The sequence below is a fragment of the Rhamphochromis sp. 'chilingali' genome, assembly GCF_963969265.1.
Source record: "Rhamphochromis sp. 'chilingali' genome assembly, chromosome: 4".
In the NCBI taxonomy this organism is placed as follows: domain Eukaryota; kingdom Metazoa; phylum Chordata; class Actinopteri; order Cichliformes; family Cichlidae; genus Rhamphochromis; species Rhamphochromis sp. 'chilingali'.
Genome location: NC_137948.1, coordinates 19,234,344 through 19,378,522, shown reverse-complemented (window position 1 = coordinate 19,378,522; position 144,179 = coordinate 19,234,344). Strand labels below are relative to the sequence as shown.

Below are 144,179 nucleotides of genomic sequence, written 5' to 3'. Positions count from 1 at the left end.
CATAAGATGTGAACTACAGTGAATAATTTTAGGTGGTTAAGATTACTTTAAAGCTACCTGCTAGAAATGGTAGCCAAGTACTCACTGAGGAAGGAGGGAGGAGATTATTAAGCATAACAGAAAAGTACAGCTGTCTGGGTTAGGGTTAGGGTCGTCAGCATAGCAATGATAGGAATGTGACACAGGGGTAACTTATAAACTGAGCACAGAAGCGATCTAAGGATTGAGCCTTGAGGGACCACATCTATACAGGGTGGTTTATATTAATAACATACAGCTATTTATTTAAATTTGGTAATGTCTATCAAATCAGTATGAATAGCATTTGAGAGCAGTGTCAGAGATGCCAACCCAGTTTTATAATCTGTCAATCAAAATAGCATGACTATTGGTGAAAAACTGTGCACCTGAGTCAAATGGAATATTTGACTTTATCCAAACTCAAAAGAATATTGTCAGTAATTTTTAGTAATATTGTTTCAGTGTTTTCAGTACCCAGATTGGAATTTATTAAATATTGTTTTCCTTAACCGATCCAAGAGAAAGAGCGATAGAAGAGTGATCTCAAGATTTTTTTAAATGATGGGATCTAGGGAGGGTTTTGTTATTAAAAGGGAAAATGCTGGTTGTTACAAACGTGAGGCTTCACCTTCGTAATTCTGACCAGAAAAATGTGAGTGAGTGCTAAGCATCTGATTATGACTGTAAACAACAAATGTCCCCTCACAGGATGAAGATGTGTTTTATGCTACAGTGGAAACCCGTCAAGCAGCACACAAATCAAAGAAGATAACCTATAGTTCTGACATCTGCACCTATTCTGCTATCAACACCTCTGGCATATAGATTTAACAGTATTTCATGTTGTGAATTTGTCAGCATTCTTAGCTTTACCACAAGAATTGACAAGCGCTGGCCTTTTGCCGTTATGGAGAAGTTACCTCACTGAAAGATGAAGCAACTTGATTATTTGCAACATTGCAATAGGCCTGTGCTCAGAAACGGCCCTAACCAATCTGGCGCCCTAGGCAAGATTTTAGGTGGCGCCCCCCTACATCAGCAGTGTAGTGTAATGTTGCAACAAATAATATTTCTATTAAATAAGCTTTACTTTGCATTTTAATTAACGTGGGATTATTTTTTGTATTTAGAAATAATAGTACCAACTTTTTTTTTTTTCAACATTTGTGGCACTGGCGTGGCGCCCCCTGATGGACGGCGCCCTTAGCATTTGCCTATACGGCCTATGCCACGGGCCGGCCCTGCCTGTGCTGCTGGAGTGTTTCTTCTTAACTAAACTTTTTTCACTCTCTGTGTTTTGTACTTTGCATTTAGTCATTTGTTATTATTAATCTTTTTTCCTGTCTTCCTCACCTTGTATCCTACTGGTTGTGCCAGATTGCTCCCCATCCCTGAACCTGGTTCTGCTGGAGCTTTTTCCCTGTTAGGGGAATTTCACCTGCCTACATTAGTGCTTGCTCATTGAAGGTGATCTGATTTTTTTGTGTTTTCTCTGCATTATAGAAGCGTCTTTACCTTACAATGTAAAGTGCCCTGAGGTGACAGTTGTTTTGTTTGGCACCATGTAAATAAATTTGAATTGAATACTAAAATGTGATTTTATTTGTGATGTGACACTGTTTGCAGTGTCTGTTGTTTTGTGGTATAATTAGTAGTATAAGTAATAAACATGAAAAGGAACACGTACATGAAATAAATGCTACACTTAAGAGTTTTTTGTTCTTATTTATAACAAAATTCCTTCCGTCAGTTGGTGCAGGGTCTTTGGCACTCTGTATCAAGCATTTCTTAGCATTAAAATCATGAACTAACTACACAAGATAGTAATCATATATACATTTTGCTATATATATATGTATATATATATATATATATATATATATATATATATATATTTTTTTTTTTTTTTTTTTTTTTTTTTAATTGTTAATATTGTATTATTAATAATATTTGAAATGAAGTTCGACAAAGACCTCAGCCTGTCACGGTCTGGCTAGGGCAGACCGTATGTTGCAGGGAAGGACTCAAGCACAGACCGAAATGAGATATGAATAACAAAACAAGCCGTTTATTAAGGCAAGAAACGAGGGTACAAAATAATAGGGAATTGATGAAAACTAAACAATGACCTAAACTGGGTGAACTAAAACGAAACATACAAAACTCTAAACATAACGAACTGACAGGGATACCTGGAGCGGAGACATAGGAACAACGGAGCAGTACAACGGACGACCTGACAAAGAATGACTGAGAACACACAGACTAAATGGACACAGGAGGATAATGAGGGAAGTGGCAACACATGGGAACCCAGCTGACACATGAACATAATTACGTCACAGGGGGAGAGTAACTGAACATGATGAACACAGACACACCCGACCTCTTCACAATAAAACAGGAAACACAGTGAGATATAGACATGACAACCTGAACTGACAACATAAGCCACAGACATGAAATACATGAAAAGCAGGGGAGACTTAACATAGTGGAAACACGAGGGGAAAATAACTAGAAACACCTAGGCATGATAGACTTAACATAGTGGGAACACGAGGGGTAAAATGAACTGGAAACAACTAGGCATGATAACGATGAACTTAGGAAACCTGAAGGCTACATAAACTAAACACAAAACGCTGGGTCAGCAGACCCAGGATCATGACAGAGCCCCCCCTTCAAGGGCGGATTCCAGACGCCCAAAACCCCGAAAAGACAAAACCAAAAGACAACCCACCGAGGGCGGGCGGCGGGGGCCCAGGACGGAGGGCCAGAAACAAGGCCACAAAACCAAAATGTCCACCAAAAGCACAGGAGCGCAGGGAACAGTTCATGACTCCTCAGGGGGCCGACCCGGAGGGTGACGGCCCAGAAATTCATAGTTCAGTTGATCAGGGGGCCGGCCCGGGGGCCGACGGCACAGGAGTTCATCGCCAAACAGTTCAGGTGGCCTACCTGGACGACAGCAGCACAAGAGTTCACATGGTTCAGGCGGCCGACCAGGAGGCCAACGGTCCAGTAGCCCATAGTCCACAAGCTCAGGGGGCCGACCCGGAGGCCGACAGCATAGCAGGTCATAGTTCCAAGGTTCAGGGGGCCGACCCGGAGGTCGCGAGCACCACAGGTCACAGTTCAACAGCTCAGGCGGCCGACCCCGATGGCAACAATGTCCAGCTAATGGCCCGGAAAGCGGCCGGCGATTCCAAGGGGCAAAACGCGGCTTGGGCGGCGGCAACACAGCTGCAGGACCAGGCGAGGCCGACACAGAAGCAGAGGCTGAAGCTTGACCAGGCGACGGCGAAGCAGGAGCTGAGGCCGAGGCTGGACCGGACAAGGCAGAAGCAAAAGCCGGACCAGGCGAAGAGGAAGACTCTGACGAAGCCGGACCAGACGAAGAGGAAGACACGGAAGCCGGACCAGACGAAGAGGAAGACACGGAAGCCGGACCAGACGAAGATAAGATAAGATAAGATAAGATAAGATAACCTTTATTAGTCCCACACGTGGGAAATTTGTTTTGTCACAGCAGGAAGTGGACAGTGCAAAAGTTATGAGGCAAAAATTAGAATACAATAAGAATAAATACAGTACACAACTGTACAGAATAGAATAAAATAAAATACTATATACAGTAGAATAAAATAAAATAAATATACAATAAGATAAAAATAGAATACAAATACTATATACAACTGAGTAAAAATACAACGATGACAGAAAGGATTATTGCACTTAGTATTATTGCATATGTATGGATGTGTGTGCTTGATCAGTTAAAGTCTTTATTATGGAGTCTGACAGCAGTGGGGAGGAAAGACCTGCGAAATCTCTCCGTCCCACACCGTGGGTGCCGCAGTCTCCCACTGAAGGAGCTGCTCAGTGCTGTCACAGAAGAAGACACGGAAGCCGGACCAGACGAAGATGAAGATGAAGACACTGAAGCCGGACCAGACGAAGATGAAGACACGGAAGCCGGACCAGACGAAGATGAAGACACGGAAGCCGGACCAGACGAGGCTGAAGACACGGAGGCCGGACCAGACGAGGCTGAAGACACGGAGGCCAGACCAGACGAGGCTGAAGACACGGAGGCCGCACCAGACGAGGCTGAAGACACGGAGGCCGGACCAGACGAGGCTGAAGACACGGAGGCCGCAGCAGACGAGGCTGAAGACACGGAGGCCGCAGCAGACGAAGCACAGGCTGGAGCTGCAGCAGGCGAAGCACAGGCTGGAGCTGCAGCAGGCGAAGCACAGGCTGGAGCTGCAGCAGGCGAAGCACAGGCTGGAGCTGCAGCAGACGAAGCATAGGCTGGAGCTGCAGCAGACGTGGACGAGGCTGCCGGTGGAGCAGCTGGTGGCTGAACGGGCCCCTCGGACCCTCCAGCAGAGACAGGAGGCTGTACGGGCCCCTCGGACCCCCCAGCGGAGACAGGAGGCTGAACGGGCCCCTCGGACCCTCCAGCGGAGACAGGAGGCTGAACGGGCCCCTCGGACCCTCCAGCTGACGAGGCATGAGGCTGGGCGGGCCCCTCGGGCCCTCCAGCTGTCGAGGCATGACCAGCAGGTGTAGAGACCACCGGCTGGACAGAAGGCTGAGCAGGTGATGGAGCAAATGACTGAGCTGCACAGTGGGTTAAGGGCTGGGCTAACGGAAGCACAGGAATGTAAGCTACGGACCGGGCTGCTAACAGAGCTAATGACTGAGCTAATGACTGAAAGGCATGCAGTAGCGATGGCGGTGTGGATTGCAGACCGAATTCTCCTGAGCCCTCAGTAGAGACAGGGACGGGTGCAGGAGCATGCCGGACACTAGCCACTCCCACCCGAGGAGTAGGTACGGGTGCGGAGACGGGCTGTATCCTGGCTGCCCTCACCCTGGGGACCGGAACAGGTACCGGCAACGGCTGGGCAACTGCCCTTCCCACCCGAGGAGCAGGTACGGGTGCAGAAAGGGTCAGAGCCTCAGCCGGCCTGGAAACCAGAGCCAACTGGGCCTCAGTCTCCCCCACCCGAGGAACAGACACGGGTGCAGAGGTACGCTGGGCCCGAGTTGCCCCGGGAGGAGAAACACGAGCAGGAACGGGAGTAGGCTCAGAAAAAACAGTCGCAGAAACGGCAGGCTCAGGGTCAACACATACAGGGTCGACAAAAACGGATCTATCAAAAATGAACCCGCCGTCCACTTCATGTTTAGCAGTCTTAGCATTTGCAGTCCTAGTTTTAACAGCTTTCGAAATCCGTGGGTTAGTGGTAGCAAAGCGGGTTGACTCAGGGATAACTGAAACGGACCTGACAGAACCTGAACAGACGGAAGCGGAACCGAGTGTGTTTGTCCTGGTAGCGTGATTAACAGTCTTTCCCTTAACCGTATGTGCAGGCTTAGGCGAGCGGGAATTGTCTTTCATCCCTCCCTGTGTAGAGGGAGTAAAACAAAACGGATCCTCCCAGTCCACGTCGTCATCCATAAGGGAAATTCCCCATGGATCGGAAGTGAGCCGATTGTTGTTAGCATCAGACGGGACGTGAGGGTAATAGTCATTGTTACTCACCACCGTGAGCTCGGCATTGTCCAGTTTATGGCGACGGGCGCGCCGCTTCCTTCGAGTGGAGGAAGCCGGCGGAGCGAGCGACTGAGCCCCCGGTGCACAACACGGCGACAACGAGGCTGGAGCGTGAGCGCCTGTAGCCACGCGAAAAACTCCCACCTGAAGCGGACGAGGTTTGGAAACAGGCGGGGACTTACGGCAGCTCTTGGGACCTCCGAGAGCCAGCCGAGTCCCGTGGAAAATGCACTCATAGTCGGGGGCGCGCCACGGCTTCCAGCGGAGCTCCTCCTCCAGCTGGGCCAAGGCTGCCTCCCGACGCTCGTAAAGCTCGCGGTCTGCTGAGTCCATAGTGGTCAGGTCGTACTGTCACGGTCTGGCTAGGGCAGACCGTATGTTGCAGGGAAGGACTCAAGCGCAGACCGAAATGAGATATGAATAACAAAACAAGCCGTTTATTAAGGCAAGAAACGAGGGTACAAAATAATAGGGAATCGATGAAAACTAAACAATGACCTAAACTGGGTGAACTAAAATGAAACATACAAAACTCTAAACATAACGAACTGACAGGGATACCTGGAGCGGAGACATAGGAACAACGGAGCAGTACAACGGACGACCTGACAAAGAATGACTGAGAACACACAGACTAAATGGACACAGGAGGATAATGAGGGAAGTGGCAACACATGGGAACCCAGCTGACACATGAACATAATTACGTCACAGGGGGAGAGTAACTGAACATGATGAACACAGACACACCCGACCTCTTCACAATAAAACAGGAAACACAGTGAGATATAGACATGACAACCTGAACTGACAACATAAGCCACAGACATGAAATACATGAAAAGCAGGGGAGACTTAACATAGTGGGAACACGAGGGGTAAAATGAACTGGAAACAACTAGGCATGATAACGATGAACTTAGGAAACCTGAAGGCTACATAAACTAAACACAAAACGCTGGGTCAGCAGACCCAGGAACATGACACAGCCATCATGAAATGTAGTCTGTGTGATCATTAAGCTATACAGGAATTCCACACCGACATGAGTATCAGTTACCTGACAAACAGATCCGCTTGTGGCTACAAACAAAAACTAGGCTCATGAAAATCACTTTCTTCAAGAGTTAACTATTATCCAAGCATGAAGCCTTGAATGCTTATACAGAAAAAACAGACATTAGACCTAATGAGGTTGCACTTCCCTCTGAATGAGTCTCATTTACAGTGTTTCTTTCATCACTAATTAGTTGACTAGTGTTCATGAATTGATAACAAAAACATTTTAAATTGGTAATTAGATTTGTAAAAGCTTTCAACACAGAAACAAAAATGTTACTGCAGAACTTAGTCATTTCTGCAGTAACCTTGGGCATTTTAACATGAGACTTTACAACACACAGGCCCCAGAGTTTTTGAGAATTAACACATACATACTAAAATACCTCCTGTTGTATAACATATTTAAACACCAGGTATAGATATATTGCATCTTATGTAATGGTTAGCACTGTTTGCAATATAAGCTCTGTTCTTTTTTTTTTCTTCTTTTTTTTGACAAACTACTGATGTCATAGCTGTCGGAGTCAGAGGCTTACATGGATTGCTGTTTTTGGTTGCCTGCTTGAAATCATCTTGTATAAAAGTTACTGTAGCATTGCACGTTGTGCCATGGGTTCCCCAGTTTCACACATTGTGGCCAACTTGTACATGGAAGATGTGGAAAAGAAGGCTCTGTTATCCTACCCTGAAAAACCACTGGTCATTGGTTCAGGTATGTGGATGACACCTGGGTGAAAATCAAATCGCAGGACATACCGCAATTCACTAATCACATTAACTCGGTGAACCAGCACGTCAAATTCACCAGAGAGGCTATGAAAAGTGGCAGGTTAGCCTTCTGAGACTATGAGATTTCTATAAGTAATGGGGGTCATCTAGTCTATCCTGTCCTAGCCTATCAGTCTATTTACACCTACAAGCCACTCTTTCAGTAATGACAATGTGCACATCCTGCACAACGAGGAATGCTGGTTTGAGCATAGAACAAGGGGACCACTTATCTGCAAAACGAATGAGTCGAGTAGAGGACCTAAGGTTACTTGTTTCACCATTTTACAATGCTTTGACTGCATCCATTCCCCAACTCTCTATGAATGGTATTCATGGCCACTGATCAATTGTCATTAATCAGTAGTCTTTGATCAGTGGTTGTTGATTAGTGGTCATGACAATTTGTATATTACTGATCATGAAACTGACCTCATGGCCCATTGTTCATTCAGTGGTGAAGTTGTTCATTCAGTGGTAGTTTCAGTCATTGTGCAAATGCACTGTTTACAACAAAGGCTGTGGAAACCTGCAGTCAGCTGAGACTGAAGAAGCCACTTGGATGAGTGACAAAACATTTCTTCCATGAAAACACTATTTGCAGATGAAAAGAATGAACTATTTGGGATTTCCTTACCTGGATGATTGAGCATGCATCAAACCATATTTAGAGGAGTGGCTGAGCTTCAGTCAATGTTGGATCATTAAATGTCCAATATTCAGTAAAATCCTGGTTCATGAGTAAAGGTTTGTCTTAGCAACCCTTGGTAGAAACTTACCTTTCATTCTCCTTTCTGTTTAGGAAAACTGTGGAGCAATTTTGGAGAGAGAGCATTGGCCTTTGCACATAATCGCTCTTGGGAGATGAATTACTGGGAGCTGGGATTATCACTGCTCAATGAAATCACATGTCATTGATTGATTTCTGCTTTTCCCTAGTGGAAAAACTGACAATTTGTCATGTTGTATTTGTTCTATTTTTAATTTTGTGTTGCTTTTAAATCTGTAATTGTACTATGAATTGGTAAAAGATTTTGTGAGTCATGTCATTGAGCAGTGCTAAACAAATATATTTTGCTTGCTCTTTCCTAGACTGAATATTGGGTGGATTAATCTTATTGTTGATCAGCATCAGGAATTTAAAAGATGTTTGCATGTTTTCTTTGCCAATTTGTTATCAGACTGTTCATGCTCTAACGGTTAAGACTGAAAAGTACATATCTGACACACTGTCATCTTGAACACAAAAAAAATTGTATACTGTTACAACAGTAACGTCAACAGAAAACAACCACAGAACAAAAGGTTCCACTCAACGAGCCAATCACAGCAAGCATTACCTTTAATGGAAAAGTCTGCGCAGACCATGACATTCAAGAGTCAGGCAAGCTTTAGTGTCTTTTTACTGCAGATCATCATCAAACATGGATAGACTTCACGTTGTTCTTGTCCTGCTTTTAGGTATTAAACAATACATTATTTAATTGATTATATTTACAATCAAAATAAAATTTTGTATTTAACAGTTAAAAGCATTTGGCATGGTTTTGTGTTTGTATTTCAGGAGGTCATTTGATTTCTGGATCAGTGGTGGATTTGACAGTGACAACAGGACAGAACGTCACTCTGAATTGTGACTGTGAAGCATTATCTGAGGAATATATTGTGTGGTACAGAAATTGTACCCATGAAAATCAGCCTCCTCTTGTTCTGAAACTAAAAGAAGATGCATGGAAAAAAATCAGTGACCGAGCAATTTCAGTGAATTCTCTATTACGCTTCCACTTTATAAAGAATCAGTCCTCTGGATCCTATGATCTGCTGATCATGAATATTTCTGATTCTGATGAGGGCCTCTATTACTGTGGAACTGAAAAGGAACAGTGGGCAGATGCCACAGACGTTCAGGTCAGATATGACCACAGATATGCCAGTATCGCAACAAGAATCTTAATCAGTAAGTACTCATCTGATTTTTTTTTCAATGATCTAAAGGAATATATCCATGACTTAGCAATTAACATTATAGGGAAGTGTTCTCAGGTATTCAGTAGAGAATTATTTATTTATTAATGATGAAGTGACAAATGACCATTATAAAGTCAAATTCAGTATATTTAAGTGAGTTCAACCATACACTATTATGTCAGAGTAATATATCTGATTGCTCAGTAGTTTTCTTTTTCAAAGAGAACAACAGGGTGACCAATATAAAGCAAACTATCTGTATCTTAACAGAAAATAACAGTCAGGATCGTTTTCAGAAAGCATTTTTATAAAGGACAAAAGTGAAGTTAATAATACAATACAATACAATACAGTTTTATTTATATTGCACATTTAAAAACCCGAAGGCACACCAAAGTGCTTCACAATAATACAGAAAACCAACATAAATCAAGTCAACTTGCTCTTGATTTTCAATTTTTTACTGTAAGGGAAGAGTAATATACCATGATTGATCAATATGGTTATTTTTTCAAAGAAACCCACAGTGTGACCAAAAAAAAGGAAACCAAATTTGTATCTTAAAAAGTAACACTCAGATGAACAGAATCAACCTTTTGGTAACTATTTGGCAATTTTTATTTTAAAAATCCCTTAATATTAAAATGTTAAACACATGTTGCGTATATATCCAATTGATTACTCTGCAAATAGGACATACTGTGCAGTGTTTACACAATGGCTAAGTTAGATCGTTATTACAGAAAAAAGAATTGTTTACAAGCAGACAAATATTTTTTTATTGACATGGCATAATTCTTTTGAAACTAGACTGACAGGGTACTAATGTTTGAGTTTTTTGTAAAAGAGAAGTATCATAAATATACTCATACCTAACTGAAACATGTTTGTGAACAATTAAGATGCCAGTGATACAACTTCAACCCATGAGAGGACTCCACAGGTTGAAGATTGCACCATGTGTTGGAAACTGCTCTTTGTCCTGTGTCCAACTTTTGCCGTTCTCCCCTCTCTTCTTGTCTCGCTTTTTGTCCATCACTATTGCCAGAAAACAGGTAATTACTATAAATTGTACTTGTATTCAATTAGTCCATCATCAGTTCACTACATCACTGAGGTTTTTGATATACTCAGTTTACAATCTCAAATTATTGATCAAAATCTAAGAGTATTTTTAATCCCATAGTAATGTTGGATGTTGTTGCCTAATGATGTTGTATAATAATTTCTGTGGCTGAAAGTTTATCACCAAAGACCTGAAACCAGCAAGCAAACAAGAAGAAATCAGGTAAATTACATTCATATTCAATTTCTGTAATAGCACAGATAATTTTTTCATAATTATTTCTCTTTTTTTTTTTATTCTACATATGGCATTTGTAATGGCAGCAATCTACTTGGCAATTGTGCTTGATGACACACTAGTATGTAAAATTTATTGTGAATTCTCTTTAACAAGAACTAATCATGAACAGTGTCCTATCCATTTCCTTCAATGGTAACCCAAACCAATGACTTCATTTCCTTTTTGACTGACATATATTTATTATTTAATCAATACTATTAATGATAGTGATTAAAAAAAACTTTATTTGTACTTTTAGTCCTTTAAAACATACACACAGTTAAAAAGTGCTTCGCAGTTTGGATACAATAACATATTAAATATAAGTGATCATGTCCCACTGTACAAATATATATTCAAATACATTGTCTTACATTAATTCTGACATAAATAATTCTATACACATATTAGATGTGAACTATAAAGAAAAATAATGGGTAAAAGATTAAGTAAAAGCTAATCTATAAAAAAAATCGCAATGAAGTTTTCACTGAGATTGGAGAAGCTATCAAGGTTGTTAGGCTTAACAAAAAAGTACAGCTTTGTATCACTAGCATAGCAATGATAGGAGATGGCTTTGCAGCTAATAATTACATATCCCATGGGTAACGTATAAACTGAGAACAAAACTGGTCCACGGATTTAGCTTTGCGTGACCCCTCATACAAGGGGCACAGGAGAGGACAAATTGGGATTTATATTAATTTTATGTCAGATGAATATGATGAGAACCAAATGATAATAGAGCCAGAGATGCCCACTCTGTTCCAAATCTGTCAATCAGACTAGCTCAATTATTGGTGAAAAAGTGTTCAGACAAAAAGGAAATTTACCTTTTACCAAGTTATACAATACAATACAACTTTATTTATAGAGCAAATTTAAAAACAAACGGTGTGCTTCACATAAAAGACAGAAAATAAGACATAAATTTTTTTTTAAATATCACAGAGAAGTGATGTGTTTCTGTCAATAACTAAATTGGGATTTAGCAAGTATCCCATGTCGCTCAACCAGTCAAAGTAACTGATGAGCAATGACTTTCTCAAAAAAAAATTCAAATGAATGGAAGTTTGGAAATGTAATTATCTAACACTGTGGGCGCTAACAAAGTTTCTGTTTTTTTAACAATATGTAATACACTAGCTCTTTTTATTTTGAGGCTTAAAATTCTGGTTGCCAGATTTAAATGTCAATATAAAGACTTAAAGAACATTATCACTGTCAAGCATTGGAGCATTTGGCTACTGTCCTGACTGTAAATAACAAATGTCCGTTCACAGGATGAAGATGTCTTTTATGCTACAGTGGAAACCAGTCAAGCAACACAGAAATCAAAGAAGAAGATAATGCATAGTTCTGATTTCTGTACCTATTCTGCTATCAACACCTCTAGGGTCTAGATTTAACTTTGTTTCATTCAATTATGCATAATGAATTATGTTTGTTAAACCAACTTTAATAATCCGCAAGGATTGACAGTAGGTCCTTTGCTTTTCCCCTCATCTATAAATGAGTGAAAACTGTAGTGACCTGACTGTGTGCACATAGCCTAAACCACAATCTCCTCGCTGTCCTGTTTAGGCATCATATCAGAATCTCTAGGTGCCAGTACTAGATGTTGATGCCAGTAAATTAAAGTTATGCATCTTATCTGTGAATGTTCATGCTTTGGATCATTGGTATATACATGCAAAACAATTTGTATCATTTGTCTCGTTTTTTTTATTGTTGTTCATTTATATATTTTTAAGCAATTATAATAGCAAAATCTAAATAGTTTTAGCTTTATACATTACATTTTTGCTTCTCCCTGAGTAAAATGTGTAATTATATATTTTAATTGAATAACTTAACAGCTGAAAAAAGAAACATTTACTAAACAAAAAACAGAATTTAAACAGAAACAGAAGTAGTTTACCAATGCAGAGATGTAATGTTATCTGTTGATGCAGTTAACATACTAGAGTGTGATTGTATTTGTGGTCTGATGCTCCTTGTAGTTCATTTTTATTTTGTTTATTTTGTCTAATTAGTATTTTAAATAACAAACATACAATTGTAAACAAATTCCACACTTAAATACCCTGTGACAACTAGAGCAGGGTCATAAACACTGTGTTAGAAATTTATAAGTACAGTGGTCCCTTCCTATGACGCAGTTCACCTCTTGCAGCCTCGCTGTTTCGCGGATTTTTTTTGGTGCAATTTTGCATGCTTTTTTTTAACAGCGTATTGTGTTCTGGGTCTTGATTGGCTTCAGACCATTGTCAATTAATCTCCTCTGTGTCGTGTCTCCTGTCAGTACAAAATGCGCTCAGCTTGTCAAATTTACATAAATCTTCGATCGCTAGTAGTGTGACTCTGAAGTGCTGTACTGTATGTTTGTAAGTTTTCTCCCAAACGAACACAACAATATCGACGAAACGTTTTGCACCGTAAAAAGGCACCTGCGGTAGTTCCAAAAAGGCAAAGGAAGATGCTAACCATCGCACAAAAAGTTGGACTTCTGGACATGCTAAAGGAAGGTAGAAGTTACCATATATTTTGGACAATAAGGCACACCGCATTATAAGGCGCATTAAGCAAAACAAAACAGTCAGATAAGTCAAACTTTACTCAACTGATTCTTCTTGCTTCCTCCACTTGATTCATTAATGTTGAATTCTCTCGCAGCTGTTCTATTCCCATGTTCTGGACCTGAAAACAGGGTTTGCTCTTTGGTTTCATTCTATAATACTGGACTTGCTTTTCTATGAAGGTTTGAACTTTGGGAGCGTTTAAGCAAGAGAGAAAAGTGTGAAAATGTTCATTCCTGTCTAAAAGTGTATAAAGTGTGTAGTGACAACTTTTGCGGCCTTAAAACATCTATAAAAATTGTAAAAATAAATAAATAAAGCTGGCTACTTAACGATACGATTTCACCTATCGTGGGTTATTTTTAGAACGTAACTCCCACGATAAACAAGGGAACACTGTAATGAAATTTGAAAAATAAAACAATACTTCGTGCATGGAACTGTGGTTTCATATTTTGTATATATTTTTTTAATTATGAATGTTAGAGAAGAATAGAAAAACCCTTTTTTGTCATTGTACTGTAGATGTACCATGTAATTATGCGTGCTCCACACCAACTGTGTCATGGTACTGGGTCATGTGACCCAGTATGTGGGTTGTTAGTGTGTCATTTTGTATTCATTTGTGTTCTAGTTTCAGTTTAGCTCATTCAGTCAATTTCTAGGTTGCTGTTAGTCCTTTGTTTCTTCCCCTGTGTTAAAGTTCATCTTGTTGTTTATTGGGTGTTATTGCTCATGTTTCTTGCCTGCCTGGTTAATGTTGTCAAGTTCGTGTCATGCCAGCTTCTTGTCATGTTTTCCTGTTTATTTTGAAAGTCCAGTTTTCATATCTTTGTGTTTGGGTTTACATTTCCTGTGCATCATTATGTTCATCCTAGTCAGCTGTTTCCTCGTGTGTCTCCACTCCCCCTGATCACCTCATGTGTATATTTAAGTCCTTTGTCTCTTACCGTTCTTTGTCAGATCGTCTGTTATCCTCGCCACAGATTTCATAGTTTTCCCTCTTTGTTTCACTGTGTTTCATAGCATTCCTAGTTACTCTGCGTTCATAGTTTTTCATAGTTCTTTCACAGAGTGTCATAGTCTTTTAGTTTACACAATCTTCTTAGTCCCCTTAGTTTTCCCAGTTTCAGTGTGTCTCTAGAGTTGTTCTCATGCCATTAGCCACAGTAAAGGCTCGCTTTATTTTTGGAAACTTAGTTCTGTCTCCACCGTGCTTTTGGGTCTACCTCATCTACACATCGGCGCAGCCCGCCGTGACAAACTGTGCAGGAATAAAATATAAATAGTAAGAGGGAGTAAATAACAAACAGGAGAAATATATATACATATATATACATATATATATATACATCTATATATATACATATATACATACATATATATACACATACATATATACATACATTTATATATATATATATATATATATATATATATATATATATATATATACATATATATATATATATATACATACACATATACATATATATATACACACATATACATATATATATATACACACATATATATATATATATATATATATATATATATATATATATATATATATATATATATATATATATATATATACATATATATGTGTGTGTGTGTGTGTGTGTGTGTGTGTGTGTGTGTGTGTGTGTGTGTGTGTGTGTGTGTGTGTATATTTGTATATATATGTGTGTATGTGTATATATTTAAAAACAAGAGAAAGGCCCACAGTGGAGAACAAAGGGCTTGGAAGTGTCAGGGTACCTGGGTCCCTGACACAGTGCTTTTAGTTTGGACTTTTGTCACTGTTTATTTTCCCATGTGTTTCCTGTTTTATTTTGATAACCTTTTGGTCGCGTGCATTATTTTTAGTTTTACTTCCTGTGTTCCATTAGTTAGATTCATTCCAGCTGTGTTCTTACCTGTTTCCAGTCCTTTTTATTCAGTCTATGTGTTTTTCCGTGTTTTTCCTGTTCGCTCAGTCATCCGTCTTTAAACACCAGGCACTTTCTTAGCAGTCCTGCATTTGGGACCTATCTTTTCATTCTCTACACATCCGACCTTGACAGAGCGACGAGACCCGTGCTGCTAACACGGAATGGAACCAGTGGACTTCAAACTATATGAGCGGCAGCAGGCAGCGCTTTCCCTGTTGGAGGGGAAGCTGAGGTGGAAACCATGACTCATATAAGCATATCTTCTACAGGACTCATCTGGCTCTGGGGGGTCCTTGAAGCAGGCGCTCCTCCACCTGCTGCCCCGTCTGCACCCAAGCCTCCACAGCGGAGAGTGGGCATTACTCGATGATATTCGGCTGCTCACTCTTCTGCCTCTCTGCTTCACGCCACTCATCCACCTGCCTCCTCATCAACCAACTCGTCTGCCTCTTTTTCAATTCTCCACACACCTGACCATGACAGGAAGTAGTGCAAAGGACTTGGACTGAGTTTAGAGTCCATATTTGAGTGGCTTGAGTAATGAGGATACTCAGACCATGGCTCAGATTGGTGAGGTGAGTGAGCAGGGGTGGGGTGTGGGGGGATAGTATTTGTTAACAGTCCAAATGGCCCAGGAAAAGAACCTACTTGTGAGTCTGGAGGTGTGGAACCTGGTGGACCTGAGGTGCAAACCAGAGGGCAGCAGGTCAAACAGGTGGTGGCCGAGGTGTAATTGGTCTCCTGTGATGGTCTTGTTTTTCCTGAGACAGGAGGATGGCCTCTGGGGGTGGCAGAGGGGAGCCACTGATTAATCTACAGTAGACTGAAACAATTTCATACAAAAAAAACCATTAAAAACATGTAATATAGATACCAAAAGAACTGATGTAAGAACTATTTTTGAATGCTATTACTCAGATATTATGTTGGTTCTTACATGGTAAATACCACTCTACAGCAGCTGGGATAGGCTCCAGCTCCTCCGCAATCCTGACTTGGACAAAGAATTGGATGGATGGACATTGTAAAAACATGGTGTTAATAATATCCTTATTTACACATTGTTTTCCCAATAGTACCACATCATTACAGACTGTGCTATAAAGTTAATAAAACCTCTTTTGTTGTTGTGCGTCTTCTTTTGTTTTATTTCTGAAGTAAAAAAAAACAAAAAAAAACTAGGATTACATGTGAAGATATAAAAGCCCAAGTCAGGTAATTATTAGGCTTTATGCTAAACATTTGACTGGTTATAACACACATGTTAAATAATAAATTGATCAATCATCAAATGTTAGTAAAAACGTTATAACCCAAATACAGCTGTGTTTTATGATCTCAGGTGTAACAATGCTCCTGACATGTTCTACATTTAGAGCAAAATATAATTAAATTAGCAACACAGTGCTATATGACAAACTATAGCCTTTTTTTTCCACACACAGAAAAGGTGACAAGCACAAAATCTAATCTTCTTACAAAGACAAAAACACAAGTTATGTAAATAAATTTAGCTTGCGTTTTTTTAGACTGATGACTAGGATGGATGGATGGGTGATTATGGCATGTTTTCACGTATCCCAGTCACATTCTTTGTGAAAGCTACTAAGTTTATCTCATTTTGCATCATAAACATCAGACTCTTCGTGTGTCTAATGGTTAAGACTGAAATGTGAATGTCTGACACACTGTCGTCTTAAAAAAAAGAACACAGCATACCATTACATTCACAGAAAACAACCACAGAACAAAAGGTTCCACTCAACGAGCCAATCACATCTAGCATTACCTTTAATGGAAAAGTCTGCACAGGTCATGAAATTTGAGAATTAGGCCGGTTTTACTGTCTCTTTACTGCATGTCATCGTCAAGCATGGAAAGACTTCACATTGTTCTTGTTCTGCTTTTAGGTAATATTTAGAATGGGTAATTAAATATACAATTTATTATAGAATAAACTATTTAATTAATTATATATAACATTCTAAATTAACTTTTTTACTCAACAGTTACAACCATTTGGTGTGGTTTTAAACACTGGCCACATATGTTGTTGTGTTTGTATTACAGGAGGTCATTGGATTTCTGGATCAGTGGTGGATTTGAGAGTGAGATCAGGAGGGAACGTCACTCTGAATTGTGACTGTAAAACATCAACGAACATCAAGGAATATATTGTTTGGTACAGAAATTGTACGCATGAAAACCAGCCTCCTCTTGTTTTAAAGCAAAAAGAAGATCCATGGGAACAAATCAGCGACCAAAAAAGTGTACTGAATTCTCTAGCCTGCTTCCACTTTGTAGAGAATAACTTGTCTGGATCGTATGATCTGCTGATCATGAATATTTCTGATTCTGATGAGGGTCTCTATTACTGTGGAACTGAGAAGGAACACTGGAAGGAGGAGGATAAAAGTGTTCAGGTCAAATATGTTCACAGATACAGCAACATCAGAACAAGAATCCTAATCAGTAAGTACTTGTGTGATAAAAATGTATATTAAGGAATTTAACTATGACTAACTGATGAACTAATGAACGTGTGCTTGTGTTCAGTTTAAAGTAAATTTTAATGATCGAGTCACAAACAACCATTATGAGGTTGTATTATTTTTGTAGTAAATATTTGAGTAGAATTTTGTACACATACAATTGCTTAAATTTAATCTTTTAAATGTTAAGTAAGAGAAATTTCTGGATCCTAAAAACAGTAACACTCGGGATCATTGTCAGAAAGCATTTTTATTTTTATAAAGAAAAAATACTGAAGTTAATTGTATGATTATGGAATTTTTTGGCAGTTTTTAATTTAAAAAGCCATCAAATACTAAAATGTTAGATACATTTTATATGTACATGCATTGTGCACATAATGGCTATCCAAAAGAGACGAAGAATGGTTTTCCAAACAATCCTCTGCAGCTTAGAGGCAGAAAAAATATTTTGATTGGCATCTATTTATCTATTTAAACTACATTTACTGGGTACTGATTTTTGAGATCTGTATAATAGTGAAGTACCAAGAATATACACACAGGCCATAACTGAAACATGTTTATTAACAATTTAGAGGCCAGTGATACAACTCCAACCCATGAGAGGACTCCACAGGTTGAAGCTTGCGGCATGTGTTGGAAACTGCTGCTTGTCCTGTGCCCAACTTTTGCTGTTGTCCCCTCTCTTCTTGTCTCACTTCTTGTTCATCACTACTGCCAGAAAACAGGTAATTGCTAGTAATGGTACTTTTATTTAATTTTGTTTATTGTATCAATTCTGTCATCATTTCACTACATCACTGTTCACTACATCAGTTTGTAATCTCAAATTATTGTCCAAAATCTGGTATTTTAAGTATTAAGTATTTTAATCACCAAGTAAAGCTTCACACACGTTACATACTATATTTAAGTCTGTCTGATGTTTGATATTATTGTTTATTATTTTGTTGTATTCCTTTCTTTCTGTGACCAAAAGTTGATCACCAACGACCTAAAACCAGTCAGCAAACAAGAAAAAATCAGGTAAATCACATTCATATTCAATTTTTGGTATTTTCATAACTAATTCTCCTACTAATAATTAAAATTTACATATAGCATTTTAATGGCAGAATTTGTATTTATACTGATCTATTTGGAAATTGAACTTGATAGCGTATTTATCAAGTACAATTTGACACATGGTATGTGGAACCTGCGCATCTTGTAAATATTCTGTACCAATTACTCATCATGATCAGTGTCCTATCCCTTTCCTGCAATAATAAGGAAAAATGACTTAATGTGTTATAGATTCACATATTTTCATTATTTCATCGATAAAAAGAATATAAATAATAAGAATAACTTCATTTGTTTTGCATCTTAAAACACACACGCAGTTTAAAAAAGTGCTTAACAGTTTGGATAAAACTGCACATTAAATATAAAGTAAACATGTACCAGCATACAGACACAAGCTCAAACAAATAGTCTTATATTTACTCCTACATAAATAGATGTGAACTATAGCTAAAAAAATAATGCCAGAAAGTTTAAGGAAAATCTAACCTCTAAAAATGACCATTCTGTTACATTAAATTAAATTGTATTTATATCAAAGTCACAGTCAAAGTCAAAGTCAACTTTATTTGTCGATTCTGCCACATGTACAGGACATACAGAGAATAGAAATTGCGTTACTCTCAATCCCTAGATAAATAGCAAATGAACATTTAAATATATTTAAATATAAAAGTGATTAAAAATGCAAGTAAAATAATTAAAAAGTAAAAATTTAAATAAATACAATTTTACATATAACAAGAAAGCTATACAATATACAATATAATGGGTAAGTGACATTGAGTGTAAACCAGGCAGAGTAGTGCAAATAGGCAAATAGTGCAAATGGAGATTTAGTAATGTACGGTAAGAGAAAGTGTAACAACAAAGTCTTATGAGGTAATGGCTCCAAATCACAACAACAGTTGCCTCAAAGTGCTTTATATTGTAATGTAAAAGCCCTACAATAATACACAGAAAACAGACAAGGCACAATCACTCAGTGAAGCATTCACTGAGGTAGGAGAAGCTATTGGGGTGGTTAAGAGAAAAGTACAGCTTTGTCTTACCAACATAGTGATAATAGGAGATGCCTTTGGAACAATAGTGCATGAGCCTGAGGTAACATATAAGGTGAGAACATTTAGAACCATTGGATCTGGCATGTTTCTTTAATCAGAGAGAAGATGCTGGCTGTTTTAATTGTGATGCTTAACACTCACAATGGCGACCAGATTTATATGCCCCTAGAAAGATTTATAGACAATCATGTCATGCATTTGACCATCTGATTATTGACTGTAAATGACAGATGTTCATTCACAGGATGAAGATGTGTTTTATGCTACAGTGGAAACCCGTCAAGCCACACAAAGACAAAAGAAGAAGATAACGCATAGTTCTGACTTCTGTACTTATTCTGCTATCAACACCTCTGGGCTCTAGATTGTTCATTGTTTCATTTAAAAATGCATAATGAATTATGCTGGTTAAACCAAAAACTTCTGCAAGGATTGAGATTAGCACAATCCTATGCAAAGCTATTCTAGAGCCTATAGAGCTTTTAATCACTGAGGAGGATGTCTGGTGTAAACTGCAAGGAAGCCAAACACACAGTGCTGTTGATGCAAGATAATTAATATTTTTCATCTTCTCTGTGAATGATCGTGGTTTGGATGATCGGTGTATACATGTAAACAATTAGTATCATTTGTATTCCTGTTTTGTTTTGTTTTAATTCTAAGATTGTTCATTTGTGTATTTTTTTTTGCCATTTTTAATAGCAAAATCAGTAGCTTTAGCTTTTTTGATTAGATGTTTGTTTTTTCTTTGTTAAAATGTTTAATTATATATTTTTGCTTAATCATCTAAAAGATGACAAAAGAAACGTATCATAAACAACAAACAGTGGTGTTTGTCGTTTATGATGTTTGAGTGTTTTGTTTTTTCAAATCAGTTGTAGTAGTTTACAGTATACCAAAGAATAAGATAAGATAAGATAAGATAACCTTTATTAGTCCCACACGTGGGAAATTTGTTTTACAGACCTTTACAGAAGTTTACTGAAGCAGAAATATTATGTTATCTGTTCATGCAGCTAATATATTAAATTGCGATTGTATTTGTGGTGCGATTCTCCTTCTACTGTTTTTTTAAGCCTCTCTAATTAGTAGTATAAATAATAAATGTGATTGTAAAAAATTCTACACTTCTTCCTTGTCCTTGATAACAAAATGCACAGTTTCAACCACAGCAAGGTCTTTTACACTGTACTGAGAAATTATTAAGCACTGAAATTTGAAAAATAATCCAGAACTAACTTGATTAATATTAAAATTCTTCTTTTCTGCTGACATTAGTTTTTAAAGCCTTCCAGGAGTGGACATCACAGGAAATTTACCAAAGGGTGAGACTCTGCAACAAAAATGCAAAAACAAAACCCAAAAGGAATAAAAAAATAAAATAAAATAAAGGCGTTCCAGCTGTTACTCTTCAAAAACAATACTTCTTCTCAACTGTCAAACATAGTGGTAGAGAGGTGATGATTTGGACTTGTTTTCCAGCCGCAGGATTTGGGCACTGAATAGACAACGAACTCCTCTGTATAACAAACTATTCTATTCTTGTGAGCTTTTGAAGTGAAATGAGGCCTTGAGGTGACTTTTGTTATGATTTGGCGCTATATAAATAAAAATTAATTGAAATGTGAGGCCATCTGTCTGATGTTTATAGCTCAGTTCAGGCAAGGGTCAAGGAGCATGCTCGGAGCAGTGCTAGCAGTTAAACCAACTTTATTGTGGAATAGGCAGGTGTAAAGGGGCAGGGTTATGAGGAACACGACAGGGCTCAACTTAAGGGTGGTCTCAGGAGTTCTGTCAAAATTAATTAATTAATCAATTCATTAATTCATTAATCAATTAATTAAATTAAGCTGGATTCTGCCTTAGTGTTTTACCAGGCCGGACAAGCGTGGGGGGAGTTGACAGTTGACAATACTGTTCCAAATTATAGCCAAGTGGTGAGTAAACAGGTAGATTAAGGATGGGCTTAGCAGAAGTATTACCAGAGGTGCCAGAGAGAAGAAGGTGTGCAGATGAAGTCAAATGTGTCATGGTCCTGGGTCGGTGACCCAGCGCTTTTAGTTATCATTTTCTAGTTTATGATGATGATTATTATTGTTTGAGTTCTGTGTGTTATATTTGGTCTGCCTTTGAGTCTGTGTCTCTGTCTATGGTGTCACCCCATCTGTTTGTGAATCTGTCTGTTTAGTTCAATGTCTTGTCTGGTTCCATGTGTCTGAGTTTCCTGTTTTATTGTGAAGGTCCGCGTCGTATGTGAGTGTGATCAGTTTACGTTTCCCCTGTCCCGTCAGCCCAGATTCCTCCCAGCTGTGTTGCCCTCCTGTCTCTCATCCCCTGATTACTGGTGTGTGTATTTAAGCCCTGTGTGTTCTCCTGCCTGTTGCTGGTTCGTCTGTGTTCCTCCGTGTCAGTCTGTGACCCTGTGTTCCACGGTGTCCTGTTCCTCATCTGCGTCTCTCTGCTATTCATCATCCGTTGTCATATGCTCCCAGGTCTGTTATTTTTAGTTCTCCCAGTTTAGGTGTCTTTAGTTGTTTGTTATGCCCCACTGTTTGTTTGCCACTACACCTCTGTAAATAAAACCACCGGTATCTCATCCACTGCCTGCATCTTGGGTCCTCCTTCTAAATCCACACGGCTCGCCTCGGCAGCCGTGACAAAATGTGGTATTCTGGACAGAAAAATCCTGAACAAGGTTTCCAGACATGGATGAGCACAAAAGACGGGTAGCTGGGCAGGCAGGCAGGGGTGAAGTAAGGGAATCTCAAACCAAAAGGGGCTGATTATCACCATGATGGTGGAGAATAACCACGCAGTTCAGCACCAGTGTATAATTCATATTAAAACCAAAATTCATATTAAAGATTATTAAAAGATCTGAAATGAAACCTCATATATTTCTACACTGTGTTATGTTCCTGAATTGACTGATATGTGTCTTTGCTACACGATGAAGGCAAAACAAAAAAATTCAGATCAAAATGTGAGTCTGGAATCTGTAGGAGTGAGGTAAAGATCAAACTTTTCATTCTGTTTACTAACAGCTACAAGACAAAATGCAAGATATGTATTTTTCAAAGAATCCCCCATTTACCATTTGGTTGGCAGAAATCTGCACAATGTTGATTCTTGATATAAAACAAGACTCTTTTTTTTTTTCTTGTAATTTTTTTTAAGCTACGCTTTAAATTTCCACTTCAGCTTTAACGCATGCCCCATATTTTTGGAAACTCTCACAAGTTGAAGGTGCTCACAAACCACCACCATTGTAGACGATATAGTGAGCAGTAGGCTCACAGGAAAACCACAGAAACAAATGTCTACTCGGACGACAGAATGCAACATGTTTTTGTGAACCCCGTACTTTATTCAATCTTTATTTTTTAATTCTAAAACCAAAAGACAGAACAGATTTCTGATAAGAGGGACGCACTCTGTTGTTTCAAGTACAGAAATCACCATCACTATAGACATATGTCATATTTTTATAACTCTATGCTAAGTGAGTTTGACCAACTCACGACAAAAACGTTACTCTTCAGTTGTTGAATGTTCCACTAAATTTACCAGCTCATAGCTTTTTATGCTGTTTTTGGAAAATAGTGTTTTCGATCATTGCTGTAAGACTGAGCCAAAGCAGTAATTCTACAGGCCATTGAGGCGACTTTTGTTGTGATTTGGCGCTATATAAATAAAAATTAATTGAATTGAATTGAACTAAAAAAAGAATAACTGAAACATTTTAGTAGTAATAGAAGTAGTTTCGAGTCAGATAAAGTTTACATCTGTATTCATATGCATCTAGCAACTTGATTTGTTCATTTTTATTGAAGTATGAAGCGGATATGCTAGCACACTGAAAATAGTTTGTAACGTGGAGATTTGTGCAAGTGTCACACTAGATCTTGGTAAACCTCCCCCAACCCTCTCCCTGCGTGGCACACAGAAGGTAACCTACAGCTGATAAAACCAAATGTTTCTGTCATGTGTTCTCTAAATAAATTACATTGTCACATAGTCATCATTTAATGAACTTAGATGGTCACATAGATGAACTAGAATACACGACATATTACACTGTGTCTTTATCTTAATAAATAATAATCAGTTCTGTTTGTTTGTCTGTTTGTTTTTTCAAATTGGGTCAAGAACACACCAGATGTAAAAATCAATAAAAGTTTTTATGGATCGCCTTCAAACTTCACAGTATGCTAGACCTTGGGGTACATGAGTATCTAGGTTGGCTAAGCATTTCACCTTGGCCTTTATATTGTTAGTGCTCAAGGTCAAAGTTGACCTTAAATAAAGTTTCAAGGATGCATATCAAGTAATATGTCATTTTACTGTACAGCAAACTTTTAACCTTTTTAATATGATACCATATGACATCAGAATGATGCCATAAAAGACTGATGTCAGAATGTTGTAATAAAAAAAATCATAGCTCATCAAAATTCATGTGTACCTCTTGTCCTTTGGGAGAAGATGCAATCCCTGAGTGTTCTTGTTCATGTCTATAATGGCTAAGACTGAAAAGCATGTTGAAAAGCAGTCTGTCATGTTAAAAGAACTTTAATTTTTACATCCAGACCATCACATGACATTGCACTGACACAGTGTAACCACAGAATAGAAGGTTCCACTCCACCACCCGATCGCAACTTGCATTTCCTTTAGTGGAAAAGTAATGTGTAGGCGATGACATTCGAGAGTCACACCATTCTTACTGTCTTTTAACTGCAGGTAATCATCAAACATGGACAGCCTTCATGTCATTCTTGTCCTTCTTTTAGGTAATATTTTGTACAACTAATTAAATTATACATTAATATTATAAAACATTAAATGAATGTGTCAACTCTATTTGGAAATCTACATCACATCTTGTACTCAACACTGGCAAAATTTGTTATTGTGTTTGTATTTCAGGAGGTCATTGGATTTCTGGATCAGTGGTGGATTTGACAGTGACATCAGGACAGAACGTCACTCTGAATTGTGACTGTGAAGCATTTTCTGAGGAATATATTGTGTGGTACAGAAATTGTACCCATGAAAATCAGCCTCCTCTTGTTCTGAAACTAAAAGAAGATGCATGGAAAAAAATCAGTGACCGAGCAATTTCAGTGAATTCTCTATTACGCTTCCACTTTAAAAAGAATCAGTCCTCTGGATCCTATGATCTGCTGATCATGAATATTTCTGATTCTGATGAGGGCCTCTATTACTGTGGAACTGAAAAGGAACAGTGGGTAGATGGCACAAGCGTTCAGGTCAGATATGACCACAGATATGCCAGTATCGCAACAAGAATCTTAATCAGTAAGTACTCATGTGTGATTGGGGCTTTTTTGTTGGTTTGTTATATATATGCATACAGTACTGTGAAAAACTTTTAGGCAGGTGAGGAAAAATGCTGTAAACAAAGAACGCTTTCAGAAATGGAAGTGTTAATCATTTATTTTCATCAATCCACAAAATGCAGTAAATGAACAAATGAAAGATAAATCTCAATCAAATCAATATTTGGTGTGACCCACTTTAAAACAGCATCAAATCTTCTAGGTAAACTTGCACACAGTTTTTGAAGGAACTCGGCTGGTAGGTTGTTCCAAACATGTTGGAGAACTAACCACAGATCTCCTGTGGATGTTGGCTTCCTCACATCCTTCTGTCTCTTCATACACTCGATGGTGAGATCATGGCTCTGTGGGGGCCATACCGTCACTTCTAGTACTTCTTGTTCTTCTTTAGGCTGAAGATAGTTCTTAATGACTTTGGCTGTAGGTTTGGGGACATTGTCCTGCTGAAGTCTGTTTAACAAAGACATTGCTTCTGTGCATTACATCTACTGTATTTAATTCTGACATAAGCAAAAATCTTTACCCATCCCTCATTTTTATTTATTTTTTATTTTGTCCCTGATTTTCAGTGCAACTCTTGGGTAATTTGGCCAGTTCTTTGGTAGAAAGAGCTAAAATTGCTCTTATGATGTTGAAAGTTGCCGACCCCTAGCCTAGGTGAACCATACATGTATCAACTGAAGGGCCAGCTGCATTTCCAGCTGCAAGTCTTGGTGGATTGTTTTTTAACATTTTCTTAAGGAAATCACTTTCAAATGCAGTTCATTTGGTGTAGATAGTGTTTTAGGTCTTCCACTTCTTTTGTCCTGCACTTGTCCAGTTTCCACAAACTTTTAAGTACACACTGCACACCAAGTTTTTGGCTATTGTTTTTGCATCACCTTCTTAGTTAAAAAACACTCATGTTTAATATCCAGTAAAATACGTAAAGGAAAATAATAAACTGCAAATGATGTTAATATTATTAAACCTGAATTTTTTTCAAATGGGAATGCAAAGGTAAGTCTTGCTGTAAAAAATGTTTCTTAATGTGTTTATAATTTTATTTGCTGGTTTGAAGTGTTTGAATATGCATTATGGTATTACTTTTGTAAATAATAGTCCGTTTAGAGTAGAAAAGACGATGAAGCAGGATATACTTTAGCGTGGGGCTTTCTTGTGATTGAAAGTCATCTTACATGAAGTAAACAGAGCAGTGTGCTTGCCACTTAAGACGTACAATAACTAAAGTCAGTACTAAACTAGATTGCTACACAGTGTTTCTATATTGTGTAAACTAAACACACTATACAAAGCACTATACATAAGTGGATTGTAGTAAAAATGTAGATCTAATACACAACTTATTTCATGCAGATTCACCTCACACAAGTCCTTGCCCTGATTCCAGTCCTTGCCCTGACTCCACTCTTCACTCTGACTCCAATACTCGACCTGACTCCACTCCTCATGCTGTCTACGACAGAACCTGTGGTTCCAGTCTCGTGCCCTGGCTGATGATGTTTACACCAGGATTTTCTATTCTCATTTCATTTTTTTCCTTTATTTTTATTTATCAGTTGTGTCGGAAAACAGGTACTGTATATTTTAATTATTAGAATTTAATTTTTCGAATTGTTTGACTCACCTTCAAACACACACACACAGTCCTCCACAAAACTATCTACAACCATTAAATGGCAAATTCTTAATGGCACTGTTGCTGCTGAATGCTCCAGTATGATAGTGCATTTTTGTTTATGCAGAAAAAGAACTTCAATTTTTTCAGAACAGACCAGATCACAATAATCAAAGGAGACAGAATGAGGTAAACTTTCTCTTCTTCATTTTCTTATCTACACTTGTTTTTGTTTTTTTATTGCATAAACAGCTGTGTGTGGGTCACTATTCAAAAGAGTAATGTAATACACATTATTATCAATTACTTACTATAAGATCATCAATTACTGTACAAAATTACAAAATGATGGATAATTTTTTTAGCTAGTCATTACAATGTTTTTACATCACATAGCTAGCAGTTAACTATATAAACCTTCTGTTACAGTCCCACACATTAACATAATCTCTATCCTAATGGGAATGAACCCAGGTGATTAACTTTTAACATAAAGAAAAGGAAAGGGGAAAAAAACTTTTAACAAAAAGCTGACAGCGTTAGAAAACAGACCAAATAGAATAGAATAGAATAGATCTTTATTGTCACTGTTACAAGAACAATGAGACACAGTTTTGCACCATGTAGATTTAGATTAGAATTCTTTTAGGATAGGAGAATAAGATAAAATAGACTTAAGTTTCTGCAAAGTTACATAAGTATCTACACAAAAAAAAGGATTGTTGTTGTGGCCTGGGCACAGTTTCAACTCTGTCACCACATGCATGTCTTTTTGTGAAATAAAAATATCCAGTCTCTTTAAAATCTGTAGACTGCTGTACAGTTTATCGTTTCCCACCACATACTCTAAAGTGAGCTCATTATGCCACAAATGCAAGGGGGGATAATTACTGATGTGACTCATGTGATTACTGAATTTATTACAGTTATTCATTACATTACTATACTTGGGAATTGAGTAGAACCAACTCTTCTCAGTAGTTCAGTTCCTTGGAATTCAGTTCACTTCCTTGGAAATTAACTAGTCTGCAGCCTTTATATAGACATTACTTTTAGTTTTAATGCACAAAAGGATGAGAGCAGGAGCAGAAGTGCAAACTGTGACGAGAACAGAAACAATTGTATTATGCAAATAACATAACTTCAGTGCTTTAAAAGCATGCCAACGCTACCTAGTGCTAAGATAGCCAAAATCCCGGAGTAACATTAAAGTTAAATGAGTGCTGACCCCAGCAAAACAGCCAGACCCTGAACTTATATAACAAAAGAAGTGATTAGCAGTCAGGCTGAAGCCTCCATTTCTACCTGTTCATGTTTCAACAGAATCAAGTCTGTTTGTGCTTGTTTTCAACTTTGCTATGTGCTGTCAGCTTTGGGTTCATACCTAAAAACTAAGAGAAAGATCAATTGTGTGTCCTTATTAGCACAAGTACTTGTATTGTGTGTGAGTGGGTGGGGTGGGGGGGCTGTAGCTCGTAGGTTTATATTGTTAAATGACCACTAATATCAGATAATTTCAGGATAAATGCGAATGTAATGTAATAAATTAATTTCATTAATACACTATTTCATTAGAGGAATGACTGCAACACTGATCACAACAAAGAGGGGAAATACCTGCAACATTCGCAGACATTAGTCCACACAGCATGAATAACTTGCACAAATGTAATGTCTTTGATATGTTTCTTACTGATGGTGCTGGCTCTCAAAGTGGAGCCGATAAGGAATAAAATTGATAAGTGATATCAATAATGGAATCAGAATTGCTAAATTCTTATCAATTCCCATCCCTAACTATAATGTGATTATAACAGTTTATTAGTTTGTAATACATTACACACAACACTGATAAACACAAATAATGTGTCAGTACTTTTTTAATGACATATGGCATTCAAACAGAACGTCCTTTTTAAAATTCCATATTGTTCTAATGATTGCAGTATTCATTTAAGTAATTACTTAATATCAGAAGAAGTTATGATTCTAAATGTCAAATTGTTTCTCAGGATGAAGATTTGTGTTTAACACAAGTCTGGTTCCAGGCTCAAAATGGACAAAAAAATCTTTAGACGGATTCAAGATGGAGAAAACGCTGTCTTCCACTGAAAATTATATACGTAGTTTGTTTTATTTATTTGTAACTGAACAGAGTTAGTCATTATTGAATTTTAATTTTTAGTTTTAATTGTTCTTTATGTTTTCCTTAAATTGTAGTTTTGGTGACTGATGCATGTAAATAACTTTAGAAGTAAAACTAACAAAGTATCCAGAAAAAGAGTGATGAATTCTGATGATTTTGTCAGATTTGTGTAAATTACAGCGCTTATTATAGGAAACTAAATTTTTTAAATAAAAAATATCTTTTCGTACCCATGGTCTGTTGAATGTCTTTAAAGAGTATACTTCCTTTGCCTTTTTTTTAATTGTTGATTTAGACTAATCCTTGAAATTATATACTCTCTAAAATTATTATCACTATTTTTTTAGATTTCAATCAGTTTTTGGTTATCTTTTGTGTCTGCGGACACACCACCACAAGCCTCAATATGCAAACATATTTTCACTGTTGTACTTTATAAAGATATTTATGCACAAGCATAACATCTCATACCAAACCAATGCTGTGTTCTAATATTTTCCTTGGCCTTTATTTGGAAATAAATTGCCATGCAAACTATAATTACAAAACATATCATATCAAATCAAAGCAACACAAAGCAGCTCACGGGATTTGGAATATGACGATGTCTGCGATATCAAAAATACATAGATGGTTCATTTCTGAGAGAGACGCAAATGCAAAAGAAGGTAGATGGAACTGAGACAGGGTGAGCACATGGGACAGCAGTCATATCCTGGAAGACCCAGACAAAGTGTGTCAGCAATGCTGATCTTGTTACCCTCTGATAAGCAGTGTTGGGTAAGTTACTTTAAATTAGTAACTTAGTTACATTACTAGTTACTTCTATCAAAAGTAACTCAGTTACTTCAAGTTACTCGTTACTTTCAGAGTAACTAGTTACTAGGGAAAGTAACTTTGGTTTTTCTCAGAATTCTCTTGTTAATGTGTTGCTTCCGTAACTGGATATCCAGCAAGATTGCCAGTCTTCTAGCTTGCTTACTTGCCACAAGTGCACTGTGCCACCTACCAATAGAAAGGAAAAGATAATGTGCACATTTCCACGAGAGAAATCCCACGCCTGATTCTATCCTAGCCTGCTTTTTACATCCAACACAAAAACTGCAGTGGTGGTGCTTTCGATTGTACTCAGAACTCTGAAATTCTGCCTTCTGAATAGGAAGATGTAGGTAACACCAGACTGAAGATGAGCTGCATACAGAGCTGGACTGGGACAAAAAAATCGTCCCGGGCATTTTGACTAGAGACCGGCCCACCATTATAGGAAAACTCATAAAGCCTTTGAATAAAAATAAACACTGTTGTGACAGTGATGTACACTGTTCTGATGATATATATGTATCAATCTGGCCAGAGGGGCCGATGGCGCGATATGGCAGCCTCGCTTCTGTCAGTCTGCCCCAGGGCAGCTGTGGCTACAACTGTAGCTGCCTCCACCAGTGTATGAATGTGAGAGTGAATGAATAGTGGTATTGTAAAGCGCTTTGGGTGCCTAGAAAAGTGCTATATAAAAATCCAATCCATTATAATCTATCAATTGTTTGTTGCAAGACTCAGATAATTATTTTTTTAAAAGTGAGACATTTTAAATGAGAATAAGAAAGTATTTCCTTGTGCCCCCCTTTCCCTTTTAATGCCCTACATGGACCCCTGGCAACACTTTGCTAGACCCGCCCCTGCATAGTTACCAGCTGTCAGCTACTTAGAAAAGGATCCTGGTGTTATTTGTCTCTCAGAAACAGTTCATAACTTCCCTTCAACTCATTCATGTCACCTAAAAGGTAAGGATGATCTGATATCCTCGTGTTGGTGTTGTTCCCAGACCATCATGAAAATGTTGTTCTAGGTTCAACATTGCAAGTGACCAATCACATTGTTGTGACGTTATTCTTTTGCGCGCCAAGCCATTCCTGCATTTATGAAATTCCAATGTTGCAAGGACAATATCAATTCTGCTTACTGTTTATTAAAGGGTTACGGTTAGGGTTAGGGTTAGGGTCCGTTGATCGGCGGACAGAGGCGGTTTCACGCAGCTTTAGTACAGTTTTTTGTTTTACGCCGGTTTTTCCCGAAGTCGCAAAAGTATGACGTCACAACATTCTGATTGGTCACTTGCAATGTTGATCCTGGAACAACATTTAGTATGATGATCTGGGAACAACACCAACACGAGGATATCAGATCAACCTAAAAGGTAAACCTGTTTCTCCATCACAGCTCTGATGATTCAGTAAGGACATCTCCTGGTTTCATCTTCATGTTTCCCTCTCATCACATAACCAAACCGATATCATGACCAGCAGGTTTACAGCTGTGGCTCCAGCCAACATCAGCAGATACTAGAAATTAATATTAAATGAATTCTAACAACAGCTGATCAAGCTTAAAAGTGCTGCTGTTGTTTACCGCGACATCCGCTGGTTTCCTCTTTCTGGCGCAAAGTGGGCGATAAATAAACAAGAGAGAAAAGCCGATCAGCTGATCATTGATCAGTTTCATGATTGAAGTAGAAACAGGAGAGGGAGGGTGAGAGGATGAGAGAAGAAGAGGCAGCTGTGCAGCGTAAACACAGAATAACTCCAGCTTTGTGTCTTTTTCATTGTAGCTGAAGTCCGGGACAAACTGTTCCTTTTCACCTCAATACGAAACGCGTAATATTTTCTCTGAATACGAGACGATTCCATTTTTTACGGGATGGTTGGCAACTCTAATAATTAACCTTATGAACAAAATAAAGTTCAACATCAGTAACATAGCACCCACCAGCCCGTTCTCACTCCCGAGGCGTAACATGTCGACGTTTTGTCACGTCCCGCGGCGTTCCTGAGGAACGCGAAAGGAGACCTTCGGCGTTCTTATGGTACGCAGCGGGCTATGGCTGGAATCCAGTGCAATGACGCTCCCGCTTCGGGTCTCTCCTCCCTTTTCCTTCATCCACCTGCTGGCCTCCACCACTTGCTAATGTTATTGAATCTGTGGAAGCTCCGCGATAGCCACCACACGAAGTAACGAATAACGAGCCTATCTAAATCCCAGTAACGAGTAACGCGTTCCTGATTTTGGCATAATAACTAGTTACCGTGCTCGTTACCACAATAATAACGTAGTTACTGTAACGCGTTACTTAATAACGCGTTAGTCCCAACACTGCTGATAAGGGGACATTCTTCAAGACAGAAGGGGTGAAACAACAGTCTCCACCATATTTTCTTCACGGGGTTGGATGCCCTGCTACCCAACCCTGGATTAGCAGAGAGTTGTGGGACTCTCTTTTCCAACACCCTGGCATAGACTTTCCTGGGGCTGATGAATGTGATCCACTCATAGTTGGGGCACACACTCCAGTCCCCTTTCTTAAAGACAGGAACCACCACCTGGTCTGCTAATTCAGCAGTACTGTCCCTGATTTTCATGAGACACTGAAGAGGCATGTCAACCAATAATAATAATAATGGATTGGATTTATATAGCGCTTTTCAAGGCACCCAAAGCACTTTACAATGCCACTATTCATTCACTCTCACATTCATACACTGGTGGAGGCAGCTACGGTTGTAGCCACAGCTGCCCTGGGGCAGACTGACAGAAGCGAGGCTGCCATATCGCGCCATCGGCCCCTCTGGCCAACACCAGTAGGCAAGTAGGGTAAAGTGTCTTGCCCAGGGACACAACGACCAGGACAGAGAGCCCAGGGATCGAACCGGTGACCTTCCGGTTACAGATGCAATTCCCAACCCCCTGAGCCATGGTCGCCCTGGCCCCAAGACAAGGGATAGCGTGAGAAGTTTGGCCATTGGGGTGGGGCTCAGAGTAGAGCCGCTATTTCTCCACATTGAAAGAAGCCCGTTAATTTGATATGGTTTTTCTTTTTACATTAAACAGCCGAACACACACGGCCCCTTTAGATTCTAATTCAATCCATTTGTTTTGACGCAGAAATCTGTACTTCATAATATTACACTGACTCTTAGTTGTTATAAGATATCGTTTTAAAAATTCTGTACAACTTCACATGTCGTCCCTTGCACTGTGCTGGTAAGCCATAAGTTCAGAAAAATTACTGTGAATCGAACAGAATTACACTGTAAGCCTAACACACAGATGCCCTTTCAGTGGTCTCTGTTAACAGAGCTGCAGAGCGAGAAATATCTTAAACCAGAGAACAGAGTATGAGTCTGAGGATGAATGTGACATGATATAACTCTTTTCTCTTCTAGCTGTCTTTTTGTATTTGCAATGATTATACTTTAAATTTCCACTTCATCTTCAACTTTAATCTATGAATGGTGCATTTCAAGGGTTCGAGATAACAGAGTTGACAAATCATAACCATAATGTAGACCATCTAGTGAGCAGCAGGCTCACAGGAAAACCACGGAATAAGCATGCCCTCGGACAGCTGACTGCAGCATGCAGAACAACACAATCTGCACACTGGTGGCCTGTTGAATGCTTTCATGCATCCTTCAGTTTGTGCATTCTTGACTGATGGCCAGGCTCATAACATACATTACAATAAGAAGTAATGAAAAATGCTTTATTTTTTTCTATATGTTCTTTTCAAATGAGCCAGAAATGAGGAGTCTGAGGTTGAAATACTAATGAATCACAAAATATTTCTTTTGGTAAACACTGAAACGCAACAGTTAAACCTAAATGACAGTTCTGTTATTAGATGCCAGTTTTGCTCCTATTAATAAACTGCCATAACATACTCTGCATGCATATATGGAAAGTGGATTGCTTTGAACCTAAAGCTCAGAAGTGGTTGCTGTGCAAATCACACCCATATATGACCACAGATACACAAAGTATCAGTATAGCATAAGAAAACAGCATAAAAAATAAAAATAGTAAAATTACTCACACTTCTAATCTTCATATAGATTTATAATTTCTCAAACTTTTATCATTTTCATGATGATGCTGTTGGAATTTTGTTCACTTCTTTGGAATGTAAGCAAGAAGACTTCAGTGCAAACACTTTAGGAAGATCTACAGTTACTTTCCAATGTTAAGTGACCTCTAGTGGTTGTGTGAGGAAGTCGATGCTGAATGTTTTCAAGAAGTTTGGCATTTAGATCTTTAGCAGCATTTTTTGGGATTTAAATATTACATTTATTCTGTTTGCACAATGAATATGTGCCATGGTTACTTTACCAGTAACAATAGTAGAGACCCCTGCTATGTAACAGACCACAAGCATTACAACATGATGCATGTGTGCCAGATATTAACTGCACAATACATTGTCAAAGTTTATAAAGTATAAAGGTTTATTTTCTGGGATTGTCTTGAGACTGGTTGATACAGCTGTGTGATAATTTTGGAGAATGTAGTTTGAGGTTCTGTTGAACTGTGTTGCATTTTACAAAGGGCAAAAGACAAAAACCAACAGAACGGGCAGAAAAAAAGAAAAAGAAAAAAAAATGCATATATCAATCACCTGGGTCACCTGCTGAGAAAGAAAAAAGAAAACAAGCAGAAGAGAACAAGAGTAATAGAATAAACAACATCACAATGATATATGGGAATATGACAGTAAATACTAAATATTAAACATTATTGTGCAGCACATAAGATCAACAGAACACAGTGTGCTTTGAGGTAGGAGCCAAAAAAGGTGTAGTTTGTGGGTGTGATCATCCGTGTGTACACCTGTGAGCATGGACGCGCTTGTTTTTTTAAAAGGTTCCTTCATGTAATGATCTGCTAGAGGGTGTGGGGGGGCCACAGCCCCGTCCTCCAGGGTATGAAGCAGGTATGGAGGAGATCAAAACTCCAGACATCCAGAGGCCCCCAGAACACAAGAGACCAAGGAAGACCAACAGAGGGGCAGCCGCGCCACTGTCCCAGAAAGAGCTGAGGAGAGTCCCAGATGAGGGCTCACTCAGCAGCCGCGGAGCAGAAGCCAGGGGGAGTTGCAGTGACGCGCCCGTGAGCTCCGCCGGCAGCCAGCCGTGCCTGAGTGACCGAGCCCCAGGCCGAGAGGCCGGGGGCACCCCACCTCCGAAGTGGCCTGAGCGAGCCCCAGGCTCCAGGCCCCGCTAAGCGGCCGCCAAGGAGTGAGCTGGTGTGTACCTGGACGCCCATCCCCGGACACAAAGAACCACCAACGCACCGATGTCTGAGGGAGTCCGCCACTGGCAGGGGAAGTGGTGGTAGGGGGAGATAGGCCTCCAAACCTTGGAGGGCCTGAGATGTCCCCAGAGAGGTGGCGCCTGACACCCAACCTGACATATAGACACAGACATACAGGCACACACAGATACAAACATCCATTCCCACCCTCATGCTCTCATATGCACTTACTCCACACTCAACCAACGTGGAGACAGACATGAAGAGACGCTGTACACACAATCACACTCCACAAGCGTACTCTACAAACCGGGTCTAGGTACCCTTGCCCCTGGAGGGGGGAACTGCACCTAGACCCAGGTCTTTTTAGGGATTTCTATGAAACACCACAAATAAACCCATCTAAAAACAAAATTGATCAATTTCTTGATAATGTAACTCTTCTTTTCTAAATTATTAGACACTCAAGCAATGGCACTGGATTCGCCACTGACACCAGGTGAACTCCAGGAAGCCCTGATAAGTATGCCCAATAATAAGGCTCCAGGTCCAGACGGCTTTCCTGCAGAATTTTACAAAGAATTCTGGACAACTCTGGCACCAATGTTTCACAGAATGCTGCAGGAAATCAAGGAAAATGGCAGAAGACCACCAAATGTGAATTCTGCAAATATTAATCTCTTACTAAAACCAGGCAAAGACCCTTTATTTCCCTCCAGCTATCATCCAATATCCCTTATAGATTATTTTGAGATCCCTTGTAGATCTCAAAATAATCTGCAAAGCTCTCTCAAAGAGATTGGAGAAAATAACCCCCCTTTTAATTCATCCTGACCAAACTGGTTTCATAAAAGGTAAGCACTCATCAACAAATACGTGTAGATTATTTAATTTAATAGACTACTCGTGCAGTAAAAACATTGAAATCATAATATTGTCTCTTGATGCAGAAAAGGCGTTTGACAGAGTTAACTGGAAATTTCTATTTGCAACTTTACACAAATTTGGTTTCGGAAACTCTTTCATAAACTGGTTAAAAATATTATATAATTCCCCAACAGCATGTGTCAGAACAAATGACCAAACATCCTCCAGCTTCTGTCTCCTAAGGGGCACCAGGCAGGGATGCCCACTCTCCCCTTCATTGTTTGCAATTTTTATTGAGCCACTAGCAGCAGCATTTAGACAGGCTACAACAATTAAGGGCATACAATGTAAGAATGTAGAAAATAAAATCAGCCTTTATGCAGATGATGTGTTGCTTTTTCTCCAAAACTCAAAAAATAATCTCTCTGGGGTAATTGCATTGATAAACTCTTTCTCAAAAGTCTCAGATTATTCAATTAACTGGTCAAAATCTACAGTTCTTCCGATTAATTGCTCCTTCTATAATTCTTCATCTACCCCACTGCAATCTGGAAATATTAAATATTTAGGTATCAATATCTCTCCTAAGCTTGCAGAATTAACTAAATTTAAACCACATCCCACTTTTAAAGACAGTAGAAGGCGATCTGGCTAGATGGAAATCTCTACCCATATCACTCATGGGAAGGGTCGCCGCTATAAAAATGATGGTTTTGCCAAAAATAAACTATTTATTTTCAATGATCCCGAGTAAGCCATCACAAGATTGGCTCAGATCTCTAGACTCGTATATTTCTAAATTCCTTTGGAAAGATAAACCCCCACATATCAGCTTAAAAACATTACAAAGGACCAAGGACAAAGGAGAAAAAAGAAATTTAAACCCAGTGAAGCTGAATTACAAACGCCACAAAGTGTGGTACAATCTTTTAATCTAACCCCCCCCCCCCCCCCCCCCCAAAATTATTGTCTAAAATATACAGAACAATTTCTAAAACAGATGAATCAATATCCCATCCTATTGCAAGATGGGAAGCGGATTTTTTGATCAGCTTAGACCAAATCTTCTGGTCTCAGATATGCTTAAAAACCTTTCAATGGATCAGAAATCCCAGTTTGCAATTAATACAATACAAATACTATATAGAGTGCACTATATTTGTCATAGGATGTTCAAGATGGGCTTTACGTCTTGCAACAACTGCTCACACTATGAAGGCAATGCACCGGATAATCCACGCTCTTTGGTTCTGTCCACCAGTTCAGAAGTTTTGGCGCGAGATATGTGAAGACTTATCAAAGTGTCTGAAATGTAACATTCCAGCCTCCCCTTTAGTGTGCTTGCTGGGCAACTTGGATGAGGTCACTACAGAAATAAACACAGCCCACAATCCTCATTAACTGGAAAAATAAAAATAATCTTAATTTATATAGTGCTTTTCAATTCCACTATTCATTCACTCGCACACACACTGGTGGAGGCAAGCTACAGTTGTAGCCACAGCTGCCCTGGGGCAGACTGACAGAAGCAAGGCTTTCATATTGCACTATCAGCCCCTCACCAGTAGGCAAAGTGTCTTGCCCAAGGACGCAACAACCGCGACTGTCTGAGCCGGGGCTCGAACCGGCAACCTTCCGATTACAAGACGAACTGCTAACTCTTGAGCCACGATCGGCCCTTAATTCTAAACAATTTAAAAGCCATCTAATACATCACATTAGTCTTGATACAGCCTCTGCCACCACATTTGATCAATCCCTCTGGGCTCCTTTGATCGCCTTCATCGCCTAGTGGGGGTGGGGGGGGGGGGGGGTGTCATGGTTTGGTCCTGCCTTCGCTATTGTGGTAGATATGGGGGTAGGGACAGGCTTAGGGCGTCTGGGGATTCCCTAGGGACGTTTTCCCTGGAGGGCCTAACCCGGGGGTTGTTGCCATGACCTGGTTAGGGGCTCTGGTGGCTCTTAGATGGTGTTTTCCTTGTGGCTGCGTACAGCGTAGATGGGGGAGGGTCTGTGCTAGCGGACGTTGGTTACTGGCCTGGTTGCCCCTGGGTGGGTCCGGGACGGGCGTGGGGGCTTGGGGGTCTGGATCCTGGTTATTGTGTCGCCAGGGTTGTGGGTGGGCGGTTGGGTGCATGGGGACTCAGCCCTGGTGCGGGGGACCTCTAGTGCATTGGCCCAACTGGAGGGTTCTTCAACCGGTGAGGAGGCTGTTACATCTATACAGGTGGTCTCCTCTCTCCAGGAGCTCACTCTGCAGGTGGGGGAGAGATATTGGAGAGGTGGAGAATGAACTCAACCTGGGTGTCTATTGTCTTGTGTAGTCTGGGAGATGAGTGGATGATGGGGTGGGTGCAGTTTTCTCTGCGGTGGGGTCGGGTGGGCTGCCCCGGACTCTGTGGGGCTGGGCGGTACTGCTGCTGTGGGTCCCGGTCCAGATGGGCCTGGGGGGCCCCTTGCCCTGGTGGGTTCCAGGGTGTGGGGGTGCCTACTGGGGTCAGTGGGGGAGCTGGCCCCAAGGAGGGGCCACATGCCCCTTCCTTTTTTCCCTCCCCATCCTCAGCTGCCTCCCTCTTCCCGCTCCACCACACCCACCCGCACATGCAGGGCTTGGGTTCCAGGTGTGTCACCAGGGTGCAGGGGAAGCACTCCCCCTCTGTCCCCTTCTGGCCGCCTGTGCCCCAATTTTATTCCACGACCTAGACATCCACATTACTCATACATATAGGGCCTTGGGGGTGGGTACGTTATACAGCATCCAGAGGATGGTCTGTGTATTCAAACCCATCTCTGGCGCTGGTGCCCAACCCTCAATTTTAAATGCATATAGACACTGAGGGTTTTCGGGAGGAGCCGTGCTGCTCTCTGGCAGGAAGCACCGTGCCCTCCTGTGTTTTAAATGCACTTTAGTACAACACACAGCAGCACTACATATGAGCGAGCGGAGGGAGGTTTGGGGTCTTCACTCAGATTGGGCTCTGCGATGCGGGGCCTCCCTGCTACTGCAGATAAGGTGGCTGTCTGCTTGCCTCCACCCCAGGGAAAACGGTTACATCTCCTGGGTCTAGGTATGGTTTGCCCCTCTGGGGGCGAGGGTACCTGAACCTGGGATATAGAGTATGTTTGGGGAGTGTGATTGTGTGTACAGTGTCTATTTCTGTCTGTGTACACGTTGGGTGAGTGCCGAATATTTGCTTATGTGTATATAGGGGAGGGAATACACGTTTGTGTCTGTGTGCGCCTGTTCGTCTGTGTCTATATGTCAGGTCGGGTCTTAGACTCCACCTCTCTGGGAACATCTCAGGCTCTCCAAGGTATGGAGGCCTATCTCCCCTCACCACATTCCCTGGTGGCTGATGCCCTCAGACGTCGGTGCGTTGGTGGTTCTTGGTGTCTGGGGCTGGGAGCTCATGTATGTACCAGCTCACTCCTGGTGGCTGATTGGCTGGGCCTGGCGCCCCTTCTTGGGGGTGGGGCGCCCTCAGGCCTCTGGCCTCTGGGCCTGGGGCTCGGTCCTCTCTGGCACAGCTGGCTGCCGGCAGAGCCCGTGGGCACGTCACTGCAACCCCCTCTGGCCTCTGCTCCGTGGCTGCTGGGTGACCCCTCGTCTGGGGCTCTCCTCAGCTCTTCCCAGGAGGGTGGCATGGTTGCCCCTTTGGTGGTCCTCCTTGGGTTCTCGTACTCTGGGCCCTTTGGATGTCTGGGGCCTGGATCTCCTCCATACCTGCTTCATGCCCTGGGGGATGGGGCTATGGCTCCCCACACTCCCTAGCAGATCATTACATGGAGAAACCTTTTGAATACAAGCGTGCTGATCCACACAGGTGTGCACACAGGTGTACACACATGTGTTCACAGACACAAACTACAACTTTCTTGGCTGCTATCTGAAAGGTAGTCAATCTTGCGTGCTGCACAATAACATTTAATATTTAGTACCTACTGTTAACTACTGTTAGCTAGTTTATTGTGATTTTGTTGTATTTATTATGTTGCTCTTTTTTATTTGTTTTCTCTTCTGTTTTTTTTTTCTTCTCTCGACAGGTGATCCAGTTGGTTTTTTTGTTTGTTTTTTTCTTTTTTGTTTGTTTGTTTGTTTGTCTCTCTCCCCTCTATTTTGTCTTTCTCTCCCTCTCTTTCGTTCATTCTTTCTTTCTCCCTGTCCTATCCCCCAGTCAGTGAAGGTGTTGCCTCATTGCTTTTTTGCACTTAAAATATGTTTGTTGACATGACAAAACCCCTAAAACCACAGACAACAGAATATTTGAATGTTAGATAGAAAGAACTTAGTGAATGATGCATGTTATATAAGCTATTTGAGTGCTCAATTAGAGTAGAAAAGTGCTCCTCTTAACTAATCAGTTAAATATATGTATTTACCATGTGGTATAGCCAATGTAGGCCACTGGCTGTACCACTAACTAAGTTAATGTTAACTGTTAACTATAAAGTCACAGTCTCCACAGTCATTGTGCACAGCAGCCTCAATATAAACCACTTAGTAACTAGCCAATCAACTACATTTCCTGGAAAACTGTACATACATCATATCTGTGTGCTTCAGAGGCTGTCTTTCAACTCCCCATGGTCTTCACTAATGGATGGATTGCATGTTATTCTTCTTGTTCTTTTAGGTAATTTTGGCATTGAAGTCACAATCTTTTAATCAACAGACTTTCAGTGTTTTATGTTATTTGTCACATTTACATATAATTCTATTTTTTTGTAGGAGTTGTTTCCTGCAGTCAAAATGGAATTTCTGTATCAGTACTGGAAGTGACAGCCCAACCTGGAGACAACATCACTCTGTATTGCGACTGCAAAATGACCATTGGAGTACATATAATATGGTACAGGAAGTGTTCTCATGATAACACTGTTGTTTTACGGTACAAATCTGCATCTTGGTTTCCTTTGGAACCTTTGTCTCATTTGCACTTTGTGAAGAATGAGTCCTCTAATTCCCGAGACCTTGTGATTTTAAATATCACTGATTCTGATGAAGGTCTCTACTACTGTGGAACAGAAGAACAGCATGGGGAAAATAAAGACTGCAGATTTGTTTACACATATGGAAATTCCACAACAAGACTCAAATTAGGTAATTGAATTCAATGCAATTCAGTTTTATTTATATAGCACCTAATCACAACAAAAGTTTCCTTATGGTGCTTAGGTAAGTTTTTTCTTTTAATAAATGCAGTGGGTTGCATTTGTATGTATTAAGATTAAATAGGAAAAGATTTGCTGTTGAAAAGAAAGCAAAGTCTGTCATTTATCGAAAATATGCAAGATTTAAACTATTACAAAATTACCATGTTTCAATGTTATTATGCAATATTACTTTTTTGTTTGTTTGTTGGGCCTAAGGTGACAATATGTATGTTTTAGTCACTATAGGAAAACCATTAATCGTGCAAGAACAGCGTGTCATGGATGTTGGTGTAACCCGTCTGTCATGGATGATGATGTTCACTCCAGCCTTTACCATTCTCACCTCATTCTCCTTTATTCTGGTATATCACACTTGTCAGAAAGCAGGTACATACTTACTATCTTTCCTATTTTTGTGCATAATAGCTTTTTTTTTTTTTTTTAAATGTTTTATTCAGTCATTTTGCAGAGTCATACTTGTTATTTTTTTTCCACAAACCCAATAGATAGATGCTTTTAATCTGTTTAATATTACACTGCTGTTGTGTTCATTTGTGCAGAAAAGAAATCGCATCATCATCAGAAAAGATTGAGTATCAAACGACAATCAAGGCAAAATATGGTAACCAAGGTTCCCTTCATAATTTTGATTTGTGCTTTTGTACCTTATGCGTCACATTCACAGGTCGTTAATATTAACACGCTTGTTAAATGGAAAACTAGCATTGCAAAACTAAACTAACTAACTAATTACAAATGTTATATTGTTTTTCAGGATGAAGATCTGTGTTTAACAACAGTTGTGTTCCTGTCTCAGGACGCACAAACACATCATTCAGATGACAAAGAAGAAATAAATAACTAGCTTTGTCTTTAAGTTATATTTGTAAGGTTTACAATCAAAAGTACACGTTGTTTTTTTTCAATCTCTCATTTTTGGTAACTCTGTCACTGTGTTTTTGTCATCATTCCTGCAGTCATATATGTTCTTGGCTACTTCTTAATTAAAAATATATATACACTGCGTTCCAAATTATTATGCAAATTATATTTTTCTCTGTTTTTCCTAAATAGTCAATTCAAATGACAGTTGGCATAATTTTCGAGTCATCGACCAATAGAGTATATTTCAAATGTTACTGAACAAAACTCCCAATGAAAACAGTATGTTTTTCAAAAATAAAAAACTTAAAATCCACTGTTCCAAATAATTACGCACACAGAGTTTCAAAAGATTTAATAGGTTGTAGAGAATTGAAAATGGTCATTTGTTGAATTTGCAGCATTAGTAGATCAATTTCACTGAAATCAAAAGCTATTTAATCAAAAACATCGTAACAGGTCAAGTTACATATTAACATAGGACCCCTTATTTGATAGCAGTTTTACAATTCTTGCATCCATGGAACTTGTACGTTTTGGGAAAATGTCTACTTGAATGTCTTTGCAGGATGTCAGAATAGCCTCCCAGAGCTGCTGTTTGGATGTGAACTGCTTCCCACCCTCATATTTCTTTGCTTGAGGATGTTCCAAAGGTTCCCAATAGGATTGAAGTCAGGGAAGAATGGGGACCACACCATAAGTTCCTCTCCTTTTACCAGCCAATGATGCAGAGGTATTCCTTATAGCATGAGATGGTGCATTGACTTGCACGAAGATGGTTTTGTTGCAGAGGCACAGTTCTTCTGTTTCTACCATGGAAGAAAGTGGTCAGTCAGAAACTCCACATACTTTGCAGAGGTCATTTTCACACCTTCAGGGACCCTAAAGGGGCCGACCAGCTCTCTCCCTGTGATTCCAGTTCAAAACATGTCCATCTGGACCATCCAGGCTTGCACTGCACTCATCAGTGAACAAGACTGTTTGAAAATTAGTCTTCATGGAGTTCTGGGCCCACTGCAGCCATTTCTGCTTGTGAGCATTGGTTAGGGGTGGCCGAATAGAAGGTTTATGCACAACTGCAAGTCTCTGGAGGATTGTACACCTTGATGTTCGCAGGGCTCCAGAGGCACCAGCAGCTTCAAATATGTGTTTGCTGCTTTGTAATGGCCTTTTAGCAGCTGCTCTCTTAATCTGATGTATTTGTCTGGCAGAAACCTTCATCATTGTGCCTTTATCTGCACAAGCCCATCTGTGCTCTGACTCAGCCACAAATCTCTTAACATTATGGTGATCACGCTTAAATTTTCGTGAAATATCTAAGCTTTTCATTACGTGTCCAAGGCATTCAACTATTTCGCGCTTTTCAGCAGCAGAGAGAGATCATGTTTCTTTCCTATATTGCTTGAAAATGGTGGTCTGCTTAATAATGTGGAACATCCTTCTTTAGTAGTTTTTCCTTTAATTGGGCTCACCTGGCAAACTAATGATCATAGGTGTCCGAGATTGATTTCAGTGATGCAAAGAGTCCTGAGACACTATTCCATCCATGGGCTTAATTGAAAAACAACTTATTTAATCTTTATGACACTTCAACACAATTTGTATAATAATTTGGAACGTGGTGTATATATAAATTTTTGCATATTGAATAAGCAATATACTTTACAAAGATTTCTGAAAACAATATTTAAAAAAACAACAACAAAGTTTTACAGGTGGACAGGAAATATGATAATCATATCACAGCACAAGGTTCCTGCTTTGCACCACCTGGAAAGCTTAAGCTTTTTCTGTGAGTAGTGTGTATATTTTATGGTGAGCGAGCAGGTAGGTCCTGACCCTGCAGAACATAACACTAACACTAAAAGTCATGGAAAATTAGCACAATAGCTTCAGGAAAGTCTGTGCTATTTTAATGCAATATATGATAGTCAATTACTAACTAAATAATGCATGTGTGGTCTATATTCTCCTTTGACACTGATCTCATCTATGCCAAAAAATAAAACAGTCATTAAATATTAACAGATGCACTCTCTTACACCTAACAAAGGTAAAAACTAAATGCCATACAGTCTGCTACTATTAATATTTCATTTGTATCTTCTTTTAGTTGCTGTTTTTTATGACTTTGTTTTTGTGAGTTTAGTATCTGACCTGTTTACTCTTTGAGTAAGAGTTTGTGGACAGAAAGAACAATGCAGCATGTCAAATTAATCTTAATCTAATGAAACAAGCTAGAATTAGACAATATTAAGAGCAGTAAGTTTGGAAGGTTTTACTGAGTAAAAGGAAGAGGGGAGTGGGAGAGGGAGGGTTTCTGATCCCTCAACATCATGCAGAAGCATCACATGCTGACCTAGACAATCCTGACATCTATTGGAGATGACAGGTAATGAACTAAAAACTTCTTAACAAACACTTCTCTCAACAGTCAAAGCTAAATTATATTGTTTTCTTGTCCTCAAATGATTGCTGGAAGTTTGCATCATGACTGCGTGATATATATTCTTCATTTTAATGAATCTGTAATGCACTGTAGGGAAATCATTAATGAGTTTCCGTGTAACTGTGTATGTAGGTTCCTCTCAAATGCAAGAGGAGTATGGCTGCTGCAGTGACAATCTTTACACTAACTGTGATTTTAGTGTAGTGTTTTTGAGCCATTGCAGTTACTTCAGTTACAGAATTGACTGTTTTTATGTAGTGCTCTCCATGGAACCAGAGATTACAGCTTTTTAATAATGGTTTTAAGAGGTTTAAACATTTTATAATCATGATGTGTCCTGACCATGATATACTTTGATACCACAAAACGGAACTTGAGGATCTTTACATTATTCTGTTGAATTTTAATTAAATAAAATATTCAGGAGACAGAAGTCTTGTTGGCTATTCCGAAACACTTAGTTTTCAAAAAACTAAACACTAAAAATAAAAATTAGGAGGTCATTGTCTGCTTCCAAAAAGTTCATATCTGTGATTTTCTTCTTGACATCAAGGAAGTGCAGTTCACAGGCAGGTCTGCTTATTATGCAAGTGGGGATAACCAATATTCTGCAATTTGGAAGTCTTTTTTTTTTTTCACAAATGACACATTTAAGATGCTGTAGTTATTTTCAGGATTTTATTTTAACACAATGGACAGCATTTTTAAATTTTACCAATTTTGTAACCTGAGTTATCATCAATTTCATATAAATCAGTAAATAACAGCCCATTTATTCATGACACAGTTAATTAGTTTTTCTTTTCTAACACAGGGGAAAACATTTTACACTCATGGTACTTGACACTGAAACAACTTACAAGCAAAAGTGCAGTTCTCTTTGTTGTAGCATCAATCTGAGTTATTTGTCCCTCGGGTTCTGGTGGTAAATACATTTTTGTTGTTCTTCTATACATGAACAGGTCAGCTGTTGCTCACATGATAATAATAATGCACCCCTCTTGATACATTCTACCTGAATCTTAGTCATCAGGACCTAACACAGTCCCTAGAAATTTCAGAAGAGTTATCTCTTATATCATAAACATATTGTTTCTCATTCAGCCTCCTGTTATTTATTTTCATTTCCACAGTTTTCAGAGAGAAACACATGTGTAAAACCTCAACTTATAGATTATTATTTTTCTTATGACATCACTGACCCCCTTCATCAGGTCTGCTCACTTTGAGCCAGTACTTTGGACTGCTCATGGCATATGTTAATTAGTGTACTGTTTGCATTTTTGTGAATGCATCATCAGGTAGCTTTCTGATGCAAAAAGAGGGTTTTGTACTGTTGCACACCATTGCCAAATCTGGCTCTAAATATTATGATGACAGCTGTGACCACTCATTTTGCTATTAATGGCTTTCTTGCAAGAATTAGACCGAATTTCAACTAATTAATCCAACTGCGAATATTTTATTTCCTCAGTTGGAAAAATAGTGTAGCAGTGTTGTTCCTTTGCACTCAGCAGCACTGCACCTCTGATTACAACTGGTATAAAAAATACTTAATTATTGAAGAAAAATCTTCATATTTGAAGCGCTTAAATAAAAAAACTAAGTTAAAACAAGAAAATGATTTAATGCCTGAAAACAATTAAATGAGCTTTAATCATTCAATAACATAAACAATTTAGAAATTAAATATGTGATTCTTAATACATTAATTTCAGAAACTAAGACAGCTATAATAAAAAAAATTTACATTTGTTGTTTTACAAAAAATAAACTAATCTCTATGCTTGTAAGTTATCAAAGCAAAACTAACAAACAAAAAAAATAGGGAGAATTCTTAAAGAATAAAAACTATGATTATCTACTTTGTGAATCCTGATCCATTTCAAATCTTGCTACTCACTTATCTACTTTCTACTTTCTATCTACGACTACTTTCTGCCTAACACAGAAGTAATCAAAAATCCTCCATATTAGCAGTGCAAACAGTCAGCAGTTTCATTTGCGACAGTGCATCAGAGAATCATTTTGTCTACTTTGTTTAAATCTATCTGAAGGCCGTTGTTTAACCACACATCAAAAGTGCTGATGGCGACTGTAAATGCCATTTAATTGCAAAGGGGCTAAAGAAAATAATACTGAACCATCTATGAAAAAATATAGTATGAAACTATTACAAATATTTGTTGTATAATAAATGATTCTTTATTGTGCTGCATATTTTTAGAGCTATTCAGCCGTCAAACGTGTTTAAGGACTCTAACAATTGCTGTGGTAATTAAAATTAAAAAAAAAAAATTAAATAGGTAAATAAAAACTGTCTCTATTTTAATGTTCATTTAAAAGCATGGAGTTTAACCCTAACCCCCTAAACCCTACACAAAATTCAATTCCAGTTCCTTTAAATTGTCCTTTAATGTTGATATATATGTACATTATGCAGCTGTACTGAAAATTTCCCAAAAATTTCTAACTAGTCAATTTGGATAAGTCTAGGAAGGTAAATTTAATTCGGACATCACAAAGTTTAACTCAGTTTCTTTTGCACAAGAATGTGTTAACTTTAGCACTGTATTAAACAGTTTTGATTGAGTTTCTAATCTTTAAAATGAATTTAAGAATTGCCACTGTCATACTGGAAAGAAGCATCTGTTAAAACTTTTAATCCTTCAACCACACATAACTATAAAAAAAAAAACTAAACTACTATATCAACCATGTGTCTATAAGACTTAGTATAGAAAGTAAAACCAATTACTAGTTAGTTTGCTTTTTGTCATTTTGACTCTGTAGGAGTTTAGATAAAAGAAGATGGGGTTGGCTTTGAATCTTCTTTTAAGATATAACCGCTATTCTATAAACAAGATGGTCAAGATTAACTGGATACATGTCCGATATACAGCTTCAGAAAACATATAAAGAAACCTAAGGTGGTTGCAGTAAATGCTTGGCAGGGCATCTCAAAAGATTAAATGTAAAATTTGGTGAAATCCATGTGTTTTACATTTCATTAACTAAAAAGGACTTTCATCCAAGGATTAAAAACAGCCCTTAACTTAATCTTAACTTTAACCTTAACTATTTTTGATTACCCCTAAAATTGGGATAGCGTGTATAATAATATAATGACTCCAGTTCCTTAACAACTAATGCAACACTATAGTTGAACCCCTTGAGCTAAAAGGTTTGTAAAACCTTGACTACTGAATGTCATCAAAGACAATTCGAAACTCAGTTTCTATAAAATGTTCAAAAGAAAGAAAGAAAAAAATCAGCTGATTGCCAGAGTTTCCGAAGAGCACCTTAAAGCTTCTCTGGACTCGACTCATTTTTCTTTTTAAAGAGATTTTTGAGCTTTAAAGGTTTCTTGCTCTTTTCCTTTTCCTTGTTCTTGTCATCTGCGGCCTCCGAAGGCAATGAGGGAGCAGGAAGGACAACCCTTGGTTTTGGCAGAGGTGGCTCCATCTCTGCTCGCAGCCTGCCAGCAGAGAGGTTTGTTGCTGAAGACACGGAGCTGCATGATTTTTCAAGGATTCCATCATAAACGAGCTGGCTCAGTGGCCCAACAGTAAAAAAGTCTGATGAAGACTTCCATGGCACCTGGGAAGTTAACATGAGATCAGGCTGCACATTGTGAGCTGCCAATGAACTTGATTCTGATAACTCTTCCCTCAAGATGAATTGTTTAGGCATTTCCCTTGGGATATCAACTCTATCCCAAGAGATTTTTCCAGTAGGAGTGTCTATGGTGCTTTCAGCATCCTCTCTCGGCATTCTTGGCATTCTCCTTCTGAGAGAACCAGCAGACATTTCAAGTTCATTTCTCAGTAAACCTTTACTTGTTGATGGCTCTAAACAAAACTCTTGCATCTCTGTAGAGGATGAGGTGTCCACAAGTGCTTCGAGTCTCTCTCTGGGCAGTATCTTCATTGAAGCAACATCTGTATAATACTCCAGCTCATCTCTAGATATTTTTCTTGTTGGTATTCTGGTTGTCTCAACTATTTTGTCTTTTGCTGATCCCCTCACAGAGGAATCAAATTGATTTTCCCCTTTATGGAACGCATGTTTCCTGGAACCTGTGTCTTGGGAAACTCCCATTGAATCTCTAGTAATCCTTCTGGAGTCAAATAGATGCTCAGGATCATCCCTTGTCATCTTTCCTGAGGAAGTGTCAGTTGAAGAGCCCATCATATCTTTTGATATCTTCCTTTTTGCTAGATCCACTGATGCTTCTACTTCATCCCATATCATCTTCCTCACATCTATTCCCAAATCACTTCTTTCTCTGAATGTATTCTTTGAGGGAACTTCTGTCAAATCCCCCACTGTGTCCTTCTCTACTTTCCTGGGTGAAAACTCTGCATCTGTCTCATTTGAAATTCCCTTTTTAAGCGCAACATCAGTGGAAAGTCCAGTCCTGTTGCGTGACATCTTCCTTGATGTTGAATCTGTACATGACTCTTCTGCAGACATTTTTAAAGAAGATGTTTCCAACGAAGTATCCAAGGTTTTGTCTCTAACCATCTTGCTACAGGCAATATCAACAGAAGTTTCAAGGTCTTCCACTGACATTTTGTGAGGTGGCGATTCAACAAGAGCCTCTACTTCTTTAGTTAAAGTTTTTGTAACAGGGCTCTCAGCAAGCAGCTCAGTGTCATCGTGATAGAGCTTTCGAGAGGAGATGTCAACAGCAGAACTAGGGAACAGTTTGCTGAGAGGAGGAGAAGTCATATACTCTGAATCTGAGAACCTTTCTTGGGACTCTCTATTAGTGAGAGAAAGGAAAGGAAGCATAAGCAAAGAAAACAGGAGAGGAAAAAAAATCAAAGGACAGCTAAGGCTGGTATAAAGGTAGGATAAGAAAGTGGTTTAAAAATGCACAGCAAGTGCATTTTTAAAAGTTGGGAAAAGGCAGACATACTGTTTTTTTAGTGTTTTTCGAAAATGTTCCTCTTCCTCGTCATAGGAAGAGTAGGGAGTTCGGATGGGGATAAGAAGGTCAGGGTCTGGGGAGATCATGGTGGCTGATGGTTGAGGAATGATCCCTGAGCGACGTGACCGACGTATGGATACCCGTGCTCGAGGAGACCGTTTAAGTGGTGCAACTGCAACTGGTGAGAAACAATTATTAAAAATGAAGAATTTATGCAGAGCAGATCCTGTAAGAGCAGAAATTAATATGTACCCTAATTTTCATTCCAGAACACTACTAATTAAACTTTGTCTGTGAAGCTGCAGTAAACGTACGGTTAGAGAAGTTTGGTGATGTAGGAACAAGGATGGTATATACATATATGTGTACGTATACTAATAACACCCATTAACAATATAGTTAACAATTTCTTTTACCTCTTTAGTATTTCTGTTATTTGTGAAGCGTTATTAAGGAAGGAATCTGAGCTCTGTTATGAGTGCTTGTTTTTCTTTTTCAGTCAATGAGTTTGTGTATTCTTAGCAAAACACAAACTTATCAGCTACTTAACAAATCCTTCACTTTGGAAATATTTCAGAGTTTTGAGGTTGAACACTGCATACACTATTGTACTTTGATTCTGATCACAAATTCAGTTACTAGAGTTATTTATCTTTCATTCTAAAAAGTTTTAAATGTGCTGTAACTGGGATCCATTTAATATTGGAATATTTTTTGAGACAGAGGATAGTTTTGTCATATATCAGGTTGTTATTAAACTCATATTTGCAGGCAATACAAACCAAATAACTTAATGCGAAATATTAAATTCAACGCCTATTTGCATACTTCTGAATGCATTGATTGGAAGTGTGCAAATCACATATCACGTTCCAGATTCCAATCAAATCTAACGCTGTGTGACACTGACAATAACAAGGACTCAACTAAAGCCTTAAAAGCTCCTACTTCCTGTTTCTTACCTGGTATCTGAGGTAAAATAGGAGAGGTAGGCTCATCTAAAAGATCCTCTATGGAGCCATGAATGGAGCTGTGGCACGAACAAGATGACTGGCACACTCTAGGCAACCCCAGGGCAATTGAGTCGGAGTAGAGTTGAGCAGTGAGTTTTGCTAAACCCGGATTCCTGATGATGGGAAACCCACAGAGGAGCTCAATATGTTGCCAGCGATGAAGACGCTCCCGCAGGCAGGCTGTTACTTCAGACAAGGCATTCCTTTAAGAGATCCAAAAAGCTTTGTGATGTAATTTGTTGAATCTTTATATTGACAGACACAAATACCTGCACAGAGGTAACTTTGTGACTCACTTGGCCTCCAAAATCTTGTGGTCTACTTGGTCTAGAGAGGAGCTGTGGGCCACGTGGAGTGTCCCCAGCACAGAGTTTCTCTTCTTCTTAATCTTCTCTGCCTAGAAAAAAGCATACATATGAGTCTGGGCACTTACATATGAAGAATAGTCACTATAAGCATTATTACTCTTATGTTGCTATGCATTACCTCCTCCTTGGCAGTGGCAAGCTGTAGTTCTGCACTCTGCTTTTTAACATTGTAGTACTGCACCTCTACCTCATGTGTCAGCTGCAGCCACTGCTGAAGCACCTCTGTGACAGTCCAGCTGGCTTGCATGTCCTTCTCGGCCTGCTTCAGCGCTCCACGGACCTGAAGAGGTGGCAAATGTTAAAAATCATCAGTATGCAGAAAATAATTTAGGGTAAAATCTTCAGGCCTGCCAAACTAGGATGATGAGTGTCTTGCATTTGTGAAGCTGCTTGCTCTCGCTGCAGCATTTCTACCTGTTCCAGCTCCTCCTCTGCATATCTGAGGCGGCTCAGCTCACTAACAGCTCCCTGCCTCAGCTCATGCAGACGATGAGCCTCTTCCTGTGCCCCCATGATCTCATCTCTCATCTTCTCCTCTAGGCTCTGTTTTTCTTCTGCCACATTACGCTTTTCTTCCTGGGCTCGCTCCAGTCTGAGTAAATCAAAGCGTGTTTAGTTCAATCACACAAAGCAAAGGCAATCCGGTAACTTACAGTAGCTAAGAGACTGACAGAGAGAAGAAAAAAAAATCACAGTTCTTACTGTTCTTGTAGTTCTATGAGGCTCTGTTCAGCCCTCTGGAGACTTTCTAAATCTTTCATCATTTTAGATATGTGGACTTTGCTGGCTTTGTTCTGAGCCTGGGCAAACCAGCAGCCGCCGACTCCCATCACAACTGACACAATGAGCAGCAGGTCTTTCATGTAGTTATGAGGGGGCCCTATGATTGAATGGACATCAGATCGCTTTAAATAATAATCACATCAAAATGTATTTCTATAGCACATAATAATACAACAAAGTTGAGCAAAGTGCTTCACACTCAGTCAGGGCAATAGCATAAGACAGAATAAAAGAAACAGTTAAAAGGAGGGCAGGATACAATATGAACAATATGGGTAAAAAAAACCCCACATAACTAGCCACAAAATAGCATACTAATTTGAATCAAAAGCTAGACTAAAATAATAAGTGATAATAATAAGACGCAATTTAAAAGATTGGACTCTGAGGAACGAATATAAGGAGGGAGGTTATTCCAGAGTCTGGCAGCTATGACAGCAAAGGCCTGATCACCTCTGGACTTCAGACGAGACCTCGGTTGCGTCAGGACCATATGATTGGAAGATCTAAGTGCCTTATTAGGGATAGACAAATGGAGGAGTTCGCATAGATAGCTGGAAGCCAAATTGTTTAAAATTTAAGGTAAATTAAAAGGTAAGCAAGAGAATTTGGAAATTGATGCGATATTCAACAGGGAGCCAATGTAAGTTGGCTAAAACTGATGTGATGTGGGCATAATTTCTAGTACCAGCTAAGAGACGTGCAGCTGTGTTTTGAAATAACGATATGAACATTAAGTAAGTTGAAACGAAAGGCCTTAAATGTAAACCGATTTAGCAACTTTGCTGCCTAATCCATCATTTAATGCTGATTTTAGATTAAAGGTTAAGAGGAAGAGTAATACAAAAGTAGTTATGCAATGAAAAGAATGGCAACAGGACATGAATGTATCTTTCCTGCTTCAAAGACATCAAAGCTACTGTCTGAGGGAATAAAGTGAGGATTTCTTCTTACGTGTAGGTGGTCCGAACAGAACAACATCCAGAGCTTTGATGGTGAGCTTCTGTTTGTCTCTCTGGTCCTGAACTCTTAGCTGGCCACTCAGGAATGAAGGCTCATTAGCTGCAATCCTACAAATGGATTTTATGGTTTTTATTTTAATGGCTTATTTGGGATTACCAAAATATGCATACATGTGTGTTTTTAGGGTTTCCAGGGTGACGAGCCCTGCCTTGTATAACATATGTATGGTTGCCAGAAGAGAGTTAACAGTAGCAAAAGAAGAAGAACAATGGCGACACATGTTGACTACAGATATCACTGTGAATCAAACAAACGGGAGAGAATGTGGTTCCTTCAAAACTTAATCTGAGAATATAGTTTCTAGAAGACCAACTTGTTTATGTGGCGAATTGCCTGTACACCCTCTTCAGTTATTCTCACCTGGGGAGTGTGTTTCCATTGACCTTAAACTCTTTAAAATTTCTCTCATACTGTGGCAATTCAACAAAATCCTTCAGCCAGCGGAGCACGTCATCCTGAGTCCAATTATGTACTAAAACAAAACAAGATCAAGTTTCAGATAAAACATGATACTGGACACAAACACACACACACACTCTGTTACACCCGGATACCTTCGGATGACTTCCAGCTTCTCCAGAGCTCCTCAACTGTGATGTGCTGGTCTTCTCTGTGCAGGTTGCTGTGTTTGTTAGTCTGTTGCTGCTTCATGTCTTCAATAATGAACTGCGACATTGGAGAAAAACAGTACAACAGAGTGAAAATAGGACTTTTTAAAATTTTATTATGAGGTACAACACTAAAATGCGAAGATAAGTGTCACAAGGACATCATATTGTTTGAACTTTATGTCCAGGATAAATAGAGTGAGTGCTGGTGTGAGTCATGTGCTTAGATTTCAATCTAGGAATAAGGAGCGGTTGTTTTTAGTTTGCATTTATTTAGAATGGTTGCAGAACCATAAGTGTGTGTTGCAAACTTCAGGGATTGCGTGTGTGTGTTGGTGCTGTCTTGGAATGTGTGTTTGGCTCTAGACGAAGGCTTCATATGATGGCTAGAGGAATTTTGGGACTTTGATGAGCCCAGACCCCTCCTCTGACATCTCTATGGTAACTGCAACCTGAGCCCCTGGATACTGTATCCCTGAGCTGCATTCTGGAAGGCAAAGGCATTAGAGAAGTCTAGGTTGATTACCTGACGCACATACAAACAGTATAGCAGCATATTAACGTTGAGGTAGTTTACCATTCAAAGAAATCTCAGGGGGGAAAAAATTGTCATGACACACTGCTTACTGTTACGAATGACTACAAAGGTCACCAGTGTAACGGTTTTCTATTTGTGCAAACCAATTTTTGTCACTGAGCCAAAGGCAAAGTTATACTGCTATCCTTGAAGGAGCATTTGACTCTAGCAGCAGTGATGACACCTGTTGTTGCACTGCTAAACACTATGTGCATCAATCATGCAAAAACATACAAGCACAGGGATTAAGTAAAATAATTCAATAAATAAATAAAATAAGAAAATGGGTTACATATTTCATGAAGAGCAAGGTGTCTACCTCCACACTCTCTTCCACCTCAATCCCCCCATCTTGGTCATCATCCATCATCTGATGGATGCTCCGAAGGGCCTCCAAGCTGAAGCGATCAGCCTCGCTCATGCATGGTGGAGACACTACGGCGCAGGGGTCTGCATGGGTGGGAAAGGCAATAATAATACATCTCATTATTTTTGCTCAGTTTATTCCAAAAGAACTTTAATTTGCCAACTTTACATCGTTATTTAAGCTGATCTATAAGAGCTTTTCATTATTTTGGCTCACATAGCATCATCTATAATGTCCACAAGATCAACATGGAGAGCCTGGGATATCTTACTGTCTCCTTTGTGCATTTGGTAGTTATCACTATATCTCAAAAAAAAAAAAAAATCCCATGTAATAGCAATTCTAAATTGCATGTTCATCCGCTGGGAATTACACTGTTCTGTTTAAAAATGGTTAAGAGTCCCGAAGTAAAGTACAATAAATCTCATTGTCCTCTGTCTGATTCTAGGGAGGTACATTACTTGCATCCTTTTCACTCTTAATGTTTGCTTTGTTTTGTGTATGTATCCCTTTTTTCCTAACAATATACTTAAAATACAATCCTATCAACCTATTAAAATAAAACCAAAGTAAAAGCAACACCATTTCAACCCAGATAAATTAGAATAAAATGGAAGACAAAATGGAAATTAAACCAAGTGCCCAGTCAGTACAATACATTAGCTGAGAGTTAACAGTTTCCCTTTAAAATCTACTTATTAGTTAAACAGACTGCGGAGGTGGTTATTTCACTGGCTGCATTCAATGTCAAGAAGCATTGAATTTAATCGTTATGTGGTGTTTCTAATATAAATAATTTCATAAATACTGTACTCAAATTCTTTTTTGGTACTTTTAGTACTTTTTTATGACATTAGGAAACTACCCAAAGTCTAAAGTTCCAGTTTTCTGAATGAATTTATTAGAGTTAAATGGGCTTAAAACAGCTTTCACAAATTTTAGCAAACAAATAAGGTTTTAGGATCAAGCCTTCACTCCATGAAGCAACACACTATGAGAAAATGTGCAGGAAATACATTTCATTGAATCATAATGACGACTCATTATGATCAAATCGACCGTTGTAATTTGGTTTAAATCGTACAGTGAGTTCCTGGCTTGAGTACAAGTACACTGATGCATTAGAAGATGACGCATAGCTTTCCGTCATCTGTCAGTTTGCTGAGTCACAGCCCATTTTCATCTCAGTGACTCTCAAGTCTGAGTGTTTCAAGGGGCAAGAGGCTGAGAGTCAAAGGTCTGCTAGCTGAGCCCACCTCGAGCCACCTCCAGTGATGCTAACCACTCTGTGCCAAAAATGTAATGAAGAAATAATCCATGAGTAAAGAGAGAGAGAGGGGAGAAAGCAAGAGGGAGAAAGACTTCTATGGAAAAAACAAACAAACAGAGGATTCCCATTTCGCTGCATCCTGCCCTTAATCTTCTTACAAAAATATCGGCATTTATCTCTGAAGGTTCTTGTTGTGTTTTTTAATATGAAGCAAATCCTCTGGGAATTTTTGCATTTTTAGACAGTTACAACCACACGAGCCATATGTTTTCTTCCTGTGCAAGATTATCTTAAAACATACACAGATACATAAACACAGGGTGTGTTTTCAGAAGGTTTCTCAAGTAAGGAAGAACAGCAGAAAGTAGGAGTAAAATGATTTCAGATTATTAACTGTTTGAATGATGTAGGCATCTCCTACTCAACACAAGTGATGTGCTCTTTTCATGATAAGTAGGAGGGAAAACTCATTTAAAATGTTATAGCAGAACATTTGGTAAGCCGATGTTTCACTTGCTGCTGTCATAACAGAAATCTATGACAGTTACAGGCTATATGTTTTTGTTCTTCTTATCATCACCACAGGCAGGAGAATCTACAGTAACGACATATTTTATAAAAGCAAAGATATTATCCCTCGTTTGCTGATGAAACTTGAATTCCAGAATAAGGAGAAGCTGCTTCGATGATGGAGCTTCTTCTGCCTCACAAGGTGGTGTAAACAAAGGGACCTAAAACAGTGTTTGTGCCTTTACTGCTCACTTTGTGTGAGAATTGATGTGTGGTGCTGTTAGGAATCACTTATATTTAGGGACAACAATTAAAATGAATTAATTACTGCCAGGGTTAAGGTTGGGGCAGCAACGAGTAGAAAAGGATTCCAGGAAATAGCTGTAGGTCGACGTAAATGTCCTCTGTAGCGATGGGAAACACAACTGTGAGTTTGTGCGCAGGGGATTGTGTGGGTTTAACGATGTCCCTGTAGGACCTCCACATAAAAACTTTCCACAGGTGAGCGGAAGCTGCTGGAATCCTGAGAGAGTGGAGCACATTGTGGCACGTGTATATTTAGATTAAATTGTCAGAACGCTATTATTAACCCCAGCAACAAGTTTGTGCCCGATTAATGGACACGTGTTTGTTTGTTTGTTTTTAACAGATAAATAAAAACAACAAACAAAAAGTTCCTGTTTCCTAAATATATTTTTGGCAGCACGTGCAGGTTGCACAAACACCCCAAAACGGAATTCTACTAACAGATGCTCTAATAACCTGATGGATTTCTTTTAAAATAAACAAACAACTAAATGATCAAGGTTAAATTTCCAGGTTAAATTTTAAAAAAATGAGTCTTTCCTTAAGTGTAAGTGTCAAACAGCCGACTATTACCGCTATAATCGACGCAACATCAACAGTGATAGTGCAGACTTAAGATCCAGTTTAAATACTTAGGCATGCTTTAATTTCTTTCGTGTTTTCTCTTTTGTTGGCGCCATGCATCATTCAGTACATACGCGCCGGGTCGAAACTTGCGCTCTCACCGGGGATGGTAACACCCTCGAGGTACCCGGCAACTTGTGCGGCCCAGAAGAGCGCAGCGGGGAAAACGAGCAGTAGCGGGGACGGAGGGAACATTTCACACGGATGGCAATGTTGTCGTCCAAAGCTGAGAAAGTTCTCAAAATAAACGAATAAAGAACGTATACATAACCAAACCCCCGTTTCGGAGGCACCAGCGACGGTCTGCGAAAAAGTGTTAAGCGATCTGCGTTGCTATTATGGGTACATCCAGAAGGGAGATGTGATAGGCTGCTGATGTTCACTGGAGAGATCTGGCAGTGGCACTGGTGTGCAGATTGAAACGTAAAGTTTAGGTGGGTAAAAATGATATATAAAAAAGTTGTAATCGAAGCGTAATTCAAACACAAAAAGGATTAATCAAAGTTTTTCAAACTTGCGCATGATATTCCAGGAAAAAGACAAAAACAACATCAAAACATCTGATTCAGATATAATAAATCCATATTCAGTGTGATATAATCATCAGAATAAATGGTCCTGGGTGAGATACAATTTTTTTTTTTTTTTAAAAAACAATCCAGTTACAACTTAAAGGCACAGCAGTTTAAATGGTGGTTGATCTGTTTTCTGATTTTTATAATCCAACTAGTCGTACAAAAGGTTCCCTGGCCTCTCTCTCCCTGTAGCCCTTTCCCAGAGATGTCATGTTCTTCCTCAGAACTCCACCCCCTCACTCCATTTGCAGCATGGGGGCCTCTTAATTAGTTTTCCTAACATATTTCCCAGCCATACAAATGGGGGTCAGAGTTAGTTTCCTTTTCGTTAAGGTAGGGACAACCGCTATAATACACTGTACACTGTCGAGTGTAACCCTTAATGTTTGGATGAGGATCAATTAAATCCCATAGATCTCACTATTGGAAGTATTTCCTGAGATCAGCTAATGATTGGCTGTCCTGATATCATCGCCTGACTGTCTGGGCGAGGGAGTCGTATCTGTGATTGGAATTCTTCAAGCTATTTGAAAGGGTTTTGCCAATGTTTGCACAGCTGTTCATTAATGATGTCTATATGTAGCTATGCCATTTATTACATGCTCAGATGCACACTCTTGTTAAAGTAAAAGCATTGCTAGAAGCATAAAGAGAGATGGACCAAAGCAGACCACACGGATACACAGGCATACACACCAAACACACAAACATTAACAGCAACAAAGTGTCAGGTTTCATTCCAGCAATACGGCTCCCAGTTTAAAAATAAGTCAGACAGATTTGACCTCTATCCCGGGTAGCATGCTTCAGTGGATAGTGTCTAAGCAGGCCCCAGCAGGAAGTGAGTATACAGCATGTTTGGTTACATGATAGACAGAAACAGGAAAAGAGTGCATACATATTCATCAAGATTATGCACAGATACTGATATTATCAATTCACCAAGACATGGACACTGGAGGAAAATTGAGTCAGGATATTGTGACTTGGTGATGCAGTAATTCACAATTAAATATTTCATCAGGTAGGTATATTTCCAAATATCTTAAATACCTCTGCTCCTGCAGACCAAGAGAAGGATCAAAGACATCAGTTTTTTAGGGCAATTAAAGTTGGAGCTTCTAATTTCATCATTAGTGTTTAAAAAAAAGAAAAGGAAAAAGAAAGAAAGGAAGAAATTAAGAGATGATTCACCTATTTTACATACCGGATGAGTCCAGTTGTTGTATGCTTAGAGGATGGTCACAGAAGGGACATTTACACTTTGTTTTTACAGTCTAACCCTTTACTAGAAGCACCTTTTGTCACATCAACAGCTATTTTGAAATAAGTAATAATTCAATTTAAGCTAACATGTCTTTGAAACAGAGCACCAAGTAAAAAAAGAATCATGCATATACAGACAGAACAAGGAAAGCCCACATAGAACAGTCTCAGGAAGGTTTGACTCAAGACTGTTCATGCAGGGCTTGAAACAAATAATTCACACTGGGAATTCTTCTCCTACCCGTACCCTTCTCTTCATCGTCTCACTCTTCTTATCTCTTATTCTTGGTATAACTGGTACTAAACTAGTTATTATTGCCATGAAAACGCATTTACAACTTATACAGCATAACAGCATAATGCAATAATATCTTGTCAGCTTGTACAAAATTAAGCAAGTCAGATCCTGTAGGACTAGGATGTTACCACCTTGGTATGATTGTTCAAACTTTTATCCTGTACCTCTGGGAAGTCGTTTATGGGGTCACACTCTGACCCCCCCCACACACACACAGTATTCTTTGTTCACATGTATACCTATGTAAGATGTTATATGTTAATGACCCTATGCATATTCATGTAATCACAATAAAAGGAGTGCTATGGGGAACCTGGCTGAGAGTCTGACGGAAGTCAAGTGGTGGAACGACACTTGGCTCCAGGCAGGTCTCCCTCATGCATGAGTAACAAGAACTTTGCCTACTTCGTGTCTTGCTTGCTGTGTAATTATATTGTCTTCAACGTTCCAGCGAATAGGTTCAAGCTACAAACCTATCAACCTCATCACTTAATGACCCAAAGGGCAGCCAAAGATGACTATTAGCTCTGCTGAACTTTTGTTCAGGCATTGTTTGAAAAAACTAAATTCAACAAAAGGTCAGCATCAGTATGACACTAATGATAAATTGGTTTACTGGGAAGAGATAGTATTTCTTTCCCCCAGTACATGAGCTCACTTTAAAACCCTTTAAATCTCAGCTCAAACTAAAGATCAGCTCTTCAAGAAAGCAAGACATTTTTGACATTCCTCCTTTGCTTCTTGACTTTCTCTGAAAATATGCAAGCGATAAGACACTTTTTATAAAAGGCTTCACTTATATGTGGGAGAAAAAAATGACTGCTGCTGTATGCATTGCTATGGTAACAGGAGGAACTGCTTGTTTAGATTTGAGACCCAGTACAGAGAGTACAAAAAGAGCAAAATCATTAAAGAGAGAACACTCTGACAGTGTATTACAGGCCTGCCCCTCTCTCTCTCTCTCTCCCTCTCTCCCTCTCTCTCTCTCTCCCTCTCTCTCTCACACACACACACTCACACACTCTACATTCATTAAAAATTTCATCTTTGATATAAAAGAGAAACCAAAACTGTTCAGTGGCCTGGAAAACATAAAACAGCCAAGCCAATAACTGCAAGCAGACAGAGATATCTTCATTTTCTAAAGTGCTTCCAAAGACTGACTGACTCTTTTTCATTGCAACACACTCAACTGTTAACGACAGCAAGTAAGCTTTAAAAAAAAGAAAAGAAAAAGGTGAGAAGCTGTTGTCTGACTATTACACACATGAAAAGCAATTTTCATCTTGACTCAACTGAGAGAAAACAGGAATGGGAGGCAACAATATGAAAAACTATCTTGGTAACAAACTGATCTTACTATGCAGTGTATCATACAAAAATGTACCTCAGAAAAAACTTATAAAATACAATATGAATAAAATAATATAATAATATTCCTTGGTCCATAAAACTATGTTATTCTTACAAATTTTCCCTTGCTCAATGCAATTACAAGTTTGTGTTCATCTGCAAACATAATGCTGGTAGTAAGAAAGCAGTTAAAGTAGCTTCCAAACCTGCCAAGTATATAAAAACAAAACAAAAAGGTTATTTTACAAATGATGTTGTTATGGGAGTTAGATAGTTCACCTTCTTTTAGATGAAGAGCATAGATATCACGTTACTCTGAGTGGAGCTTATGATATGTCCACATCAATCCACAAGAGGGTGATACAGTACAATCAGAAATCACAACTCTTGCTTCTGAAGTTGTCTTTTTTTCCTCCTCATAGTTTCACAGTTCCTCTAACAAAGAACTTCTTAGCTTCTGTGCAATTCTTCACAGGTCCATGAGCCTCTTTGGAGAACATGCTCACATTTTCTCACTCAGTCACTGAGAGCACAATCACAAAACACGTTTTACTATGACAGCACCGACATAGCTGAAGTCCCAGACGACATGCCAGAGTCACTACTGCTGTAGGCTCCGTGGCCATCCCCAAGCACACCCATCAAAGATGAAGGTGAGGATGAAGATGCGGGTGATGATGAAGAGGTGCTGTGTGACCGCAGAATAGCTCCAGCAGCACTGCAGTGAGGTCTTGGCCCTGGTTCGGGGGTATACGTGAAGGTCAAGGCAGTGGCGTAGATGATTCCATCACTGCGAACCAGCGTGACAGGGACCTGAACTGGCTGTCTCACCCAGCGCCAACCCTCCCTAAAGGCAGAGATGTCTGGCACCACGCAAAGGATGCTCTCCCCACATCTAAGGAAGTAAGCGGATGGGACAAGGCTTAAAAAAAAATGAAATGAAAACACACGGGAACAAAGTTAACACTCGCAGACATATTTACCTGTACATGGTGTCTGCCTCCACATCTCCAAACCAAACTCTGAGGTTAGGGGTGAAGTTCTGTCCTGTCAGCTCCAACATAGCAACATCTCCTCCACCATTTAACTGGACAGAGACAAACATAAAATCAATCAAGTCTTAGAAGATTCATAGTAGTTGAATAAAAACAAAAGAGACGTATACTTGGGTATCAAGAGTGTCACTCGTGTTTGCTGGTAACTAGAGCATATCTTCCCCGGAAAAGGCTGTATGTGTACCTGCAGGCTTTCAACCACAGGGACAGGTGTTACTGGTGTGGGCACGGGGCCCATGCCCTCATAAAAGGTGTACTCTGCTTTGTCAGTACTAATGATAGTCCATGAAGCACCATCATTAATCATGTCCTTGTTGGTCTCTTTGGAGCACGGTGTAGCCTGAAAAACAAAACAAAAGAAACACAATTAATTTTAATTCCGTACAGTTATGTCCAACCAGGCACCATCATGGTGGCTGATAGAGGCTCGGACTGTTATGTTTAACTCTAGAAACTGGTGCTCAAATCATACAAATGGCTGCTGTAAGTACTGCTCTAAAACAGCTCTATTAATATTTATCTGTGACAAACAGATTCTTCTAATTATTGGTTTGTTTCAAACACACCAACACTGTTTATATTTATACGACCAAATCTGTCTTTGCAAGAAAAACAAAACCAAAAAAAACTAAAACCAAAATGTTTCTAATAACAAACTCTTAGGTAGCCCCATGCCAAATAAAATCATACATAGTTTTTATTTTTAAATTACAATTTCTCTGGATAAGAAAATAAAAATGTCAAACTCTTATCTGTAAAGAAAAAAAACCTTCAGTAATAATTACCTATATTTTTAACTGAACTATATACTGATTATTTGCAGTAGTATATAGATACATTAAAAAAAAAAAGTAGGAACAGCCACATATAACACACAGCAGGTCATCTATGGTTTGATTTGTCCGCATGTGTCAGACTGGATGGGTTGTTACCAACATCTGGTGAAAATATCATGTCAACAGCACTTTTAGAAATATATTTACTTTGAAAACTGATGACGTGTTCAGTTCTCATTTTACCTGCTGTATACAAAATATATGAAGGAAAACGTGGCAGTTAAATATTATTCACACAGTCATTAAAACATTTGTCAAAATGTTTGACATTTGGTATTCACGGTCCTGGTCAAAAAGGTAATGTAAGTTCAACATTACATTCTAAAATGCGGTCATAGGTTGTGCTTTTCCTGATGCCTTCATACAGTATGATACAACTCTTCTTTATGTAGCGACATTACCAAAAAACCAAAGGGCTTGGAGAGGAGTTGGTAAAACAGTTAGGACTTTCTCTTAAGTACTAAAAAGATGTTACTCAGCTCATAAAACATTTTACTGACTATTCTATTGGCTGCATTTCACAACCCAAATATTTACAGGTAGTGAAATGCTCCAAAAAGTCTGTGAAAAGCAAAACCACAAATGTTTTCTTAACTCATTATACTGTTAGAAATAATAAAAAATAATAATAACAACAAAAACAAGTCGCTTGTTTCTATTATTTAATCAATTTTTAGAGTCAGAATCGCAGCAACATACTCACCAAGCCTTAGCATGAATCCTGCCCCAAACCTAAGACTTATAAATGCTACAGGGGATAAGTATCAGTAGTCTTCCTGTATATGAAGTTGCTACACCTTCAGCTTTCAAAACCTTTACTGCAGCTGCTCTTCCTTGGATTGCAGAAATTGCAAAATAGTTCAGCCTACTTTTTTAAACTTCCTAAGAATGAAGAACTAAAGAAGGGGTTTGTTTTAAGGAGATCCACACTGACAAAGACCTGATGACCAACACCAACATCAACCTTTGCAGTTATCATTTTACACCAGAAAACTATATTTATTGAAATAGGCTAGGACACATGACTAACTTTCTCTGAGGAATGAATCATCCTGACCCATTGACATCAGCACTACTAGTCACAGAATACAGACTGCAGTTGGCAATTCAGCCCATAGTAACTGTTCCTTAAGAACACCAATAAAATTATGTATAAATTGCGATTTTATGTTAATGTAAGTAGCACACCACACTCCAGTGGAGCTGACATGAGAGCTTGCAAGTCAGCACTACAGATATGCCTTAAACATTTCAGAGCACAGAATGCTGATTATTTCTTCTTGATTTCCAATCCTAATTTTAATATCAAGACCTAATTTTGTGCACTTCTCTCTTTTTTTTAATAATTCAGATTTACTAGCTGCATTTACCAGCTGAATAATTCATGTGGTTATTGCATTTTTCTTTAGTGATACAAACTCAAAAAATATGTTTACTTCTGCTTTAGACATACTTCAAACCTGTTTAATTCTGGATCAGTCTGGATTTTGAGTCAGTCCATAGTCACCCTTCAATAAGAAAATACTCCAAACGGCACTACTGGCAGATTTCCTCTCCTTAGCAACAGCAGTAATTTATTACTGTTTTGATACCTGCTCATCACAAAAAAATTCTAATATAACTTGATTTCACAAAAACAAAGTTGAAATAATTGAATATATACATGTCTATGTGTGTCAGACTTTGCACACCTGGAACTGGATGATCCTCTCCTGTGATAGACAGAGATACATCCTGTCTGTATCTTTCAGGTAAAAGGCACACTTGTGAAGCTGGGACACCGGGTCATCAGCATCCATTAAAGCTGCTTGCTTGTCCACTTTTCGAATGATCTGGGGATCATAACACACTTATTGTAAGTACTGGTCACTAGGGGTGGGTTTTGATAATCGATTTATCGATTAAAATCGATTCTGGCTTGGATAACGTGATATCGATTCATTAAAATCTTGAATCGATTTTTTTAATATTAATTTATTTTGCCCGAAATGCCAGAATCTCAGGTTAAACCTCACAAAATTTCAAGAACCACCAAACAGCTAAAACAGTAAATGAGAGCAGGCACACAGATTCTGCACAAAGATGTAAACACAAAGCTCGGACCCGCCGACGGACCAGAATCAGTGAGATGTCGCCTTCTCACCCGACGGCACGGACGGGGCTGAAAGCCGACAGCTCGCTGATACCGATGTTTCGGCGGGTCCGCGCTTTGTATTTACGCCCTTTTTGCGCTGATTCTAAAGCTGTTAGTTTTATCTCTCTCCAAACATTATTGACCGAACCAGCAGCAAAAGAGTTACGCTTCAATAAAAAAAAAAAAAAAAAACGTCATGAATTCCCTCTGACTTTTGCTGTTTTGCTTCAACCACACTTCATGCACAGCTCTCTCTCACTTTCTCTCTGTACTTCAAGAACAGTTTCCCGTCTAAAAATCTGTTTTCTGCATTATTCGCTTGCTTGTTACGCACAAGTCTACCGTTGTTTACAGCGCTGTCGGCCGCTGTTTTTTTCCCTTTTACTTACTACCGAAAATAAATCCTCATTTCTGCTGTTCAATAGGCTTCTGAACAAATGTAAACTTTTTAAAATTATGCAAAATGCAAAACACTTAGCTGTGTCTCTGATAAAACCCCTGTAACTTCAGAGGTAATGTTCATATGTTGATTAATGGTTTTCTTTCGTTTTTGATGTACTGCAGAATATTTTTATAAAATCCCAGGCCAGGAAAACCACCTTCATGTTTTTCCTGTGTTTTATCTTCAGCTACTTTGCTTACACCTTTGATAAAGTTTTGCGAGTGTCAGCTTCCTTTTTATAGATACAAAAATATGTAAATGTACTGATCTGAATTATAATATTTCTGACTGTCTGAGGCAAAATTTCCAAGATTTAAATTGATTCGAATCGAATTGATTCGGGACCTTGTGAATCGGAATCGAATCGATTCTAGAAATCAGTGACGATACCCAGCCCTACTGGGCACACATGAATGTCAGACTATGTTAGGAAACCTTGATTTAGACTGTGTGGGCTTTTACTGCTATTATTAATCTCTTTGTCATTTCTGCTTTCCCACGCTGTCAAACTTGCATCATTCTTCATTTTATCATCACCTCTCTGGTCCTTGCTCTCTTTCCCCCCAAATCCCCACTGTTATTCTGCCAATATAGAAATGCAGTTCCTTGACTGGCCACTTGAGGCTTTGCTCTACAGGTGAGTCAACAGACTCCGATGTGAATTTGGCCAGCTGTCCAGCAAAATTAAATTTGTTTACAGTTTTGGATTCTATATTTAATTTTGTAATTTATGCCAGGCTACAGGGAATACCCTTTTTTGTGTGTTTTCTTTTATAGAAATCACTCATTTGTATGATACAGTGACACCTGGACGCCACTACAAGCAGCTCATTTTCTCACAAACAGACAACAGAAATAAAAAAGTGCCACATACCAGTCTTGGCAGGGCCATGCCAGTCACAGAACAAACCAATTTGACTGTCTGGCCATAGTGAATATAGCCATCTCTTACAGCAAACTCCTCCCCTTCAGACTCATCATCGTCCACTAAATAAAAGAAAATAACAATTTAAAAAAAGATTAAATGTCTCTTATTTAAAATCTTACACGATATAAAAGAAAAAAGTGTAGCTCACAGAGGTGAATGTAGAAGGCACCCCACTGTTGAGAGCTGGCATGAAAGTTTCCCCCCTCCACATGGAGATACCTGGTACTGACCGTCTGGGAACGCAGGCGGTTAAACAAGGCCACCTTTGTCCCAGATGCTATACATACTGGAGGGGAATAAAAAACAGAAAGTGAAACTGGAAAAAGAAAATCATTTTCAAATCCAACTTAAACATCAAGCTGTTGTGAAACCATTCAGCACTCTTCGATTTATGTGTGTCCAGCAACTCACAATCAGCATTTTTCAAGGACTGTTTCTTCTTGGAGGGCTTGGAGATGACCTTGATCCTCTTGCTGAAGAAGACTCCAATGTTGGCACTGTTTCCATACAACATCTTTACAGATAGCATGAAGTGCTTCCTTTTATCTGAGTCACTGATATACAGCGTCTTAGCTGTGCAGAAGTGCTACCCGGGGAGAAGACAAAGGTTAGGGGACTTTTATTTTTGCTTCTCTCATATCTCCTACTGGAGAACAGGCTCATTAGCAGCATCTGTGCAATGCGAAAACATGCCGATGTGCAGTAATATCAGCTACAGCGTGAACATGGTTAATAAGGTTGGTTTCTGGTTTTCATGGTTTCTGCAGCAGCCAACAGGGGAAATTGCACAGCAAAGCATCTGTATATCTGACCCCTGTGGTTACTTCTGTTACTTTGCTTAGCATAGCACTTATGGAGCACTGAGAAAAAGCAAGCGACCTGCTTATTCATCGGCTGAGAAAATAATCAAAAGCTGATCTAAAGAGATAACATCTCTTTCTTCTCTATCTTAAAGATCCAACGTGAAGAGTGTTGTCAGGGAGACAATAAATCTTCACTTAAAAGAACCATTTTAACATCTGTCAACCTCTTATCACAAACTGAACACAAATTTAATCATACAAATTGTAACTGGATCCCACACAGGAAAATTAATAAGACAGCAGACAAACATCAGGCACTGCCATCGATGGAAGTCATCTTATCTCAGAAAAAGCAAACTCCTGATAGCAGTCAACAAGGCAACTATCTGACACAGATGTTTAGCCTCTAAATCACTGAATCTGTAGTGCCATTATAACTACCCACCTTGCCCTCCAGATTGAGCTGCTGCATCTCCTGCTCACTGTTGCCAATTCCAATGAAGGCACAAGGCTGGGCCTCCTGCTCAGTACAGCCCTCCTTCTCCATTTTTTCCAACTTCTTTTGCCATCCGGTGCCCATCAGATATACACACGGTGGAGGACAGAAAAACCTAAGTGGCACAAGAAGAAGTAAAGTGAGACATTTTTTTTTAAACACAATGAAACTTAGCAGTGCCACACAAACCTTTTTTCATTGCCATATGACTTTTGTGCGACTTTTGCGTGTAGAATGAGCACCGTTTGATCATCTTTGTCCTTCAAGTAGTTCCTCATGGCTTCCCTGCAATGTGGAGAAACGCATTAAACCTTTTAGAGCACTTTTTAATGACATGATCATTTTTTCCCCTAGATTATAAAGTCTAAGATTGCACGGGGAACAGCTGGCTGTGTTTCTCACACTCCACCTTGTTAATCGCTGTGGCTGAGGTCGCTCACCAAACTTCCTGCAAAACAAAAACATCAGGGGAAAAGTCTTTTACACGTGGTTTTAGTGCTGGGGTTAGTGCAGCAGAAACGTAAAATAAGCTTGAGGGAGAGTATGTAAGAAAACAGATTTAATAGAGGCGATGTGATTTTCTTTAAACGTTTTTTGGATTAGAAGAAAATTAGGAAAAACGCTGAAGAAAGAAAGCCTTTGAACAAAATGGGAATCGTTTGTTTTAATGAGCTAAGCCAAATTTTATTTCTTTCTTCAGTATCTGACAAAGTTGCAGTTTTCTCTGAGGGTGTTATGCTGATGTAGTCAACTCTTAAAAAATATTAAGCCAAAATAAAAAACTTAAACTGGCAAAAAAAGTTTCTGAAATTGTTTGAAACTTTCTTGATAGGGCAGTTCAATAAACTGTATAGAAAGCAGGCGATACTTCGAAGAATAGTTTTGCACAACTGAGCCCGCACCGTGCCACAAGGTAGTACTATTATGTGTGATATGACTACTAACAACACCGAAAAACATCGCTCCCCCACCAAAAAAGTAGTACCAACTGCCAATATCTTCCCCAAATAAAAACAGTCAGGTTTTGAAAACATACAGCTTTAAATTTCTGCACTTACCCCGTTACAACGGGCGCCATCTTCCGAATAACTCTCCCCCCCCGGAAAAAAAAAAAAAGTCCCAACAATCGCGAGATCCCTCCCCCAGTTCCCTGACCAAAGCCAACGGCACAACAGAAGAAGAAGCAGACTGGAAGGAAAAGAAGGGAACGAAAGAGGGAGGGAGGGGAGAGTGACGGGGCAAAAGGGGGTGAGAAGAGGGCGAGGGAGGGGCGACGGGCAGAGGGCAGACGCCACAACAACAGGCGTGGGAAAGTTGCAGCGTCGCGCGAGAACGGAAAAACTCTCACAATACACACGCATGAAGGAAGGGTAGTTTTATCGCGAGATCTACCGCCTTCACAACTCGCTCTGTTTTTTTCCCACAGGGCGCGCGCGCTGTAACTCGATTCCCACGCTTATTGAGCAACGAAGCAGGCTGCACCTTTCTGTGCTGAGGAGCTAGAAACACGGCCACGGGATAGATATGTGTTATATGAACTACAGCACTGGAAATATATGGGAGAGTGGAAGATTAAAGCACAGACCTTAAATGGGAAGAGTGGAGAATCACAGTGAATGCAGATGCTTCCACAGAGCCTGTTACAAGTAAAAGAGGCCAAGAGGGAATATCTACAATAACGTAGTCTAGAAGGAGGGTCAAAGATTGCTTAACCCGCTTGAGTTGTAATAGCGAGTAAGGCAGCTGGATTTAGATATATGGGATACATCACCACATTTAAATTGTGATTCTCAGGCACACTGTGTAAAGTGTCAGGAAAAACTGAGGAAGACTAGCTCTTCCTCAGTTACATCTTAATGCAGGATCATTAATAGAATAATATAGATTTTAGTAGATTGGCAGCGCATCATTACAAAAGATGAGTTCACATGTGGGGCAGCACGGTGGTTAGCACTGTTGCCGCACAGCAAGAAGGTCCTGAGTTCAATTCTACCATCAGGCCGGGGTCTTTCTGTGTGGAGTTTGCATGTTCTCCCCGTGTTTGCGTGGGTTCACTCCGGGTACTCCGGCTTCCTCCCACCGTCCAAAGACATGCAACTTGTGGGGATAGGTTAATTGGATAATCCAAATTGCCACTAGGTGTGAATGTGCGAGTGAATGTGAGTGCGAATGGTTGTCCGTCCCTGTGTGTTGGCCCTGCGACAGACTGGCGACCTGTCCAGGGTGTACCCCGCCTCTCGCCCTATGACAACTGGGATAGGCTCCAGTGCCCCCCGCGACCCTGAAAAGGATAAGCGGAAGCGAATGGATGGATGGATGGATGGAGTTCACATGTGGGAGATCAGTGGTGGATGTGGAAAAAGGAGAGCAAATGCATTTGAGAATCAGGATACTGTATTAACCCCTAAGGAAATTATGTGGTTAGTGTTGCTCCAAGACAACAAGAACAGTAACAGACTGAACTAAATTAAATAATGCAATATGTTACAAAATATAAGAAATAGCTGTAACATATACAAAGAGCTCAATAATAAATATCCAGAATATTACACAGATAAAATATAGATGACTGACATTTTACTCTAAATTGTAAAACCGTTTTACTTTCAATGTAGAGGATATGTAAAAGGTTGTAACTATTGCAGTGTGTACTGTGCAGGTTGTACAGGGAGGAATGATTTGTCCTGCAGTGGTGCATTGGGGTAATCCCATTCTCTCACTGAACGTGCTCTTGTGACTGCCCAGCACATCATGGCCTGGGTGGGAGGTCCTCATGATGTTGTCCTTATCTTGGACAACATCCGCTTCTCTGACACCAGCTTAAGGGAATACAGCTCCATCATGGAAACATTACTGGCCTTGTGGATCAGTTTATTGAGTCTGTTAGCATCTGCGACCCTCAACCTGCTGCCCCAGTATGCAACAGCATAGAGGATGGCACTGGCCACAACAGACTCACAGAAAATCCCGAGCATTGTCCTGACAGATGTTGAAAGACCTCAGCCGCCTCAGAAAATAGAGAAGACTCTGGCGCTTTCTGTAGAGTGCAGTGGTGTTTTAACCCAGTCCAATTTATTATCTATGTGTTTCATAGATCAAGACAACCACACAGGCCTCAGTGCTGAACCCATTCAATGACAACATCTGTTGGCTCCGTTACACTGTTACTGCCCTTGTTTGGGTCTACTTCTTCTCTTAGAAAGAGGGCACACTTCAAATAAATACATCATTGTACCAATTACTTGACTTTTTGCCACTATTGAAATAAAGAGAATCGGGTATTAAAACAAATACTGGCACCCTCATCCTCCTATTAGATGCACATGTGGTATAAATTTGAAAATCCCATATGATTTTCAAAAAAGATGACCTCTGAATTTGAGGTCAATGTCACTGGGATTCAAACCTATTCAAGATTTAATCTGTTTAAAAGTCCTACGTTCACCTGGTTATTGAGTTGTTGCATTCAGAAACTTGGGTGTCCACGTCACCTGCCTGCTTGCCCAATGACATCAGCCTTTTACAGCTGAGGGGTAAAAATGACCATCTGAGAGAAATTTCATCTCCTCCTCATCACCACTGTAACACCAAATGAGGGAATATTTTTTGGAAGAATGGCTCTCAAGTAGAGTTTTAGGACCTGTAGCATTAAAGCTGCTCTAGTGCCATGTGGTGGATACCCACTGTTGTTTTTTCTTTTGTGACATGTCACTGTGTTGCTACACAAATCCCCCATATGACATTTTTTTGTTTAGAATTCTTTCACATATAGAACAGAAATTACCATATTATAGGAAATCAATCTCGAACTATTTTTTAAAATATAGATTTTATTATATAAATGTATTTTCGAATAGTGTATATAAAAAAATTAGATAAAAGTTTATCGAATTAAATGTCATGAAATAGAAATGGTGACAGTACTACATGAGCAGCCCCCCCCCAAAAAGAAAAATATTATCCACAGCATCTGGATATTCTATAGACTGAACAGATGATTCTGCAAAAACAGGTGGTAAATGTTTTATCAACTGCAGATGGTAACAGCGAGCGCATTTACCCATTACGGTGGGAGTAATGGGAACAGTCTTATGATAAGACTCCATCAAATATATTTATGGTGCTTTTTCAGATTACTGTGTAAGGAAAAAAAGCACATTTGGCAAAACAGCAGCAAAAAATTTAGGGAGTATTAAACTAAAGATGATAAAAAAAAATGCACATGTAACACTAACACACAAAAAATAGCAGCACTGTGACTTCTGTTTTTTGAAGACCATAAACCCCCCCCCAAAAAAAAACCCGTGCTGCTTCCACATGAAACCAAATACATAACATTGCTAACATGCCCTCTTTTAACTCCCCAGAACATTTGCAGCTTATTTAATTTGACAGGTCATCTTAAATGTAATAGAGAAATGGAAATCAGAAGTTTGGAGGTTTTTCTCGTGTCTTTCTTATGTTTGGTTGGTTGGTTGCTCAGTTACCCACATCGATTGTGAGATGTACATAAAATAGGAGCACAGTGAAGCCAGCAGTTATTCATTATATTCGCAAAACAGAATCCAGCGATGAACATGAGCTATAGCTATAGTGCTACGCTCTGAGCAGCACAGACACTACGTGCTGGGTGGGGGTATGGGATATATGAAGCATCTACTTATGATATCCAAAAACCTAACGTCAGCCTTTAGGGTAAGACCACAGCACTTCACATGACAACAGAGAAGTCAATAGGGCCTGTTAAAGAAATACTGCAACACCCTGCTTAAATACTCTGCCATTTAAGATGTACTGGTATACCAAAAATAGTTTATTTAAAGCTACTTTGGGCTGCTTCCTTATTCACAAGAGGTTACCATAGCGGTAGCTCCGCATAATTGATTTGGCACATTTTTACACTGGATGCCCTTCCTTATGCAACCCCATTATACTTGTGTCTCCTGCCGGGATTCAACCAGGGATCTTTTGCTTTGTAGGTGCATGTGTAAACTACTACACATTAAAGATGGTGTATTTACAATCCAAACTATTCTTCAACTCTTTTTTTCCTGAATCACTAAGGATAACTTTGCTGGTGCATAACTGAACAAACTGTTTATGGTAGGGCTGTGCGATATGACCAAAATCTCATATCCCGATATAAGACATCTATCGTCCTGATAACGATATAAATCACAAAAAAAAGAAAGAAAAAAAATCACAAAAATTTAACATGTTCTGTAAATTCTGTGAATCTCGACTTGCGTGAAGTGTTTCCGGCTGGGCGTCGTGTACCTGGAGTCGAGTGTTTTAACCGATGCATGAAACGATACATTTTTAGACATAAGTTGCAACGGCCGCCGTTTTCTTTGTGAGTATTTATTATTCGGCGTGCTGCGGGGAAAAACCTGTTCTAACGTTTGAGTCTAAGGTTTAGTTTTTAGCACTGGACGGCTCTTTTTTTGCTTCTCATCCGTAAACACTCTGCATAGTCTTTCACGTGATTCAGTTTATTTTGAAAAGTCTCAACAGGATCTTGAGCTTTATTGTGAAAGGTTTATGTGGAAAATAAACAAGCGGACATGCGATGGTTTTACTGTCATTGCTGCTAACAACAACACATAAAAACAGGCGCTTGTCCGTCTGTAATGTGGTTATATTAAATATAAGAGAAAGAGAGAACTTTAAGAAATGAATATAGCCACTACAGTGACCATCAAAACGATGAAAAAATATTGCCATAAACAGTTTATTTTGCGACACCACAAAACAAACGATAGCGTAAAATGAAACTATAGGCGTTTTTATATCGTCATCCGATATATATCGTTATATCGAACAGCCCTAGTTTATGGGAAAAAATGTAAAAAGAAAGAAAGGATAAATAACCTAACAGAATAGCTATGTGATGAAAGAAACCCCATACATGATCAGAGACAGAGATTCATATAATTATGATATAACCTTGACATAATTAATCTGCATTCTGTGTCCAACCAAATGCATTCTTGTTGTGTCTCCAGCATCTATGATGTAAACAATGTCCTGTGCTTTTGCTGTCCTGTGTTTAAATTTTCCAGAAAATCTTCTTTTTGTAAAGCAAATAGGAGATGATGACCCAACAGGAAGTGGCCACAAGGTTCTGAATGAGATGCTCAGCATGGGATTGGCTGTTGGACATCTGCCAACGGAAGGGAAAGTAGTCCTCAAACACTTTGTGGCCCACGTACACAAGTATGGAGTTCATACCTTAATGAAACACACAAGAGAAAGTGAAGTAGAGGACGCAATGACTACACAGAAATTCACAAGGAAAATAAATATTTGGCAGATTATATTTCCAATTGCATACTAATTCACACTGTGACAGAGCAGACTTCCACATTCACATCAAACCCCAAAAGTACAACTGTAACTGTGCAATCAAAAGCTGTCTTAGGCAAAAACTGTCTATTAAGCTTTTGTGTGATTCTAATGCTCACCAGGATAGTAGAAAGGTGCCCCTGACCACCACTTATTTACATCCACTATGTAGTAGATCAGCATTAGGAGCACAAAGGCAAAGCAGGCCAGTGTTGTCACGTAAGACAGAGACCTAGAAGTGAAACATTAAGACATTTTTTAAAAAACATTTATATGCTGTGCAGCATCAGGGTGCTTGTGTCAATGTCAATGTCCATCTCTGTCTGCCTCATTTTATGACAAAGACTATTTGTACTCCATCCTTTTATTATGTCTCCCCCCATTTGTTTCCCACCTGCCTGTCCAGCCTTAGTCATTGTCATACTGTATACCACATATAATGTAATAAATGAAATAACACTAGTCCCAGATAAACAGATAAACCCTGAACAAGAGGATCATGTAGATGATTTATAGAGCTGATCTGGGAAAAACAAAATGTTCTTGGCGCGCAACAGTGGATTCAGATCATAATTCTGATTGCAAAATCAGCCAGAAAGGACAGGACTTAAAAAAAGGGCGAAAAAAAGATATTTATCAGCACTGCACCAGCTGAAGGTCTGCCAATTTTTTAAAACTTAAAATCACATCTAAAAACATGCCGTTTTTCATTCAGTTTATGCACTCCTGGATACCTTTAATACCTTTAATGTTTAACTCTCTAATGTAACTATGCATGTCAGAGAGTGTGTAATCTCGATGTTTATAACTATTTATGCATGAGTTTTACTGGTACAGCCCGTTATGTCTAAGGTGATTTTGGGCTATGTAAATAAACTCTATATTGGCGTGATAGACCACTTTAAATATTTGCCAAGGGTATTGCTGTATATTTGATTGGTTTCCATTTTTTATGAGATATTCTACAACTTCTCTTTTGTCTGATTTCACAATCCTGTGGCCACAAAGTTGTGAGAACGTAAGATGCTGGAGTGGAGAGCAAATGTGGAAAACCTAGTCATAACACAAATTATGTGACATTAGGTATTCTATTATATCTGTATAAAATATTTTACGCATTTTAAGTGGGAAAAGACTATAAAATCTAACGTTTGCCAAACTTAAAAATATTACTAGTGCTGCTTATTTTGCAGCAGTTTCCAAAATATTCAATTAGAATTTCCCAAAGTGCCCATTGCTTGAGTAAATGTAGTTCTAACTGTAGATATAAATAAAACATGGCCCTTACCACAGGTTTTTGTTGACAGGAATGAAACCCTGGTCTGTGGAACATTTGGTTAGAAATGCTGATACGACACCCTGAATGACAGAAGACATTTTATTATTCAATCATAGATGCAAAAATGACTTTATATAGATCTCTCTCTCTCTGTTTGCTGTTTGCTTTGTTTGTTTGTCTCTTTTTAATTCTATGTTGTTGTACTTTTTCAACATGTTCAAAATAAAGATTCAATTAATCAATCAAAACAATGTGCTTACCAGTAAAAGACCCCATATGAGGAACCTCGACATAATACTTTTGGGGCGTTCTCTGTAGTGCAAGATTATTTTCCCTGCCTGAGGACAATTAAAATACAAAAAGAATGAAAGCCAACCATTTACTTCCTTTAACCTTTCAAACGGTTTTATATCTTTATTTGAATAAACAAGAAACACAAGGAGGCCAACACCAGACAAATATAAATTACAAACCTGTAATCCCAGAAAGGCCATGAGGATAGAGTTGATGCTGCCAAGAACACCTTCTGGATCATACGGTATACGAGTTGCATAAATCACCTGAAATAAAATGTAAACTGATTGATTTTTATCAACATCAGATGCAGTCTATCAGTGTTTGCATTATTGGGGTTAACAAGTGTGTACGTGCCCATCGGAGAGAAATCTGACACATTAGAATAACCTTAACATTTCAAGTTACAAAAGACTATCATGAAGCTATATTTGGGATGTTTTGGTGGTTACAAACCCTTGATGATGGATTCTGGTACATGTGCTTTTCTCCCAGAAGCAAGCGGTCAATGAAACCAGCAGCTCCACCGGTGCAGTTCACATACAGCCCCATGTCCCCAATCCCACCTGGACCCAGATAACCTCTGTACCAAAGAAATTAGTGCAGTCAGTGTTGTTAATGTAGCACTGCACCAAGAGGAAGGTTAGAAATTCCAGTTTATTAACGCTTAATGCTAAAAGTTCAATTATTGCAAAAACGTACGCAAAATAATGAAGCACTACACTTCACTGTCTTTGACTTACGCTGGGCAGTCTGGCACAGGAAGTTGAAATGTGAGGAAGAGCCAGAGTACTTCTAGAAGAATCACACACAGCCAGGCGGGCCAATACAGCAAGAAATCAATAGCTGGGGACCACCACGCATCCTGGAAAATAAAACCCACTCCATTAAACACATCTCCTTTCCTCAAACACAAATTTAACATAAACCTATTTAGCATAAAACAACACAGACTGTTAAACAATGCAGATGAAAAAAAAAATAATAATAATAAAAAAAAGGCTGACCACTGTGAGGACGTCAAGTTGTCCTCTGGCCACCAGTAAATCCAAGCAAGCTACGACCAGATATGACCAGGCGAGGCGCTGCAACACACCCGGGATCCGCAAGTTTTCCCAAGCCACTGTGGAGAAGATATAAACACGCAATAAAAATGCAAATGAAAATAAATAACCACATAAGTTCAAGTTTGAAACAGTATTATAGTATATGGTTTAATCATCCACCTAAAGAGCTTGGAATACTGCTGTAAAGACGGAGTTCATACTTACACGCTCCCTGGCAGTAGTTTGGGTTGATGACTAGGACACCAATGATGAAGAGCTGCAAGCTCCGCCACACAGCTTTTCTGAGCAATGAGCAACGGGTCGCGCCTGCACGCAGCAAGGCATTGATGGAGAGTGCGATGGATGTGCCCATTATGAACACAAACCTGGTGGAAGAAGGGACAAAATGAGTGTTGGTTCTACACTTAAAAGATCTGCTGAGGGAACAAATGGAACTTTATTATTTCTATTTTTTTTTTTATTCATTCTGTTGGATTTTCCTTTTTTATACAATTTTTAAGCCCCTTTTAGTCCAGTGACCACTTTAAAGAAAACACCCTTTATTTCTTGTGCACATTCAACTATGTAACTGGACCAGAATTTGTTAATGGTCCCTGTAATCCTTCTGAAGAGAATTCTGTCACCATTACAAAATAAAAATACACATTAATACAAATACTGCACATTTATATTAACGTGTGAGTACAAATAAAGACAATCCAACTGCATATAAGACAACTTTTTATAAGAATCTTTAAATTAAGCTTACCAAGGGAAGACTAGGTCAGCAACAGTAAGGCCTGCAAGATGAGAAATGGGGAAGGCCTGGTTTAAAATCAACAACATTGCAAATACCAAGGAGAGCTGCAAAGATCTGTAAATAATGAGGAAACTGCAACATGGCTAAAAAAACTAAACAAAGAAACCACACTGGGCTTACCATTCCAGCTTTCATGTCTGAAGAACCAGTATCGCCCCCCTCCATAGTTCACAAACACCATAATGACCAAGGAGATACTGACAGAAACACAGAAAATGCCACATTTACCGAAAAGCATCAAGCAAGGAGTACATGTTTATTTATATTAATTGATGAATAAAAATAGGCAAAAATATGAAAACATCAAAAGCACTGGATCTAGATTTAATACTGCCGGTGGTGGTTGATTAATAAGGGACAAATTCAGTGTCACCTACCACACTGTAATAAAAAACAAACAAGCATATGATACAGTATAATGATAAATAAGACAATGAGGACACTAAGCTGGAGGCACAAGAGTGAGGGTGGGGTCAGGAAGCTACCCTCTGAATGTATCCAAAGATCGAAGCCTCTTGCTGCTCGTTAGCGGGGGAGGGAGGATGTTATCAGTGACTGGCGGCACTACCCGAGTGGGGCCCAGTTCCTGGATGATGAAGTCAAAGCTGGATATTAACATAATTCTACTGGAAGTATAGATTTATCACCTGATTTATTATTAAGACAAAAACACACAGGATAGAAGCAGATCAGTAACTGTAAATCTGCTATATTAAAACTATCTGGGTTCTTATTTCATTGTCACTAAAGCACTCATAATTAAACAAGGCCAAACGATTGCAGAACACTCACAGAATTGATGAGTCTCTCTGTTTCCATGGAACTCCCAAGTCGGAGGACCAGACCTCTTACTGCATCAAGCCTGGACAAGAAACAATCAAGATCTTGATTGAGGGGTTTTTTGGAGTACAAACAAGCTCAGTTGACTCTCGAGACTGTGTGCTTCAGAGAGAGACAAGACTGGAAAAACGTTCTTCTTCTTCCTCTTTCAGCTGCTCCCTTTAGAGTTCGCCAGAGTGGATCATCTGCCTCCATCTCACCCTTTTCCTAGCATCCTCCTCTGCATCTCCTCTTTCACTATATCCATGAACCTTCTCTTCCTGCCTGGAAGCATCATTCAGCATCACAAATATCCACAATTCCTCCTCTGCACAAACACTCTCAGCCCTGCCTCTCTAACTTTGTTTTTAAAACACTCAGCCTGAGCTTTCCCTCTGATTTAATCATTTCTAATCATCGTGTCCATCACGGTCGCTTCCACTGAAAATCTGATCATCTTCAACTCTGTCTTTTTGTCAGTGTCACTCTCTCCAAACCATACATCATAGCAGGTCTCACTGTCATCTTGTAAATCTTCCCTTTCACTCTTGTTGCTATGTTTCAGTTAGCAATCATTCCTGACACTTGTCTCCGCCCACTACACCCTGTCCGTACTCTCTTCTTCACCTCTCTTATGCAGTTTCTAATTGCTAGATGGTTGATTCCAGATATTTAAACTCATCTACCTTCACTATCTCTGCTCGTAATGGCTCAACAATGGAAAACACACATTTTCTGTCTCGCTTCTACTGACTTCCTCCTCTTTCCAGAGGATACTTCCACAAAGGCACAGAGCATCTCTTTCTGATGCATCTGCAGTGCTTACTCTTAACATTTTCAAACCATTCAAAAAATATCCACTTCTTTATATTGAAATTTACTGAATGAACATCAAAACAAAAATCAGGCTTACCCCCAAACCTTTTTTCCAATGGCAAACACCAAGGCCAGGAGAGCATAGATGAGAAAAGCAACCAAGATCGCTGTGTGGAGAGATATTAATTAAGTGTATATTAATTATTAGTTAAAATAAAATCTTTTTCTCTGTGTGAGACACTCACGTATGTAGCTATTCACAGGGTCCTTATCAGTAACTACAGAGCAGTTGACTCCAAAAGATGCGTTCAGGGTTTTCACCCACAGGGAGTAGTTACCATGCTCGCCAAAGTGGAAAGGAATTCTGTGAATTTAAAAAAACAAAGGAAAAAGATTTATGTCATCAACAAATAAGCCAAACTCTGATCCTTAATTTTATATAACCAGAGTGTCGTTCTTTTTGTAAGTTGGAAACACGACCGTATTCGTAAACGTACTTGCAGAGCTCCAGCTCGATAGGTGTGCTGTTGATCTGCAGTGTTATTTCATGCTGTGTGCTTACAACAAAGTTTACTGAACTGGGCTGACCAGGCTCAAGCCCTGCAGGTACCACCCCTAGCTGCTGGTACAAACACTAACAGGCGAGAGAGCAGAAGCCAAGTTTAGAACATTATTGAACTTAAACCACACAGAAACAGAATCAAATGAGGGGAAATATCTGGCACGTGTGAGCCCACCTGGTAGCAGCGCTGTGACATCCAAGACACCTGCACCTCATATGACAACTCATTGTTGACCGTCAGCTGTGCCTCATCCATCTTCAGGGACAGGTGCTTATGATGATGTATATCAGCTAGAGTGAGTAAGAAAGCGCAGCAGGCATTGTGCAGATCAGCTGAAACCCAGCAACACATCAATTTTCTGCATATGAAGGTACAACGATGCTACAGTCTACGGTTTTCTATTGGTGACCCCACCCAAGCCGCTGTTCATATAATTAAAATCATCAGAAAACCATAACAGTGTGCATGCCATTACGCTGGTTATTATTCGATCAAAATGCGCAAACGTGCAAAATAATCTCATCTTTCCCGACTGCACAAATGTTATCAAACAAGTCAGAGAACTAATAACGGGTGGTCGTGATGCTTTTCGTTTTAATACGCGACACAAGAAGCCATCTTTCTGTAATTTGTCTCAAATCTATCGACCACAGCCGATGCTAAGGACCACAAACCTACTCCATACCAGTGTGCGGTAGCGAAGAAGCCCAGTTTGACAGCAAGCTACAGCCAGAAAGGTAAAGCTAGCGTCTGGAGGGAGAAAGCATGTGATAGAGCCAGTGGTCACATGCTGCATTAATCCCTAATTTACCACCGAGAGGGAAGTTCAAACCGCTGAAGCTCACTTTTCCATTATCAGCTGTTCTCAGTTGATACCGTTTTACAGTTAGCCGCTCGATAGCAGGTTAATAATTAAACATTTAAACCGCTTGTTTGTTGGAGTAAACCTTCAGCTATCGTCAAAAAACCCATAACCACTGCTGCTGTAATATAATTTCAACAAATACGGGAGTTGGTGTAAAACACTGCTAAACATTAGCTTGCTCGCTAGCTTGCTAACCTGGTAGCAGTAGTCTCCTGCTTTTACTTTCTTTCAGTTCAGGATACTTACACGAAGATATTTCAGCTGCTAGTGGTGCCACGCAAACAGCCACGACCAAAGCAACAGCAGCAAGGGCAAAAGTGGCACTTTTCTCCGTTTGTGCCATTTCTTTCTGGCTCTTTGGTTTAACCGATGCTACTGAATACGAGTGACATGTATTGTTTTTCTTAAGCTTCCTTTTTGCCATGGCAAAGGTTACTTTCGATCCGTGTACTTGTTTTGGCACTCTAGTGGGAGCGAGAAGGGCCAAAGTACTATACCTGTTCTACTACCCCAATAATTGACCGCGGTAAAGTGAGCCGTCATTTGTGAGCCGCGGTCAAGCCAGCCGCCTCCTATCCGCCGCATAAATTTCCTTGCGCTTTTACACCAGTCTTTACGGTAGCGCCTTTTCGCTTTATGTGCCGATTGAAAGACTATACCCGCGCGCGCACAAATTACAATGTAGCAGCCCGATACAGTCAATACAATTATGGAAATGTCAGAAATTCATTAAAAATCATCCTGAGTAGTTGAGGTCCAACTTTCAACACATCCCCCCTCTGGGACACCTACTGTACCTGTGTGCCAAGTTTCATCCAGATTTACTGTAGAATTCCTCAGAAATTAATGGAAACATTTATTCAATCTAATACAGCCAATGCACTACAATTGTGTCAATTTTCAAAAATTCATTAAAAATCATCCTGAGTAGTTGATGTCCAACTTTCAACAGATTCCTTCTCTGGGACACCTACTGTACCTGTGTGCCAGGTTTCAGCCAGATTTACTGTAGAATTCCTCAGAAATTAAAGGGTACTTGTATTCAATGCAATGCAGCCAATACACTATAATTATGTCAATTTTCAAAAATTCATTAAAAATCATCCTGAGTAGTTGATGTCCAACTTTCAACACATCCCCCCTCTGGGACACCTACTGTACCTGTGTGCCAAGTTTCAGCCAGATTTACTGTAGAATTCCTCAGAAATTAATGGAAACATTTATTCAATCTAATACAGTCAGTACAATAGAATTATGTCATTTTTCAAAAATTCATGAAAAATCATCCTGAGTAGTTGATGTACAACTTTCAACACATCCCTCCTCTGGGACACCTACTGTACCTGTGTGCCAGGTTTCATCCAGATTTACTGTAGATTTCCTCAGAAATTAATGGAAACATTTATTCAATCTAATACAGCCAATGCACTACAATTGTGTCAATTTTCAAAAATTCATTAAAAATCATCCTGAGTAGTTGATGTCCAACTTTCAACAGATTCCTTCTCTGGGACACCTACTGTACCTGTGTGCCAGGTTTCAGCCAGATTTACTGTAGAATTCCTCAGAAATTAAAGGGTACTTGTATTCAATGCAATACAGCCAATACACTATAATTATGTCAATTTTCAAAAATTCATTAAAAATCATCCTGAGTAGTTGATGTCCAACTTTCAACACATCCCCCCTCTGGGACACCTACTGTACCTGTGTGCCAAGTTTCATCCAGATTTACTGTAGAATTCCTCAGAAATTAATGGAAACATTTATTCAATCTAATACAGTCAGTACAATAGAATTATGTCATTATTCAAAAATTCCTTAAAAATCATACTGAGTAGTTGATGTCCAACTTTCAACACATCCCTCCTCTAGGACACCTACTGTACCTGTGTGCCAAGTTTCATCCAGATTTACTGTAGATTTCCTCAGAAATTAATGGAAACATTTATTCAATCTAATACAGCCAATACACTACAATTGTGTCAATTTTCAAAAATTCATTAAAAATCATCCTGAGTAGTTGATGTCCAACTTTCAACACATCCCTCCTCTAGGACACCTACTGTACCTGTGTGCCAAGTTTCATCCAGATTTACTGTAGAATTCCTCAGAAATTAATGGAGACATTTATTCAATCTAATACAGCCAATACACTACAATTGTGTCATTTTTCAAAAATTCATTAAAAATCATCCTGAGTAGTTGATGTCCAACTTTCAACACATCCCTCCTCTAGGACACCTACTGTACCTGTGTGCCAAGTTTCATCCAGATTTACTGTAGAATTCCTCAGAAATTAATGGAAACATTTATTCAATCTAATACAGCCAATGCACTACAATTGTGTCAATTTTCAAAAATTCATTAAAAATCATCCTGAGTAGTTGATGTCCAACTTTCAACACATCCCTCCTCTAGGACACCTACTGTACCTGTGTGCCAGGTTTCAGCCAGATTTACTGTAGAATTCCTCAGAAATTAAAGGGTACTTGTATTCAATGCAATACAGCCAATACACTATAATTATGTCAATTTTCAAAAATTCATTAAAAATCATCCTGAGTAGTTGATGTCCAACTTTCAACACATCCCCCCTCTGGGACACCTACTGTACCTGTGTGCCAAGTTTCAGCCAGATTTACTGTAGAATTCCTCAGAAATTAATGGAAACATTTATTCAATCTAATACAGTCAGTACAATAGAATTATGTCATTTTTCAAAAATTCATGAAAAATCATCCTGAGTAGTTGATGTCCAACTTTCAACACATCCCTCCTCTAGGACACCTACTGTACCTGTGTGCCAAGTTTCATCCAGATTTACTGTAGAATTCCTCAGAAATTAATGGAAACATTTATTCAATCTAATACAGCCAATGCACTACAATTGTGTCAATTTTCAAAAATTCATTAAAAATCATCCTGAGTAGTTGATGTCCAACTTTCAACAGATTCCTTCTCTGGGACACCTACTGTACCTGTGTGCCAGGTTTCAGCCAGATTTACTGTAGAATTCCTCAGAAATTAAAGGGTACTTGTATTCAATGCAATACAGCCAATACACTATAATTATGTCAATTTTCAAAAATTCATTAAAAATCATCCTGAGTAGTTGATGTCCAACTTTCAACACATCCCCCCTCTGGGACACCTACTGTACCTGTGTGCCAAGTTTCATCCAGATTTACTGTAGAATTCCTCAGAAATTAATGGAAACATTTATTCAATCTAATACAGTCAGTACAATAGAATTATGTCATTATTCAAAAATTCCTTAAAAATCATCCTGAGTAGTTGATGTCCAACTTTCAACACATCCCTCCTCTAGGACACCTACTGTACCTGTGTGCCAAGTTTCATCCAGATTTACTGTAGAATTCCTCAGAAATTAATGGAGACATTTATTCAATCTAATACAGTCAGTACAATAGAATTATGTCATTTTTCAAAAATTCATTAAAAATCATCCTGAGTAGTTGATGTCCAACTTTCAACAGATTCCTTCTCTGGGACACCTACTGTACCTGTCTGCCAAGTTTCAGCCAGATTCACTGTAAAATTACTCAGAAATTAATGGACATTTATATGCAATTCAATACAGCCAATACACTACAATTATGGAAATTTCAGAAATTCATTAAAAATCATCCTGAGTAGTTGAGGTCCAACTTTCAACACATCCCTCCTCCGGGAAACCTGCTGTACGTCTGGGCCAAGTTTCATCCAGATTTACTGTAATATTCTTCAGAAATTGCAGGGAACTTATGTTCAGTGCAAGAAAGGCTGAAAGACGACCACCACTGAACAAGACACACAAGCTGAAACGTCAAGACTGGGCCAAGAAATATCTCAAGACTGATTTTTCTAAGGTTTTATGGACTGATGAAATGAGAGTGAGTCTTGATGGGCCAGATGGATGGGCCCGTGGCTGGATTGGTAAAGGGCAGATAGCTCCAGTCTGACTCAGACGCCAGCAAGGTGGAGGTGGAGTACTGGTTTGGGCTGGTATCATTAAAGATGAGCTTGTGGGGCCTTTTCGGGTTGAGGATGGAGTCAAGCTCAACTCCCAGTCCTACTGCCAGTTTCTGGAAGACACCTTCTTCAAGCAGTGGTACAGGAAGAAGTCTGCATCCTTCAAGAAAAACATGATTTTCATGCAGGACAATGCTCCATCACACGCGTCCAAGTACTCCACAGCGTGGCTGGCAAGAAAGGGTATAAAAGAAGAAAAACTAATGACATGGCCTCCTTGTTCACCTGATCTGAACCCCATTGAGAACCTGTGGTCCATCATCAAATGTGAGATTTACAAGGAGGGAAAACAGTACACCTCTCTAAACAGTGTCTGGGAGGCTGTGGTTGCTGCTGCACGCAATGTTGATGGTGAACAGATCAAAACACTGACAGAATCCATGGATGGCAGGCTTTTGAGTGCCCTTGCAAAGAAAGGTGGCTATATTGGTCGCTGATTTGTTGTTGTTTTGTTTTTGAATGTCGGCGAGGATTCCGCACGGCACGCCCCTCCATTCACCTCGCGAATCTCCGCTCTCTTCCAAACAAAGTCGACGAATTACTGCTCTTAAACCGGACTAACAAGGACTTTGCACGCTCTGCTGCCCTCTGCTTCACTGAAACCTGGCTCAGTGAGCGAGTCCCAGACGCTGTCTTAAATCTGCCGGGCTTCCAACTTCACCGGGCGGACCGCGAAACAGAGCTCTCAGGGAAAACAAAGGGTGGTGGAGTCTGCTTCTACATTAATGAAGGTTGGTGTACTGATGTCACAGTGTTACAGAAACACTGCAGCCCACACTTGGAAAGTTTTCTCATCAACTGTAAACCTTTTTATTCACCGCGGGAGTTTTCTTCCTTCATGCTGGTCGGAGTTTACATCCCTCCACAGCCCAACGCGAACAACGCACTGTGCGAGCTGGCTGACCAGATTACTACCCTGGAGAGGAAATTCCCGGATTCCTTTACAATTATTCTTGGGGATTTTAACAGAGCAAACCTAAACTACGAACTCCCTAAATACAGACAGCATATAGACTGCCCCACCAGGGACAACATCATACTGGATCACTGCTACACCACTCTAAAAGATGCCTATCGCTCTGTGCCCCGGGCAGCTTTGGGACATTCTGATCACTGCATGGTCCATCTTATTCCAGTTTATAGGCAAAAACTCAAACGTGCCAAGCCTGTAGTCAAAACTGTGAAGAAGTGGACTAACGCAGCAAAGCAGGAACTGCAGGACTGTTTTGACTCCACTGATTGGACTGTTTTTGAAGCTGCATCTGAGAACCTAGATGAGCTCACGGACACTGTGACATCATACATCAGTTTCTGTGAAGACGTGTGTGTGCCAACAAAGACCTTTTGCACATACAACAACAATAAACCATGGTTCACTCCTAAACTCCAACATCTTCGCAAGGCCAAGGAGGACGCCTACAGAAGTGGTGACAGGGTCCTGTACAAGCAAGCCAGGAACACACTGACCAAGGAGATCAAAGCAGCTAAAAGGATCTACTCCCAGAAGCTGGAAGAACGGCTCTCAGCCAACGACCCTGCATCAGTGTGGAGGGGCCTGCAGGAAATCACCAGCTACAGACGCCCCCCCACCCACTATTGAAGCAAACAAAGACCTGGCCAACGAGTTAAACACTTTCTATTGCAGGTTTGAGACGGACAGACTCCCACGCCCCACCCTCCCCTCCCCAGGGACATTGCTTCAGACATTGACCCCCAACACACCTTCCACCTCTCCCCCCTTCACCCTGCCCCTCCCCAATCAAGACTCAACGACCACCCCCACCCTCCCCAATCCAGACTCAACGACCACCACCACCCTCTCCATCCCAGACTCAACGACCTCCACCACACCTCTCACCCCCCTTTCCTCCTCCCTGAAACTAAGAATACACACTCAGGATGTGAGCCGACTATTCCAGAAACAGAAGCCCAGGAAAGCCCCCGGACCAGATGGCGTCTCACCCTCCTGCCTCAAAACCTGTGCTGAACAGCTGGCTCCCATCTTTACTCGCATCTTCAACAGATCCCTGGAGCTGTGTGAAGTTCCCTCCTGCTTCAAACGCTCCACCATCATCCCTGTTCCCAAGAAACCCACCATCACAGGACTGGATGACTACAGACCTGTCGCCTTGACGTCTGTGGTCATGAAATCCTTCGAACGACTGGTGTTAGCCCATCTGAAAGACATTACAGGCCACCAGCTGGACCCTCTGCAGTTTGCCTACCGGGCAAACAGGTCAGTGGATGATGCAGTGAACATGGGGCTGCATTACATCCTGCAACACCTTGACCGCCCGGGAACTTATGCCAGGGTCCTGTTTGTGGACTTTAGTTCGGCTTTTAACACCATTGTGCCTGAACTTCTTTCCTCCAAACTCTCCCAGCTCAGCGTGTCACCAGCTACCTGTCAGTGGATCACCAGCTTCCTGACAGACAGAAAGCAACAAGTGAGGCTGGGGGAGATCACCTCTGAAACCCGGTCCCTCAGTATTGGTGCCCCTCAAGGATGTGTCCTCTCACCACTACTGTTCTCCCTCTACACTAACGACTGCACCTCCAATAACTCTGCTGTCAAACTCCTAAAGTTTGCAGATGACACCACTGTCATTGGCCTCATTCAAGATGGTGATGAGTCTGCATACCGGCAGGAAGTTGAGCGGCTGGTACTCTGGTGCAGTCAGCACAATCTGGAGCTGAACACTCATAAGACTGTAGAGATGACAGTGGACTTCAGGAGACATCCCTCAACTCTGCTCCCCCTCACCATATCAGACAGCCCTGTGTCGACTGTGAAGATCTTCAAGTTCCTGGGTACAACCATCTCCCAGGACCTGAAGTGGGAGACCAACATCAACTCCATCCTCAAAAAGACCCAGCAGAGGATGTACTTCCTGAGACAACTGGGGAAGTACAGTCTTCCACAGGAGCTGCTGATCCAGTTCTACACTGCGGTCATTGAGTCTGTCCTGTGCTCCTCCATCACAGTCTGGTATGGAGCAGCCACTAAACAGGACAGGAGCAGACTGCAGCGGACTGTACGGGCAGCAGAAAGGATCATCAGCGCCCCCCTGCCCTCCATCCAGGATCTGTACCTCTCAAGAACCAGGAAATGGGCAGGGAAAATCATCGCAGACCCCTCACACCCTGCACACAGACTTTTTGATCTGCTGCCCTCTGGCAGACGGTACAGAAGCCTGCAGACCAGGACCACCCGACACAGGAACAGTTTCTTTCCCCTCGTCATCTCCCTTCTTAACAGTTGACCTGTCACACTGCTCCCACTGCCAGACTGCAACTGCACCTTATGTACATTTTGTAGTATTCATTCCACCTCATTCATTTCTGTATTTTATGTATATAAGTTTAGATTCGTTATTTGTAGTTGGTTTACATAGCTTTGTGTATGTATGTGTAATGTGTATATATAGACACTTATGTGTGTGTGTGTGTGTGTGTGTGTGTGTGTGTGTGTGTGTGTGTGTGTGTGTGTGTGTGTGTGTGTGTGTGTGAGATTTACATTGCTGTGCTTGAGAGCCACCATCTACCAGAACCAAATTCCCTGTATGTGTCTGCACATATACTTGGCCAATAAACACGATTCTGATTCTGATTCTGATTCTGAGATGTATATTTGTGAATGTGGAGATGTTATATTGGTTTCACTGGTAAAAATAAATAATTGAAATGGGTATATATTTGTTTTTTGTTAAGTTGCCTAATAATTATGCACAGTAATAGTCACCTGCACACACAGATATCCCTCTAAAATAACTAAAACTAAAAACAAACTAAAAACTACTTCCAAAAACATTCAGCTTTGATATTAATGAGTTTTTTGGGTTCATTGAGAACATGGTTGTTGTTCAATAATAAAATGATTCCTCAAAAATACAACTTGCCTAATAATTCTGCACTCCCTGTAGGTCTGTTGACAGAGCTCTGTACAGGTCTGCTCGAGCTGACCTGAAAAGGGGTCCCACCTGTCCAGCAACAACACATGGCATGGAATAATAGACATCATAAACCACAGAGGCAGAACTGTGAAAACAGAAAACCTGAGTGTGCAGCTAGCAGAGGACATAAACAGCTTCTTTGCCCGCTTTGAAACACCACAACAGCAGCATTCATCTGCCTCAGCCCTGCTCCCATCCTCATCCTCACCTGGTTCCTGCACCGCTCCATTCACTGTAACGGAGCACGATGTCAGATGAGTGTTCCTAGCAGTGAACCCCAGGAAGGCGTCCAGACGGAATAAGTGGTAAAGTGCTAAGACCATGTGCCCACCAGCTCACCCTCATCTCCACCAGAATCTTCAACCTCTCACTGGATGAAGCAGCCATCCCATCCTGTCTAAAATCAGCCACAATCATCCCAGTACCAAAGAAGTCTCCCATCACCAGCCTGAACTATTATTGCCCTGTGGCCCTCACACCGGTAATCATGAAATGCTTTGAGAGACTAGTCCTTCAGCACACCAAGGATTACCTCCCCCCAGAATTCGACACCCACCAGTTTGCATACCGTGCAAACAGATTCACAGAAGATGCCATCACCCTCCACTCGGTGCTGAGTCACCTAGAACAGCGGCAGAGCTACGCCAGAATGCTCTTTGTGGACTACAGCTCACCCTTCCACCACTCGCCCATTGAGAGCCTACTAACTTACTGCATCACAGTATGGTACAGCAGCTGCACTAAGGCGGATAGAGCCACCCTCCCAGCATGTTTGCAATGAGTAGGAGATGCTCTGTATCTCACTGTACAACTGTATAGTGACAAAGGTATTGGGTTCTTTTCTAAAAATTGCTATAAACAGAGGAACCCAAACTCATGAAAAGTGGCGAATATTTTTTTTCAAATGACTATTTTTAGTGGATTTTTGATATAGAAGCAGAATGACAGAATGTTAAAAGAAGTTACTTTTAGTCATTCTAAGCTGGGCATTGCGTTCTCTGGCTGTTCAAAGCCATGGAACTTTAGACTTTCCAAGCAAATAATGATGGCCATACTGATGTTCTTTTCAGTACATTTTACTTTATGTTCATTTTCATTTTTATGATGTTTCTATTTTTACATAATTCCTCCCACATAGCAAAATTGGTATGGCCTGGATCTGTCCCACACAATGTGCTTACACATGGCCTGCGTACCGCAAAGAATGATGGCCCTATGGTGGCCCAGATCTGGTTTACCAGAGGTGGCCCACACATGAGCCAGCACAAGGCCAGTTGCAGACACACTGCTGGCCCTGTGCTGGCCCAGAACAGTTTCAGCTCTGGCCCCAGATGTCAGCCTAATGTGTACCTTAGCCATGTAAGCCATGTAATAACAACATGTGCTGGAACATAATAGTGCAAAAGTAACATGACGAAACTCTGTTCAGACAGTGAATGGACTGATTCTTATACAGCACTTTTTTACTCACCCATATTACTCAAAGTGCTCTATACAACATGTCACATTCACCCAATCAGGCCAAATGTGGCATGCCATCACATAAACAGTGCCATCTTACCATGCCAGAAGTCAGCCAGCAGTGCCGGCTTGACACCAGATCCAGGCAAGACCCGTCTGCTATGTGGGATGACTTGTTCTTTTGGCATTTTAGTTGTGGATTATGTTTGGACTGTGTCTCTTGCCCTTTCAGTATTGTTTCCTTGTGCTTCTAAGTGTCCCTTTGTTTCTTTTTAGGTTATGTAGTATGGGTTAGAGATATTTTGTATGTTGTTTTTGTTTAATAAATCCGCCTTTTGGATTATTCCCTGATGTGCCTGAGTTCTGTTATTTAGTGTCACTTTGAAAGGACACACATCCAGCATTGACATATAATTGTTCTTTCAATTTTTGATAAAGATTACAGTGAATTGAGATGTAACTTGGCCCAGAGGTACAGTAGGACGCCCAGAGTAAGAAAGTGTTGAAAGTTGGACCTCAACTATTATGGATGATTTTTAATGAATTTTTGAAATTTCCATAATTGTAGTGTATTGGCTGTATTGAATTGCATATAAATGTCCTTTAATTTCTGAGGAATTTTACAGTGAATCTGGATGAAACTTGGCACACAGGTACAGTAGGTGTCCTAGAGGAGGGATGTGTTGAAAGTTGGACATCAACTACTCAGGATGATTTTTAATGAATTTTTGAAAATTGACACAATTGTAGTGCATTGGCTGTATTAGATTGAATAAATGTCTCCATTAATTTCTGAGGAAATCTACAGTAAATCTGGCTGAAACTTGGCACACAGGTACAGTAGGTGTCCCAGAGGGGGGATGTGTTGAAAGTTGGACATCAACTACTCAGGATGATTTTTAATGAATTTTTGAAAATTGACACATTTGTAGTGCATTGGCTGTATTAGATTGAATAAATGTCTCCATTAATTTCTGAGGAATTCTACAGTAAATCTGGATGAAACTTGGCACACAGGTACAGTAGGTGTCCTAGAGGAGGGATGTGTTGAAAGTTGGACATCAACTACTCAGGATGATTTTTAATGAATTTTTGAAAATTGACATAATTCTATTGTATTGACTGTATTGAATTGAATATATGTTTCCTTTAATTTCTGAGGAATTCTACAGTAAATCTGGATGAAAATTGGCACACAGGTACAGTAGGTGTCCCAGAGAAGGGATGTGTTGAAAGTTGGACATCAACTAATCAGGATGATTTTTCATGAATTTTTGAAAATTGACATAATTAAATTGTATTGGCTGACTGCATTGGATACAAGTACCCTTTAATTTCTGAGGAATTCTACAGTAAATCTGGATGAAACTTGGCACACAGGTACAGTAGGTGTCCTAGAGGAGGGATGTGTTGAAAGTTGTACATCAACTACTCAGGATGATTTTTAATTAATTTCTGAAAATTGACACATTTGTAGTGCATTGGCTGTATTAGATTGAATAAATGTTTCCATTAATTTCTGAGGAATTCTACAGTAAATCTGGATGAAACTTGGCACACAGGTACAGTAGGTGTCCCAGAGGGGGGATGTGTTGAAAGTTGGACATCAACTACTCAGGATGATTTTTAATGAATTTTTGAAAATTGACATAATTAAATTGTATTGGCTGACTGCATTGGATACAAGTACCCTTTTATTTCTGAGGAATTCTACAGTAAATCTGGCTGAAACTTGGCACACAGGTACAGTAGGTGTCCCAGAGGGGGGATGTGTTGAAAGTTGGACCTCAACTACTCAGGATGATTTTTAATGAATTTTTGAAAATTGACATAATTAAATTGTGTTGGCTGACTGCATTGGATACAAGTACCCTTTTATTTCTGAGGAATTCTACAGTAAATCTGGCTGAAACTTGGCACACTGGTACAGTAGGTGTCCCAGAGGGGGGATGTGTTGAAAGTTGGACATCAACTACTCAGGATGATTTTTAATGAATTTTTGAAAATTGACACAATTGTAGTGCATTGGCTGTATTAGATTGAATAAATGTCTCCATTAATTTCTGAGGAAATCTACAGTAAATCTGGATGAAACTTGGCACACAGGTACAGTAGGTGTCCCAGAGGGGGGATGTGTTGAAAGTTGGACATCAACTACTCAGGATGATTTTTCATGAATTTTTGAAAATTGACACATTTGTAGTGCATTGGCTGTATTAGATTGAATAAATGTTTCCATTAATTTCTGAGGAATTCTACAGTAAATCTGGATGAAACTTGGCACACAGGTACAGTAGGTGTCCTAGAGGAGGGATGTGTTGAAAGTTGGACATCAACTACTCAGGATGATTTTTAATGAATTTTTGAAAATTGACACAATTGTAGTGCATTGGCTGTATTAGATTGAATAAATGTTTCCATTAATTTCTGAGGAATTCTACAGTAAATCTGGATGAAACTTGGCACACAGGTACAGTAGGTGTCCCAGAGAAGGGATGTGTTGAAAGTTGGACATCAACTAATCAGGATGATTTTTAATGAATTTTTGAAAATTGACATAATTCTATTGTACTGACTGTATTAGATTGAATAAATGTTTCCATTAATTTCTGAGGAATTCTACAGTAAATCTGGATGAAACTTGGCACACAGGTACAGTAGGTGTCCCAGAGGGGGGATGTGTTGAAAGTTGGACATCAACTACTCAGGATGATTTTTAATGAATTTTTGAAAATTGACATAATTATAGTGTATTGGCTGTATTGTATTGAATACAAGTACCCTTTAATTTCTGAGGAATTCTACAGTAAATCTGGCTGAAACCTGGCACACAGGTACAGTAGGTGTCCCAGAGAAGGAATCTGTTGAAAGTTGGACATCAACTACTCAGGATGATTTTTAATGAATTTTTGAAAATTGACACAATTGTAGTGCATTGGCTGTATTAGATTGAATAAATGTTTCCATTAATTTCTGAGGAAATCTACAGTAAATCTGGATGAAACCTGGCACACAGGTACAGTAGGTGTCCTAGAGGAGGGATGTGTTGAAAGTTGGACATCAACTACTCAGGATGATTTTTAATGAATTTTTGAAAAATGACATAATTCTATTGTACTGACTGTATTAGATTGAATAAATGTTTCCATTAATTTCTGAGGAATTCTACAGTAAATCTGGATGAAACTTGGCACACAGGTACAGTAGGTGTCCCAGAGGGGGGATGTGTTGAAAGTTGGACATCAACTACTCAGGATGATTTTTCATGAATTTTTGAAAATTGACACATTTGTAGTGCATTGGCTGTATTAGATTGAATAAATGTTTCCATTAATTTCTGAGGAATTCTACAGTAAATCTGGCTGAAACTTGGCACACAGGTACAGTAGGTGTCCTAGAGGAGGGATGTGTTGAAAGTTGGACATCAACTACTCAGGATGATTTTTAATGAATTTTTGAAAATTGACATAATTCTATTGTATTGACTGTATTGAATTGAATATAAGTTTCCTTTAATTTCTGAGGAATTCTACAGTAAATCTGGATGAAAATTGGCACACAGGTACAGTAGGTGTCCCAGAGAAGGGATGTGTTGAAAGGTGGACATCAACTAATCAGGATGATTTTTAATGAATTTTTGAAAATTGACATAATTCTATTGTACTGACTGTATTAGATTGAATAAATGTTTCCATTAATTTCTGAGGAATTCTACAGTAAATCTGGATGAAACTTGGCACACAGGTACAGTAGGTGTCCTAGAGGAGGGATGTGTTGAAAGTTGTACATCAACTACTCAGGATGATTTTTCATGAATTTTTGAAAATTGACACAATTCTATTGTATTGACTGTATTGCATTGAATAAATGTTTCCATTAATTTCTGAGGAATTCTACAGTAAATCTGGATGAAAATTGGCACACAGGTACAGTAGGTGTCCCAGAGGAGGGATGTGTTGAAAGTTGGACCTCAACTATTCAGGATGACTTTTAATGAATTTTTGAAATAAACATAATTGTAGTGCATTGACTGTATTGCACTGAATATGAGTTTACTGTGATTTCTGAGTAATATTACAGTAAATCTGGGTAAAAACTGGCCCAGAGGTAAAGTAGGTGTCCGAGAAGAGGATTGTGTTGAAAGCTTGGCATCAACTTTTAAGAATGATTTTTAATGAATTTTTGAATATGCAACCAGACTGTCACGATGGCTGTATTGAGCTGTTCCATTGTAATTTGTGTGCGCGCGTGCGTGTGACTGTTCACGCGCGTGCGTGTGTGCGCGAGTCTAGGCTTTCAATCAGGATATAAAGCGAAAAGGCGCTACCGTAAAGACTGGTGTAAAAGCGCAAGGAAATTTATGCGGCGGATAGGAGGCGGCTGGCTTGACCGCGGCTCACAAATGACGGCTCACTTTACCGCAGTAATAATTGTTAGGTAATGGAATGGTTATTGCACATATTCATGTTTGCGATCGGCACTAAAGTCGCACAGTATTCCCAATAAAACTGTGGTACTGGATGAGGAACTCAGGAGTGCCAGAGAGAAATATGTGAGGGTGGTGCAGGACATGTATGAGGACAGCGAGATAGTGGTGAGGTATGCCGTAGGAATGACAGGTGGCTTCCAGGTGGGGGTGGGACTACATGAAGGATCGGCTCTGAACCCCTTTTTGTTTGCAGTGGTGATGGGCTGATAGATCAGGCCAAGCTGGAGTCTGTGGACAATGGTGTTTGGAGATGATATTGTGATCTATGTGAGCAGGTAGCATGGTGCATGTTTGGAGACGGTGGCACTGACAAAAACACAGGAGGCTGAGATGGAGGTGAATGAGCTAAAGATGCTGAGATTTTTGTTGGGAATAACCAAGATGGACAAGATAAGAAATGAGTATATAATTTCTAATCTTATCACAATGTCTCAGTTTAAACATTTGTTTTCAGTGGGGGTTTTTTTGTAATAAATGTGAATAAAATATGATCAAATCATTTAATTGTGTGAAAAAAGAAAAGTAAAGCTGTAACAAGAAACATTGAAATTGTTCCTACATTTTATGTTTAAATATGAAAATTAGATATTGTCTGTCTAAATATATGGAGATCTGTACACATTTCCACAATCTGAAAACTCCATAAGCCAGGAAACACTTTTAACAGAGAGAAAAAATAAGCTATATAAAAAAATTACACATAAATAAGTTTGGGTGTTGTTGTTCTTTTTTTCTCCCTTTACGCTTGTACGTCCGCTGAAACGTCAAGGACTCTAAATCGATGATCGAGTGGCTCAACGGTGCCTCCCATCGGACTTCATCGTTCACAATGGCAGACAAACAAAATGCTCAGAAGAGGTAATGTGTACATTATTGCGAACATGACTTTTAGCGGCGTAGCTAAGCATAAAATCCATTAGAATAAATAATAGAAGTAAAGAAGAATTAGTTACAGCGAATTGAAGATGCTGATGTGGCCAGTTAAGACAGCTCAATGAAGTAGCTAGCTAGCAGCGTTAGCTAGCATGTACAAAAACATTTCTCGTTTCTGTTGCAGTGTCAAGATAGCAACTGGAGCCGTGGTTTGTGTTGAAAGCGAAATCCGAGGAGACGTTACCATAGGTAAGACTATGCCCAGTAATCGGAGTTCAGAAAACTTGCTTTTCTCTCACAGCAGATCAGTCCCAAGGCAGGAGTTGAATGGCTGTCATCACTGTTCTTGATTACTTGCTGCACCTCTGTTTCTCCAGGCGCCAGGACCGTGGTCCACCCAAAAGCTCGCATCATTGCTGAGGCAGGACCCATTGTCATCGGAGAAGGCAACTTGATTGAAGAGCAAGCTCTGATCATTAACAGGTTATCTAAGGCCTCGGTGTACCATGTTTTCCACTAGGTTAACCATCGTTGACCATCTCTGGTGATCTGTCACTGTTCTTACATGCGAGCTTGTGTGATCTTCCCCACAGTTACCCAGAAAATATTACACCTGATTCTGAGGTGGAACCAAAAACAATGACCATCGGTATCAACAACGTCTTTGAAGTTGGCTGTGGTATCCTTTTATCTAATCTAGCCAGTACTGCTCCATATATGATTTTTAAATTGTAACACAATAAATCTTTGTAAAAGAAATCATGTTTTGCCTCAACTGACAACAAACAGTATCGCAAGCTTTAAAAATTGGAGACAACAATGTGATTGAATCTAAAGGTGGGATATTGCCTTCCGTTTCTTTGGCTTTCAGTGAGTGTTCAAGTCTGTATAATTTCGATTAAGTCACTCACGTTACCAAATATCCTTTTTTGTTGACTAGCGGATGTTGGCAGGAATGTAATCCTCACCAGTGGCTGTATAATTGGAGCCTTCTGTCAGGTCAACACTTGTGAGGTCATACCCGAGAACACGGTCATCTACGGCTCTGGATGTATGAGGAGGGTGCAGACTGAGAGACCCCAGGTATGGAGATCTGTGACTGGAAAACATCGTTGGTGTAGTCAAATAACCTAGATGTAGCATTAGCATTGCAAATTGAATATCAAAGCATTATATTTTGAGCTTCCAAGTGGGCTAATCACATGTATGTTTTCCTGATGAAACAAAAAATCTGATGTTTTATTAGATTCAGATTTTTAAAACTAATTCTCCCTCTAACTTGTATCTGGGATCTATATAGAAAGTTTTTAATATTTTACAACTCTGAGCATTTCGTACAAGTGCAAGACAAATGCTACATTAGCCACACTTGAGTTTCATATGGATTTGGGTCACATTTATGATGCAAATAATTGTTTTTAAGCATTCAGCATTAGAGCTGAGAAACACAGTAACACCATGGGCAAAAACTCAGCATCAACATACTGTCTGAAAATGTGTAAAATATTCAGTTTCTCTCATTTCCGTCACATTCACCAAGAAAACACTGAAGTGATATTTCATATTTAATGTTTTTATGTAAGATTTTCATACATGCCCACTTGTTTAAAAGTTTGTGTGCAGAGAAAACTTTTGTGCATTATGCTCATCATCATGTCTGTTATCTCATTTCAGCCACAGACTCTTCAGCTCGATTTTCTGATGAAGATCTTGCCAAACTACCACCATTTGAAGAAAACTGTTAAAGCAGGCCATGCTGCTAGCTAAAATTACACTTTATACCTTTTGAAATGCAGAGAATATCAATGTTTAACTAGATCCTGCTGGAAGAAAGCATGAATGTATATAGTTATGTACCTACCCTGTTTTTGCTCTTCAATTACTGATATTTTCTACTCTGATCTGCAACAGAAGATTAAGCTTCTCATCTTTCTCCTGCTATGCCGATGTACCTTTTGTTTTTTACGATTAACTTATAAGGTACACAAGCTGTACTAGATTTGCTCATTTCTTATGATGGCAGTTACCAGTATTTTTATCATTAAGTTGTAGAAGGTAATTTCTGCCATTCTGATAAAGAATTTACACTAACAATAAATGAAACATTTTAAATATTTAGATGGATTCAAATGTTGACTTTTTTAAACGCATAATGTTGACACTTAAAATGGCAACTTCAGAATCAGAATCAGAATACTTTATTGATCCCTGGGGGAAATTATTTTTTGTTACAGTGCTCCATTTTAAACCATTTATTGATCTAATCAAAGCAGTTTTGTGTAGCAGTATAATTTATTTGAGTTGGTTCAAAAATGCTAATATTTCTTAAACCACTACATCACGGTGTTGCAAAGTAAAACGCATTTAAATATTTTAAGTTCCACAAAGCTGAAGACATTTCCTGCTGGATGAGTTTTCAGTGTGATGCGATACACTGCACAACACACGGCTGTTTTTTGCAGTTATTACAAAAGCATAACCGTTGCTAACCATTCAAATAAAAACCTTCCACACACTATACTAAATATATACAAACAATATGAAAGAAAGCTACACAATTCAACCTTATTTACTTTAACAGTAAAGTTGTGGTTTCCCCTTTAATTGGTGAGGGCGCCAGCTATCCTAATGATCCAAGTATTCATGTCCTTCACTGACTTATACTCAAAAGGTTTCCACAACACAGCAACTACTGACTCCATGTAACATAAAACCAGAGATTGTTGAGAGGAATGCAAAGAAAGGGGGGAGAAAAACAGCTAATGTTTTGAAATAACATTCATCAGCAGTTTTTATGTTATAGTGAGTCTAGAATAACCATCTCCATGCATTTCTGTGTTACATATGGGACTGAATGAATATATTTCACTTCTTTATAGGCACGCCATCTGAGTAATCCTCCAGTAATCCAGCCAAATGGTTGTTGTGCGTCTTGAAGTTTCTCTTCCTCGGTCCGGCTGGCTTCTTTCTCTTTTGAATTGGTAACTGTGAAGAGCAAAGATAATCAGCTCTCATTCATTTCCTTGAACAGGTGTAACCATAAGAACTGCATATTAAAGACTTTCTTATTTCTTTCTAACAAATCTCTCTCTCTCACACACACACACACACATACATACATATGTGTGTGTGAATTAAAAAAAACAAAAAAAACACTGACCACTTTCTTTGGTCCCGTTTCTTGCATGGAGGAAATGCCTTGTTTCTTCAGGTACTCTTCAATCTTGTCCTCATCTATAGAGTCAACTGGAACACTCCTCCACAGCTTCTGAAATTCTGACATTGAAAGCAGCTACACTTGAAGAGCCGGACACATAATCTTAACTAACCAAACAAGTCACAGACCTGAATGAAATGCATAATATGAGTTTTACAAAACACTTCTGATATAGATCTAATACAACAAACATTTCATTTCACAGTTGAAGTAAAGTTGCCTGAATCTTCGTCAAAGCCAAATTGGTTTTCACTTTGCACATGCTCCACCTCTCCAAATAGCACTGAAATTTGGCAAAAACATTATAGCTTAAGTTGCAGACAAAGGCAATATAAAGCATGCTGTACCCCCAACATGGATCACAAGTAACATCGGAGGACAGAAATTCAGATCATTATGAATGTTCCAGTTCTAACTCGCGAAAATGTATGACGAAGACTTCCTTGATGTTAATTCTAACAACTTACCCAAGTCAAAATTGATAGCATAAACGTAGCTATTGTGAGATTGCCCACCGGTTTGAAGCATGTAGCCTTGAGAATTTCTGGACCTTGGTTGTTGGTCACTCAAGTGGTTAGCCAATGAGTTGTGTACCAAGGATAATCCTCCGTTTGCTGATCTTATTGTAAAGCACTTTGTGATTTTTATCTGTGAAATGTGCTATATAAATAAATTTTACTTACTTACTCCATTTTGAAATACAGTTTGACCAGGATTTACAAAATATACTTTTTTGATTTAATATGATTAAAATTTAGTCATAGTATAACTGAATCCATAAACAACAAGAAAATGTTCACAGAGTTTTAGCTGATTTCAGTTCGACTTCTATAGAACTGATAGTCTTTTTGCAACCACAGCTATCGCCATCTGGTGGCATTCAGTTAGAATGCAGGTTTTCAGACAATTCACTAGCTTATTACTTATAAGCTACATCCATTTTTTTTTTAAATCTCTATGGTGATAATTTCACACTTGGAAAATTCTTACATGAAATGAATGCAGAGTGAGGGCCAACTGGGTATGCATAGCATGCATAATAGTCAGTTTAGGTCAAAGACGGATACACAGAGAAAGAGGAAGACATGTCACCGTACAATTTACGGATAGACCAATACCGATATACCAATACTCACCTTCATCTACCGCAAACTGGCAATGCTTGTCATTGTAGAACAAGATCTTTTTCTTGTCTGGTCTTGTAACAAAGATGATCTGATCCCCCAAAGCCTGTGAACGATCACACAAGAAGTCTTTACCATGCTTTAATTGTTTAGTTGCCACAGTGTTCGCACATCACCGAGTGGCATCTTAGTGGTGTTTCCCTAAAAACTGAATAATGTTTAATACCTTGATGGCCTTGGCTGAATTGGGCAGCCCTTCCTCTACATCTTCTAGTAAGACTCCTCCCAGGCCCAGTTGGTCGTGCTTATCCAGCAGCCTCAGTAAGGCTTTCTTGTCCTTCAGGTTGTATTTAGGCTTGAAGCCATAGGTTCCATCCCGGACTTCAATTTTTGGATTGCTGACCAAGGCCTGAGATTGGTAGGTGAAAGTAAAGCACAAGATTATATATAACCCCCCTCCAATAAAAAACAAAATATAATAAAAACTGACACCTTGAAAAGACTAAACAAATAGTACAGTAGCTTTTTCTTCTTCGGTAAGTGTAGCCTTCCAATGTAAAAAGATGGCTTAATGTCATACGATGTATTATCAGCTTAATTTCTCATCACTTACTTTCAATGGCTTTTTTGTTTTGCAACATACCGAATATGTTTGGATGAGAATAACTTACAAATTAGCTTGAGGGGAAAAAACAAGTATTGTGTAGATTTAAGGTGAGACTCGTAAAAGAAATTGCTCAGAGAAAACGCAATTGACCTTAGTACTACTGACAATAAAAGATAGAGGTATGGCATTAAAAATAGCACAAAAGCACCTCATTCATGAGCCACTGTTTCTGCTTCATGCTTATGTCAAGAAGTTTGGTCTCATCAAGAATCTCATCTAAGGTCAGGAAGTGCGTGTCCCCATTCTGATGCCTCGTCTGAGAGATTAAGGACAGAAAAGCAGACATTAGGTAAACACACACACAAAACAATATTCACAGCTCTCTTATTTTCTGCACCATGGAGAAGATTTTAGGCAAATATCTACAGTAATTTTATAGGATTCAGAACTGTGCATTCAACAGGTGGCACAAATGCACACATTTAACAGGAAAATCTGTCAATCTGAGTGTGAGTTCTTCACCGAGGAATGAGTCAAACAGCTAGTGTGACAAGGCCTGGCTGCCTGTTTGCAGAGCCACAGCATGATAAACAAGCTGTTAACATACCAAAAGAAAGACTGGGGACCAAATGTTAACCCAGCGGGCACAAATGACTCACTCATGTTTTACAACAGACAAATGTCAAGCTTTATTATTAAACAGTTTGGTGAAAAGATAAAATCTTATTATTTGTGTTGGTCCTGCTGAAAAAAAAGGTTTTAATGTCCCCCTCAAAATCCTCATTACCTTCATGTAATTTACTATCTTGGCCAGGCAACCAAACTTGTACCCAGAGCTCGTCTTAATGTTGAAGCTGCCATTAGATTCTGTGGAAAAAAAACAACAACATTTAAGTTTAACCAATTTATTATCGCAAGACTGAATGTACAGTGAGATTTGAGAACTACATGGACTGACATATTTGTGCAAGAACACTTTGCTGAAAATGTATTTCAGATAATTGACTACTGTCATGTCAGCTCCTGTCAAATGAGCAGCGAGTGTTTAATGAGGTCATTAAAATCCTAACTGCATTCATTATTTGACATTTTCTTATTGTCAATATTCAGTGAAAAGACAGAAGCAAACAATGCATTTGTTTGCCACTCTCTATTTTGCCTGTCAGCCTTCATTTGTTCCTATTGAAGACGCTATCATCTGAAACAGGTCAAAGGAACACAATGACATTGAGGCTAATTCAGGTTTTAAGCAAACCTGACTCATACGAGAGTTAATGCTGGGGACTACTTCCAGATACAAAGTAACACTCCAGGAAGCTAGTGAGTATTTACAGCTGCAGGGTATGTATTTTGGGTAACACAGAAACACGTCACGCAGTGCAAAAATGTGGCAGATTTAAATGTTTGCAACATTAAAATACTACACAAGTCATATATCAAGCCAATCTGATTTAGTTTGACTTGAAGTCCGGCCAGCTGGTCTTATTCTCTGCTGGAGTCCAATAATGCTGCTCCCCTCAGAGACTGACTGAGGTCTGGACTCGGCATTCACCAATCAAAGCTGAAAACAGACACTGATTCATGAATGATTCATTGTGTAGGCGGGAGCTTCTGTTGCTTTGAGCTGCACAGTAGGCAGGACGGTGAAACTGTGACAGACCAGCTAACGAATGGTGCAGAGGCAGGGCTAATAGAAAGGAGCCAATGATGTAGACAATCCTGTGCTGTTCAGCTGAGACATGAAGAGCTGCAAGGAGTGGCGGTGGAGGAGAGCGACTGAAAGTGCACGAGAGCACTGAGGAGGAAAGCAGGTTGAAGAGTGAATGTGGAGGAGGGAAAGAGTGTAAACGAAGAAGATAGGTGGAGCACCAAAAAGAGGAGAGACATTTGTCGGCTTACATCTTCTAAAAACTGAGCCAGACACACAGGTGAGTCTGCATGTTTTTCTGAACACCATCCTCTGAATAATGTGCGTGACATCAACAGATCATAATAATCCACAATATAAATTTAAGCTACAGGCTACAGGCTGCACTGGGTTTTCACTATGAAGATATGAATATGAGGATTTTTTTTTAGAGCGTTCTAATATTTGCAGGATGAAGTCATGCATCTTTAAATGCAGTGGATGTATTTACAAAGCCAGGTCCTTTTGCGTAGGAATTACAACATTTAGACTGTATAAGTGAACAGTGGATTAAATATACATGGATCTGTCTGCTTTCTACCCACTTGAATACCAAGCATCAGAACCTGTCTGTGTGTACTTATGGATATCATGTATGTGTTTGTTTAAATGCATGACTCAAGACAAATCAATGAAGGACTGAGTGCTGTGAGGAGCCAGCCAGGGGCATTAGGAGTGTGTGTGTGTGTGTGTGTGTGTGTGTGTGTGTGTGTGTGTGTGTGTGTGTGTGTGTGTGTGTGTGTGTGTGTGAGAGAGAGACAGCCACTGTGTAGAGAGGAACCTCCAGCTCTACACCTTCAGAGCCTGGCTGGGGTGGGGCTGTTTTGGTGAGTGATAACAGATGCAGGAGTCAATCTGTCCCTGTCTGTATAATTGCTCTGACAAAAGAAAGGAGGGTGACCCCCCCCCGGGGGGGGGGGGGGGGGGGGGGGGGGGGGGTATAAATTAGTAACAGAGGTTGTTGTAAAGCCATGACTTGAGGTGAAACTGATATTAGGAGCTGGGTTTGTAACAACAGGATCAAAACAGTTGATTCAACGCAAAAGAAAACAACACAAAACCCATACTGTACACACAACTTCCAGACAAAGTGGGGAGAATCTGGTGAGGGCAATGTTCAAAGCTGTCCTTCCTCACATGTAGAGCATAATAAAGGAGACAGCCTGTCCAGCAGTCACGTGCTACCTGTGATCTCAAATGACAATTACCTTGACTACTCTCAATTGCACACTGATACACACTGCATGGACTTTTTCTATTCTTACATGCACTTCCATCAGGTGTCAAGAGAATTTCAGACTAAGATGAAGCAACCAATGAAAATGTCTCACCAGGACAAGCCACTAAGCTTTTTCACATTTAAGTTCCCAGGTCACCTGAAACTCAAGTTACAAACCCACTAAAATAAACACACAAACAAGTCATATTAAAACAACACAAGTCTATGCACGATGGCATGTGTTTGCACACATTTAGCCTTATTAAATCTCTAAAGGAAGAGATGGTGGAAAGAGATGCACTCACGCCCCACTCCTACAACTGGGTCATCTGCCTTCGCCTCAATATTTCATGCACAAATGTCTGTGATTGTCTGCATACAAGTGTGTGTTAAGAGCATGTATGTGCACTTTTGTGCATGGCTGTGTGGGCAGAGACACTCCACAGTGTGCCCCGAGGATTTTAAAATGGTAGGTGTTGGCTAAAAATGGGAAAGAACAGCTGAAGTGAGGCAAATGTGCACTTGAAGGATCTCTTAAGTTCATTATTTTATTACAGTTCCGTTACTACATTTGTATAAGGCATTGTGGCCAAAGAGCTGCACACCAAGCATAGATGGCACAGTTCTCTACACACCCATCCTTTATTACCAGCCTTTTAAGGCTATTTTTGTTCTGAGCAGATGGCCTCAGTAGGGTTTCTGGTGTTTTGCAATATAACCTGTGCTATAATAATACACCATCTTCTCATTTCACACAAAAAAATATGTCTGTAATGACAGATGTAGACTAGGTTTTGTTTACATACATACAAAGCAGTTTATCTTTTTACAACATGATCCCCTTCGTGACTGATAACGAAGCGTTACATTCATTACAACAAATTACCTATAAGAGTATTTGATAGTTTTATGAGAGTAAATGAGTTTCCATGTCTGCCTGCTGTCTCGAGTGGAACAAATTCCTTTTTCAATATCAGTATCACAAAGATCATTAGTTTTAGTTTTGTTTTTAATTATCACAATAATCAGGAGCAAATGCTTCAAAAAATCCTGGAATAGAGCCAGGCACATCTGGTTAAAAGCACTGCATCACAATGTGTTATGCCCTGAAGACAAATTCTCCCATTACTGTCATTTTTTAATCAGCCTCACACCATGAAAACACGAATTTAACAACCGCTGCTTTCATTTTGAAATTTGATCTGCAGTAAAACCAAGACCCAAACACTGTCATAAGCATTAACAATCTTTTTTTCCTTGTGTCTTATTGTTTCCAACCAGAAATCATGACCAACATCACAGCTACTGTTCATCCAAACAATCTCCCACTGCGAGAAGAGGGAGTCCCTCTGTCCCTCGTCTCCTTTCAGGTCCAGGAAGTCTACCCATTTCATGATGGCTGGAATGTGGCCTGTTTTGTCATCCTTCTTCTTTTTATTCTCACCGTCCTGTCCTTGGCAGCGTTGGCTGTGCTCTATGAGCTGCTGGACTGTGGGTGCTGCGCCAAAGGGAAAACACACCACCAGCTACAGGAGGAAGGGCCGGGAAGCTGCAGCAAGCTTATGAGTAGCATGTGCAAGGAGCCAGAATCCCACACTGAGGTGGTATAGTGGCAACAAGGACGAAGTAAAGAATAATAGGAATTTGGATATTGTTGCTCATTTGGACAGGACCACACTACTGACTAAGATGTTTGCAAAAATGAACTCCCAAAACCCCCCCAAAACACTCAAAGTAATTCAGTTGTTCACAATTAGAGGTGAAAGCTGGTGACTGAACGATATAAATGTATCTTCCCACATCTACCGCAGACCCCGAAAGCCATATTTCACTTCTGAAATACTCCCAGAAGAAAAGAAGATCACCTGAGTATTTATAACATGGCTTAAAAACACAAATTTACACTACTTAAAGTACCCATATTATGCCCTTTGAATTATTCCCTACAACTTTATTCGAAGCCCATTTCTATGGAAGCCCGTTTCCGCCACTAAAAAAAAAAAAAGCTAGTATCCATAACTCGAAATTTCGAGTTATTTTCTCGAAATTTCGAGTTATTTTTCTCAAAATTTCGAGTTAGCTCTGCCAATCAAAAATATACGTGAATGAGGTCGCTTTCTTGTTACCTGGAAGCATATGGCGCAGGACCGCGCACTCAAAAACGGATCCCAACAAATTAAAGTATGTTTGCTGATAGTAACACCATGTGATTCAGCTAATAACACAGGGATTTCATCATTTGTGAAGCCAGGCTGAAAACACTCAGCAATCTGTGCATTCACGACTGGATGTAATACCGGTAGCTTAGCTGTAGCATTTGTAGCTGAGGGCTTCAGCTTCCGGGTAACATGGAAATGACGTCATTCACGTAGATTACTGATTGGCAGCGCTAACTCGAAATTTCGAGTTGCTTTTCTCAAAATTTTGAGTTAATATGTCGAAATTTCGAGAAAATAACTCGAAATTTCGAGAAAATAACTCGAAATTTCGAGAAAATAACTCAAATTTTGAGTTATGGATCCTTTTTTTTTTTTTAGTGGCGGAAACGGGCTTCCATACATTTCAAAACACTTATTAGTGAGAAAACTTTGCCTTTATTTTTATGGGAATGTTGCCAGGACAACAGAAAATCCCCTATGTTTAGTGCTAATACAGCTAGAGCTTCTGTACTCATCTCTTGCTCACAGAAATTGTATTCTAATACTGCAGAATTTCCAATAAAGCACTTCTCATTTACATAATATTCTTTTTCAGGTGTAAGCAAATAATCTCGATAAACTAGTCATAAACAGCCTGTTACCATAAACCATATACTATTTTTAAGCTATTTTCCACCCACTCCTCTGCATAGCTTAGGTCCTCACAAAAGCAACACTGGCTGACAAAAACAAGCTAAAGACTACGGCTCTACTTTACATTATATTGAAAGAGACATGAGCAAAACAAAGGGTAAAAGACGTGCTGCAGCAGTGTACAGTATAACAAAACTAATGCATGCATGTCCGTGTGTTTTACAAGTCTAAGCTGATGACTCAGCTAGTCCTAAGCACCAAGACAATAGTTAGCTGATGCATCTCTTAAGGTTACTCTTCATCATATATAAATGAGGCAAATTGTTATTCAGTTATTTTCTGCTGATATACACATGAAATAAACTCCTCGTGTCTACAAATCTGCCTCTTCTGCCTGCCAGTGTACGATGCTACACAAGCAGCTCAGCTCTTTTATCCATGTCATATAGTGGGTGGCTAGTGCTACATCAATAAAGTGTAATGCTTAATTGTTTTGAACACTCTGCCTTTGGGTCGAACAGTTTTCCTGGACGAAACCCTGTAAATAATCTTATCCTGGTACACCACTAAAATACATTCATGGGCTTGTTAAGGGGCATGACATGGGGACTTTAATATAGGCTGTGGCAGAATGTGTTGCATTAAATGGGCATTTTCTTAGTTTGATTATTTTGGAAACTGATTATTAAGTTGCATGGGAAAAAAAACGTTGGGGAAAAAAGCATTTTCTTACCCTGCTATATGGGTGTTAAAAAAAAAAACCTGTTCAGAAAAAACAACTACTGTGTGAGTGCTTTTTTTGTGACCTACTGGATGCAGTGAGCTTCTTCAAGACATGCTGTTTCTGAAATTGCCGTCCAAATCTTATTACAACAATATCTGTTGATCAAGCCTAGTCAGATGAAATCATTGCTTAGGATAAAGCTGGTGTTCTTCAGTAAATTGTAAGCCAGTGTTGTCAACATGTTTAGCACTGCAACATTATCTCATGACAAGTTCGCATGCTGCACAGTGATGTACGGTAAAATGTTATATTGAGCACTATGTGTAATTTCATGCCTTACCACAAAACGCCTAATAAAAGCTGACTCACTTTTCTGTTAACAGAAGTAGCTTTTTCTTTAAGAGTATATGGCGTGACATTGCAATTTCGAACGGATGCCAAGAGGCCACTGCTCACAATTCTTATGTTGTATATATATTTATGCATGTTGCTTTAATTCATCTGAAAGAACATTTTAAATGCAAAAGTGTCATAAGTATCACTTGTAATCCAATTTTCTTTTATCTAAATTTGACTGAGCAGTAAGAATTCTAGTTTTTTGGGTTAAGCTAAGGATTTAGAATGAGAAAAGATCGTCACCTGATTAATTTAACCTGTGAAGTAAGGTTCTTTCTTATTAGAAATAACAACCAGGAGAGTGTATTATTCCAGTGTCTTGGTTGTCTTGTTGAATCACAGTTAGGGCTGAACGATATATCGCATTTGCGATAATATCGCGACATGATCAAGTGCAATTTTCTAACCGCAAAGGCTGCGATTATACTGCGATTATATTATACAATTCATGGGCTGCATCCTCCTGAGGCCGCATTTGTAGACCGATTACGTCACAGCGACGCGCCGAAGGCTGTCCAAATTACTACCATATCCCAGAATTCATAGCGCGGCCCAGCCAAACTCCAGTTTCCAGCAATGGCGGCCGCTACTAAGTTTTAAAATTACTCATACTAATCTTTCTGGGTCACAAAATAAACTTTTAACATATTTTCAGGCGAGAAAGTAGTTGTGTAAACATCAAATATCTGCTCGGTTTATCAAGATATCCCATATTTGCAAAAGTGCTTCGACGTTTTCAGAGGCGTCTGCTACCCACCAGCTCGACAGCTAGCCGGGAGCTCGAGGGTTACTGATGCGGCCGAGAACGGCACAACTCCCGGCACATCATTTTCAGATCACCGCGGAGTTTCGCTGCTCGGGTTAAACGTAATATATAAGTCACTTAGACAACCTAAAAATGTTATTGTTGGGCTTTTTTCAGTGTTTTGTTTGTTCGTGAGTAAATCGGTTTGGCTGAGATTAAAGTTATTAGATTAGATAAAATAAAACTTTATTAATCCCCCGGGTGGGTTCCTCCTTGGTTTTCACACAGCTGACTAAACGTCAAACAGAAAACTTATTAAACAGAAGTATGAGACAGTCGAGAATTTACACCAGTGTCTGGTTATATTTTAGATAGCAAGAAGCAGACGGCCGAGTTTATTAAACTCCACCGAGACAGCGGTGACGCTAATCAGAACTAGACCGTCCAATTTCACGCCTTTAAACTTTAAAGGCGTGTTTGTGTGTGTGTTTATACAATTGCTATTATGTTTGCACTTTATGTGTAATGTTACTGACTGCAGAGATCAGTAAGATGTGTGTATTTTTTATTTATTAGTTTTATTTATTTAATATTATTTTTTAATTGAATGACTGTCTAGTAGTTCACAGATGTCGAAAAACTGAGTGTGGTAAAGCCACTGATTTTTTTTATGTATATTTCTGCAATCTGCACATTGTACTGACTTTCATTTTAATGTTTACACCAGGGTTCCTTGTCAGCACTTTATGCTCAGATGTTTGTAAGCTAAAAATAAACTATTGTGTATGTTCAAATATACTGTTGTGATTGAAGAAGTTAAATAAAAATGTCAGTCATCAATTCATGCATCACCTCATGTCATCATAACAGAGGTCTGTCTTCCAGGAAAGAACAGTTTAAAATTAATGTAATATAGTATTGGCCATACTATATGATGTATTGCTTGTCTTTGTTTAATAATACAGAAGACAAATACCTTAAAAAATAATCGCATATCGCATCGCAATCGCAATATTGGGGCAAAAAAATCGCAATTAGATTATTTTCCATAATCGTTCAGCCCTAATCACAGTAAACTGACACGCACAACTTTAATTACATGGATCCTCAATTTACTGTCAAGTCTTTAGGGCAGATTAATTTTGAGTATCGACCCAGTTGAAAGTTCCTTCATCCACTCTAAAATGTCTTTTGGTTCACTTGTTAGACTTTCATAATATAAAAAGCTATATACTGATGAGATGAGATTATTTTATTCAAAGCTAAAGCAACTAGCATTGGTGCATATTTAGGCCTTCGATTAGATATTAACCAGCTGGATGTGTGAAAATTGTTTTGGTGTCCAAATATGAGCAATCCGATTGTACAGAATAAGCCTGTTATGTTGCGAATAGATTTTGATTTTCAAAGAACTATAATTAATGGCACAGATAAACAAAAATCTACTTTTCTTCATTTAAAAATATGTTTTCCATTAAAGAAATTATTAATATTTATTTTCCCAAATCGTATTAAGTTACAGGATTTTCTGAATCAACAGAAAATAAGGTGATCTTCAAATAATCAATAGAAAATGTTTTTAGTTGTTGGTTTTTTTTTGTTTTTTTTATTCACTCGTGTCCATAATTTTCCCCTCATAGTTACTTTGAGCCATACTGAGGGTGCTCATTTGTGTCTGGCTCTGAGCTTTGTGAAACTTTAGCGTTAGCCACATTCCCTTTTCATATTTAAATGTCTAATTAGATTTCTTGTTTATCAATGTTTTCTCGCTGGTACCCCTACAGTGTACTTTGGTGAACTTTGTCTCTTCACTCACAGTGAGAAGCTTCCACACTAACACCATGTCAGGCTGTGAGAGTGCATGTGAATATTTTCCTACACTGCTATACAATCAGTTATATGGGAGACTGAATGGCCAGTCACTGGGCGGAGCTAAGCACTGGAAATCTGCAGAATCCAGTCCCTGGCCAGTCAGTCGATGCATCTCCTACTTGCCAACATATATCTACAGATGCTAGCCAGTGGTGATGTGAACCAATAGAGACATTAAAACACTAACAAACAAGAATAAGTGGTTTACAGCAACAAACATCACCCTTTTCAAGAAAATATTTTTCACCTACCACTACTGAGTTTGGAACTAGAGGAGCTCTCCTTGTCAACTTTGGGTTTCTTCTTTTTGTGTGATCCAGAGTCTGAGGCAGCCTGTCTCTTCTCTACAGTTGGGGTGGAAAGTGCCCTTTTCTTAAAAAGCTCCCTTTCTCTCAGTAGAGCAGGATCCATCCTGTTTGAAAGATAAAAAAAAAAAAAGAAGAAGATTCATTTAACAAAAGGCAAAGCAACAAAGCTCATTTTGATGGATTCAAGGAATCACATTCTTAATATATGTAAGTATACGTGTAAGTAGCAAGAACCTTTGGTGGCCTTTAGCTTCAGGGACTTATGAGCTGTCACCTGGTTGATCTTTTTGTAATAAAGCCATCAAGAAACGGTTTTTTTCCCCGATACCAACAAAACAACTGATATATTAAAAAAACTAAAAACTAAGCTGAAAAGTCATACAGCCAAATACTGTTCGGAGACGAACCATAGTTATTAAATTTTTTAGAATTAAATGGCGTTAGAGGGAAAACAGTCATTACCCCAGAGCCACAAACATAAAGCTAGTTAAACTAGCTAACAATAGCTAGTTTATTTTCAATTCCGATTACAAACGGCTTTCAGTTGACTTTGTGATCATGTAAATCCCATAATAACTACAACTAACATTATGTTAATAAGAGAACGTTACTGAGTATTATGGGGAAACCAGGATAAATAAACAAACGTGGTGAAACACTGTACCAGAAGCTTAGTAGTTAACCTAGCGTTAGCATCACGATTAATTCAACATTACCTGACACTTTGTTCCTGTTCTCACTCAGAGAAAGAAGAGGGTTAGTCCAAGAGCACTAACTATATGCTGTAGATGTAAAACAGAATGCGTCCTCCACCGAATCACTGTTTTTTGTCGTTCCTTCGGAGACAACACAAGTAAACTTCATACACAATTTTACTCATGCTGCACTTCCGTTTCTAGTTCGATTTTTCCGGTATCGACAGCGAAGCCTGTATGGCGTCATTACGTACGTACGACAAAACGATGATTTACGATGAATAAAAAACTGCACGTTTAGAAAATATTGATGACAACAATTTTCGAAATATATCTTCTATTTGTTTGGGTCCCTCTCGACAGATTAAATGTTTTGTTTTTTAATCCACCACAAAATCACATCAATTTACACGTTTTTTAACAAACTATAAAAGACAAAATATAAAAGAAAAAAAGATCACGCAGTAATTTTTGTTTGTGCAAAAGTTTGGTCTCTCCTTTATGCTATTTTGCTATAGTATTACTCGGGATTTATACTAATTGTCACATCCATATTCTTATTAACTACTGAAACGCTAAACAGGACAAGCCATAAAAATCAGAATCAGAATCAGAATCAGAATGGGGTTTATTGCCAAATGTTGAGCAGGTTTACAACATTAGGAAATTGCTGCGGTGCTTCAGTGCAAACATGGTGTCATAAATAACACTTAAATAGACATGGAAAAAATAAAAGTAGGGATAAGAATTAAAAGTGCTACGTGGAAAGATATGTGCATGAGATATACATGAGATATATACATGAGAGTAAGAATTAAGAGTGCTACGTTGAAAGATATATACATGAGTGCAGGTGGTGATCAGTGCCAAACATGGAATGATACAGTGAACACAGCGTAGGGTCATGTGTTAGTGGCGGGGACAGTCATATGGTTATTGTTCATGTGTCCAACAGCAGAGGGGAAGAAACTGTTCTTATGGCGAGAGGTTCTGGTGCGAATGGACCGGAGCCTCCTGCCTGAGGGGAGCACGTCAAACAGACTGTGTCCAGGGTGAGAAGGGTCAGCTGAGATCCGAGCTGCACGCCGCAATGTCCTGGAGGTGTACAGGTCCTGCAAAGATGGGAGTCTGCAGCCAATCACCTTCTCAGCAGAGCGCACAACACGCTGCAGTCTCTGTTTGTCCCTGATAGTGGCTCCAGCGTATACCACACGGTGATGGAGGAGGTGAGGATGGACTCAATGATTGCAGTGTAGAATTGCATCATCGTCCGTGTTGGCAGGTTGAATTTCTTCAGCTGCCTCAGGAAGTACATCCTCTGCTGGGCTTTCTTGATGACGGAGGTGATGGTGGGCTCCCACTTCAGGTCCTGGGTGATGGTGGTACCCAGGAAGCGGAATGAGTCCACAGAGGTGATGGGGGTGTCAGTCAGGATGATGGGGGGGGAGTGGGGCTGTGTGCTTCCTGAAGTCCACAATAATCTCCACTGTCTTCTGGGCATTCAGCACCAGGTTGTTGTGGCTGCACCAGGACACCAGACGTTCAACCTCCCTCCTGTAGGCAGACTCGTCCCCGTCCGAGATGAGTCCAATAACGGTGGTGTCATCTGCAAACTTGATTAGCTTGACAGACTGGTGGGTGGAGGTGCAGCAGTTGGTGTACAGGGAGAAGAGCAGAGGAGAAAGAACACAGCCCTGAGGGGAGCCGGTGCTGATGGTCCGGGAGTCCGAGACATTCTTTCCCAGCCTCACATGCTGCTTCCTGTCCGTCAGGAAGTCAGTGATCCACCGGCAGATGGGATCAGGCACATTCATTCAAAATATATATCAACATAAAGTGTCTCTAGCTCACAGATTCCACTGCATGATAGTTGAATAAAAATGGGAGTTAAATAAACTTTCATATAAAGCTGCTAGTCTATTCGTGAATTGGGTTCATATAAGCAATACGCTATCGCCTAATATGCACCAAATCTAAATTTATGTGTCACAAATAATTTTTTTGTTTTACATGGACAAATTAAAGTCTTCTTTCATTTTACTTCTTCTGTTCTTCAGTTCTGAGTAAAAAATAAAAAGCAACAAAACAGGATATTATTACTTTAATTTATTTTTGAGTGTGTTTTGTGTAATTTATTTATTTATTTTTAATCATTGGACTTCTTGTTTTTTTGGGAAGAGATTATTGGCTCAGCATCGCCACTTAGAGGTTGTTTTAAACCCCTGCTTCTCATACTTAAGATACTGCCTTTATACGTTATTCAGTGTGAATGACTCAAGTAATAATTAGTAAGAAAAATAGTATCAAATCGAAAGAAAAATGCTGCCTACCTTTTAATGGCATTATCTATATGTTAAAACAAACAAGCTACAGAGGATGTTTCATGATCCCGTCATGGCCATCCTCTGTGCTGTGGTGTGATGGGGTACAGATAACAACAGACTCGATAAACCGATTTAAAAGGCCAGTGATATTGTGGGTCCAGAACTGACTCTGTGACAGACGTTTTAGAAAGAAGGATGCTTTCTGAGTTATGGTGAATATTAGACCGCACTTTGTACCATCTTCTGTTGTGCTGGGGAATCACAGGAACAGGTTCAACCATAATGCACCACAGAAAACCACGGGAAGTCATTCCTATGTGTGACCATCAAACTTTTGGGCACCTCCTTATGACACCTGTATTATTTACACTTGCAATATCTTGTATATGATTCATTGTTTTAACTTCGGAGTATTTAACTTTAATTTAATACAACACTTTAAGTGAATGTCTGTAACAAAACCATTTCCACCTGGTGTAAATAAAATATTCTGATCACAATTCTTTAATTCAGTATGGAAAAAATGTTACCCAAAACATAAGACACGTGACAAAATGTCCGAGTGCATAAAAACTGGAATGCAATAAAAGATTGAATGATTTTTTAGTTTTCCAAGGATTCATTTAAAGAGAAAAACAATCCAGGAGTTAAAAACAAACGACTGTTTGCAGCACTATACCTCCATTGTTATTGCAACAAAGCTGACTATTTTTTATGCCTGTGGCCACAACTTGTCTTGCACCCTGATGAATAAAACATGATTTGGCCTTAGTTGTCGCCACTCATTGTATTTAGAGAGAAAATTTGAATCGGTTCAAACTTAAAAAGGCCACATGTCCCCCCCTGCTTTTTTTGTTGGTTTTGTTATTAAATAAAACTCAGTATATCGGTTCATATGACTGAAGCCAGACTGCTGACTGAGGAAGGAAGGGGACTCCACTAGTGGGTAATCAGTTGTGAGAAGAGGTGAGATAAGGCTGCAGTATGCTGTACAACCAAGTCACCAAAGAAAATGAGAGAGCTAAGCACCCAGGAGCAGAAGAATGTGGAAGCCATAAAACAGAGCTGGGCCACAGTGTTCAGCTCAAACTGAAGCAGTCATATAAAAGATGGTATTTCTGAGTTTGTGCTCATTTGCTTCACATGCATTAGCTTTATACATAGACACAATGTCAAAGGAAGGGTGCCTCCTTGTTTTATTCAAGAGTTAAGCAGGAGCTTGCCTAAATCCAAAAGTTCTTTGGATGTTAAAATCAAGCACTTCATAGTTTTCTTTTTTAGTTTGATTGGCTTGAAAATAGTGTCAGAGAGCTTTCTTTGTAAGTTCAGCTGCTTTGTGCAGCACAGTGCATCGGGATCTTTGTTCCACAGCATTACTGTGTCACTTGTGTTTCACACTGTCTGTCAGCTTGAAGCCTCTATAAAGATCTGGTTTCAGATCTTACAACATTTTATCAAGTTAAAAAACACAGCTTATCCTCTGCATTGGGACTGTGTGGATTGTTTGGTTTAAACCGACTAAAACATGCTTTTAAAAGACAAACACAGAAATGCAGTGAACTCGCATGTGAATTAACCAATTCTAAAGTAAATATAGTCACTTAGATTAAAAGCTGATGATTACAATTGCAGGAGATCTTGTGGGGGAAAGTATCGTTTTCACAAGACTCTGTGCAGTCCTGTGGAAAAGGAAGTGCACTCCATGATTCAGTAGCTTGTAGAATCAGCACTAACTTAAAGTAATTGTTTCTTTTACAACTCTTACATCCTTGTGGAGGATTTTGGCCCACTCTTCTTTGGATCATTGTTTCAGTTCATTAACATTTGCACTTTTATGCAAAGCTCCCTTAAGGTCCTGCATCAGCATTTCAGTAAGGTTAATATCTGGACTTTGGCTGGGTCATTGCAACTTCAAGCCATACTTGTTGAGCCTTTTTTCAACATTTACAATCTACAATAAATCGCTGACTTTAGGCCGGTTTAATACATAAGTCTTCCTGTAAGTCATGCTGAATTTTCTATATGAAAAAAATAAAAATAAAAATCAACTAAAAAGGTGAAAAAAATAAGAACCCATTACTATTCATTTGTGTATTGCACTGACATACTGTACAGCTTATTGACTGTTGGTATTCTAACCCCTGAGTGAGAGAAAATGCACAATACTGAGACTCGGTTTGCCTTCCTCTTGGCAAACTGCATGCTGTATTGTTATCTCATGTGTTTGTTATTAGAATGCATGTAAAGTAAGCAGGGATCAACAGCTCTGTCAGATTGATGTCTTTTAACAGAAAAGATGCTTTAATATGCTGGGAAAAAAAATACAAGCTATAAAAAGTGTATTACCAGCAGCTACATGGAGATAGGGAAATATGAATAGGTGTACTGTATGTGTGTATGTGCCTGTGAACTTTGTGTTGGTGGACATTTATGGGTAAAAAAAATCTTATCCTCCATCTGTTCCTGCATAATATTGAAAACCTGAGTTGTTGATATCAAAATCTCAACATAGTCCTTGGTTTGGTGTGTCATTACCCCCCCTCTCAGTCCTTACAAACAATATCTGCACGTACATCAGCTCATCAAAACTTTCAGTTGTCCAATGCCGATCATAGAACAAATTAGCATCTCCAAAACTCCTACTTAATGATTTAGTGGGCCAGTCAAAGAAGTGAGTCCACATAAATGATTAAAGATGCGCTAACCTAATTTAGGCCCTAATCCATAATTAATGAATTACGCCATATAGTCGTAGCAGAGAGAGAATGGAAATGCGAGGGATACGATTTAGACGTCTGGGAATATTAAGGATGGTGAAGTCACACGCGTAAACTATTCTGCTTCAGATGACTCAATCACACCATTACCAAACAACTGCAGTTGCTCTCCAGCCTACAACCCGGGCAAATATGTGCAGTCAGTCAGTCAGTCAGTCAATATTCTCTCTTTATAGAGGATCAGTAGTTGGTTGTTTTTGCTTCTTCTTTGTTTTTTGTTTTTGGCAGATTTTGGTTGAGTGAGCGTATATGGGAAGGAAACAGCAAAGGGGGTTGTGTATTATGTACTACAGTGGCAGAAAGAGGGAGAGAGTGGGTCTAAAGGTGAGGAGTAATAGCAAAAAGAGGAGATGAGTGAAGTCCCAGAGCCGCAGCCAAGTGCAAATCCCTGTGGAGGAGAAAATCTCAAAGTGACAGCTTTCAATTACAACAGTGTGAACAAAGTTTGTGTGTGCGTGTGTGCGCGCACGTGTGTATGTGTGTGCGTGTGCATGTGTGTGCGTGTGTGTGTATGTGTGTGTGTGTGTGTTACCTGTCAGCACTTCTAGGCTTCACTGACAGTTCCATGTCACAGCTTCTGAATTGAAAGTAGCTCTTGTACACAAAGAAACCCCACACACATACACAAACACACACACTGTGTTTCTCTCTCATCTTCTTTTTCTATCTATCTGTGCACTTCTCACATTTGTCTGCACTGAATTCTCAGGTGTCTGGGTCGAACTGTTGTTGGACACTTAAAAAACCAAAAGAAGAAAAGGCAGGTGCAAACTGGCATGCACTACTGCAAAACATGTGTAAAGTAGGTGTATAACATCTGTGCCTATAACTACACATACAGCATGTAACAAGATAGAACCCTGCAGCCTTTACTCAGGAAGCAGTGACAGCAAGGGATGATATCAGATTTAGTTATTTGTTTATCCAACAATGACTCTATTGAAAAAAGAAATATTACTTTGGGAATAAGAAAAGAAATTCAATAGGCACAGTCAATATACTCAGTGTCATCTAGCTGAAGTTAATTTCCAGTCCTGGTTCAGTAAGTGTGCTGCTACCTGAACAGGCACTATATACTGACCTGACTGACAATGGCAAGAGTACTCTGACACCTGAATAAATATGTGTACAAACCCCACCCCCACCCACTAGTAACTTTTTCTAATCTCTTTCAAAAATTATTCAGTGTCAGCGTCTTCGCTACCACCTGTAGTAAAATGTACTTAAGGGATTTGCTTCCCTTAAGTAAGGTCTTACTTACCTTAACTGATAAGGGCAAGTTCCATTCTGAACTCTGAACATGATTTCTTTATGGACCAGGCTGTACACGCATATCCTGTTAAAATTGGCTGAAGCAGCAGATTGTGTTTTAGTACTGTATGCTGTGGCATAAGATTTAGCTCAACAGGACCTAAAGCTTAAACCATTTAAAACAGCACGGGACAACAAAAAAAAGCAAAAAAGCCACACAGCATACACTGTATTACAACAGTAAAAGTACATTTCTGTGTGTGTGTGTGTGTGTGTGTGTGTGTGTGTGTGTGTGTGTGTGTGTGTGTGTGTGTGTGTGTGTGTGTGTGTGTGGAGGGGGGGATTGGAGTGACCACAAGGTGGCAGTAGAACAGCATTCATTTCTTCTGCAGTCGAGCGAGTGACTCATCGAAGGAGAGAAGCTGCAGCCTCTCCGGCAGACAGAGGAGATAAAAACAACCAAACCTGCTGTATTGACCCCAGTCTCAGAGCAATATCTTATCTGCTAACCTTTCAGAATGGAAAGCACACAGTGGCTGCAGAGGCATCCAGATTTACTTGTTAAATATAAATAGAAGAGATCATGGGACGAAGCATCTCTAATAGAGGAGACGTAGAGGTCTGACATGCTGTCATGCTCTAAACCAGGCCAGCGGTCTATATCTTTGTTCAGACACTTTTTAGCTTGCCCTTGCTTCAAACCTTGCATCAAAGAAATCAATGATCTGATTTTGACTGACTTGTGAGAAGTGCACTGGTCAAGCCAGGCAATCCTTTGCTATAGCTGACAATTTTAAAAGCGGAAGAGATGCCCCCTTAACGATTTTGAACAAGCTCACTTACTGTGAGGTGGCTGGTGAGGTATAGTTATATAAGACTGCACATTCAAGGATGGGACAGAGTTATGTTTTAGAGGCAGTTTTTCAACTGCCTGTTCACTGTAGCAGAAATAATGTTCCACAAAGGGTCTTATAGGCTTATGAATGTCAGAAAATAAACAGAATTGTTGCATTATTTATTTCTGCTTTTATTAACTGGAAAAGCTACATTTTGATGAATATGAATCAAAGGTTGAAACTCATGCCCACTGCTATAAATGTGAGGACCCTAAATTACTATATTTATTCCCATGTTGCCAAAGCAGTTTTTTATATTAACCTTTATCGGCAAATGTCAAACAATAACTCTTAATCTGTCCGTGTATGTGCACATGCTATATATCTGTGTGTCTGACTACCATGCGTGTGTGTGTGTGTTTGTGTGTGGGGGGTTATGTGGGTGGCACCTGAGAGCAATAGGACAGCCAGGTGAAACGAGTGTGTGCTGTCCAAACCCTGCAGGGGCAAGCTAATCCTGATTCCTGATGTTAATCTGAGTATTGAGCTTCTGTACGGGGGGGCCATGCTGACACCTGATGGCGTGGAGGTCAAAGCAGTGTGTGTGTGTGTGTGTGTGTGCGTGAGTAATGCTCCTCCTGCCCTTTCCAAATGTCACAGAAGGGCCAACTCCTGAGGAGCGGACCCATAATGTGTACCCACACCTTATGGGTTTGTGTGTGTGTCATGATAATCTCCACTATTAAGCCCTTCAAACGTATCACTGCCACTGAAGTTTGCGTATATCTGCAGACTAAAAAGGCCCGCGAACATGTTTGCTTTCCGCTTGTGTGTAACTCTTTCTTCTGCAGCCCATTCTCTATTCTCTTATTGCATCTTTAATACCCATCGTCCACAGCACAGTGCAATTCACAAACAAAGTCTTCAAAACAACATCTGCTTACCACAACATTTCAAATAGATTTTCATATATCTTTCCCCAGTGGTTTAGAGTTAACCATTGATTTATATTCATGAGCCACTCCTAAAGTTAGAAAAAAAAAAGTCAAAATATATTCTGTCTGGCTTTCAAGTACTTACTTTATCAAGTGAATTGACTTTTTCTTACAGTGCTGTGTAACCCTAACTGATTTTTTTTCAGTGTTTTATGATGCAGAAGTGAGGCTGTTATGAAAAATTCAGTTTATACATGTGGAGTATTAAACACCGTCAGGTACTCAGAAATCCACAAGCCTGGCAAAGGATCATGAATTCCCATTAATGTTTTGATTAAGATGTATGCCTTCCCCATGTGACTAATGTGGGTGAAAAACAAAAATGAACGCTTCATGTTGGTGGATCCGGGCTAGCATTGTCCGCCTACAGTCTGTCACCAGTTGGTCCTCATTTATTTCTTGCTGCATTAAAAAAAAGCAAAGAAAGAAAAAAATAATAATTAACAGAGCTGCAGAGCTTTCTTGAGAATTGCTGACCATCACTGCCAATAAGAAACAGAAAATGTATGTGTCAAACTTTGCTTTACAATACTAACGTTTGGCTTGGACTTCTCAGCAGCATACCAATTTCGCCATCTGGGAGTGTTGAGACACAAACAATGAAAATGTCACGATCTGGTACAGGGATTCAACGCAGAGCGGTAAGGTATCTCCAAGGTGTGGTTTATTTACAGTGCAGTGCAATATATGTACAGTGAAGGGATCCAAAAACTCCGGGGGAATCACAGGGTAACTCGCTCACGTCTTCTCCGCTCACACTCACACACTTTCCCGTAGCAGGGAGGTCGCAGGTCCGGGGGGGGGGGGAGATCTGAAGCAGACGAGAAGGCAGGTCACCAACAAATCACAAGTCACGGATATGAAGCACAAGAGCTGTGAGAACACTAACGTTAGGGGTACAATCATCCAGCGACGAGAGGATCTGTGTTCCAGCCTCAAATAGTGCTCCCGGTGATGATGGGTGAGTGTTGTCAGGTGTGTGTGTGGGCCAAGGGCGGGAGCCCACAGTGAGCTCCGCCCAGGCAGAGAGGGAGAGAACAGAAACAGCAATTGTAGCCTTGTGGGGCCGACCGGGCAGGCACGGAGACCATGACAGTACCCCCCCCTCAACGGGAGCCTCCCGGTGACCCACCAGGCTTACCTGGATGCCTGCGGTGGAAGTCCCGGAGCATGGCAACATCCAGGACAGCAGCTCGAGGCACCCAGGAGCGTTCCTCTATCCCGTAGCCCTCCCAGTCAACCAGGTACTGAAAACCCCGACCCCGGCGCCGGGAGTCCATGATGCGGGTGATATTGTAGACCAGCTGACCATCCACGAGCCGGGGGGGCGGCGGGGCCCTGGAGGGAGGGCACAACGGGCTGGAGAGCACCGGCTTGACCTGAGACACATGAAAGACATTGTGAATGCGCATGTTGCGCGGCAGCTTGAGGCGGACAGACACAGGGTTCACAATGGCCTCAACGGGAAAAGGGCCAATAAACTGAGGAGACAGCTTCTTCGACTCAGTCCGTAGCGGCACAAAACGGGTAGCCAGCCATACTTGTTGACCGATGGTGTACACGGGGGCCGGTGTCCGGCGACGGTCAGCGAGGGTCTTGTTCCGCTCCTTAGTATGGAGCAGGGCAGCCCGAGTCGTCCGCCAGGCACGACGGCACCCGCGGAGGTGAGCCTGTACAGAAGGAACGGAGTGCTCACCTTCGATGGCCGGGAGCAAAGGTGGTTGATAGCCCAGGGACGCTTCGAAGGGAGACTTGCCCGTGGCAGAGGACGTGTGGCTGTTGTGGGCGTATTCGATCCATGGAAGCTGTTCACTCCAGGTCGATTGGTTGTGCGAAGTGACACAGCGGAGGGCAGCTTCCAGCTCCTGGTTGGCCCGCTCCGATTGCCCGTTACTCTGTGGATGGAAACCGGAAGACAGACTGACCTTGGCCCCCAGTGCGGAGCAGAACTCCCTCCAAACACGGGACGTGAATTGCGGCCCCCTATCCGAGACGATGTCCTCGGGGATCCCGTGAAGACGGAACACATGGGAGGTGAGGAGCCGGGCCGTCTCCAAGGCCGAGGGGAGCTTCGGGAGGGCGACGAAGTGTGCAGCTTTGGAGAAACGATCGATAATGGTAAGTATGGTGGTGTTACCAGCGGAGGGCGGCAGGCCCGTGACAAAGTCCAAAGAAACATGGGACCATGGTCGAGCTGGTGTAGGGAGAGGCTGCAGAAGACCCGGTGGAGGGCGGTTCGAAAGCTTATTCCGGGCGCAGGTCGAACAGGCGGCTACGTACTCCTTGGCATCCCTAGTCATAGCAGGCCACCAGAAGTAACGTCGGAGGAACGAGCAGGTGCGGAGGACCCCAGGATGGCATGAAAAGCGGGCGGTGTGAGCCCACTGGAGAACCTGAGAGCGGACGGCTGAAGGAACGAAGAGGCGACCAGGTGGACCAGTGCCAGGATCCGGTTCGGTCTCCAGCGCCTCTTGGATGAGCCCCTCGATCTCCCAGGAGATGGCTCCAATTACGCAGGCGGCCGGGAGGACAGGCTCAGGGTCCGAGTCCTCCCCAGTGATGGAGAATTGCCTGGACAGGGCGTCTGGCTTTACGTTCCGTGTTCCTGGCCTGTAGGTGATAGTGAAGTCAAAACGAGCAAAAAACAGCGCCCACCTGGCTTGCCGGGAATTGAGACGTCTAGCCGAGCGCAGGTACTCCAGATTCTTGTGATCCATCCAGACGATGAATGGTTGTGCTGCTCCCTCCAACCAATGTCTCCACTCCTCCAGGGCCAGCTTGACGGCCAGAAGCTCCCGGTCCCTGATGTCATAGTTACACTCTGCTGGGGAGAGACGGCGAGAATAAAAGGCACACGGGTGCAGCTTACCGTCCATCTGTTGCGACAGAACTGCCCCAACCCCGGAGTCCGACGCGTCCACTTCCACAACGAACTGCCGTGTAAGGTCCGGTTGCCGGAGTATGGGAGCGGTGGTGAACCTGTCCTTGAGCAGGGCGAAGGCTCGCTGAGCGGCAGAATCCCACTGGAAGGGAACCTTGGGAGAGGTGAGTTTAGTGAGAGGGAGAGCGATTCTGCTGAAATCACGAATGAACCGTCTGTAAAAGTTGGCGAATCCCAAAAAACATTGCACTTGGCGGCGATCAGGAGGAGTAGGCCATTCCACCACAGCTCGCACTTTCTCCGGATCAGTCCGCAAGTCCCCCTTCTCGATAATGTGGCCCAGAAAACTCACAGACGACACGTGGAAGTCGCACTTCTCCCCCTTCACAAAGAGCCGGTTCTCCAGAAGGCGTAGCAGGACCTGCCGGACATGGACCTTGTGCTCCTCGAGCGTCTTAGAAAAGACCAAGATGTCATCTAAGTACACAAACACACAACGGTTAACAAAATCACGAAGGACATCATTAACCATCGCCTGAAACACCGCGGGGGCGTTAGTCAGCCCAAACGGCATCACGAGATACTCAAAGTGGCCCCGATGCGTATTGAACGCGGTCTTCCACTCATCCCCCTCCCTGATGTGCACCAGGTGGTAAGCGTTGCGCAGATCCAGCTTGGTAAAGACGGTCATGCCCTGACGCAGTTCAAAGGCGGAGAAAAGCAACGGCAAAGGGTATTTGTTCTTAACAGTGATCTGATTAAGGCCCCGAAAGTCAATACACGGCCGCAGCGAACCATCCTTCTTATCCACAAAAAAAAACCCAGCCGCGACAGGGGAAGAGGAGGGGCGAATCAACCCCGCCGCCAGCGACTCCGAGATGTAACGCTCCATAGCATCCCTCTCAGGCCGGGAGAGGCTGTACAGGCGGCTAGACGGCAGCGGAGCTCCAGGAAGAAGATCGACGGCACAATCGTACGGGCGGTGCGGGGGAAGGGACCGCGCCCGATCCTTACAAAAATCATCCCGCAGATCATGATAAACCCGCGGAACCATCGAGAGGTCCGGGGCGTCCGACGGCGAGGCCGTGGGTGGGAGCGAAACGGGGGAAGCCGCAGCCCGGAGGCAGTTCATATGGCAGGCCACACTCCAACCTAGTACGGCACCCTTCTCCCAGTCGATATGCGGGTTGTGGAGGACAAGCCAGGGGTGACCCAGAACCAGCGGAGTGAGAGGAGCCTTAAACGAAAAAAAACAAATCCTTTCTGTGTGATTGCCAGAGAGAGATAATGAAAGGAATTCAGAAACATGAGTGATGTCAGGCAGGCGCTGGCCCGACAGTGCGTGAACGCGGAGGGGGCGTGACAGAAGCTCCAAGGCGATGTTCAGTTTGGCGGCGAGTGAGGTGTCAATAAAGTTCTGCTCAGCCCCAGAGTCAATGAGAACGGAGAGAGAATGAGAAACAGTCCGAACACGCAGAGTAGCCGGTAAAAGAAGTCTGGGGAGAGGGCTTTCACTCGACAGATCGCCCACCAGCACCCTCACGATCACTGGTGAGCGCGCCCTTTTGCCAGCGTTGGGCAGGAGGAGACAGAGTGGCCTTTACGGCTGCAGTAAACGCACTCACCGGAGGCAAGGCGGCGCTGGCGCTCCGCGGGCGACAGCCGCGAGCGCCCAAGCTGCATGGGCTCTTCCCCATCCCCAGCGTCGGCGTCACACAACCCATGGGCTGCAGTAGGGGTCCCACAAAAGTCCAGCGGGGCATGCCCCGAACGCGCGCGTGCACTCCGATGTGCGCGCACCTGATCGTCCACCCGCATACACAAAACCAGAAGCGCATCCAGGGAGGAAGGTAGTTCTCGGAGCATAAGTTCATTCCTTATTTCCTCATTAATATTAGTGAGCAATGCACTTTTAAGGGCCTCTTCCCCCCATTTCGCCTGTTCAGCCAAGGTAGAAAAGTCAATAGAAAAATCAGCCATGCTGCGTTTACCTTGTTTAAGCGCAAGCAAGCGCTGGCCGGCGGTGGCAGTTGTGGCTTTCCTGTCAAACACACCTTTAAACTTAGTCAGAAAGTCAGAAAAGGTGATGTCCGGCTCCGCCTGAAGCGCAGCTTGAGCCCAGGTTAGAGCACGGTCCTGGAGTAACTGGACGATATAAGCGATTTTAGCACCATCAGTAGAAAAGGCTTGCGGTTGCTGGCGAAACTGAAGGGCACACTGAGTGAGGAAACCAGCACATTTATCAATCTCTCCCGTGAAAGCCCTGGGAGTGGGGAGGAATCTGTCAACGTGAACAGGTGAGGGAACAGGTGGCGCGACACTTACAGCTGGAACTGGCGCCTCCAACGGAGGAGCGGCGACCAGAGGAGCGGCCGGTAGCGGTGTTAGCTGAGCCACGGCCTGTGTGAGGTTCGCGAGCTCTGCTCGAAGGTGAATGAACATCTGCTCGTGGCATGCCAGCATCGCGGCCAAAGTGGCGAGGGTGGGAGTCGAGACCGCTGGGTCTGCTGAATCCATTTCCGTGGCTGGATGATTCTGTCACGATCTGGTACAGGGATTCAACGCAGTGCAATATATGTACAGTGAAGGGATCCAAAAACTCCGGGGGGAATCACAGGGTAACTCGCTCACGTCTTCTCCGCTCACACTCACACACTTTCCCGTAGCAGGGAGGTCGCAGGTCCGGGGGGGGGGGGGGGGAGATCTGAAGCAGACGAGAAGGCAGGTCACCAACAAATCACAAGTCACGGATATGAAGCACAAGAGCTGTGAGAACACTAACGTTAGGGGTACAATCATCCAGCGACGAGAGGATCTGTGTTCCAGCCTTAAATAGTGCTCCCGGTGATGATGGGTGAGTGTTGTCAGGTGTGTGTGTGGGCCAAGGGCGGGAGCCCACAGTGAGCTCCGCCCAGGCAGAGAGGGAGAAAACAGCAACAGCAATTGTAGCCTTGTGGGGCCGACCGGGCAGGCACGGAGACCATGACAGAAAAACTGCAAGCAAACACTGGTTGACACATTCCTTCTTTGCTCTTCGTTGCTTTTTCTCATTTTTGTTCCTTCCCTTTATTTTTGCCTGTGCGAGAGAGAGAAAGAGTAAGAGTCGTTACAATCATTAAGCTGTCCAGAATTACAGTTATAATACAAGATTGATTTTTCCATTAGCTACCACACTAAAATACAGCTTTCACAAAATTGTCAGCGTCTCAAACTGAGCAGGACCTGAGGTGGGTTTTTGCAAAACAAAACAATTTGTACAATTTGGAAAACATTAGATAAAAAAGAAAACAATTTAAATGTCTCTAATGCTTCTACGGCACATGCCGTGTATGGGACATCCTGATAAAAGGTTCATATTTACAGCTTTTAGAGCCAAACTCTGTGTGAGACTGTGACTGGCAGTGGCATTGATGGTAGGGGGCTGCACAAATAAAGCCAAAGTGCAGTTTATAAAACTGTTTCCATGACAATCACAACACGGCGGGCTGCCTTACCCTTTGAATTCCCACAATGACACAATACTGTAATTATTACAGCAACAAAAGTTCCACCTCAGGCAATTGCTACATTAGTATAAAAGAGGCTAAAACTTTTAGGCTTTACCAAGGGAGTAAAATGCCTTCAGAGTTATAATGTTACATAACCTAATGTGGTACTAATGGTTTATAAGTGCAGGTGGAAAGCAAATGGACTATGTTTCACTTGAAATATTCCAATGGTGGAACTGTTAAAGGATAAGGCTGGTGATGTTCTATATTTGTAGTAAATTAACACATTTAAAATAAACTATAACAAACTGATCCCGGCAACATTTGCAAACATATAAAGTTGAAACCTTTTTTTGTGCCATATCTTCTTCCTTTGTACCAGAGACATTTTTACATGTCACAGTCAAAAAAGCTGTAAATAGATGTAAGTGATTAAAGAAAACCCTCTTCCATCCATTTTCTTAACTGTTTATCCTGTTCAGAGTTGCTGAGCTATCGACTGAACCTATCCCAGCTGACTTTATGTAAGTGGCAGGGTACACCCTAGAGAGGTTGTCATTCAATCACAGGGGTAACACAGAGAGACAGTCAGATCTATGGCTAGTTTGGAATCACCAGTTAAGAATCACCAATTAACCTAACATGCATGACGCTTGACTGTCAGAGGAAGTCAGATTAAGCTGAAAACACAGAAAGACTCCACCCAACCAGCAGGTTCAGAAAATAGATGGTGTAAAAGATGGCCATTGCTACTGCGACATCATCCATTGGTTTTCACCACAGCCAACCATCCATCCTCTTCCACTTATCCAATTCAGGGTCGTAGGGCCATCGCCAGCTTTGTTTAAAAAAAACCTATCCATCCATCATCTTCCACTTATCTAATTCCGAGTTGTGGGGTCACTGCCATCTTGCTTAAAAAACCCCTGTATGTTTAGAGAGTGTTTGCTTGAAATGATACCATCACTGGTTGCTAGGGAAATATGTGTATTCTCTGACTGGCTGGCAGAGGTTCCTGGAATTTGCTGGCTCATGCAGCACCAAAAAACTTCCTGATTACTTTGGTTGGTAGCAGATTGCCACACTTGCATGTTGTCTTTCTGCAAATACTAGCTAAGCAGTTGAACAACTTCAGAGAGGCATGTCACAATTTGCAAACAGAAGTTTAGCCTTCCGAGTAAAAGTTGTGCCTCAGAGCTGCAGCCAGCAAGTTTCACAAGGCGCAACTTTACTTTGAAGGCAAACGGTCTCCATTTCCTGTCTGCACTAGACTTTTCACTGTTTCTCTACTCTACAGAGAATAGCTGGACATTTTCTCTGACAAGGTCTTCACTTCCATTCAAACTGCGATGTAGTTTCTGTATGCGAACGTCTCTCAGTAGAATCTACCCTTTTGAATGAATTGACTTATACGTGATCCATGTTTTGAGGAGCGCTCATTTGGATCTCAGATGCAGGCTGAGGAGAAATGTTGATGTGTTTAGTTTGTTTTTTTGATAGATTCCCCTTTTTCCTGGTGTTTTCCCACTGCTTCTGCCTCACTTTTTGGCATTCAGTCAGTGAATGTAAACCATCAGGGAACATTCCAGACAGTTTTTAAGCTTGACCATCATCCTAATAAGCAAGTTGGTCCAAAATCACACACCAATCAACTTTGTCACACATTTTTAGCAATATGCTACCGATCAAAGTGATCCCAAGGAGGTTTTTGCCAACCAGTTGAGAAATGCATGCTTCTTCCTAGCCACCAGTGGTTGGCCTGTGGGACTGGGACTCCAACAACTACTCACATCTGGTTTGGGAATATGCATTTTTCCCTCATAACCAACAGCTACCAGATGGTTGCAGACTGCTCTCTAGGCCTGTGGGAGTGTGACCTTATTGACCTGATTCTACATTATTACTCTTATTGTTACATGTTCAAAATGATGATTTATTTCATGTTTAACAGCTTCTGGGTTGGTGTGATTTTACTGATCTGGAAGTTGTGTTCACCGTTATACTATTTGTCGCTCAAACCCACAACCTTTTTCTTTGTGGTCTTAGTGCTAACCACAGCACCACTGAGCCACCCACTAAGACTTTCTTAATTGTATTGAGCTGCTTCAGTTTCAGAGCTGTTAGACTCTGTAGGCTGCTTCAATGTCACAGAGTTGTGGGAGACAACACTGTGGCACTAACAGAAATGAGAGGTTGTGGTCAAATAGTTAAAAGTACCTTTCTACCTTTTCCTAAAAACTTTTTCTTAACCTCCATGGAAAACACCATAAGGTCACAGAAAGATGTGAAGGAGAATTCAGATGGACTGATGAAAAAAAAAGCCTGTGGTGCACAGAGAAATCCAACTGCACTTGCACTAGACTACTTAATTATGCAACAGCAGATGTTGTTTACGTGGGGCTGCTGTGGAAAAATAATGTTTCAAAGATGGACTACAAAAAATCACATCTTAGCGGTTTGCCCTGCGTGTTCTTACTGTGTCGTTTTGTGTAATTTATACAAAGTGGACAAGCATAGTTTCTCTATTTTCTCTTCCCGCTGACGAGATGATCCAGTTTGACATGTGCTTTTATTATAGCAACTAAAGCTTGTCAAACGTAAGTTGGACTACATTTTACAAGTGATAAATAGAACAGTAATTATCACGATGATATATATAACCCGTTAGCAATGATGATCATTGGGGTTTGTTTATGGTTGGGTGGTGTGTCACATTTTATGAGATAACATTACACAGATACACTGGATAGGTGGTCCATTCATGTGTCACAGCCGTGGTTGCATACCTTCTCCTCTCACCATTTGCTTTCCCTTTTCATTGTGACTCTTGTTTTCTTTACTTGTCTGTTTGAATGTCATAGGTGTAGCAAACCCTTCGTCTTCCCACAGCTCTGCTCCAATTAACATGCACAACTGTTGCCAATCAAACCAGCAGCATATCTATTGCTAGGCCTCCAGTCACTCTTATTCAGGTGTGTCTGTTTTGTGTTTTCTGCTTAGAAGTAATTTTATTTTCTTGTACTTGGACTACTCCACCTCCTCGACTCCCAGTCCAGCCAAGCTGCAACTTCTCTTCATCTGTCTGCCTGCTTCCTAGTCTTAACTTCTTCATTTGTGTACAGCTCTATTTACCTGCTTGCCATCAGCTACCAAATCAGTCCACCTGCAAGCTCTGCCAGCTGAGCCTACTGCTGTGCTTATTCACGCTCCAAAGAGCCATCTAATCTTCCTCTGATCTAGCTTGAGTGTAATTACAATAAAAACGTTTCCTAATTGACAACTTGTGTCTGCGTGTCTGGCTCGGTCCAGACGTTGTCATTCAGTTGTCACTTTTAACCTCACCTGCACCTAAAATGTGCTTGTTCACCTAATATTCAACTTACGCAAAAAAAAAAAAAAAGTAAAAAATACCCCCCCCCCCCAAAAAGCTTCCTGACAAAAGCTGGCTGCTATCTGTGATGTGCAGTTTTAAAGATGTACTGTACATCTTCATTACAACAACTAATGTGCTTGGTGCTGAGTGCCAAAAACTGGGTAGTGAAGTTGGCTTTTGGTTTTTATTGGATTTATTGATTATAGAGTAAAGGACACGAAGCAGCTGCAATATTAAAACCACCGACAGTTAAAGTGAATGACATTGATCGTCGTGTTACACCGCAATGCTCTGCTGGGAAAGATCGAGACCTGGCACTCATCTGGATGTTACTTTGACACGGACCATCCATGTAAACATTGCTAGAGACCACACACGTACACATTTATGCTTCCCGTGGCAACAGCACGCTCAGACATCAGGGCTTCCCCCATTAGGACCGCGTGCATCTCGGGAACAGCTTGAAGAACATGACAATGAGATTACGGTGACCCAGCCTCCAAAACACCCCAGATCACAGGTCAAACATCCACAAGACCTCAAAGATCTGTTGCCAATTTCCCTGTGTCAGAGGTCCAATGTTCATGCCCTGACAGGCCAGAGGTATTAGTGGAAGGTGACCTCCACAATATTGGAAAGGCTGTTTTAATGTTATGATGAACTCATGCGAATAGAGAAGACCCACCCTGTTTTTATATTTTAAATGAGAGAAATTGGTATTTTATAAGCTAAGAGTGCCTGAGTCATCCATGGTATAAATATACTAAAAGTACTGCTAATCACTTGCTAATAAAACGACAAAAATGGCCCAGTCCCACTAAAGCCTCTCATATCCACTCATCTATTTCTGTTGTGTGCCAAACCACTACAATATTTTTGTGAAGTCCTCTTATGTTCTGGGGTGGGTCACTTTGGCTTTTCTACAACAACTAGCTGAACTCTGTTGTAACAGATGTCGTGGCAACACTAAGGGTCAGTCATTTGTGTATTTGTGATTGTGTGCGTGCTCGCATGTGTTTCTGTGCCTGTATGTCTGTGAGAGAAAGAGAGATTGTGTGCTTAATTTATTCAGGAATTCCCTGGATATCAGCTGGCACACATTACTTTCCCAGCCTCTCTCATAATCCTCTTCCCTTTTTATAAGTGTTTCCCAGACCAAAATGGAAAACCAATTGAATAATGAAGTATAATCTCATACAATACATCACATATTTTCCCTTTGCAAATGAGGCAAACAGAGCATCTTAACACACTGTTTAGTTGTGATATTAAGGTTAAAGAAAACAGTATAAAAACAGTAGAATAGGCACATTCATTTTCTAAACAATACCTTGCTATTTGCTTTATGCTTAAGAGTGGCTCTTTAGTTTAGTGGTTTGCACATTCGCTTTACAAGCATTAGATCCCTTCCTGACACAGTCCCTTTGGGGTTGTGTCAGTGTAAAAACTGCCATATCAAAACATGAGGCTGTGGTGACCCCTTGTGAATAAGAAAGCAGACAAAAATAGCTTTCTGTGTGCTCGTTAATAATTTTTGCTAAGAGCATAAAATGACTATAACATATACTGAATGTACAATTTAAAGTCATTTGGAGATATTTTCCATCCACCTGGTAAATGTGGGTCCAACAGTCATTCTCCTTTTATCTGTTTCCACCCACAAGTGAGAAAAAATAAATACTATACGTGTCATTACCCTCGATGCTCTCCTAAGTGGTTGCTAACATCTTGTCTCCTTGCAAGTAGTATCCATGGCTTTATCAAACCTTTGCGTGTGCCTGTGTGTGTTTTTGTGTGTGTGCGAAGACAAGTGCTTGCTGCTGCTTGAAACAAGGTTGATAAGCATTGGTGGGCTAAACAATTAGCTTAAGGAGGCTAAAAAAAGAAGCAGTGAAAGGAGCAGGTGAAACACTGAGCTGGTGATAATTACTGTATCTGTGAGGTTGTCACTGTGAGCGGCAGCCTCACATTACAAATGGGGCTATTCATTTGGTCAACTGCAAAATAGACAAATAAATAATTCAACACACTCTCTGCTCATTCGTAGTCAGAGTCATTACTAGAACGTTTCTAAAAATACTGACTGAGTAGTACCTAAAGTTATTTACATACTTTTTTTTTTTTTTTTTTTTTTCTTTTTTTAAATGACATCAGAAACAGCAGTATGCGACATTACGTGATGGCAGAGCTTCAGTTCATCCTTTGTCATTTTTTTTTTTTTTTTTTTTAAATAAATAGGACAGGGGGAATGAATGAGAGAAAGAGGGGGAGAGAAAGAAAGAAAACCAAAAGGGAGAAGAGACGGTGAGAAGGGGGGGGAAGAGAGAGAGAGAAAAAAAAAAAAGAACTCCTGGGTCACCTGTATGGAGAAAAAAAAACAAACAAACAAAAAAAACAAACAGAGGAGACAGCAAACAACAAAGAGCAACATAATAATAGAGAAAACAAAGCACCATCACAATAAACTAGCTAGTCATAGATATCAATATTTACTAAATAATAAACGATATTGTGCAGCACGCAAGATAGACAGCGCACAGTGTGCTTTGAGGTAGCAGCCAAGAAAGCTTTAGTCCGCGTCTGTGAATACCCATGTGTGCATACCTGTGTGGATCAGCATGCTTGCATTCCAAAGGTTTCTCCATGTAATGATCTGCTAGGGAGTGTGGGGGGGCCACAGCCCCGTCCTCCAGGGTGTGAAGCGGGTATGGAGGAGATCAAAACTCCAGATATCCAGAGGCCCCCAGAACACAAGAGACCATGGAAGACCAACAGAGGGGCAGCCGCGCCACTGTTCCAGTAAGAGCTGAGGAGAGTCCCAGATGAGGGCTCGCCCAGCAGCCGCGGAGCAGAAGTCAGGGGGAGTTGCAGTGACGCGCCCGTGAGCTCCGCCGGCCCCCAGCTGCGCCTGAGTGACCGAGCCCCAGGCCGAGAGGCCGGGGGCACCCCACCTCCAAAGGGGGCCCGAGCGAGCCCCAGGCCCCAGGCCCCGACAAGCGGCCGCCAAGGAGTGAGCCGGTGTGTACCCGGACGCCCACCCCCAGACACAAAGAACCACCAACACACCGACACCTGAGGGAGTCCGCCACCGGCAGGGGAAGTGGTGGTGGGTGGAGATAGGCCTCCAAACCTTGGAGGGCCTGAGGTGTCCCCAGAGAGGTGGCGTCTGATACCCAACCTGACATATAGACACAGACATACAGGCACACACAGACACAAACATCCATTCCCACCCTCATGCTCTCATATGCACTCACTCCACACTCAACCAACGTGGAGACAGACATAAAGAGACGCTGTACACACAATCACACTCCCCAAGCGTACTCTACAAACCGGGTCTAGGTACCCTTGCCCCTGGAGGGGGGAATTGCACCCAGACCCAGGTGGTGTTACCCTTTTCCCTGCGGTGGGGAGAGGCAGACCACCCCGACTCCGCAGCAGCAGGGAGGCCCCACACCCCAGACCGCAGTCGGACGGCCAACTCCTCCTACTAGCCCTCCCGCTCCAGCAGGCCGCAGAGAATGGGGGTGGGAGAAGACTCCAAACCTCCCTCCACCCGCTCATTGTAGTGTTGATGCATATGTGTTCTAAGGTGCAATTAAAACCCAGGAGGGCATGGAGCTACCTGCCATGGAGCAGCAGGTAAGCGCATAGTCCCTCCTGCTAGCCCTCAATGACTAAGTGTATTTAAAATTGAGAGGTGGGCAACGACGTCAGGGGTGAGGTGTACACCCTGATGGTAAATTGGACTCCGTGATTGTGCCCACCCCCAAGATCCTATATGTATGTGTAATGAGAGTGTGAATAATGTGAATGTCTAAGTTGTGGGATAAAATTGAGGCAGAGGCAGCCAGAAGGGGACAGGGGGGGGGGGTAGCCTCCTCTGCACCCTGGTGACATACCCCCACTCCAAGGCCCTGCATGTGTGGGTGGTTGTGGAGGAGCGGGAAGAGGGAGGCAGCTGGAGATGGGGAGGGAAGGAAGGGAGGGGTAGGTAACCCCTCCCTGGGGCCAGCTCCCCCGCTGACCCCAGTAGGCACTCCCACCCTCCGCGACCCGCCAGGGAAGGGGGGCCCAGGCCCATCAGACCGGGGCCCAGTGCAGTAGCGCCCTCCGGCTCCACAGAGCCCTGGACAGTCCACCCAACCCCACCACAGAGAAAACTGCACCCACCCCACCATCCACACATCTTCCAGACTACATAAGACGGTAAACGCCCAGGCTGAGATCTTCCTCCACCTCTCCTGTATCTCCCCCTCCCGCAGAGAGTTCCTGAAGAGAAGAAAGCTCCTGCAAGATGTGACCATCCCCCCCACCAGATGAAGAGCCCCCCAGGCGGCTCGACGCACCGGCGGCACCCTGCTCCAGGGCCGGGCCCCCATGCACCCACCCACCCACAACCCCGGCAACACACCAACCAGGACCCAAGCCCCCGAGGCCCGGCCCGGGCCCCAGCCCAGAGACGGAGCGCCCCCAGAACCTCACGCCCATCCCGGACCCACCCAGGGGCAGCCAGGTTGCCAGGTCAGTAACCCACGTCCGTCAGCACAGACCCTCCCCTAGCCCCGCTGCACGCAGCCGCGAGGAAACAGTCACCTGAGAGCCAACAGAGCCCCCAACCGGACATGACCGCTACCCCGGGTTGAGCCCCCAAAGGAAGATGCCTCCGGGGAACCCCCCGACGCCCTAAGTTATTTACATACTATAAAAAATATAAATTGCAGCCTGAGCAAAGAAATGAGATTTAGTTTATCTGATAGGTAGTTATAGAAACAAAGTTCATGCTGTTGCATAATGAATGCAGTCCTCAAAGAAGTTGGTGCTCCGGCCTTGGAGGCTGAATGCAAAGGATCAAGCTATCTTTGATTCTGGGTTAGATTTAAGAGTCATCGTGAGACGATGATTGCCTCTGTCCAGAGTTCCTAACTCCACCCACTCTCCCCTTCATCTCGCCCGGCTGAAGCCTCTGCGGGGCTGAGCACATGCAGCTGTAGATCATTCAGAAGACGATCCAGTAAATATTCATTTATACGCTCACAGCTGTGTATGCTTAAGCATCTAACCATGTCTCGATCTATGCATATATATGACGGATGACTTAGTGGCTTGGTGAAAGCAGTCTTTCCTCCATCTATCAAAAGATCTAAAAATCACCAAGATTGCTACAAACTGTTACCAGAGGTTTTGACATTGACATTAAAATAATGAAAAGACAACACAAAAAATGAGCAATGTTGGGTGTTGTTCATTCCCATGCTGATGCTACATTTAAGTCAAGCAGTTCATTTTTTATGTAATAATTATGAATGTCTCTGCTGCTTCACAGAATATCTGTTTTAAGATTTCATATCATTATTTTGCTTGATAATTATGAAATGATAAGGCCATTAATATCAGATAGTGCTTAGGATGACTATTGACATATGAGGGTGCTTGAATCATCCACCCTATAGTGAGTGTGAGCTGTTGCCCTCAGGCCATGTTTTCAGGGCATGTCTCATCCTAAGTGCTGCACTTAATGGTTTCACACTTGCACTTTTGCTCTTATCTACTTTTCTTGCATTACTTCTCTGATTTATTGTTGCTGTTGTTGATAATGTTGCCCTTGTGTCTATAGTCTTCTGTTATGCAAACTCTTGCTGCAGATCAACTATTACCAAGTGGGACACTAACAATAACCTTGAACCTTTCCTAGTGACTTTGGTGTATTTGCCTCTTTGATTTTCCCCTTTCCTTTACTAAATTCTTTTGTCCACCTACCTGCATTCTTGTGTTACTCCCTTCTCATCTCCTCTTTGCATCTTTCCTTCAGATGACTTTTTCAGATAATTTGTTTCTTCACGTTCTGTATTTGGTCCTTCTTTGAAGCACACACAGCATAAACAAGGCCCCACACTAGTGGCCAGTTGAAATCCTATATCAAGCAAGAATGGGAAAACATTTCACTTTCAAAGCCGTGGCAATTCGTCTGCTTGGTTCCCAAACACTTACACAAGTGATGTAACGCTCTGGTAAACATGCCCCTGCATCATCGCTTTGGAACGTTTTGCTGGCATCAAATCTAAACAGAGTTTCTATTTTTAAAAGGATAAAACGATCAGTTTAATAAATGAGTTGCATTTTGGGGGGTTTTCACCTTTAAAGAATGAGAAAATGGGGTTTCTCATGTGTGCATATCGTGTACACACATGGTTACACACAGCATCTAAAGTAGCAACGCAGCTGAGTTACAGCAAGGATTTTGGGATGCCTAGTTCTACATATCTGTTTAGACAACCAATAGTGACTTTAAAATGTACCCACAGGCTATCATAACAGCTTGAAAAGTACAATTTGGGAAATCACGGATGAATAAGATGTATTTCATTTCTTCATTATGTTGTTTAACACTGTTGTTTAACTGCTTAGAATAACACACCGTTATTCTTTTTTATTTTTATTCTTTTTTAATGTAGATCCAGTGTTTGGTTTGTGCTATTGACCCTAACTGAATAATGTTTTTAGATCAGTAAACACACTTATCAGCACACAGCTACAACCCAATATTTCAAATATAAAATAAGTCACACAAAACAAAAGTAAGACAAAGGTAAATCATTAAAGCAGAGATGTAACTGAAAAATATTTCAAGGACACACAGATGTACACATTTTCTGTATGGAGTAACATAATAGGGTATAACAGGAGCATCATAGACTGGCAGAGTTTCTCAGAAGTAAAAACGGGGAGGTTTTCAGCACTGTGTGAGAAACTGCAAATGCTTTAATAATTTAATAATAACTCTTCTCAGCCTCAAGTTGCAATGAATTTGGGAGTTTCATCATCTGTATTACATAATATCATTTAAAGATTGTGGGAATCTGGAATAACCTCTGTACACAAGAGACAAGACAGAAAACCACTTTTGTACAGACATGATCATCAGGCTTTCCTGCTGTACGGCATTAAAAACACACAGGATTGCGTGGTGGAAGTCACTGCATGCGAAACGCTTCTATATTTTAAGACACTGACAAGTAAATTTATATTGAGATTAAACTGAAACTTTTACAGTATGTTATTGGATATTTGTCTAAAGAAAATTCTTTACTTGTTTTTGAGTACTACTTAAATAAAAACATGCTTTACTCTTAATAGGAAACCAATAAAATTTCTATGTAGCTTTTTTCCCCTTTTCCAAAGTTTTTATTTTCATGTGACTGCATTGCCTTGAAGCGATGCCTGAACCCAGCTGAGCTGAACACAAACTCTGTACTTCAGACATATCAAATTCACAACTTCTGCCACCCAACCCTTCAATCATTGTCTCCTTTTAACTTCTGCTTTTTAATATCACTTTCACTTTTGCTATCCTCACACATCTCTTAACAGAACACTCTCTCACCCTCTCTCCTACACACACACACACACACACACACACACACACACACACACACACACACACACACACACACACACACACACACACACACACACACACACACACACACACTGTCTCATTTCCTCACACACAGAGCAATCTTTTCAAAATCACTTCTCACATCTTTGCCCTCCCCATTTATGAGCACTTTATTGAGAAGCGGAGAGGTGGCAGGAAAACAGACATAATTGCCTTGGGTGGTAAGTTATTGGAAAATGGATGAATTGCTTTCTTCAGGGAAGATCTGTGAGAGTGTCAGGAATAAAGAAGGCTCCCTAATAACACTGAAGGTCAGGTGCAGGGATGTTGGGAGTAAGGAGGATGAATACGCACACATAGGATTTTCTCTCTCTTCCTTTCTCCATAGACAATTTATCAGTGTGCGTTTTGATGACAATGTGTGCTTTTGTGGGGCACATGTGTATGGATAAGTGTTAAGGGTGGGGGATTTCAGCAGTTAAGGTAAGGTACCTTTTGAATGGGTCAATCAAGGTCACCCAGTGATAAATGGTGACCTGTCCAGTTAACCAGATAAGCTCCAGCCCCTTTGCAATCCTAAACTACAAAAACAGTTAGGTGGAAAGATGGATGGATGGATGGATGGATGGATGGATGGATGGATGGATGGATGGATGGATGGATGGATGGGTGGATGGGTGGATGGATGGATGGATGGATGGATGGATATATCAAGATCTATATCTTGAATCTCCCACAATGAGATTCAGTTCCATGAAGTGTGCAGAGATACGGAAAAGAATCCTGCTGAGACAGACACACACTGTCGGCCTAATAAGAGTATCATTCTGTGGAGCTTTTATCACGTCTGCTTGCATGTTGTGTGTATTTTGTATCACTTTGTGACATATTCATTGTCTTATATCCAACTAAATCAAGTTTCGTATTAGCATTTGGGGAAGTACATCACATACCAAAGGTGAATAATTGAGTGCTGCATCTTAATAGGAGGAATGTCACATTGTTTACAAGGTTTCCGTATTGGTGTAGTTAAATGAAATGCCTCATTCTGCAGTCAGTGTTGTTTCCACATTTTGGTGCTGCCTGTGGCTGCAAAACAAAAATAAAAAGTTTTTTTGTATATTTGTTTTTTTTTCTACTTCCAGTGGATTCTGTTCATTTCTTTTCAATAACTTATATTAGTGGTGATTTAATGAGCATATGGTCAAAACACTGTCAAAAGTAGAAATACTTCAGTCTCTAAATTGCATTTCTAAACCATGCTGGCTATTTTCCTTTACCAAGAGTTATTACCAGCCACTTGACATAGGATCAGATATTTGTTCCACCGCTACTGCTTATTGTATTATGTATATATGCTTACTGTATATACCGTAAGCATATATACCGCATACACACACAACAAGGTGGACGTGATGAATGATGAGAGTCATCTTCTGATTAAACTCAATTCACAGATGCAGTAAATATTAATAAACTTTTCTTTTTTCTTTTTAACGAGTGTGCTTTATTTTTCAAGAGTTCTCTGAAGGAACATAATACTAGTGATCATGTTCTCGATAATTAAGTCACAGGGATTATAGCCAAGTAGTAAGTGATTTCAAAGAAATCATATGCAACCTTATCCAAGAACCATACTTTATGTCACATTAAGGAGTTACCAACCAAGATAAGTGCAGCTGAGGCAATAGGCATCTTGCTGAGATTTGTCTGATTGTTAACTGTTATTTTGAGCAAATGTTTACAAATCATTAACACTATTAAACTCACAGTATGCTCAAAATCAAAGCTGATTTCATGTAAAATATCAGGCTGGTTCTCTTTGTGTCAAGTCCTGTCAAGATGGCACAAAAATCACTGAAATTCTGAAAAATGATACAAGGAAAGATTCTCTGCTATGCTAAGTGGCTGTCATTCTGTTACACTTAAAACATGACATGACCTCAGACTGCAGAGATCGCTTAAACCGACTTCAAACTCCAGCCCCCATCTAATCTCCAAATCAAGGTCCAAAAGCCAGGGACTGCATTTATGAAAATATTGATAAAAAATATATATACTTGAACTTGGAGTTAAAGCAATTTCCAGTAGCGCTGACTTCAAAAAAGGTGCTGAGAAGTCAAAGAATTAAGCACATATGATCTACTTAAATTGGTACCGCCTTGTGATTTCCCCTCATATAAGAGAACAAATAAGGGTTTAGTCAGGGATACCTGTGAATCGAAAGAGAAAAGGCGATGTTTTTTTAAGGGTGAGATCATAGTAATGTTAGCGAACATCCAAGCCAGGCAAGACATATTATTCACGAAGACTGAATATTGGGTTGCCAACAAAGCCAAACACACAACTTCAGAGTACTCTGAATTAAGGGAATATCTACAGCTTATACGTGGATAAGATATGAAAAAGTGAAAATGTGGCAAAAAAATTCACATATTTACCATGATTGAGATTGGTAGACCATATCTTTGTTAATGCAACAACAAGAATGTCTACACATATTTCAAACTTTGTGCATGCACCCAGGTATAGTTTAGTTGTAGGTGAATCATCTGAAAGCCTGTGGTCTTTTCTGTGTGTCCCCTGCATGACCAAACATGTCTTGAGAACATTCAAAAGATCTACTGCAAACACTCCTCCTTCTTAGATGCTCAGTCAAAGTCATTTTCATCATCATCAGCTCCTACTCTCAAATTAGTCAGTGATAACAGATGGATCCTTTATTTTTTTTAAAAATGTAAATATAACTCCATATCTCCACACCCAGCACATCCAGCAGTCCTGTGTCAGTAAGTACAATGTTTCCATAGCTAGATTTCCTGTGACCAATCAGTAAGCAGTGCTTGAGAGTGCAAGAATGCCAGAAAATGTTACAGCACCAAGCAAGCGTTTGGAGAAACAAAGCAGTCATACTAATTAAAGTGGCGCAAGGTTGGTTAGCACTGTTTTCTCAGAGCAAAAAGAAAACGGTGTTCGGTTATGAGTTCAAACCTGCAAGCTGGCTGGGGCCTTCCTGTGTCTCTGTTGTCACAGTGTGGTTTAACTCGGTATTCCAGCTCCATCCATCACTCCGGAGACAGGCATTTTAGTGATATGGTGATTCTAAAATGTCTGTAGGTGTAAAGGTGGCCCTGTGATGGACTGGTGGCCTGTCCATCCATCTGTCACTGACTCTTGCCTAATGGCAGATGGGAAAGAACAAGCATACAGGGTATATATAGAAATGGCAGTAATTCCCAAACAGTTAATAATGCTATACCTTTTTTGTAAAAAGCCTGTAATCATAGCTGAATATTGATGGTCTGGTTGATTTAAAATAAACTGTAACATACGGAGGCAAAATTACAAAAAACGTAAGTAACAAATACTCATAGATGTAACTGCGAGGCTGAAGTTGAATTCACAGCATCTTAAATCCCAAGATCTCCAGCAAGACCTACAGTGGAATCTGGGATTATTTTTTCAATGGGGGTATTTTTCCCTTATGTGTGCAAACTGAAATAATAGTAATTTCCTAATCTCCTGAAAGTGAGGACAATGTATCAAGTCAAAGATTTTTCCTTGCTAATTAAAAATGAATGTTATCTTATTGACACCTGTGTCTTTATTCGATAGAGATATTGGAACGACTTGGGAATAACATTCAATAATGTCCTGTCATTTCCTTTGTCTGATATTACTGGTGTGAGATGTTTTAACTTGTCCAGGACACAGTAAAAAAGTTGGTACTACTTCCTACAAACTATATGAGAACACATGCAGGCAGGAACAAGTCGAGCTGTAAAGACCAGATGTGGCTTGAATTTAATTTTAATATTTTCTTTGAACGAGTGGTGTAACATATGGTTTCTAATTAGAGAATTTAGGTGTCATACCCCAAATATGGTGTTTAATTAGAGTCTAACTGTGTTTGCTTACCGTCTCCAGAAAAACATATTTCTAGTTTCTGTCAAATTTAATTTTAAAAAGTCCATCTTGTCACCCACTATAACTCATTTTACAATAATAGTGCTTTCTCTCTAATAGTCATATACATTCACACCCCAGTGAATACATCACAGAGCAACTCGGGGTTTATTCGGCCCAAGGACACAGAAGCAGCCGGGCATCAAACCAGCAACACTAAACTTATGAACAACAATAACATAAGTGAAGACAGTCAGCTACAAGACTTTTGACTTGCACATTATCACCCATTTCCATTCACGCTTTTCAACCCTACATCAGCTTATCGACACAAAAACCCAGAGTCACTCGAGAGCCCTTCTGGTAATTAAAAAGTGATTAGTGGTCAGAAGAGCAAATTGTGTAATCACTAGTTACCAGGAAGCTCCCCTCCTGTGTAAAGGCAGATCCCTGGTAACTAATACCTCCAGGAGCTTCGAGATGGTTTATTAGATGTATATTGTTCCCCCTAATCTAATGCATATTAGAGAAAAAAAGGGAGCTCTCACATTAACCTCACACAAACACATATCCTTGAGAGGAAAAAATCCTTAAAGGCAGAAAATGACTTCCATAAAGAAAAAAAAAAAATCTCTCTCTCTTAGACCCAACCTCTCTTTGTTGACATAACTAATGCTCGAAATCACAGAGTCAGTAACATTTTTTATTCCTCTAAAAGTCCAATCCCCAATACACAATGTTGAGTTATTTTGTTACCACATGTTCCTTTGTTACCTTGAACAGAAAGAATCCACTCTGTCGAGCAGCTGCCCCTCTCCAACAGGCTGACCCGAGCTTCAGCGAAACCATTCACCGTTAGATTCATCATGGCATCCTCACCATTACTGCAACCCACTGGCACATGAGTGCCTTCCATAAACTGATAACATGGTGTAAGTCTAATTTCTCCTCCTCGGCGAAATTGGATTTCACTAAATCCCAAATTTACCTCCTCAATTACTGGCTGCTTCAGGTAATGTTCAGCTTTTCTCCTCTGTTTAATTTAACACAATATTACAGTGTAATATTGTGTTTTCCTTTCTGACAATCACACTCCTAATTAGTGTGCTGATTCTTTGTGTTTCTTTTCATGCCTTGTGTCTGTCTGTGTGGTAGTTAGTGGTTAGATTTCCTTGTTAGATTGTAGAAATTAATATGTGGATATATAAAGTTCAAAACCAGAGCAGCTTATTTTTTTCATATTTAGTCTTTAAGTAGTTAAGATTGCTGCTTTTCATTTGCATACTTTCCCTAAAGACTCATTTATGAATCTCTCTGACAGGCCACCAGGAAGCGTTTCATCGCAGTTTATTACAAAAACCATATAAAACTATTTTGATGGGAAAATAGTCAGGTTATATAAGAATTCTGCATAATCAGTTATAAAACTATACAAATCTGATTTCCCTACAGGCTAGGTATGTTGAGAATATAGCAAGAGAGTAATGTGAGGAAGAGAAGCGTAAGTGAGGTAAAGAGATGCAGTGTCAGAAGATGGGATTTGTAAGAGCTGAAACCTAATTGTAAGCCTAGACAGGCAATAAACAACAGCAGTGCTAATGTTCTGAGATTCTGTTTTTGTCTACAGGCAAAAGATGACACTTGCCTTCTATAATTGATCCCATGTGAACACACAACCTAACATTATTCGTAAACATCCATCTGTACCCATCTACACGTAGTAGAAAGGTGGCATCTTTTCAATAGCTGATCGTCAAAAGGACAAAAAATAATCCTCAGAATAGTCAAACAGGATGATGCAATTTTAGACTATAAACAGCTCCTGATATGAAATTGTAATAACAAAGAAGCTGTAAAATTCATTCATCCTCTAAATCATCACTTGCCCTTTTTGCCCTATTCGAATGTGTCTCCATACCAACATACACACCAAACAGACACACACATTTCCCTAAAAAATCTCTAAGAGTTTCTCAGTGGGAAATTGGGACAAACTGTTCTGGCAGGGGAAAACGTCTGTGCTCAGAGAGCAAAGCTAACTGTTTGGCACCCAATGAAGCGAACGGGCAAGCTAGCATGTGCAATGAAGTGACCGCACACACACGTGTGTTCTAAAGTAGCAAGCCACAGTGGCAGATGTAAAATAAATGGGTGACATCTCACTGTAGCAGGTTCTTTCTGTGTGTTCATGCTGGTCCTATTCTCCTGAGAAATGGAGGGAGAAATGGCTAAATTTGGTAAACAACAAAAGGTAAACGAAATCTCTGTCATGAAGGAAGTTGTTATTATTACCTGAAGAGAAACAGTAACTCAATGTTTGGGAGAGAAGAGATAAGAGTTTAAAATCCAATAAAAAAAACAACAAGTTGAAAATAGGATGTTCAGGAATAAAGAAGACAAGATTTGAAAGAAAAAAAAGACATAAAAGTAGCTGGGAATAGTGAGGCAGAAAGGAGGCGAGAAGAGGAAGCATACAACAGGGGAGAGGAAGTAAAGGAAGAGAAAAGCAGAATAAAGGGATTTTTGCTTTTTGGGTTTTTTTTTCTTACATTGGTTCAGTCTCTATTTCCCCCACTGCTCCTCTCATGGGAACTAAGTTCTGAGTTGCCTGAGCTTTTTTGGAGGTGTTGAGTGTTTACCAGTGTGTGTTTGTGTGTATGTTTGTGTCAGTCCATACATATGAGTGGGAGGTGGTAAGCTGAGCAGGTGTATGAGGAACAAAAGAGCAGGGATGATCAGTGACTCAGCTATCACCATGCTGTGTGTGTTTGAGCACATTTGTGAAAGCATTTAAGTGTGTGTGCGCGCATGCACGCATGAGAAACAGAGAAGGAGTGTAATAAAGCAGTCCACCTGGGGGATTTGTCAGGGGAAGCAACACACTGCAAAACTCACTTAATGTACAAGTGAATATACACACTCTGAGTGAAAAACTTCAAACAAACACACACACGTGCGCACACTCGCTCTCACACACACATACAGTACTGGATTATGTTGATCTTTGTAAATTCCAGAAGGCACTCAGTAATGCAAATATGCTTCTGATTGTCTCTTAGTTTGAGGTGAAGAAGGTGTTGTTGACAAGCAGAACGTCTCCCAAAGCTTAGTTTCTATGTTTTGAACTTCAGCTTTCATGAATTGTCACTGTTGTTAAAATCAACACACACACACCTCTCTCCTTGCCTCTTTACCTTGGCAACTAAATAACACAAGGATATGGGAGCACAGTTCAGTGTACAATGCAAACAGCAATCAAATCAAAAGCAGACTTACGCTTTCAGCACTCACGATCCCCTGATAGTAGAGATGACACTGCGTAGAAGGGAGATGAACCAAATCCTGTTCAATTCCAATTTCTCATAAAGCCACTAAGCACTGCTGTTTCACAGCGAAAACTACGGTTAACTAAATAAAAGAGAAATGAACCAGATTCAGAGCATCAGGAGACTTGAAAAAATTCCTAGAAATGTTCCTACTGCTTTTGAACTACTTGCTTGATCGCTGACGTCAGAATTTCCTACAACGGTGAGATGCGCAGCTTGTTCTTTCAGCTTGTTAAACTGCAGTTATGCACCAAGGCTGCTGTCTGTGACATCCTCCAGTTAGAAAGCTTAGCAATGAAGGGTTTCTCTAAAAAAATTACAAGCACAATTTCATGTCTTTGTAATGATGGTACAGCTGCTGTATAGGGCTGACAGAGAGAAACAGCCACACCTTGATGAACATATCAACCCTAAACTCATTCACTGCATCATTCAAGAGGTAGTAGAACAGAGTCGGTAGAACTAGAGCCACATTATTTTCAAATATTTATTGACAAAAACTCCAAAAGGCTGCTACTAATCTCAGTAAATGCCTCCATGCAGATGACAAGCTGCAAGAAAGCAGAAAAAGTCCACCATGAAAGCGTTCTGATATTTAAGACTTCATTTTAGTAGAATATTTATTTGTCACTTCTTCAAACTCACAGCATTTTATTCTGTTGAAATATTGAAGTTGGAAAAATAGTACTGAGGACTCCTAAAAGTTACAAGTTCACTATTTAGTTATTTAATGTAACTGTGCGTGTGTGTGTGCGTACACACACACGCACACACACACACACACACACACAATGCATGACAAACTTGTGTGTATATATTTCGTGAGTTCATGTTGAGCTTGTATCTGTTATCCTATGCCAGATTGGCTTTTGTGTGATATTCAAGATGTTTTGGAGGATACACAAATTGTAGGTAGGTGGTGTGTTGTGAGCTGGGTCATGGATGTTTAAAGCTGCTATAGTCAAAAAAAAACAACAAAAATAAATACCCGTAAGGAAATGCAGACAAGTGGTTTAAAAAAATGTAATAAATAAAATGTTTTTTTTCTTAGCAGCAATTATTACTTATTACCATCTGCTTCTTCTCTACTCTAACTTGTTGACACTCCAAACAAACAGTGGAGGAAGATTATTTATTTAATTGTTGATAATAAAAAAAAAAGAAATGAAATGATTAATGACAATGTTTCATTTACATAAGCTGCCAAACAGCACTAAGCTTTAAATTAAAGTTTTCAACATGTTGGTGCAGTCTTAGATTCATATGTAAAAGATGAATATAGCAGTGTTCATGTCAGCTATTGGTTTGCGTCCCTGTTGCGATCTAAGTCTATTGAAAGCACATCTCCGGAGCAACAGAGGACAGTCCATGCTGATATGACAAAAATTGTAGGTGAGCCTGTTCTCAAGCATTCCCTGCTTTATTGTCTATTTTTGTCCTCATGAAAACATAATTTAAAAAACAACTGTAATTATGTACTCAAGAGGACTTTAAAAGATGCAACTAAATAGGGCCTGCATGTTGTTGCTGTTGTTTTATTAGTATATTTTAGGTTTTTAACCTTTATCATGA

General features: G+C 40.4%; 6 protein-coding genes across 9 annotated transcripts in view; 2 read left to right on the top strand and 4 right to left on the bottom strand.

Annotated features, from left to right (window-relative positions):
- The window catches only part of LOC308395669 (uncharacterized protein), a 3,872-nt gene extending 2,309 nt beyond the window's left edge, over nucleotides 1-1,563 (top strand). The window contains exon 5 of the mRNA XM_080880580.1: nucleotides 730-1,563. Within this exon, the coding sequence (XP_080736706.1) occupies nucleotides 730-846 (117 nt within the window). The 3' untranslated portion in view covers nucleotides 847-1,563. The remainder of the gene's footprint in view (nucleotides 1-729) is intronic.
- A 43,661-nt stretch (nucleotides 1,564-45,224) lies between these two features.
- On the bottom strand, nucleotides 45,225-57,780 carry stim2a (tromal interaction molecule 2a). The gene is made up of 12 exons (XM_080879704.1): nucleotides 56,920-57,780; nucleotides 54,061-54,191; nucleotides 53,111-53,222; nucleotides 52,917-53,028; nucleotides 52,488-52,603; nucleotides 51,453-51,630; nucleotides 51,165-51,342; nucleotides 50,869-51,030; nucleotides 50,679-50,779; nucleotides 50,332-50,585; nucleotides 49,358-49,547; nucleotides 45,225-49,201 (listed from the first exon to the last, which is right to left on the bottom strand). The coding sequence occupies exons 1-12, from the start codon at nucleotides 57,011-57,013 to the stop codon at nucleotides 47,737-47,739; spliced, it is 3,093 nt and encodes a 1,030-aa protein (XP_080735830.1). The 5' UTR covers nucleotides 57,014-57,780; the 3' UTR covers nucleotides 45,225-47,736.
- Nucleotides 57,781-58,172: 392 nt separating this feature from the next.
- On the bottom strand, nucleotides 58,173-68,172 carry rbpja (recombination signal binding protein for immunoglobulin kappa J region a). Its single transcript, XM_080879705.1, has 11 exons — nucleotides 68,063-68,172; nucleotides 67,414-67,452; nucleotides 67,194-67,289; nucleotides 66,954-67,119; nucleotides 66,117-66,291; nucleotides 65,854-65,991; nucleotides 65,652-65,764; nucleotides 63,893-64,033; nucleotides 61,550-61,705; nucleotides 61,294-61,397; nucleotides 58,173-61,205 (listed from the first exon to the last, which is right to left on the bottom strand). Exons 1-11 carry the CDS (start codon nucleotides 68,080-68,082, stop codon nucleotides 60,863-60,865), a joined length of 1,491 nt encoding a protein of 496 aa, XP_080735831.1. The 5' UTR covers nucleotides 68,083-68,172; the 3' UTR covers nucleotides 58,173-60,862.
- A 3,138-nt stretch (nucleotides 68,173-71,310) lies between these two features.
- On the bottom strand, nucleotides 71,311-80,355 carry hgsnat (heparan-alpha-glucosaminide N-acetyltransferase). Of its 3 annotated transcripts, none has more exons than XM_080879224.1 (18): nucleotides 80,098-80,351; nucleotides 79,161-79,276; nucleotides 78,921-79,057; nucleotides 78,669-78,787; nucleotides 78,521-78,590; nucleotides 77,581-77,650; nucleotides 77,274-77,374; nucleotides 76,909-76,985; nucleotides 76,738-76,768; nucleotides 76,194-76,354; nucleotides 75,930-76,045; nucleotides 75,666-75,787; nucleotides 75,379-75,505; nucleotides 75,102-75,188; nucleotides 74,889-74,966; nucleotides 74,638-74,708; nucleotides 73,469-73,581; nucleotides 71,311-73,235 (listed from the first exon to the last, which is right to left on the bottom strand). In XM_080879224.1, exons 1-18 carry the CDS (start codon nucleotides 80,273-80,275, stop codon nucleotides 73,054-73,056), a joined length of 1,956 nt encoding a protein of 651 aa, XP_080735350.1. In that variant the 5' UTR covers nucleotides 80,276-80,351; the 3' UTR covers nucleotides 71,311-73,053. The 3 variants fall into 3 exon arrangements, with proteins under 3 accessions (XP_080735350.1, XP_080735351.1, XP_080735349.1); XM_080879225.1 differs by lacking the exon at nucleotides 80,098-80,351 and adding an exon at nucleotides 79,672-80,055; XM_080879223.1 differs by having other exon boundaries at nucleotides 74,889-75,188; nucleotides 80,098-80,355.
- LOC308394751 (dynactin subunit 6-like) lies at nucleotides 79,588-96,780 on the top strand. 2 transcript variants are annotated; one of them, XM_080879228.1, is made up of 8 exons: nucleotides 79,588-79,723; nucleotides 94,559-94,647; nucleotides 94,847-94,911; nucleotides 95,040-95,145; nucleotides 95,256-95,341; nucleotides 95,452-95,499; nucleotides 95,603-95,745; nucleotides 96,337-96,780. In XM_080879228.1, exons 2-8 carry the CDS (start codon nucleotides 94,571-94,573, stop codon nucleotides 96,427-96,429), a joined length of 618 nt encoding a protein of 205 aa, XP_080735354.1. In that variant the 5' UTR covers nucleotides 79,588-79,723; nucleotides 94,559-94,570; the 3' UTR covers nucleotides 96,430-96,780. The 2 variants fall into 2 exon arrangements, with proteins under 2 accessions (XP_080735354.1, XP_080735353.1); XM_080879227.1 differs by lacking the exon at nucleotides 79,588-79,723 and adding an exon at nucleotides 94,105-94,125.
- Nucleotides 96,781-96,935: 155 nt separating this feature from the next.
- On the bottom strand, nucleotides 96,936-110,252 carry gtf2e2 (general transcription factor IIE, polypeptide 2, beta). Its single transcript, XM_080879226.1, has 8 exons — nucleotides 110,070-110,252; nucleotides 109,297-109,457; nucleotides 100,398-100,477; nucleotides 99,819-99,926; nucleotides 99,230-99,412; nucleotides 99,016-99,109; nucleotides 97,823-97,938; nucleotides 96,936-97,647 (listed from the first exon to the last, which is right to left on the bottom strand). Exons 2-8 carry the CDS (start codon nucleotides 109,454-109,456, stop codon nucleotides 97,528-97,530), a joined length of 861 nt encoding a protein of 286 aa, XP_080735352.1. The 5' UTR covers nucleotide 109,457; nucleotides 110,070-110,252; the 3' UTR covers nucleotides 96,936-97,527.
- Nucleotides 110,253-144,179: the final 33,927 nt, after the last annotated feature.

Excerpts from the sequence above, each read along its gene's own strand:
- stim2a (XM_080879704.1), bottom strand. The coding sequence starts at position 57,013 with ATGTTCCCTCCGTCCCCGCTACTGCTCGTTTTCCCCGCTGCGCTCTTC. Across the intron at positions 53,223-54,060 it reads AGGTGGAAGAGAGTGTGGAG|TTCATTATTGAAGACATGAA; the intron begins GTAGACACCTTG and ends CCAATGTCGCAG. Across the intron at positions 52,604-52,916 it reads AATGGAAACACACTCCCCAG|GATTGCAGCTAATGAGCCTT; the intron begins GTGAGAATAACT and ends ATCCATTTGTAG.
- rbpja (XM_080879705.1), bottom strand. The coding sequence starts at position 68,082 with ATGGCGCCCGTTGTAACGGG. Across the intron at positions 65,992-66,116 it reads GTCCTTGAAAAATGCTGATT|TATGTATAGCATCTGGGACA; the intron begins GTGAGTTGCTGG and ends ATTCCCCTCCAG. Across the intron at positions 65,765-65,853 it reads TGCCTTCTACATTCACCTCT|TGGACGATGATGAGTCTGAA; the intron begins GTGAGCTACACT and ends TCTTTTATTTAG.
- hgsnat (XM_080879223.1), bottom strand. The coding sequence starts at position 80,275 with ATGGCAAAAAGGAAGCTTAAGAAAAACAATACATGTCACTCGTATTCA. Across the intron at positions 76,986-77,273 it reads TCTTTGGATACATTCAGAGG|TATCTCCTTGGTCATTATGG; the intron begins GTAGCTTCCTGA and ends TGTTTCTGTCAG. Across the intron at positions 76,769-76,908 it reads CAGACATGAAAGCTGGAATG|GCCTTACTGTTGCTGACCTA; the intron begins GTAAGCCCAGTG and ends CTCATCTTGCAG.
- LOC308394751 (XM_080879227.1), top strand. Across the intron at positions 95,342-95,451 it reads CGTCTTTGAAGTTGGCTGTG|TATCGCAAGCTTTAAAAATT; the intron begins GTATCCTTTTAT and ends GACAACAAACAG. Across the intron at positions 95,746-96,336 it reads TGCAGACTGAGAGACCCCAG|CCACAGACTCTTCAGCTCGA; the intron begins GTATGGAGATCT and ends ATCTCATTTCAG.
- gtf2e2 (XM_080879226.1), bottom strand. The coding sequence starts at position 109,456 with ATGGATCCTGCTCTACTGAGAGAAAGGGAGCTTTTTAAGAAAAGGGCA. Across the intron at positions 99,413-99,818 it reads AACAGTGGCTCATGAATGAG|GCCTTGGTCAGCAATCCAAA; the intron begins GTGCTTTTGTGC and ends TACCAATCTCAG. Across the intron at positions 99,110-99,229 it reads ATTCAGCCAAGGCCATCAAG|GCTTTGGGGGATCAGATCAT; the intron begins GTATTAAACATT and ends GATCGTTCACAG.